Source organism: Abramis brama (genome assembly GCF_963993115.1).
Source record: "Abramis brama genome assembly, chromosome: 13".
Lineage (NCBI taxonomy): Eukaryota > Metazoa > Chordata > Actinopteri > Cypriniformes > Leuciscidae > Abramis > Abramis brama.
Genome location: NC_139975.1, coordinates 17,109,975 through 17,253,595, shown reverse-complemented (window position 1 = coordinate 17,253,595; position 143,621 = coordinate 17,109,975). Strand labels below are relative to the sequence as shown.

General features: G+C 37.6%; 10 protein-coding genes across 15 annotated transcripts in view; 6 read left to right on the top strand and 4 right to left on the bottom strand.

The window, feature by feature from the left end:
• ebf1a (EBF transcription factor 1a) overlaps positions 1-27,694 on the top strand; it is a 126,779-nt gene extending 99,085 nt beyond the window's left edge. The window contains 7 exon segments of the mRNA XM_084133646.1: positions 9,475-9,563; positions 19,399-19,464; positions 20,705-20,882; positions 21,805-21,984; positions 23,193-23,387; positions 24,385-24,456; positions 27,561-27,694. Coding sequence (XP_083989772.1) covers positions 9,475-9,563; positions 19,399-19,464; positions 20,705-20,882; positions 21,805-21,984; positions 23,193-23,387; positions 24,385-24,455 — 779 coding nt within the window. The 3' untranslated portion in view covers position 24,456; positions 27,561-27,694.
• Positions 27,695-70,674: 42,980 nt separating this feature from the next.
• clint1a (clathrin interactor 1a) lies at positions 70,675-85,500 on the top strand. 2 transcript variants are annotated; one of them, XM_084132248.1, is made up of 12 exons: positions 70,675-70,941; positions 74,568-74,672; positions 74,821-74,917; positions 74,996-75,104; positions 75,217-75,381; positions 76,409-76,592; positions 76,840-77,056; positions 77,290-77,374; positions 79,437-79,514; positions 80,851-81,122; positions 82,608-82,788; positions 83,830-85,500. In XM_084132248.1, the coding sequence occupies exons 1-12, from the start codon at positions 70,901-70,903 to the stop codon at positions 84,147-84,149; spliced, it is 1,854 nt and encodes a 617-aa protein (XP_083988374.1). In that variant the 5' UTR covers positions 70,675-70,900; the 3' UTR covers positions 84,150-85,500. The 2 variants fall into 2 exon arrangements, with proteins under 2 accessions (XP_083988374.1, XP_083988375.1); XM_084132249.1 differs by having other exon boundaries at positions 70,760-70,941; positions 83,833-85,500.
• lsm11 (LSM11, U7 small nuclear RNA associated) lies at positions 85,500-88,093 on the bottom strand. The gene is made up of 4 exons (XM_084132250.1): positions 87,579-88,093; positions 87,298-87,437; positions 87,131-87,214; positions 85,500-86,950 (listed from the first exon to the last, which is right to left on the bottom strand). Exons 1-4 carry the CDS (start codon positions 88,027-88,029, stop codon positions 86,651-86,653), a joined length of 975 nt encoding a protein of 324 aa, XP_083988376.1. The 5' UTR covers positions 88,030-88,093; the 3' UTR covers positions 85,500-86,650.
• Positions 88,094-88,828: 735 nt separating this feature from the next.
• Positions 88,829-93,401, top strand: zbtb3 (zinc finger and BTB domain containing 3). The gene is made up of 2 exons (XM_084133981.1): positions 88,829-89,266; positions 89,432-93,401. Exon 2 carries the CDS (start codon positions 89,445-89,447, stop codon positions 91,155-91,157), a length of 1,713 nt encoding a protein of 570 aa, XP_083990107.1. The 5' UTR covers positions 88,829-89,266; positions 89,432-89,444; the 3' UTR covers positions 91,158-93,401.
• Positions 93,402-93,566: 165 nt separating this feature from the next.
• rnaseh2c (ribonuclease H2, subunit C) lies at positions 93,567-95,110 on the bottom strand. Its single transcript, XM_084133982.1, has 5 exons — positions 95,060-95,110; positions 94,323-94,476; positions 94,128-94,240; positions 93,916-94,035; positions 93,567-93,792 (listed from the first exon to the last, which is right to left on the bottom strand). The coding sequence occupies exons 2-5, from the start codon at positions 94,474-94,476 to the stop codon at positions 93,769-93,771; spliced, it is 411 nt and encodes a 136-aa protein (XP_083990108.1). The 5' UTR covers positions 95,060-95,110; the 3' UTR covers positions 93,567-93,768.
• Positions 95,111-95,408: 298 nt separating this feature from the next.
• trmt12 (tRNA methyltransferase 12 homolog) lies at positions 95,409-97,953 on the top strand. Its single transcript, XM_084132972.1, has 7 exons — positions 95,409-95,566; positions 95,778-95,946; positions 96,041-96,239; positions 96,418-96,568; positions 96,640-96,749; positions 96,839-96,996; positions 97,202-97,953. Exons 1-7 carry the CDS (start codon positions 95,514-95,516, stop codon positions 97,577-97,579), a joined length of 1,218 nt encoding a protein of 405 aa, XP_083989098.1. The 5' UTR covers positions 95,409-95,513; the 3' UTR covers positions 97,580-97,953.
• A 4,675-nt stretch (positions 97,954-102,628) lies between these two features.
• On the top strand, positions 102,629-111,109 carry sytl4 (synaptotagmin-like 4). 4 transcript variants are annotated; one of them, XM_084133152.1, is made up of 19 exons: positions 102,657-102,776; positions 103,633-103,715; positions 103,943-104,015; positions 104,313-104,450; positions 104,866-105,081; positions 105,270-105,379; positions 105,835-105,949; positions 106,634-106,768; positions 106,847-106,943; positions 107,056-107,152; positions 107,548-107,648; positions 107,754-107,849; positions 108,051-108,229; positions 108,405-108,495; positions 108,941-109,102; positions 109,205-109,316; positions 109,400-109,508; positions 109,597-109,808; positions 110,483-111,109. In XM_084133152.1, exons 4-19 carry the CDS (start codon positions 104,335-104,337, stop codon positions 110,623-110,625), a joined length of 2,091 nt encoding a protein of 696 aa, XP_083989278.1. In that variant the 5' UTR covers positions 102,657-102,776; positions 103,633-103,715; positions 103,943-104,015; positions 104,313-104,334; the 3' UTR covers positions 110,626-111,109. The 4 variants fall into 4 exon arrangements, with proteins under 4 accessions (XP_083989276.1, XP_083989279.1, XP_083989277.1 ...); XM_084133153.1 differs by lacking the exon at positions 103,633-103,715 and having other exon boundaries at positions 102,646-102,776; positions 107,757-107,849; XM_084133151.1 differs by lacking the exon at positions 103,633-103,715 and having other exon boundaries at positions 102,646-102,776.
• On the bottom strand, positions 110,812-120,466 carry srpx2 (sushi-repeat containing protein X-linked 2). Its single transcript, XM_084133155.1, has 10 exons — positions 120,266-120,466; positions 116,828-116,908; positions 116,549-116,740; positions 115,842-116,018; positions 115,581-115,704; positions 115,365-115,486; positions 114,854-115,033; positions 112,841-112,974; positions 112,632-112,753; positions 110,812-111,593 (listed from the first exon to the last, which is right to left on the bottom strand). Exons 1-10 carry the CDS (start codon positions 120,333-120,335, stop codon positions 111,413-111,415), a joined length of 1,383 nt encoding a protein of 460 aa, XP_083989281.1. The 5' UTR covers positions 120,336-120,466; the 3' UTR covers positions 110,812-111,412.
• Positions 120,467-124,237: 3,771 nt separating this feature from the next.
• Positions 124,238-136,357, top strand: LOC311094618 (protein phosphatase Slingshot homolog 3). 2 transcript variants are annotated; one of them, XM_084132692.1, is made up of 16 exons: positions 124,238-124,407; positions 126,887-127,002; positions 128,012-128,049; positions 128,154-128,337; positions 128,862-128,977; positions 129,486-129,554; positions 130,010-130,075; positions 130,378-130,654; positions 131,596-131,724; positions 131,815-131,861; positions 131,976-132,122; positions 132,336-132,536; positions 133,411-133,570; positions 133,682-133,774; positions 133,908-134,006; positions 134,115-136,357. In XM_084132692.1, the coding sequence occupies exons 2-16, from the start codon at positions 126,955-126,957 to the stop codon at positions 134,247-134,249; spliced, it is 1,809 nt and encodes a 602-aa protein (XP_083988818.1). In that variant the 5' UTR covers positions 124,238-124,407; positions 126,887-126,954; the 3' UTR covers positions 134,250-136,357. The 2 variants fall into 2 exon arrangements, with proteins under 2 accessions (XP_083988818.1, XP_083988819.1); XM_084132693.1 differs by lacking the exon at positions 124,238-124,407 and adding an exon at positions 124,434-124,560.
• Positions 136,358-137,680: 1,323 nt separating this feature from the next.
• Positions 137,681-139,098, bottom strand: mrpl18 (mitochondrial ribosomal protein L18). Its single transcript, XM_084132694.1, has 4 exons — positions 138,837-139,098; positions 138,332-138,500; positions 137,934-138,168; positions 137,681-137,826 (listed from the first exon to the last, which is right to left on the bottom strand). Exons 1-4 carry the CDS (start codon positions 138,931-138,933, stop codon positions 137,755-137,757), a joined length of 573 nt encoding a protein of 190 aa, XP_083988820.1. The 5' UTR covers positions 138,934-139,098; the 3' UTR covers positions 137,681-137,754.
• Between the last annotated feature and the right edge of the window lie 4,523 nt (positions 139,099-143,621).

Sequence of the window (143,621 nt, the reverse complement as noted above, 5' to 3'; positions counted from 1 at the left end):
GCTTCTATTTGGCATTTTCTAAATTAATACAAAAATACCATCAGCTTTACAATTTGAGTGAAAACTTAAAGGACCATGGATTTCAGAATGTTTTAATATTTTTGTTTGCCTGTCCTCTTGCTTTAATGCACTCAAGCTGTATGAACTACACAAGTTTGTGTAAAACCTAAAGATCATATCTAGTATTATTTCATGAATGATCCAAAGAGATGATTGTGCTTGAACACAAACAAGAACATCTAACCTTTGCTCATTAAAACCCTAGAAATATGTCTTAAATTTTGTTGGTTTTGCTGTTGGTTTCTTATTTTCAAAATGTGTACACACACACAAAGGTTTCGTTGTGGCAAGATGTTTTAGACGTTTCTTATGTTTACCAAGGCTGCATTTATTTGATTAAACACGTTCAGTTAGATTAAGTTCAAAAGAACAGCGCTTATTTGAAATATAAATCTTTTCTAACATTATAAATGTCTTTACTGTCACTTTTGATCAATTGATTAATTTCTTAAAAAAAAAAAAAAAAAAGGTAAAAAAAAGGTTAAAAAATCCCAATCCTTTGAACAGTAGTGTAATTTTTACACAGTCTCAGACTTTTGGACCCTACTGTAAATGTAAATCATTAATTTATTTCCATGTAAAACGTTACAAATTCCATATAAAATATGCAGACTTAAAAATGTGGATCAGAACAAATTATGTACTGTAGTCATATGTATTTTTTTCCTACCACTAGATTTGAAGAAAGCTTTCTTCTTGAGTGGGTTGAGTGATCGTTCGATTTTGATAATGAGTCTCTTTAATTCTATTGACAAATGGGGTCACACTAGGTGATCATTGATAACCGTTCCAATTAAATTGCTAAACCTCTGCATGGTGGAGATTGTAACCATAAAGATATAGAGCAATTGGTTTGCTCAACAGCAGGGCGTCTTCAGTGGGCCATTTCACACAGATGTCTGTCTTTTAGAAGCTGCTGCTCACGATTGAGAAAAACAAGTCATCCATTTTACGGCCACAGGTTCCAAGATCCCCCCCCCCCCCCCCCCCCACCACCACCACCACCACCACCCATGTCTTAAAGTGATGTCTTATTTAGCTTGTCGGATTTTCCAAATAAACGCTATCACTGAGTTTATGGAAAAATGGATAAAAATGAGATTGTAAGGTATTGATCCCAACGTGGGTAGGGCTGAGGAAAAACAGGCCTCATCTATATAGGGAGAGAAATGAAGCAATAATTCAGGCAGGCATCGAACACCCTGCCACTGAGCCTATCGATTCCTATCCACAGCATATGAGATCACACCTGAATGAAAGAGAGCTCTGGGGAAAACAGAGAGAGAGAATGAGAGAGAGAGCGTAAAACGGAGTCTGCCTTTCCCTAACATGTACAGAACATTACCACCCTGACATTAACAGCTCTGTACAAAGCCCACAAGTGCCTGTTAAAAGGTTCTGCTAAAGACCAATTACCCAGCATGCCTTTCTGCTCCGTCAGTCAGAGATGCTGTTCTAGCCCTGCAGGTCTATGTGTGGTCAGCTGATTCAATTTACCACCAGCAGCTCAGTGCTAGCATCTGGTCTCAAAAACAGGAAAGCCACAAATATCGTGTTCTCGCCAGTCTAAAAACTGCCGCCCACATTGTGCCTTCGGGCTCTGTGAGATATTAAGTGTGGGATTTTTTTTTTTTTGGTTGTGTAAGGTATTTTAAAATGTACTGTTTTGACTGGCTCCATCTGCTTTTGACAGCGCTCATAGTATTGTCTTTTAGTAGTGTCTCGCTCCTCTCCTCTCTTCACCCCCGCGGGCCTGTAGTTATTATTGTGAAATATGAAGCGATCCGGCTGTGCCTTCATGAAATTTCAATGAGCATTGATCTGTGTGATTGCAAGGAATCCTTCAAGCAATGGTTGTTGTTCATTTATTTATTTATTGCTGATATGTTTTACTCGTTTTGATCCCATCTTCTAGAGAAAGAGGTGAGCTGTCGATTGTTAATGTATTTGTAGCTTTCCTTTTTTGAAAAATCAGGTCTGTTCCTTGATAGTTCCTTTGTTCACAAGGCTGAAAATTCATTTAGCGCCTCCAGGAGGTCCGTTTAGATTCATAACAGCCCTATATTTGCCTATAGGCCTATCGATTATATTCATTAAACTGAACAAGATGGTGTGGTATACGGCTGATATTCTGCTCTTTTCAATATTGATTTTGTAGATTTTATTTCAGCTCATGACATCACACATAACCTTTTCGTTCTCCTTCGCGTATGAAATTGGAGAGCTGCAATGAATCCGTGATGACACAAGACTGACTCTATCATATATGTTGGATGACTGGCTGGTGTTATTTCTGTCGTGAAACCGTTCCGTGAGCCCAGAAAGAAATGGAAACCACAGCTTGTCAGTTTCTGGAACTGTAAAAGTAAACAAGTGCATGGACAGTTGAAAGGTGTTTCCCTATAAATATACAGGTCTGCTGTGCATGGTTTGGTAAACAACGTTACACACCAAGTAGGACATATAGGGTCCGGAAATGAAGAAGCTCATGGGATTTTACTTCCCTGTTTGGTGTGTATCTCTGAAAATACACAGTTTTGTTAGAATTTCTGGCAAAGTTCACCCCATGACCCAGCACAGGAGGTGGGTTTTTTTTTGTTTTTCTTTTCTGCGTGGTCTCAAGGGTTTGAGTTTGTTTTCGTGATAACGTATGCTGTCACTGGTCAATGTCAGTTTGATTTGTGACACATACCAGAATTGCATGGATTTGTGTTCATGAAATGTTTGCATCATTGTTTTCTGTGGGCGTTCAGCGACTCTATAAAATTAGCAGCACTTTGCCGGTAACTGTTCAGTACACAGTCACTCTCTCAGCAAGTGTGCATTATCGAGTCGACTGGTGAGAGGATTGTACAGTATGTGAAAATCAATAGCAATGAAGGAGAGTAAACATGTGCAGATGTCTTTAAGTGTGGCAGAGTACTGTTTAGCCTGAGATCTTGCCCATCCATCTCTGTATCAGCACAGTAACTCTGTGTCCTTCTCAACGGTGCTTTGCATCACGACCCGTGCCTCATTATGCTAGCACATGGGTCTGCTTTAAAGAGAGATTCTTTAAATGTTCCCTGTCCAGGCCCTCACAAAAGTTCTGCTCCAGCAGCCACTTCATTATTCACTCTTAAATGAGTTTAGTTGTGATTTACTCAAGACCAGCTGTTTTACAGCTTTTATTGCTTGTGTATTCTTGAAGACAAATTAAGTATAATGAGATTGAACATCTTTACTAATAAATGTCCCTAAACTACTCACAAATTATCAGTGATTCATTATTATTTTAAATTAAGAGGATTTGTTTTTATACTTTTCAAAATACATTCAAATCTTGGGGGATACAATCAAACCAATTATTTTATCAAATGTATTAATATTAATTTTGGTTGAATATTGTGTTTGTTTATTTTATGGTTTTTCTAGATTTTACGGTAACACTTTACAATAAGGTTCCTTTATTAAACATTAGTAAATGTATTAACTAACATGAACTAACAATGAGCAATACATTTACTACTGTTTTTGTTAATCTTTGTTAATGTTAGTTAATGAAAATAAAGCTGTTCATTGTTTGTTCATGTTAGTTCACAGTGCATTACCTAATGTTAACAAGATTTTAATAAAGTATTAGTAAATGTTGAAATGAACATTAACAAAGATGAACAAATGCTGTATAAGTGCAGTTAATTATTAGTTAATGTTAACTAATGTAGTTAACTAATGAACCTTATTGTAAAGTGTTACCGATTTTACACTAATGTTAAAAAGTTTGGGGTTAGTACGATTTTTTTTAGGGATGCTCCGATCGACGCAGTGTTTTCCAACGTCATTTGAAAGTTCAACCAGTGGAAACTAGATCTCGGCTATGGTAGGTAGGAACGATGTTTAGAGACCAATCAGACACTGTTTTACAGCTGGAGCGTGCTTGGTTGGCATTGATCGCTCATATTGACAGGTCTTGATTTACCATGCATCATAGAATATATATATATATATATTCTATGATGCATGGTAAATCAAGACCTGTCAATATGAGCGATCAATGCCAACCAAGCACGCTCCAGCTGTAAAACAGTGTCTGATTGGTGTCTGATATATATATATATATATATATATATATATATATATATATATATATATATATATATATATAAATATATATAAACAGTGTCTGATATATATATATATATATGTATCGGCAGATCATGATGACAGAAATCAATAGTCGGTATCGGTTGCAAAAATCCTGATAAGCATCCCTATTTTTTTTTTTAAAGAAATGAATACTTTTATTTAACAAGGAAACAGTAAAGTGACAGTAAGTAAGGGATAATCCACGGCTAGCCATGCATTAAAGGATTTTAATGCACGACGTAGAGGCGAAGAACCACCCGACGCGAAGCGGAGGGTGGTTGCCTCTACGAAGTGCATTAAAATTCTTTAATGCATGGCTAGCCGTGGATTATCCCGCTTATACCTTGGTTATTTGCCAAGTTAAAAATAAGTTAAAGCTGTAACTGATGTTTACAGTGCAATTTTTTAACAGACGTGTAAAAATGACGGTTATTTCTTAAGTTAAGGCTCGTCAGTTCTTGCACTCCGTCCGCTTTAAATAAAGTAGAGCCATCGGGTTGCTTTTATTTGAATGAATTCACATTTATTTAAATTCATTATTAAAAGAGAGAGACAGAGAACTGAAGGAGAAGGAACAGAGAGAGAGACAGAGAGAGAGAGAGAGAGAGAGAGAGAGAGAGAGAGAGAGAGAGAGAGATGCGTGCGTGAGTTAACGTTACCTGTGTGCGTCTCTTCTTTAAAGTCTAGCAGCTAACGTCCCCTCGTTGCTTAAGCATATAGCAAACTTAATGATTCTTTAATGGATTTATTACAACTATTTATGAATGACAGGCAACACTGACAGTGACATGGCAATCTTTATTTGAACTAATCATGTCATTTATTTATTGTTAATTCTTTGTGCCGCTTTTTGTCATTCAACATCTTCTCCAAGTCTTCTATTTCATCTTGTGCCTGGGCCCATTTCTCAGAGTTGCCATATTCACCATACAAATTAAACGATATGCAAAAATCATCCATTTAACCTACCTAAATTAACGTTTTCATATGCGTCTCTCACTCTGCTTGCAAGTGTATCTGTGTTACTATGGTTACCAATATAGCGGATTAATTTCGAACTGTAATCAAACTGACTGGAACTACCTGTGCATTAAACGGTTTTACTGCACACCTTCCAGCCAATCAGAATCGAGTATTTAAACAGCCCATGGTATAAATACATCTATACTGTTACAAAAGATTTATATTTTAAATAAATCATGTACTTTTGAACCTTCTATTAATAAAAAAAATCTTGAAACAATTCATCACAGTTTTCACAAAAATATTAAGCAGCACAACTTTTTTCAAAATTTATAATAAGAAATGTTTCTTAAGTAGCAAATCAGCATATAAGAATGATTTCTGGAGGGTCATGTGACACTGAAGACTGGAGTAATGATGCTGAAATTCAGCTTTGCATCACAGAAATGATCTATTTATATTCAAATAGAAAACAGTTACTTTAAAATCATAATAATATTTCGCAATATTACTGTTTTTACTGTATTTTTGATTAAAATAAATGTAGCTTTGGTGGGCAGAAGAGAATTCATAAAAAATATACCAACCCTAAACTTTTGGACTGTAGTGTACCTCTGTTAAAATTTAGTTTCACCTAGAAATACGTCAAATTACCGTAGTTAAATGTGTTGTGAAAATTTTCTTTCTTCATTTCTTTTCACATAGTTCAGGCTATGCTCTTTTACTCTTCCATTCAATCTCTCCTACCTCCATGTCAAACCTGCTGTAATACTGCACAACACAATCTCTCATTCAGCCTCCATCTATTTCTTTGCCATTACGATATCCTGCAATCAGCTTCTCTCCAACCCCCATTCGTACGCCACTCGGGCCGCTTCTGTGCTCTGCACTGGTCCGCACTTCCATATCCCTGTCTCCAAACCACCAACAGACCTGATTACAGGAAGCCTATTTAGATATGATGTATTGTCAGCCGCAGGGCGGCTTTGAATCATTCTGTCACATTCGACTGTTTTTGTTGTTCTTTCCTTCGCCGATAGCTGCGTCTGTTCTCCATCATGCTCCGGGATTGTTTTAACTTTTTTTTTCTCTCGTCTTGCTCTTTAAGTAAACAGCCAGTCAATCACTGTGCTGCTTGAGCGACTGTGCATCCAGGCGGTCATGGCGGCCGAGAAATTCGAGGTTAATGCTGCCTCTCAAACAGTGAGCCGTTGAGCCCTACTGTGTCTCGACGCATGAAGTCTGCTGTTATTATCCAATGGCAGCCGATTTTTAATGAAGTTGTGGCTTATTGTAAAAGTAAACAAGAGTTATTTTAGATGCAGTCTGGCTTTTTTCAAATACTTTCTTTCTTGGGGGCAGTCATGGCCTAATGGTTAGAGTCAGACTGGTTACCCCCGAAGGTTGCGGGTTCAATTCTCAGTACGGGCAGGAAACGACTAAGCAAGCACGGCGCCTAACCCCCAATCGCTCCCCAGGCGCCACAGCAAAAATGGCTGCCCACTGCACCTGGTGTGTGTCCACCTTTGCAGTGTGTGTGTTCACCACTCACTACTCATAATGTGTGTGCACTAACTTGAATGGGTTAAATGCAGAGGACATATTCTGAGTATGGTTTACCATACTTGGCCAGGCCTTCACATGCCACATTCACTTTCACTTTTCAGGCTTCATGTTAAAACCAGATACTGGACCAGCATTTGCTTGTACTTATAAAACCATAGATCCCACCTGCCGTTGGATGTTATATTGAGAGGCATTGATGTACAGTCAGAGTTGCCCCTGTTCCCCAGTGGAGGATGGCCAGGCTGGGCACAGCTTGTGTTCTGGGCTCCAGGGGTCTGGTTCTGTCTGGGCCCTTGGCCATCTGAATCCACTCCACTGCACTCAGAGGCTGCCCACAGTCTGTCCTCTCAGCTGTGGAGCTGAGGGGAGCTAGGCGAACTCCCTCAGGAAACGTCCAGGCTGCGGCCTACAGGGCAAACAGAAGGGAGGCTGGAAGAGCCCCCATCTTCAGCAGGACAATTAACTTAGGGCCAAAGGACTCTAGTCCTCAGTTGCTATTTTTCTGCTGCTCCTCTGTTTTGTTTGAGATTTGACGCTTCAGGCGAAAGAAAGGCAGTCAGTCTATCATGAAAGAAAAAGAGAGGGGGAAAGTGTGTGTGAAAAGTGAACAAGAATGACTCTTGGGTATCTTATGTCACATACCCAAATTATTTTATTACAGTATTAAAGACTTTCTTCTAATTTGGAAAAATGTGTATTCAACTTGTTCTTCGTTGTATTTGCTAATATCATGCTGATTATTAATCAGTTGAGGTCAAATTAAAGGTCAGTTGACATATCAGTCTCTAAATTATCTGAAAAAGTATTAGCAAATTTAAAGCAAAAGTAATTTGTGCACCAGATATAGCATAAAGCCAGCTTAATCCAGTATACAGTGGCTCCAAAAAAATAAACAATTTGGATACTTAAGCCAATGTATAAATATATTTGCATTACATAACAAAATATAGGCTAAAACTAAGTGCCATTTGTTTTAAAGTAGTATAGCATAAGCACATGTTTCAAAGATAAACACTTGACAAAAAGAGTTGATAAAACAATTTATACATGTGTATATATATATATATATATATATATATATATATATATATGTGTGTGTGTGTGTGTGTGTGTGTGTGTGTGTGTGTGTGTGTATATAAATATATATATAGTATACTGTTTAAAAGAGGAACATTAACCATAGTTAATATGATGAATTATACTTGTGGTTATTCTGAAATGAATGAGTGAATGAATGAGGCATTTATATAGTGCTTTCATATGTACTACTGTACACCCAAAGCACTTTACAGTCATATCAGGGAATCTCTCCTCAACCACCACCAGTGGTGGGGATAGTATTCTGTCAGTGCATTCATTAAAAATCGCCTTAAAAAAATTACATTAGAGACAGAACAGCTGTGACGAAAGGTCTTAATTTGTTTGATGCTTCTTGGTTTGATATTTGTTATCTAATGCACTGAGATTCATACATTTTTAAGCATAGCTTAAATGACCAAATACTTTTGGGGCCATTGTTCTGCATGCTGCATATCAAATATCAAGTATCTCTGCTGACATATATCTCACTGTACATCTCTTACTCTGTCTCAGTGAATCACAGAAGGGCTGTGTGTGAATGTGCCCCTGAGGGCTGGAGTTTAGCACCACAACAGATAAACACACAAACAATCTCTCTGGGCCGGTGCTGGAGAAAGACCCATTGTCTCAGTGTGAAAGTCCCACTCAATCCAGGGAGGTTAGAAAAACATAAGGCCAAGCACCATGTGGTCCACCCCTTGCAGGATGTTTGGGCCTATCACGCAGATCGGGTTCCTTTTTCAATATTATCTTATTTCTCCGTCCTCAGCGAGCATTCGTGAAGATGTCTGTGGGCCTCTGAGGAGTGGGAGGTGCTGCTACACAGAAATGAAAACTTTAATTAAATTATTTGCTCATAACGGTGGTCTATAGATTTGTTTAGCAGATTAGTGGTGCTTATGTAAACAAAATAAAAGAATCCAGCATTATTTGTTATTGGAGTTTTTTTAAGGACATTTAAAAAGTTGCCTTGTAGTTGATCTTAATCTTGCTTATAGATTAAATGATCTGGCTGCTTCTGGTCATCATAAGATCTCTGTTAGTCGTTGGTATAAAAAACGTTTTGCCGATCCATGATATCAGCTGTAAATATGTTTAAATGAATAGTACGAGTTCAATACAAGTTGAGTTCAGTCAACAGCTTTTGTGGCATAATGTAGATTACAACAAATAATAATTTCAACTGATCTCTTGTTTTTTTGTTTTTTTTAAGTCTAGGTTACAGTGAGATATTCAAAGTTTAGTACATGTAAGAATAGTTGCATTGCTGTTAATCTGTAGCATTTGCATTGCAGTTGAATCTGTCACAAATCTCATTGCTCATCATGACCAGTTTGTGAAGCTGTCAATGATGGTTGCGCCTTTGCACCGGCTGAAAAAATAGGATCCATTCACACAAACTGCTCAAGTGTTTTTTTATTCATAAAGTGGTGCCTTGTGGTTGCAAACGGCTAAAGCATAGTGGGAATTGATACAGATATTTTGGCAGCTAGTTAGGAAACATAATATTTGATACTTTAGTTATCCTTTTATTGCTTTCTACTTTGTGTTTTTTGGAACTGTATTGAGGTCTGAAGGAAATGACACTTATGTTTTATATACATTTCTTTGTAATGGTAATTGCAGATAGGTGTTGGATTTCACTGCAGTGAAATGGTTGAATTTTCTTTTTTCCTGCAGCACTGAATGAACCCACTATTGACTACGGTTTCCAGCGGCTACAGAAGGTGATCCCTAGACACCCAGGTGACCCTGAGCGCTTACCAAAGGTCAGTTCTCTTACATGACATAACGGTTGTGCTTTCTTTGCTTTAAAGTCAACATGAAGTCCCTATATTTACTTTGTGAATATTTACTGTGTTATTGTGAACAATTCATTAGTGCGTTATTTAAAAGATCATCCCTTGAAACAACTTTTGTTTTCTGCTGACGTCAGTTAAGGCCACACAAGCTACTGGATAATAATAACCAATAGCCAAATAACTATTTAGGCACTGTTTTAGCAAACTCTCATTCCTTTCTGGTACGTAACACCTACTTTTCACAATCCAATCCATTCCCAAAGAATAAGTCCCGTCCAGATATTCTCAATGTATATCGTTTCATTCATAAATATGTCACATTATTGATGTAAAATGGGTTTAAATGTTGACTTTAATTGTTGATTTTCATTTCACTAGTTCACTTTTATTTTCATAGACAAATACTAAAATAAACACACTGGTCCTGATTTCCATTTACCACGGTAGCCTTAGCTGAAACATGATCTTGTTATTAGAACCATTCATTACAGACTCCTTCAGTTCAGAGATTATATGCTGTATATTCAATCCCACGCATTTGTGTCCGGTATTCTCGGTGAAAGGAGCCCAGTTGTGGACCCAGTTGGGTGTTTATTGCTCTCTCCATGCACGGTTCTTAAAGAGAGGCTGACCAAGTAAATGGATCCTTTGGGAGGGATAAATAAACATTACTTTATCTTGTTGTGCGTGTCCTATACCCCAGAGCCCCGCTCCAGCAGCACCACTTAATAGTGTAAAAAAAGAAAAGAAAAAAAAGAGTAATTATAGCTGGCTGCTGGCTGGGCCTGTTCACGCTCAGAACTGACCTTGTGCTGTTAGCAGCCCTCTGTATCAAAGCTGGGCCATCAGTATTCACGTCCCATGAGCCACCTCCCAATCCATTACACCTTAAACACATCAAATTAGACCATGGGGTCAACAAATGCGGCATCAAACCAAAGCCAATCTAGAGGAATCAGGCAAATGTAGAGTTGGTGGCCAAGTAGTTACAGTTGGCTGCTAATCTCATGTGACCTGCACCACACAGCAGACTATTAGCAATTAGCTTTTTAATATTTTATTTCAGGTAACATTTTATTTAATTTCAGTTAACGACATTTTTTTTTATGGTTTGATATATATATATATGATATATATATATATATATATATATATATATATATATATATATATATATACAGTATATATACTGTATATATATATATATATATATATATATATATATATATATATATATATATATTATACATATTTTTTTTTTTTTTTTGGCTCTTAATTTAGTGATTTAGTGGAGTGTTTGACAGGAAGTTCCATTTGTGATGTCAGAGTTAACATTTTGCAGGCAGTCTAGGAATAAATGGCTCATGGTATATACCACAAATTCATTGGGTGTCTTGGGTGCTGAACTGCTATTATCAACTTATCAGGCAAGGTTTTAAATTATACAAATAAAAAGTGTAATTATTATTATTATCCAGATTTTATCATAATAATAATCATCAAAATTAAGCTTTTCATTCACTATCCATTTGGGGGGAAAATCATTTCAATCATCATTCATAAACACAATTTATATTTGACTAGATACTATATATTATTTATTAATAATAAATGAATACATGAATGAATAAATAAATATATTCAATTTTTTATTTAAGAATAATTTATATTTGAGTGCAAACTACTTTTTGATCTAAAGGATCAAAGTGTGTGACTTTTGACTGGTAGTGTGTAGTGATATTTGCTAAATATTATCTGTAGCTGAACAAATAAACATGTCATGAACAAATTTGGGAAATATCCCATCGAATTTTTTTCTTTGCCGCTAATAGATTTAGGTTTTATCCAACTTCTGGAGATTGCACGCTCAGGCTTTCTCATATAGTAGTCCTCCTCCTTCCTCTCTCTCACAATTTCTTCTTTCATTCTCTTCCATCACTCCCTCACTCATCCCTTATGTTAGTGTCCATTCCCCAGCTGGTGAGGAGAGGACAGATCTTCTGTCTCCTGTCAGTGGGGCTAAAGAGGGCAATGGCGTTTGATCTCATCCCTAATGAACCACATGTACATTGTTTGAATACCTTCCTCTGCAGTCCCACAGTCTGAACCCTGTTACCACACACACTCACCCGCCATCGTGTACTGGAGCACTGTGCTGACCCACTAAAGGGCCCTGTAAAAATCACCAGCTGACATGTGTTGCTGCTTGTCCCTCCTAATGCTGATGGGGACTATTACATTACTGGCTAATTGATGTCACTAATGAAGATAGAAATATCCCCTTATAATGACAGATTACATACATACATACACACACACACACACACACACATATATATATATATATATATATATATATATATATATATATATATATATTCATGAAAATAAAAAATTGCTTTAAACTAGACGTTTAAAATAGCATATAGAGGGTTCCTGTGGTCATCTGTTAATATCAGGATATTTTTCAGGATAAAATTGTAATTTCCATTTCCAAATTCATAAAATTATAATTCTGAAAAAAAAAATGCATTTAATTCATTCATTTTGTTTTATTACTTTTTTATTGCTCAACTTTAAACATTTGAATTGCTTAAAAAAAATGATTTGTGTGTAATCTCTATGAAATTATTGTTAAAAAAACTGAAATTAATTGGTCAAAAGGTTTGGGAACTATGTTTTTTGTCATTTGCCTGTCAGAGAAATTAGCTTCTCTGCAGAAAGAGGAAAAGTTAAGTCTGCCTCATGATTACTTTTCTCTGTCTTTCATAATGGAACTATCTGGTATTTTTCATTGAAACTGGGGCAACATCTTGCTCTCATATGCTCTCTGTGGTCTTAACCTTGGCTTGATTTGGACTCATTTTCCTGGGCTGATGATGAAGCTGAATGCATTAGGTGGGTCATGGCCAGGGTCACCTGTCACATCGTTCCCACTGTTTTCAGCATGAGGGAGGCAAACCAGAATACACTCGTGGCTGCTCTCCCCAGAGAGCCCGCTTAACGGCCGCCCATATTTTTAACTGATTCCTTACCATTTTAATGAATAGGTTGGAATGGCCCACAAGTGAGCAACCTCGCCCTAGTAGAGGTGCTGAATAAAACAGGTAGGCAAAACTACTCTGGAAGATAGCTTCAGGGTCAGGTATAGGGGAAGTCCCCGAGGAAGCAGTTAGATGTTTGTTATATTAAGATTTTCAAGTACATGCTCACCTTTTCAGCAGACCATGTACCAGGTTTTTTTTTTTTTTTCTTTTTTTTACTTGAAAAGCAAAATGATAGTCTTGTTTTTAGAAAAATCTAACAAAATTCATTGAGGTTTCTACTTAAACCAAGAAAACAAAATTTCCAATGAGGCAAGAAAAATAGCCATTATTTAAAGGAAAAATAATTAATGCAACTTACTGTCATGGTTCTGCTGTGTTTTCTTTTTTTTTCTTTTTTTTTGTGCTACGTCCCTATTAGCATACTATCTGTCCTAAATAGTATTCTGAATAGAATTAGTGTGTCCCAAATCGTAGTATGTTGAAATTAGTATTTCAAAGATACCCAGATGGTCTACTTTTTCCGGTTAGAATCCGAAGTGCAGATCCGTGCTCACTCTTAACGGCTAATATTGCCCACAACCCATTGCGGGTTGGACAAGGATTGGATTAGGACTACAAACACAAATAAAAAGTGTTTAAAAACTACAAACATGGCGGAAGTGCGATTCCATCGGTTATGTAGAGAGGTTTAGATAAAGGGGTTTGAGTGATTATCAGTATCAAACCTGACGAAAAGATATTAATTCAATGTTATCCACATTATATTAAATCTTCAACAGCATTGTGAACTTTTGTAATGATACGTTTGGTCATTCATTTTTAAATGCATCATTATGCAAATTGCAAACACATGAGGAGAGTTCTCCGCATGAAAGACCCATGACTGGCAGTTCAACGTGTTACTACATTTCTCTCTGAAACGGTAGGAAATTAAATTAAATTGAATGTAGAGGATTTTAACAAGATGATAGCGAGGGCAGTTTAAACGGTGACAGGATGCACTTAACTAAGCGACAGAGCTGTCTGTTAAAGATGTTCACTTTTCATTGTTTGTTGCTATGGTTTCTGATTCAGATTAGTTACACTCCTGTTCCTTGTTTCATTGATCATCATCTCTGTGTTTATAAGCCGTCAGTTTTTTCAGTTCTCAGTTCGGTGTTGTTAATGGTAAATGTGGTGTGTTTCTAGTTTTCAGTGTTTATTAAAGTCTTTGTTATTTTGTTCATCCTCATAGCTCATAGTTGGTCTTTCCTCTCTATGGAGAAAATAATTGGCTGATGAATGGAAAATGACTCATTGTATGCCTAACTAGTTCATGTTTATCCTCAAAGAATGCAGATCACATGAAAACAATAGCACTAACATTTACAGCTTTACTCCTGGGCCTTGACAGGTTGGCAGAGAAAGAGAGCGAGAGACAGAGAACAAAAGGAACAGAGGCAGGAAGGGAGAGAGAGAGTTGGGTGATCCATCATGGTGAAGTCAGCTGTCCGGTGCTGCCTTCTCACAGGTCAGCCGATCGAAGGCACCACAGCCCTCACTTTATTACTGCTCACCCAACAATAATTGAGTCACCACAAGGGGGAAGAGGCAGGCAAGGCAGCATGAGGAAAGAGGGCATAGAGATAGTGAACATGGGAAGGGTAAATGAGAAATAATTTCTTGCCGGTGTACCTATACATGTCCGGTTGGTTGTCGAGACAAGGTTGGTATTAGCAGATAGATTTTACCCTGATTTCCTCAAGTACTTGAGGTTGTAAGCATCTCTTTCTACCCCCCTCTCTCTCTCTCTCTCTCTCTCTCTCTCTCTGTCTGTCTTCCCCTCCCTTTTCTGTCCCTCCTCCTCTCGTTCGAACACTCTCAGCGAGATATTAACAGCGTCGGCTACTGCGCCCAGCCTCTCATTTCAGCACTATTGATTTTGCCCTTTATTGAGGCAATAACAGTTTGTTGACGGCACTTCTCTAAACTGCTGGACTCAATCACAGGTGAGGGCCAAGTGAGGAACACGGCAGGTTAACTTGTTTCTCTCAGTCCTTGAACAAGCATGCTACTATGTTATCCAGCCCAGCAAATTTATTACGCAGCGATGGTTCAACAAGATATTTTTTCCTGTGATTTTTGGGGAAAAATTGTCCATCTAATGTCTCTTATAATAAAAAGGTTTTTTGCATTTGTGGTACTGGTGATACTGAAGATATTTGATTTCAAACCAAGAGTGTGTGTCTCCAGAGGTCAAGCATGAACCTCCTGTTCACCTAAATATTGTATAAAACAGTGTTGCATTTTATGCAAGACTGGCCAATAATATCATAGTCAGATACAATATTAATGTATTTGCATACTTTCATGATTAATTAAAATATAAGTGTATATATGCAAGTATATAATTAAAGTAAGTTTATTTGCATATATACATATATGTATTTTTTATGTGTACAAATATATATATTCTTGCCTTTTCTATAGTAAATAGATATATTTATAGTGTTTGTAGGGAATAATTTGAAGTCCAATCTGCATCCCACAGTGCACCTGGCCCATATTTAGCACATCGGCCTAGGCTGCGGCCTTGTTTGGTCTCTCTCCATCTCCTCTGTCAGTGTTGTTTCCCACATTTTCACATCACTTCACATCCACCTGATCCCTTTTGGCTACCTCTACAGGGTCCAGCATTCAATCTGTACTTCCAGGAAAAATCTCTTGTTTCTGGGTTACAGTGCAGTGTGTTCTTTATACACTGGTCGGTTAGGGGTTAGGGTACTATAAAATATCTGAATATGGATGTAGTTAAACTTAATTTTAATTTTATCTTGACCAGTGTTTTCCAACCCAGAGCAAAAAAAGTTGAAGATCACTGATCTCACAAACTTTTCTTTAAAAAATAATATTTGTCAAGTCAACTTTGAGTAGTATGTGATACAGACATTCAGTCTTTGCAGTTTTTTTGGTGGCTGCACTCCGCTGTCGTACTGTGCAGATGTGGACAGACAGGTTATTATTGACTTTCAGAGAGTAACCTTTGAGGCCCGGAGAGAATATGAATTATGCAATGAAGTCACATTAGTTAAAGAGCACAGTGACTGATATTTATGATAGGCAGATATTGATGGAGGAAAGACATGGAGGAGGAGGGAAAGATTGGAAAAGGAAGACTAAGAATATTAGATTTTGCATTAGATAAGCCCAGTGGTTATGCCACTATTTTAAGCAAAACATTTGACAGCAAGCAAACCCAAATCTGTGAAAGTCAAAGAACCGCACATCAGCTGTGCTCATACACATGGAATGGACATTCTGCTCTACTTCACACATGATTTACCACGTCTACACAATGTCATGGCTACTTTCACTCAATTCACTCTTGCAGAAATCACAGTTTACCTCACGCAAAGGTGATTAATACGCGTGTGACACCATACGCACCGTAAAAACTGGCTGAACCTGCAGTTACTTAAATTCAGGAAAATGCATGCAAACATACAGTATTAACTGTCATGCATCACAACACCACAAACCATATTTTTAATGAACCACCGTTCTCTTATGCTGCCCGTAACTAACTTTGTCATAAGGCTGTCATACAATCACGATTATTACGGTTAAGACACTTTTCTATCAGATTAACACCTAATACTCTGTTCTGGGAACCGTCGCAGTTGTATTGACTCATGGTTGAAGTATCTCATCTCTTACATCAGCGACAAATGATGTGTTTGAAACTGAAGATTGGATTATTGTCAGGATAAGGAAAGGCTCACTATAGCCTTCATTCATCAAAATGGATTGCAGCATTGGTGGGTATAAACAGCATGACATTACACACCGGTGTGGTCACTGATGAGCCAAGCATTTATAGTTATTGCAAACAGATAGAGGCATATGAGTTTGTGTGGTCAGTTTGCACAGATTACATGTACATCCCACTTGGATTGGTTTTGCATTTGGTGCACCCTAACAGTATACTATGTGCTTGTTTTTGAATATTTGCAATAAGGTTGTCAATTTAATGTTTATTTTGGCATGATTAATAATATTAATAATAATGATTCATATTATAAATAATATTTATAATCATCATTATAATTTATTATATATTTTTTATATATAATAACATAAAAATGATATTTCATTTTCCTACCTTATGAGTAATTCAAGGAAATGATACATGGAAATACAATAAGCAGTATATTAACTCCTAAAAACTCATTTACTACTATAACGCAATGTCCTCTGTGCTTTACCAGCAAACATTGCTCTGCAATTAAATGCAATTAATTTTGATTAATCAATTTGCATTCAATTTTGACAGCTTTGGAAACAATTCTGAGAAGCTGTGGACTGAAGGCTGTATTTATATAAATATTAATATATATAAATGAGTTTGTGACTGCACAGCACTACCTGTAAGGGACCTCAGTTAAGCTAATAAAATCAGAACCTCCACAAGACCAGCAGTCCATAAGGTCAGGGGAGCAGAGCAGGAAGTATGACATCATCAATCCGCTCCGTTCCGCATGAGCGACGATGGTGACCCCGCTGGTATTACTGCTCTAATAGAACATTAGGAGATGATAAAATTGCAAATGAACAAGCACAGGAATAAATTTGTCATGTTTTTACAGGCCTGGCTTCCTTGTAAATGTGCAGACGCCATTCCCTTAACATTCCAGATGTGACCCGGGCCTTATTTCATTTTTTTCAGCAGTCCCCTTCCTAATGAATGTATATCATATTACCAGCCACCATAATTTACACACAGGAACAGATTCAATGTCCGGCGCACATTAATGTGGAGGCTGGCCCTTACGGTGCTGTGCTGTGGCTATTTGATATTATTTTCTTCGAAACACTATGCCTGGGGTTGTTTGGTTGCACACATTCGCATTTATACGTGCTTATGTATTACTATGAGTGTATATATAGATCTCAGCTTTCACTGTGATGGAAAACAAAGCTGGAAAACACCTGTCAGGGTGCTAAAGACACTCCAAATGGGTCGAAACGGAGATTGGGTCCTCATAGCTCATAGCCGTACTGAAGGAGTGGAGAAGGGGGAGGATAGAGCCCGGGTTATGATGGCTCTGACTGATAGACAGCTATACAGACGCACAGATCCAAGATCAGGTTTCTTTCCTGTTTACCGCTCCTGGCTCCCTGCTCGACCCTTACTGGAAGCCCTGCTACTCGCCCAGGAAATGGGCTCTGCTTCCAGACACAGGGCCACCGCACACAGTCCTTGCTAATAGCATTTATTTGTTTATCTGGACAAACTTTTGGCCCCTTCCTTATTGGATTTGCCCTCTCAACAGATTTCTCCCCCACCCCCCAATATCGTAATGACGGGAGATCAATAGGTAGGGATGAGACCTTCTAACAAAGGAGAGTGAGCGCGAAAGGGAGATAAGTAGAGGAGAGTACGAGGTGCGAGTAGAGGTGTACTGGATAAATGACACAGTGCCGGTGCAGCAGGGGACCGAGCCATGGACTAATGCTTCCCATCCCTTATGTTCTTCCTCCATCCCGCGAAGAAGAGGGTAAAGGAGAAGAGAGCCCATCGGAGTCACACATCCATACTAAAGCACCACTTTAGGCCCCCACAGGCTCCCGCGCTTCTCTCAATCACCCAGCCCGAGCCCGGGCGAACGGAGACGGGCGCCTCCCCCGCGAAGCACCCCTAACGAGGGGTTAACGCAGTGCCAGAGCTCCCATTATTGAGTGAATTTAGCACCTTGGACAGCGCACTAAAAATCTTTATTGCTTTGCTGACCCCCTCGTCATGTTCGTGTCTGTGTGTTGCGTCTGGGGCTGCCGGGGGGAGGTAGAGGGGGCTGATTGAAAGGCAATATGTCGGCTGGCAGGCAGGCACACATGCTCGGGGGCTTGTTCTCAGCGAGGGTTACACGCCGAGGGTGAGAACAATTTTCTGGTTGTCGCACTGCGAGCTTATTTTCCTCAGCACCAGCACATTAACTTTTAAAAAGGGTTCCACTGGAGCTTCAGGGTTTAAAAAAAAAAGGAAGAGAAGAGAAGCAAGGAAATGAATACACAGTGTAAAGAAAACTGTAAATAAATGTTTAATGTGTGAAAAGGTTGGTAATAAATAGGTTTTTGGTTATGGAAGTGAAAGTCGATTACCTGGAAGGAAAATAGCATTACTGTAGCCCATGCTTCCTGCGGAGCGGTCGTTTACATGTACTAACATGCACGCAGTTGCTTTAAATGTGTTTGTATTCATGTATTATACATGGAATCGGTGGCAGTACTGTTGGTAGGAAGTGCGAGATGAAGTACTGGGGCTGTAAGGTGTTTTCTAAGACATTTCCCCTCTGCAAATGGTAGTGTAGGGGAGTTGTGGTCAGGACTATTGGCTAGCCATCCAAAGGTCACGTTCAAACCCTGTCAGGGGCGATCTATGAACTGAAGGTCCCCTGTTAGCATTGTGCCCTTTAGCAAAGCACTTAACCTGATATTGTTCTAAAGGGACTGATTCTGTAGTAACTGTACTGTCAGTCGAGTAACCAAATAGACTAGAACAATTTAACATTTTGGTAAAAATGCCTAAAAAATCTTTCTTTAAAAATCCTTAACATGCTTAATTTCTTAAAATGATGGCATGTTTTTAAAGACTTGTTTTCAGATAATGTCTTGAAATATGTTTTTTTTTTTTTTTTTTTTTATATTATGTTTTGTGTGTTTTATATCATTAGAAATGGAAAGCTTAAGTGCCAACTTATATACTTTCTGTCTTATAGGAGGTGATTCTGAAGAGGGCAGCAGACTTGGTGGAAGCTCTGTATGGGATGCCACACAATAATCAGGTAAGATTCAAGTGAACACAACAAGACTACAAACCATAAACACTCTAGATGCACAGGGCCTCATTGAGAAACCATGACTCATAAATAATTTGGGGCTGACATGTATACTAAATTTACTATAACATTTTAGAACTGACTGGAAACGCATATATGTAAAAATATGGTTTTAACTTTACGAGTGTATAAATTACATATAAAGAAAATGCTGCGCATGCTTTTAGGCAAGAGTGCGAATACACGAGAGAGTGCAAATTGTTTTATTAGGTTTAAGATTGCGATACAGGATCAGTGTAAATATTATCATCCTCCACATGTAAATGATTTAATAGAGCATTACAGATAGGCATTTGTTCCCAGTTATGTCCATTTCAGAGCTTTAAGGCCGTAGTCTCGTTCTCTAATATTCCCTAACATATTTCCTCAACATAAATCCCCCAACGCAATTCCTCCAGAGCTCTCTCTCATTGGTTTGAAGGACCACAAGGGCATCTTCAATGTTAGATCAGTTATGAACTGCGAGTGAGGGCATATGCTCATCGATTGCTGAGCTGAGCATGAGTGCAGTGATGCTGAATTATTTAGGCTGGGCAGTGGATGGAGCATGACTCCAGTCATCAACCCACTCTCTCTCAGGAACCCCTATCCCCCCAACCTCCACACGGTGCTGTCATCTTTATGAGGGTGAATTATGAGACCAAAACGTTCAGCCCCACTCCCCTCCACCCCAAACTTCTGTGCTTTGCTCTCTATCTAGACTGACTGGCAGATAAACAAACCTCTTTGAAATTTGTTATGATTCTACTTCTATATTTTGTTATTTAGTATTAACAATATATTGACCCTCTAATTCACTGATTCATTTGATCCTATTTGAACAGGTGGCAACATATAGGTTGCCTGTGCATTGGTGTAATTGTTTAAACTATGCACAGGCAACCTATGTGAACTTTTAAAATACCAAATAATAAGGTGCAGTGGTAAATTTGATATATTTTGGGGAATTATTTTCACTATTTATTAGTATTATTTAAAAAAAAATTATGTATTCATTGGGTTATTATATATTATTTTTAATGCATTTTATTGTGCTACATAGTATTATTATTGTTTTACATAGTATTATTTTTATTTATACTGTATGATTATTTAAAGGAGAGTGTGAGTTTTTTTCAGGCAGTTGTTGGCTAACTAATATCCCTCTAACCGTGGCATTGGTTCATTTCTTTGTTGATCCTGACAGGAGATCATTCTGAAAAGAGCAGCAGATATCGCAGAGGCGCTTTACAACGTCCCACGTGGTCACAACCAGCTGCCAGGCCTGGCTAACAGCTCAGTCCACTCTGGCATGATGGGTGTAAACTCCTTCCACAGCCAGCTCGCTGTCAATGTGTCCGATTCCACACAAGCAGCCAATCAGGGTGAGCAGAGAAAACTGAAAACCTCAAGATTTTTTGGCCATTCACAAAAAAGACAGAGATTAATCCTAGGCTACTGTGATTGAATATGATTAACCAGTTAATCACTTTTACATGTGGTAATTTAGCACAAACGTGTTTTATTCACTAAACACCCGCAAACCAGTTTAACCAGGTGCTAAATGTGCTGAAATATTGCTGCAGTGTATTTATTAATAAGTCATTGTCAATCTTTCCATCGAAAACACGCTTCCTTTCTATGTAAGAGTGATTCTGTACAGTCCCAGTAAAGTGTGCCACAGTAGTCTGTAGTTTACTGCATGGGGAAGTGGGGAAGAACTACCGAGATAGACAGCATGCAGATACAGATACAAGCGTTCAGCAATGCGCCCTGAACCTCCAGGCTCCTTTACCTCAGCATTCCTTGGCCTCTGTGACAGTGAATGATTTGTGTTAAGTCAGCAGTAATGTATCATTCGTCTGATGAGAGGGAGAATGAATAGCAAGCAGAGCAGAGATGAGCTCTGCCTTTGTACCAGACAGCGGGGACTCCTGGAGCGAGAACTTCCTGCTGCTTTCACCCATGTCAGCGTTTAATGTCCTGATGTATATTTATAGTCCATATCCTCCTTCTGTCCTCTCTGCCTCCATATGCTACTGACACAGATCTTTTTTTAAGGAAAAGTTCACCTCAAAAAATGAAATTTGTCATAATTTATTCACCCTCATGTCATTCCAAACCTGTATGACTTTCTTCCTACTGTGTAACAAAAAAGGAGATGTTTAGCAAAATGCTCACAGTGTTCTTTTCCATACAGTGAAAGTCAATGGTGATCAGGAGCTGATTCTGTTTGTTTCTTTATTTACTCTTTGTATATTCTATGTCATGTGTGGCTCCTCTCATTCCGGTGTGTGCGTGTTTCAGGTTTCAGTCGAAACACAAGCAGTGTATCTCCTCACGGTTACGTACCCAGCACAACACCCCAGCAGAGTAGCTACAGTACCGTCTCTACCAGTATGAATGGATACGGAAACACAGGCATGACCACGCTGGGAGGATCGCCCAACTTCCTCAATGGCTCTGCTGCCAACTCTCCTTATGCCAGTGAGTACTGACCCACTCGTACCCTTGTTTCACCCTTTTGAATCATTTGCACATAAATATGAGCATTCACATAAGTGATTAGTGTGTGTATATGTGTATATATATATATATATATCTATATATATTATTTCTAAATGCAACCTTGGTGAGCATAAGAGACTTCTTTCAAAAATTTACTGTAGTGTATATATGTTTATATCCAAACGGGTCCTTGCATGCTAAGCATAAACTGTAGTAACATTAACACATCTTATGCCTGTATCATATTTCACTCAGACCACCAAGTGAGCCCACTAAAAAAATTAAGTGCCCCTTGGCTAGAGACATAAGTTAGATCAACAGTCATAGCTATAATTGTGTGTGTCTCTTTAAGAGCTGAAAAATAATCCCAGCCTCCCTTTTCTTCAGCCATGATCAGATGCTGTCTATAATGCTTAGCCATTCGTATAACACCAATCTTCTCGCACGGCTTCTAAATTAAAGCGTCTTAATTAAATCAATAAACTAATTGCAGGAGAAGCAATTCAACTTCGGTACTTTGATTCCGAGATGTTAACAAGTATTTTAACAGGCTCACTGACTCCACGCTGACACTTTCAATCAATGCGAGAGAGCAGGCTTTGTGGGCTCCAATTTTCATTAATTGATTAGTTAGGCCTTCATAAATGGATTATGACACTATCAGGTGAATTTACTTGGAAAAGTGCCATAAAATTTAAGTGTAGAATAATAACAACAATAAAAGTAGAGCAGGATATAAGAGAGCAGCTGAAATACGACAGGAGTAATTGTAAAATCGTTGAGGGGGAAAATGCTCTTAGGGTATTAATAGACAAAAGGAGAGGCGGTAGAGACGGGGCAGGGGAGGGACCAGCGCTAATGTTGTTCTGAGAGGAGAAGATGTTGATCTGTGGAACTTGTGCAGTCAAAGAATACTATAAAAATATATAATTTTATATTACATATAAATTTTCACATTTTCTTTTTTTTAAACACTTGCTGAAAATTGCTACTGTTTCCCCCCCCCAAAAAAATCTTGTAACATTTTCATCAGTGCCCATTATATAAATATTTGCCTATACTACACGAATATTTCATGGGTCTGTGTTCGGACCGGTCCCTATCCGTTGTGTACACTGTAGGACTATGAGGTTTGCTCTGACCTATCCTAAACCCATTTCCCTCTTTCGCTCATTCCTGTCCCTCAGTTGTTCCTTCCAGTCCCACCATGGCCTCCTCCACCAGTCTTCCCTCCAACTGCAGCAGTTCCTCAGGCATCTTCTCTTTTTCTCCGGCCAACATGGTGTCTGCAGTCAAACAGAAGAGCGCTTTTGCTCCCGTCGTGCGGCCTCAGACCTCGCCGCCCCCCACCTGCACCAGTGCCAACGGAAACGGCCTCCAAGGTGAGTGGAGCAGCAGAATATAAAGCTTGACCTATCCAAGAAAGCGCTAGCTCAAATGTCAAAAATTAGGTTTAAATCTTAAAATACACAAATATGATGAAGAGAAGGGTGCATATTTAGGTTTTGCGTATATGAAGTTTTGGGTCAGTAAGATGTTTTAATTTTTTCTGGGGGAAAAAAATTCTTATGCTCACCAAGGCTGCATTCATTTGATTAGGAAAAATGGTAATACTGTGAAATATTAATAGTTTTAAATAGTTTTCTATTATTATATATTGTAAAATGTATATTCCTGTAATGCAAAGCTGAATTTTTAGCATCATTATTCCAGTCTTCAGAAATCATTCTAGTATGCTGACTTGATGCTCAAGAAACATTTCTTATTATTATGAATGTTGAAATCAGTTTTGTTGCTTAATATTTTTGTGGAAACTGTGATATATATTTTTTGAAATATTTTTTTGAAATAGAAATCTTTTGCAACAATCCAAGTCTTTACCCTCACTTTTGATCAATTTAATGTTTTCATGCTGAATAAAAGGAATAATTTCTTCAAAATGTACAAAATCTTACTGATCCCAATCTTTTAAATGGTACTATCTATATATGTACTGTTTTCATAGTCTTTTTTAATGTGTGCTGTGCAGTATTATTTCTAAACGCTCTGTTCCAAAGTCTTCCATGTTTATATGACGTAAGGAATCTGTGCCTATGTAAAGCTTTCCAAATAGTCACTTATGAGGTTCCATTCCAGTTAAAAGGCAGCTGCCTATGTAGGCAGTGATGCAGCTCTCGTGTTTTGAAATAGCACTCGAGTGTTTGATCTACAACCTTCTAACACATAGACAGCTGTCAGTTTGCCCTAACTTGTGGTAATCTGTTTTTATATTTGCTTCTCTGACCCAATTCCGCTTGTTGTACTTAAAAATAATAACTCTCTCTCTCTGTTTCCTTCATCTTCCTTCCCCTTCCCCCTGCTTCCTCATTCTGCTTCCAGTAGATCAATCTTTTGTGGACTCTAGCAAGTACTCCACCGCCAGCTCCCTGCAGGGACTGGCCTTTTCCTGAAGTATGTTACACCTGTCTCACACTCTTTCTTCATCATCCTCTCTTTCTATCCATTAAGCCATCCATCAGCATGACTGTCAGAACATCCTCTCCCTTCATCCTCCCTCATTCTCCTCACTTCTGCTCGGTCACCAGGGGCCTGCTGCATGTCTCGCAGGGCATGCCATATGTGTTTTGTTTCCTGTCTGACTTCCTGTTTCCTGTGTCAAGTCCTCCTTAGAGTTGCTTGTGGCTGTGGAGTGTAGAATACAAGGGTTAGTCAGTTAACTAACCATAAGTTCATCAGTATAAAAATATATAAAAATCCAAAAGGCGAATCTCAAGAAGAAATGTGCAGATGATATTAATAATACCCCACATTTTTATTAAGATATTTTGCTTTGTGACATTATTTTGAAGAATTAAGCACATTTCCCCATAAATTTGCATTACTGTAATGCAAAAATGCAGTTCAAACAAAATCTTAGTGATCCTAAAAATAATATATTTATTTAAAAAAATCTATATTTATTTTTTTGAAGGTGAAAATACTTCTTTAGCTTTCAGCTGTAGCCTGATGTTACACTCATGTGACATCTATAAAGACATATGTTAAGTGTTATCTGAAACAAAGCCACAATCAGCTTCCTCTGATTTATGACAATTACTCTGCGTAGCATTTGGCCCTGGGTGTTGAGCTGAAATATTTAGACATCCACAGTGAGACAATATTAAAGTAATTGAGCGTTTGAGGCAGACATCTCTTATCTGCAAGCGTGGAGTGCTTCCTCTCCGTATGTTGATATGCACTCAGCACTCTGACCCGATGACCGATTGTCGGTCACCACTCATTTCTTTTCCATTTCAAATGAGGCAGAGACACTCAGGAAATAACCCAGGAATTAGAGATGAGAGACCAGGGAGAGGAAATCAATAGGAAGCCAATATGTTACATGAAAAATCTGGTGCGGTGATGTGGCCTGCTGAATGTGGAGAGCGATGGAGAGAGAAACCCGGCTCGGTGCTCATGGGACTTCCTTCCTCTTGGCCAATAATGAATAGAAGTGATACTAATGTTTGACTGAACATTGTTTAGTGTTTGAGAACAAAAATTATTTATCTAAGCTCAAGCTATTTTTGTTTAAGTGTTGGCAAGCACGTTCATTTGGGTCAGACTATGTATACTCTGCATGCACTTTTTATTAACATAGCTGTTTGTTGGTAATTTGTCTCGTAAAAATGATGTCTGCATAAATGTGCGTCGGTCCCCATAGGCACGTGGAATAAACACTCAGTCGCTCATCGAAACACACAGTCAAATGAAAACAGCTTTAAATGACCTGTTTTTATTCAAGTCAAATATATTATTTAAAATGTCTGGATTGGATTACACCAATGAAAGTCATTTTTAAGAGTATAAATAGCTAACAACAGCATGCATACTCTTTTTAGCGCTCTTAGTTTTAGTTTGTCCTCTACGCTCTTGATGTAAATGAAAAGTCCCTCCGACTGTAAGAATATCCTGAACGTCTCCTCCGAACCCGTGGAGCTTTGTCCTCATGGGAGAGAAGCATTAGCTAATGCGTTGCGAAGCCGTCCTATAGTGTTATCACTAATTGGATTGATGAATTGTTCATATAATGGCTCCCTGATGGGGAGACTGATATACAGCCTGTAAAGCAAGTCACTATTTATCCTGACAATGACTCCAATTAAACACGGACGACCTGCAACCTTAGGTGGATCATACAGAATAAAGATTATCCTCACCCACTCGCAGGGAATTGTACATCCTTCTGATTAATGTACAGCTTCAGTGTGATCGAAAGCCCAGTGAATTATGGGATATACTTCTGCATTCGTTTAGTCTCTCTGTCCCTCCTTCAGCTGATTGAAGCCATATTTCTACCCGGTTGTTTAGATGTGATCCATGTGCTAAGAAACTCCTCCATTTCTTAGCATAGATTTACTTTAAAACTATTTCAATCACGGAGTGATTTCAAACTCTCGGAGTGAATTATTTAACCAGCAATTATTGGCTAAGAATTAAAATAACATGCTGCTGCAAGAATATATATATATATATATATATATATATATATATATATATAAACAAAGCAGATCTTTACAGGTGGTGCTGGGGAGGAGGAGGGTTAAACAGAATATTTCATAATGGCACAGCAGGGCGATCACAAGCTAAGGTATGAATACATATATGGTTACATGGATTAGGAAGTACGTCTGGTTGGCTAATGCCACAGTGGACCAATCAGCGCTTGGTTAGAGTTTCATGACTGAACTATTTATTTAACCCTTAAACATGTATCCTGTTGTGCACGTTGCATACTGTTTAGTCCTCTTGTAGGAGGCATGAGAAAGAATTTTTAATCCAATAGTGTTATCAGTTTGTAGTATGTGGGTCACATGACTTGGTTCAAATTTTCTTGTGCTCGTTTTGTCAGTTTGACCTACATGTCCCAACATGTCCGCCCATGGTGCTGGACATTCTGACTTTGTAGAAAGTAGGCATATATTTATCTTACTAAACAAAACTAAATGAAAATTAGACGTTTTCTACAAGTAACTGAAATAGGTTTGATAAGTTGAAGCACTAAAATTACTAGAAATAAAAGTAAAACTGAACAAATGAAAACTGAATTAAAAAAAAAAAAATTACAACATAACAATTATTTAAAAAAAATGATCTAAAATTAAAATGAAACTCATATTAATACACTATAACTGTGTATAAAAATAACACTGAACTTATTGTAATTTTCAGACATATATTGATAAGTCAGCACAAAGCAGTACAGTATTTCAAACACCCTCTCTTTCTTTCTTTCTTTCTTTCTTTCTTTCTTTGTGCCAGGTTGACTGTAACACAAGAAAACAGTCTTATTTGTTCATATCATTTGAATAAGACATGCTCTCCAGATGCTTTTCTTTTGGGATTGTTGCATGACATATGAAACCATGTCTTACCCTCCTTCTCTCTCTCTCTCTCTCTCTCTCTCTCTCTCTCTCTCTCTCTCTCTCTCTCTCTCTCTCTCTCTCTCTCTCTCTCTCTCTCTCTCTCTCTCTCTCTCTCTCTCTCTCTCTCTCTCTCTCTCTCCTCATGACTAGTGATCCCAGGGATGATTGTTCCTCCCATGTAGGGGCTCCTGGGCTGCTGAAGAGGCACATTTGATTTCAGCTCTCGCCAGAGACTCTACGGTCTGAGCTGAAGGCAATTTCTGGTGGAGGAGACATGAAAACTGAACTTTTAAAACTCAGGCCTTTTGACAAAGGAATCTCATTTTATGGGAAGAAAGTGTTTGTTTGCTTTTGTTTTTAAGCTAATTTTTGGACTGCTCTACCGAAGGACTTTCCCCCCTGTGTTATACCCATGCATAAAGGAGGGATGGATTTCTTTTTCGTTTTATTCATATTCATTTTGATGAATTAAATGATCACATGCCTTTTTTACAGACTGTATCACACAAACATGACACTTTAGGAGCGGGTGAATCCGTAATGTTCCTGAGAACAGTGACTGGCAACGGCACAGATCTCTGTTAATACTGACCAGTTTTTATACGAACAGACACATTAGTGCAAAATCCAAATGAGAACATTTAGGCCAACTGCTTGAACACAGAAAAGAAGAGGGGAGGGTTTTTTTGTCCCAGAGAGAAGCCAACAAATAGTTTGCCATAATCTTGTTTGTTTTCTTACTAAATGAAATAGTAGCGCCATACTCACTTCCCTGTTGTTATTTTTTGTGAAGAGTCATATGAAGCATCTGGGTACCAGCCGGTTTGGATGGCTATGATGTAGGAAAGTTATTTAAGAGTTATTAAATGCTGTCATGCTGTAATTTTTCAATGTCCAGATCCGTCCTCAAAGAGAAGAAAAAGCAACCTAATTACCACAACAAATCAGTATTTATGTTCATGCAAATATTTGCTGCTAAATAGAGCAGAGATATGCAGTAAACAGATGGACTGAAGGAAAACGCCCTCAGTTGCCATGCCATTTAATAAAAATAAAAAAACGTTTAATTTTATGTGCTCAAAGAATGTGATGATTTTTTTTATTTTCTTTTTGTTTTTGCTTTGTCTATGAAAAAATGAAACTGTGATTATATAAATTTTACCGTGTTTGGTTTGCTGTGTTCACGAGTGAAGGATATAGGTTAAATGAAGTGTAAGAGGAATATTATTTCAGAGCCGACTGTTAGAACAACCCGTTTTTTTTTTTTTTTTGTGTGTGTGTGTGTGTGTGTGTTTCTTTGGCTTGTTTTGGGGGGACATGACTTGAATTAGCAAAGTATTTTCATGTTTAGACAGCACTGTATGAAGAATGCTTTCCAAATGTGTCAAACACCCAACATACAGCAGTTTGATTGGCTAACTTTGGTAGTCGTCTATTTTTGTACATATACTTTCTGTTGCCAAAGTCTTTGTTTTATTTGTATTTATCTCAGAATGGCTTAAGGCAGCTCATAATAACACTGATGATCGGTTCATTTCACGAGTCACACAAAATCTCTCAAACTTCAGCAAACACAAATCAAGGATTCTGGACAAAAAAAGAGGGGAGTCTCTGTAAAATATCCATATAAATAATGTATGTATATCCAGATTTTGTATATTCTTTTCTCCCCAACGTTACTTTGATTGTGGAAGGTTTTTAGTGATTATTTGTCCATATGTTCGCTTTAAACACCGGCCTTGTGTTTATTGTCAATGTTTTTGTCTGCATTTAGGTCCATGTTTGTATCATGTCAAGCTTCCAATTTTTTAAGTTCCATTCATAAAAAAGCCATTGTCTATTTTTGTATAATTTGTAAGTTAAAAAGCAATTGTTTTCCTTTTGGAATTTTTAATGTATGGCAAAAAAGTAGCATCTCACAGCATTTAGTTATGTAGATTTTTTTTTTTTTTTACAAATTATATATATATATATAAATATATAAATGATGAATATATAAATCTATATCTTTTTCTTTAAAGGCTTACAGAACCTGTACTATTGTGATAATATGCATGGGCTCTTCTCTGAGAGTGATGGTTTTACTTTGCGTGTCAAACCTTGGAGGACGTCTTTGATGAAGTTTTAATCTACGTTCTTTTCTTTCGTCTTTTATTTATCTGATTATTTATGCCTGCTTATAAATCTGTCTATTCCATTCTCTCTCTCTCACGCTTACCAGTACCAGCAGTATAGATGCCTTAACAATGCAAACCCATAAGCGTACAATCACTTGTACAGACTTCACAACCACCGTCACCAATAACAGTAGCCACAGAGTTCCTTAAGGGATTTCTTTCCGGAAAAAAAGCACAAATCGGTCTGTTTTACCTAAAGCGAGGAGGGTTAAATGAATTATTTGTCCTTTTTCTGTTGTTTGTTTATGAAGGAAAATGAAAGGGAACTTGAAGGAATATAAAGAGAGATTATATGATTCATATTTTATGTGTTGCTGGTGGGATGGGTTGCACTTTCTCATTAATTTAAAGCTAAAGTCTGCCTTTTTTTCATTCGTTTATGTCTGCTGCGTTCACAAGAGGGGTAGAAGCTCAAAGCCATATTCTACAGTGTCACCGTTGGCTCGGAGGGGACGTTCACTTTAGCCGGAGGTGCATGTGAACCTGCATGTTCTGGGTTGTGGTGTGTTGTTCGTGCTGCAGCACTCTGTAAGGTACCGTTCACGTGTTTCTCACCCTGAGCAAAGTGACTCGATATCAGAGCACAACGCCTTGCCCCCACAGCTGACGTGCTGCTGACTCCCAGTCTAACGCTGTGTCTAAATCTACTGTCAGCCGAATCGGCCCTCGATGATCGGTCTTCAGGGCTCTTTTATGAATGGTTTAAGTGCTGTCTCCTGTAATGTATGTCTGCACTCTGCCATCTAACAGAAAATGGCTTTTAATATGCTGATTTGGGGTTTGTGTGAGGACTTTTTATCAGAAATGACTGATGATTGAGCTTTCATGATGTTTTTCTTTCCATATGTGGCTGTTACACATTGGTTACTTTGTCAGCAGCTCCGTCGCAATGATTAAGATGGACTTATTATAAAACGACAAGCATTTGTAGGACACAAGACTCGAACCAAAAAGATGGTCTCCTTTTTTCTGCCTCCTATTCTTTGTTTGTTTCTTTTTTTTTTTTTTGACTGGATACACACTGAACCGTTCTGTTGATAGGCAAACTCAAGACAAAAACTACTGTATAGATTGTTATCATTTTTGATGAAAGCTGTAAAATAACTTTTCAAAGTTCACAATATTAAATTAAAGTTACTTCTTGTCTGTGATTTTTTTTGTCTTCCTTGAGCTTTTCTTCCAGAAGCAGGTGTTTTGGGGGCATGTTAGGATCATAGACGTAATAAACATAACCCAGCATGTTATTTTTGTGCCATCTTATCGCCAACAGATGTCTGATTGTTTGTTATCTCCGGGGAGCGATCTCTCATTGGGCCCAGCCCACTTTCCTTCTACCCCAACCCGCCAATTCCCCTAAAGTAGCACATTTTAATTAGCCCCGTTCATTAAATTATTATATACCTGAAAGCATAATGAATGTAGGAAAACATGTTAATGATGGGCTCCTCAACTTATTAATTGAACTGTGCATTGCATTTAATTGACTCATCATTTGCATTTACAGTCATCAGCAAAAATTAATATCTCTTTTTTTTTTTTTGCATATTTAATTTAAGATGCTCTTGATCTGATTAGCTTGTAAAAGTCACTGACAGGATTCTGCTGACCCGATTGCATGAGGGCAAACTCCACCTCAGCACAGGGCTTGAAAGAGAGCTTCACATGACCCTGAAACATTAGTGAAATGCAAGTTTGAATCGTTAATATCGTTAGCCATTAAATCAAAACACGGCCTGTTGTTTCAGTGGGAATCGCTGGTGTTTTAAGGCCTGAATCGTTATGATAAAGTAAAGAGAAGACCACGAATGAGCTGAAAGGGTATATTATAATTCTGTAGATTATCATTTATGATGCATTATAAAAATGTTTTGTCATGTAAAAATGTGATTTATGTGAGGGCATTTATTAATCAAAACTTGTATGTAATGTGAGTGAATAAACCTCAATATATTATGCAAAGAATGTTAGATCAAGTAGGAATAGCTCCTTAAAGTAAAACTAAAAGACTTAAATCATGACAACTCTCTGAATAGTTTTAACATGTTATTGAATATAGCAATGTTAATGTATTTGGTCTTGGTATAGGGGCCTCATTTATAAAATGTTGCATAGAAAGTGTCCTACATTTGATCTTACGATCATTTCTCAAATGTGTGTATGTGTGATTTAGAGAACCAGCGTACGCTCAAAAAACATGCATACGCCTCTCTTCCAGAAGTGAATTTTATAAATCTCAAATGATCTTGAAATTGTGCGCTGCTGAATGGTTTGTCATTAATGTCATTAACATATAACAACGTCCAAATCCTGTACTTGACAATGTTGAGCAGCAAGAATTGCTTAGATTTTCAAATACCTTCAGTACTCCAACTCTCTGCCACAAGTAAAAGTGCGTACGTCTGCTTAGACCCTGAAGTGGCGCTTTAAGCACTTTTCCACGTCAAAGACCGTTTTTTATAAATTAGAATTTTGGCGTGGATTTTTGCGTACGCACACTCTAAGATCAAATCTGTGCATACGCACGTTTTATAAATAAGGCCTTAGATCTGCTGAACTTGCTACTGCTAACAGATATACAGACACACTGTTGTGAGCATGTAAGGCATGTTGCTGCTGCTGCATAAATAGACATACGTAAATTCCAAAGCAGATCTGGACAGGTGGAGCTGGGGAAGGTGGAGGGTTTCAGAAGAATTTTGATAGCACATCGCAGGAATATCTTACAGCAAACAATTAACCAGACTGTTTAAATGTTGAAGAAGCAATCTCATTGGCTGCAGGAGTCCAATCAGCTTGTGACATGCGGTAATGCTGATTTATAATGATAATAAGGCCTATATGTATAAGTCTGATCTTTGAATTCATTGAATTGCCACCTGGTTCCTAATGTCTCAGTGTTTTAGTCGCTAATTATCAGTTTTATGTCAGTATTTTTGTTCAGCCAGTTGCCATAAGATGGCAGAGCTTTGGATAGCCATTAGCTAATGGATTGTTGAGAGACATGGCCACCCCCCTCGCCCCAAACCTTCAGTCCACACCCTGCAGTGAGGCACTTAGCAAACAAAGCCCTCTTTGAACATTAAACATCACAAGTGAAGGATTACTTATGTCCCCTTCTCGTTCTGTCTCTCTTTCTCTCTTACTGTGTCTTTTTCTCTCTTTCTGTCACTCCGCTCACTCTCTCTTCGTCACTGATCCCAGGGGAAGACTGTCTGGAAGCTAATGCACAGGAATGAGTGATAGATGACAATTTGAACAGAGGTGTGTGCGCATCTCTCTCCACTTGTCATTGTTGACATTCGCAGACAGAAACTCTATAGAGCAAATCAGCCTCTTCCAGTGTTAATGAGTGAGCTGATTATTTTTATATGGCACTTATAAAGCTGACACATCAGAGCATGAGTATTAAGCACCCAGAGGAAAATTTATATTTCTCAGTGGTTGCCCTTTCAGTTCGCAGTTTTGTGTCATTTAAGTAGCGCCTTGTTTCTCTTAAAATTCATTGGAAGAAATATAAATGGTCACAAATAAGAAAATTGTGGGTGTACAATAAGAGCAATAAAAAGGATACCACAGATCAGATAATGTGGAGAGTTTAAATAATAATTTAAAAAAAATTATCCATCTATCTATCCATCAATCCATCCATATAATTTGTATATTAATACATAATACTGTATAATATAAATATTATAACTACTATATAACACTAATATTATGTAAATTGTATATTAGTACATAATACTATAGAATATTAATATAATATAATTTGTATATGAATATATAATATTGTAAACATAAGCATTAGTGCATGTAATTATTAGTCATGCAGGGAATGTTCTTTACTGCACAGATACCTGCTCAAAAACATTCCAGATTATACCTTAAGATAAAGACTAATACATGCAGGATCTTCCTCAGCCCAAACCAAATAAATAAATTAATAAATAAAGCAGATCGTCTCCAGCTCTTCCCATGAGCAGGGATAGAGGGGGAGAAAAGCTGAAAGGCATCTTTGAGAGGGAAAATAGGGGTCCCACTGGGGAGTTTGGGGAGAACGGAGAAAAGGAGAAAACAAGGAAAGAGCAAGACAAAGACGGCGAACTGAAAAGAGGAAAAAATTTGAATGAATAAAAAGCCACAAGAGAGAAGGAGAGGACACAATACAGAGAGAAATGGAGAGCGAGCGAGTGAGATGGTCCTCGTAGTCCACAGAGAGATACCAGAGATCAGAGAGGGATGTTCGAACCGATGCGGGAAGGCGCCAAAAGAGAGAAGGAAATGCTGCCTGGTACCTGAGCGTGGGGGTACAGGTTGGGGGGTGGCCCTCCTGGGAGACGCAGGCCTGTCATCGCAACACAAAAACACTGCAGGCCGAGCCATGGGGATAGTGGGATGTGGGAAATAAGGGGCAGGAGGGGTTTGGGACTGTGTTTCAGCCCAGGGGCCTCTTCAGGCACAGAGACACTTCACACACAAGAGGGACACAATAATGCAGCCAATGCAAACTCAAATGTCCTTTACATGACTCCACTGTTGACTCATAAAGGACATGTATTGTCAAAACATTTGGCTCCAAATGATGAGTGACAATGCCCTTTTGGAAGTAGAATTGAATTGGATGCATGGGAGTATCATGGCTGTGAAATAAAGAAATCTTGAAATCATTGTTCACATGCTTTTCAATACGAAGTTTCAGTTTCAAGCATAGGTTACATTACAAAGTCAGTGTTTGTTGCATTTTATTAGCCTATATATTGTTATATGTTATACCATTTTAATAATATTACATTTATGTTATAATATTTAATAACAATCTGCCAAAAAACACCAGAATCTGATCTGTAACACTGTAACACTGATCTGTAACACTGGCGAGTCTTATCACAGTTGAGACGACGCAAGTTCATCCGTCAAATCTGAATTGACCACACAACTGACCAAGACTCACTGGAAAAAACGTAGCTTACCTGTGGCAAAATTTTGGCAAAACGTAAAATATGTTCCAATATGTATATCACTGCAGTTTCTAAGAGGCAGTAAAACCGCAAGCACTTTATCTTTTTTATACACAATTATGATTACGGGGCAGATTATGGATTAATAAAGACTTGTTTTACACAAATGCGTTCACACAGAATGCAATTTTGCTGTTAAAAAACCCAGATGCTGGTCAGTAAAAAAAAAAAAAAAAAAGGTCTAGAGATGCTTTTTTAAAACCTTGAGCTTCTTTTAACTTGAGCGGCCGTGTTATTGCGTGGTTCACTGAAATAGATGCCAGACAAGAACGCAAAAGTCAAACTTGTCTGTCTAGATCACACTGAAAAGCAACCCAGTAGAATTAAAAAACACTTTCTCTGAGAATGGCCCCTTAGACTTTTAAAAATGTGCTGCAAGAGCTTGCGTTCCTTGCCATTCCATTTTTAAACACAAAAATCTGAACTATGTTGCACTGTATGACATGACAACTAGTTGTTTAGTATGGTTCTTCTATTCAGAGTACATTAACAAAACATTTTACTGGTGTGAGTTCAATTATTGAATTCTGTTGTCACTCTCGTAAATCACTGAACTGTGTGAACGGGACTGTCAACAGTATTCTGCTGCTGTGTGAATGTGGTTATGACTGTTTACATCATTTTAGAGTGTTTATTGTCATTTTCATTCAAGGCTTTCTATGTTAAGTCATAACAATGACTAGTGAGAGGTTATAAAATGTGTTTTTCTCTAGGTTAATATTCTAAACAGTCATATTCATACTGATGCATGTTTGTCTATAATGGCCGATTCTGATATAGGCTTGATTTGCAAAAGCCTTTCAGATTTTTTTGCATTGTAGACAGTTCCCTCTAGACATGACAGGAGATTTACTGCTATTAACATGCTCTCGGATAAAGGGCAAAAGCATAAATCAGGATTTACTTCATATCCTGCACATCAGAGTCCATCTTCAGCAGTTTGAAGTCTGAGTCGCATGCTCCACTGCATCACCCACGTATGCAGGATATGTAATCTGTGTAGTTTTATACATTTTAAGAAATAATTCACCCAAGAAGGAAAATTATGTCATCATGTACTCACCAACTTGTTTTTATAGAATGTACTGGTCGCGCTTCTGCATATTATTGCAATAAATGCAGACTGAAGCTTTCAAGCTCTTCTGAAGTCATATGATAGATTTGTTTGAGAAATTTACCGATTAACTTCCTCTAAACTTCTGCTCCTCCACTGCAACAAGATCATTGAGTAACTCAAGAGCTGGATCAGTCCAAATTGCAAAAGAATCTTGAAGGGGCCATTCACACAGAACGCTGCTTTTCCATTGTTTTCAATGCAAGCGCACGCTAGACGTGTTTGGTCATTGTGCTCACGTCGACGATCATCTACGGTCAACTATCATATACTATACCATTCAAAACTTTAGATTCAGTAAGATTTTTAAATGTTTTTGAAAGAAGTCTCTTATGCTCACCAACAGTCATTTTGTGAATTATTATTACAATTTTAATTGAAAAATATAATTTATTCCTGTGATGGCAAATCTAAATTCCCAGCATCATCACTCCAGTCTTCAGTGTTGATCCATCAGAAATCATTCTAATATGCTGATTTGCTGCCTAAGAAACATTTATTTTCAATGTTGAAGATAGTTGAGTTGCTTTTAATTTCTTTTCTTTTTTTTAAGAAATGAAAGATGTTAAATTAAAGAAGTTAAACCCAAAAATTTGTCTTATGATCTTACGAAAGACTTACAAAAGTATATTGAAGCACCAAAATATTCAATGAGTATATAACCAACAAAGACGTGCAATCTGATTTGCTTATATTTAATTAGAGCTTTTCTAGTCTTTTACCTTTACTTTTCATATTCTTTAACATTTACTGATCTGTTACTGGCTAGTAAAGGGCAGTCTATGGCTATAGTGATTGCAACTCTACCGCTTTAATTATACTCACAGTCTCTGTGTCATACAATGCAAAAGGTGCAATCCTAACTGCACAGAAATACAGTGGTGGAACTGTCCATTTAACACTGTGTTTTACCTAAGCTGCACTGCGGGGCTTTGATGTAAGTTTCACCTTAATCAGAACACCCACAGTAGGTGTTCCAGCGTGAACCCGAATGTGCTGTGGCCGGGGCGCGCGGTGACGCTTGTTGTGTTTGATATTTATTCTAATTGCTGCGGGTAATTTGCTGTGAGTAGGACTAATGAGAGGGTCGGAGGGACCTAATGGATGACGGAGGCTGCATTTAGCCGTTTAGATATCACAGGTGGCACCACAGAGAATGAGGCAACGTGAACTCTGTTAGACAAACCTGCATATATTACTGTTCGTTTGATTGCTCTGGCTATTCTCACCTCCTGCTGCGGCTGCCAATTGGCTGTGATTCAGTAAATTGACTGCAGAGTGGCAGAGGAGTGAGATAGCTGAATTATGAATGTGGAGCCATTAGTACAGGTATCGGTGTGTTTAGCTGTTTATTCCATGACAGTAATTATTTATCACAATGTGTGGTTATGATTACAACATCATAAAGGAGATAAATGGACAGGGACACCACGATAAATCCACAAAGCTAATAGAGCATGTGCATTTACAGGAGTGCATTACGCATCGGGTCTCTTTGGATTTTCTGATAACTGATCGATCTAAATGACCACTTATAACCTTCATCAACTAAACATATTCCATAACAGCTACATGTGATGACAGAACTCTTAAAGGGACAGTTCCCCCCCCCCACAAAAAAAGTCATCATTTTCTCTGACTTTCTTTCTTTTGCATACAAAAGCAGGTGTTTTGAAGAATGTTTTTAACCATAAAATGAAAGTCAATGGGGTCCAAAAGATTGTTATGCAAAAGAAACCTCTTCAGGGTGATTCAAAACCCCACTGCGAAAGTTTCCCGCTACTTTCCAAATAAGTAGCCTACAAAGTATTAACTTGACATATTTTATTTCCTCAAGATGACTCGCAGTACCCGCTTGAGCTAGATGGCGCGACTGAAGAATCAGAATTGAGGATTGCAGGGAGCCGTGAAAAAAATATAAATAAATGATACATGGTTCTGCACTAAGCATGGACAAGTTTGTGAAAGGACTGCCAGTGCCAGGTAAATGTAAAACAATGATTCTGCTTTAAACGTCACACCAAACACCTGTAGCAAATAGAACCCATTATAATCAGTGAAGCTGCCGGCTACACCGGATGCGGCGCTGTGCGATACGACAGAATTTCTGACAGTAAACTGATGCCCCGTTATATTTCTGACGTACTCCAAGCACTCACTCAACTTCTGACACCCAGGACAAATGGATTTTCAACATTCGCTTTGTCACGTCCAGTCTAGACAACCTCCATACAAGAAAATATATGACTGAAGCATATCTCGCCCTCATATACACCAGTACAACGGTGGGTAATGAAGAGAGACCAGTGTGTTATGAACTGTTGTAATACTGTATTCATTATAATGCTTTAAATAAATCTTATAGGATTTTGCAAACAAAGTCACGTTTGAGAGCGTCTTTATGTGGGCGCATGGAGGTGAGGGGCTTCAAAATATTTTTCTCTTCAAAAGGGAACCACTGTATAAACCAATAAAACACAGAGACATACATAATGACTAAATTCTCATGAGAGAACTATCCTTTGTCTAAACTTAGACAAAAATTGTTTACTCGTGTCCTGTCCGATCCTTATGCTTCCATGTGAGCGTCCCAATTGAGCACTATATTGGCAAAATAAATGATCACTGTCGTGTAGAGCACTGATTCTGTGTGACATTTGGACATGGACCAAATCAGCCCTTGATTTGTTCTTAATGGGGTCAGAATGGAAGTTTGTTCATTTGACAGGATTTTCCATTGACAGAGACACATTGATTGATGCTTTGTAGTGATTTCCCATGTTATGTATTCTTTTCCTTTAATTACGTTTCCCAAGCATCATTAAGTGCCATTATACTATAATGACAGAACTGCAGAGTCACAAGACAAGCTAATTGGTGATTAATGTTGTGTATCAGTGATGGAAGATTTGCAATTTAATGAAACAGTTCTGTATTTAAATGCTGAATTCGTACAAAACGTAAATCTCAAGGACAGATATAGCGAATGTGATTCTGTCTTATCTATCTACGAACCATGACATCAAGACAAAACATGCCCCAGCTGTTCTTGTATCAATATACAAAACCTTGCAAAAGGAATTATGGTTTATTAAAGCGGGCCGGTTTTCGTTGTTTTATAAATACGGTGAGAGGAAAATAAATATGCGCGTTTGTTTTCTCTTCCTCGTTGCCCCTGTTTCTCTCTGTCTGTCTTTTTTGCATCTTTATACAGGCCTCATAGTTTACATGTCCGTCCATCCATCTCCGCTTCATGTGTGTGTGTATGTGATTGTGAAATATCTATCTTTCCATCCACACATCCATCCTCGCCACCACCCCCGTGCTCCATCTTGGCGTGTTCATACCCCGCTCCTGGCTCATCTCCTCTGGGCTGGAGGGCTTGTGAAAGCCTCCTGTTTACAGGCCCTGTTGCCCACTAAAATCAGCTACAGATTCCCATTAATTTCTGCTTGTTGGTGTTGTACCCCAGCCAATGAAACAGTGTGTGACCACCGCACAGCCCTATCCACTTTGGAGCGGAGGCTGCCAAGGCGCCGTTTAACCCTGTGTGCTTGAGAGGGCAGGCACATATAACTCTTCCTAATGTATTGTCCCTCGTATGGGCTTCGACAGCCCCTTCTACTTGTGCGGCGCTATTCATTACCGCTAATTTGACGTGTTTACGGCCTGCCTTCCTTATATTAGATACTTAAAGGAATCGATCGGGCTTAAATCGAAACACCTACAGCCGCACAAACATGTCAATACGGAGATGAGTGCTTAATCTCAAGGACCAAGGAACTTATGTCCGGGGGGAGGAAACTCTGCAGATCTAATTTATGTACGTATACCAATTACGATCAAGTGTGTGTTGAAGAAGCTCTTGCTCGTGTCCTCAGGGCATATACAGTTCTGTACTGTTTCGAGGTAATGCCTTCCAGTTTGTCCGCATGCACAGTGTGATACGGACCTTTTTGTGAATGAGTTCATCTGCGGGGAGGGAGATAGGATAATGGGGATTCTCCATGACTTTGGAGCTCTGGGAATCATTATATGAGGACATGAATTTGGCACTTCATAACCTCAGTAAACAGCGAGGTGCGATGTATGCGCTGTGAGCTTGTTTATTTGTGTGTATATGGGTGCATAACGGAGAGAAGGTGAGAATAATACAACTGTTATTATCACACACTAGAGCTATTATCTGTTAGGTCACTGACAGATTTTAAACACACATGCAGGTAACCCTGACACAAAGAAGTATAATGACAAAGGTGGGAAAATATGATATCGAACACCCACGGCTATTATGGAGGCAATAGCGGTCTGTGTGTGGTGTAGTGTTGCCTCAAACTTGTCTAATGGCTTCCAGACCTGCAGGTCAACTGCGTGTTTCTCCATCATTCTGACGTCTTGGCTGTACTATTGGGCTCAATCTAATCATGGTGCCCAAATGCCCTGCGGGCTTTACAGTGTGCTGTTGATGCCCTTCACCTTTATTCTGAGTTCCAATGAGCGGGAAGCCAGGTTCGAGTCTCACAGGCACTATGCAGTACAGTTGTAAAACTACATACTCGTCGCCACGCTGCTGTTTGGCACTTTTTTGTGGACCGTTCGTTGGCTTTTTTCATCTTGGAGTGAATGGTGAGTGAAAATGGTGCCAAAATGAGCCGATTTTACATGGTTTATGGATTTATTTTCATTAAAATGATGATAAACGTTAGATTCTTTCCACCGCCGATTCACAGCATGAGGAAACTGCTCAGAAAGGCAAACACTCTGAGCTGAGTTTTATAATGAACTCGAGGGCAGTAACTCTTCCACCTACCCCCACCCCCGAGGCCAAGCTCTCTGTAGCCCACTTCCATTCTGTGTTTTTCTTCTTCATTCTTTCTTTTTTGGCTGGGTGGGGGGCATCCAGAGGAAGCAAAAAAATGGAGAGCGCAGCACATATTTCAGATTTATGAAGTTTGGACACTCCTCGCGTTCCAACATGAGAAAGAGAGAGAGAGAGAAATCCTCATCTGGAAATAATTAGACTTTTTTTTTTTTTTTTTTTTTTTTTTGTCGTCCTCTCAGTATTAACGCAACATGACAGCCTGTAAGCATTTTTGTGCCATATTTCAAAGTTATGGTTTATAAACATCTGGTGAAGCTCTCTCTTGCGCACTCTTGGGAAAAGGGGATTTTTTTTTTCCACATTGCGCTCTGTTTGTATTGGGCTCAGGAAGGTGAGAAAGTCCAGCGATGTAAGAGGCCGTTGTTCTGCGCTGGATAGAGAGATGGAGCAGGGGGCATTGGGTGGGAGGCAGGTATGAAACACTCTGGCCTCTCTCAGACCTACAGCTTCCTCAAAGAGCCTGTAACAAGCTGCCACACGCACATTAACAGCCACGCTAAATGCCCCCAGTAGTCCTGAGCTTAGCCAGACCACTGTGTCGTATGAAGCAGTCATCTGTCATTCTGCCTCTCTCTTTCCTCACTTTTTTCGGATTCATTAAAGATTGAAGATTAAAGAAAAATAGATTGCGGAACAATTCACGCAGATGCATTGTTCCGCCAATGCAGATGAAATATCATACTAAAACTCTCTGATTGAGTTTCCTTCAGTAAAGAATTGATGAACAGTTATTTTTACTGACTCAAAAGTGCAACCAGAGTAGTTTGATTCCTGAACAAATGTCTCGTATGAGCTGGTTCTTATGGTACATCAAAACACTATAGTCCGTGTCCCGTACGAATAACTCTTCACTTCTTTTTAGTGAATCAAAAATATAATGCATAGCCAGTGTGGTTCAATTCCAGAATGTATGACTTATGAGTTGGTTCTTTTTAATGAGTCAAACACATATCATAATCAGAATCGAATTCCAATATTTATTCCTAAAATAACTAAAATAATCGTTAATGGAACTGTTACAGAACCAGAATCGTTAAACACGTTACGATTCTCTATTTCACACAACATTGGGTTCAGTTTCTCATGTATGTCTCACATAGTACTCTGTGTATCATTTTCTTGCTTCTCACATAAAAATGCGACCCCTAGATTGACTGCTTCAGTTTCACATTTTCTTGTGCAATACGAAGGTTTGTGTTTCATATGCATGATTTTGCCAGATGCTCCGGTGGTCCTTGCCTGTGAAGTAGTACTCGGTCTATTTTTGAACCTCCATCTTGTAAAGTGCTCATGGGAACATTTTAAAAGTCATGCTTCTTGTAAAAAAATACCCTATATGTATTTGACAATGCTCTCTTTCCTTTCACCAGCAACAAAGGATACATTGATTATCCCTCTAAAAGAAATTCTGTCCCGCCGCGGACCAGTGTCTGATGTGTTTTTCTTGGCTTGCTCAAGTTAAACTTTTGTCATTCACTCAGCATATTTTAACAAATTAGAAACATTAGAAACCCAAACCATAGTGATGTTTTGGTTTCGACATTTCAGTTCCACAATTACATTTTAAAACACAACCAAATTGTTTGACAGCAGAATTGAAAAACTTAAAACAACTATCTATATTTGAAACACATGCTTTTGGTATTGAAACTCACAGCACCATTAAGGTCATGCGAATGCTTGCTGCTTTGTCATATGACCGGTGTTATGTATTTTTCCCTCTGTAATAAAGATAGCTGTTACAGTGCATACTAACGGAGGGGAATCAGGCTCCTATTTCTATGCACTTCTGCTGAACTAACTTAAATGTACTTCCTTTATGAAAGCTGCCTGGTATCACTGACACAGCCACTCGCAGACTCAACTCACAGTTTGGTCACATAGAAATCGAGTGAAACAAAGCATTGCAGTCTCTATTGAGGAACAACATACTAACAGCAGTGAAGCGCAATGAGAACGCTCTTTGTCAGTGCTGTTTTCTCATCAGGAGTGACCTGTTTTTCCTGGCCCTTCTATGAAGTTTGTCTTGTATTTCAGCCAGATGGACAGAGTTGCCCATGGCCAGCGCACACACAATGGCCAATAGGATCAATTTCTTGTGTGCTGCACATTTAGCCTTTTGTCTATCGATAACTCTCTCCATATCTCTTTAAATCTATAAAGTCCATAAGTTAAACTTCCTTTTGATATGGATGTGGAAGTGTTTGTTTTTATTTTTTGTTCTTCCTCAGGATGCTTGTCCTGATGTTGATGCGCTCTGGAGACAGTCTTTGTTTTTGTTGTAGACTGTTGAGAAATTGTATCTGAATGGGGTATTAAGATAACAGCAAATACATAAAACTTAGAGATGGACTTACAGTGAGTGGCCCCAGAAAGTATTTAGGACACTTAAGTCACTCGTGAAATGGTTGAATTTCATTGCAATAGATAATAACTTTTCTGAACTTTTCCTTTCTTTTTTAAATGTCACATTTAAGAACCAATGAGTGTCAAAAACCTTATATATTTTGAAAGCATACAAACGTATTAATATTTATTTATGTATTTATTTGAAATGCATTGCATGGGTTTTCCATTTTGTTGTATATGTCTACTGCAAAAACATTTAGATATTTTTTGGGCCACTGTACCTACATTTTTTTAAAATGATAGTTTTCTGTTGCGAACTGATTTAAATGTGAGTGAGATTCCTAGTGTGCTAGTGTGCTAGAAATTGTGCTTATAGACAGCTCAGCCAAATCCCCTTCTAAAACACATTTCAGAACTATATTTGATATTTACTGATTTTTCCAACACTACATAAATCTGTGAGCTATAATTATGATAGTAACACGCTATATTAGTCTGTCACTCAGTATGTTCTCCATGCGCCTCACCCTCCTTTTCTCTCTCTCTCTCTCTCTCTCTCTCTCTCTCTCTCTCTCTCTCTCTCTCTCTCTCTCTACTGAATGCCAAACAAAAGTACCTTAATGTGCTGGGAGAGAGAGATTATAGCATTTTTATTGAGAACATGTGGAAATAATTCTCTTGTAATCTCCTGTAATTGTAAGTCTGATATTAGGACGGGCTGGAGTTCATTTTCACTAACATCTCAACTGACTGAGTTATTATATCACATTTGTGGTCCAAGCAAATGATGTGGCCATTTGTATGAAAGGTCCATTAAAGTGTTTTGTAGGAACTGGCTAAGATGTTCATGTTGAACAAGTTAACATGTGTTGAAAAAAATATTGTCAATGTACTTTCAGTCAACTCGCTGTGCTATTTTTTCTCCCTCTCTTAGAGTGATAGAACCTTCTCTGAGCTCAAGGTTAAAGTGAAATGTCAACTAATCAGAGTTTGTAAAATAAGGACCTCTTGGCCAGGCAAGCCAGGTGACAGCTGCTCATTAACCTACAGGAATAGTTCACCTAATAATGACAATTCTGAGCGAATCATTCTTACTGATTCAGTGAACTGGACTAAACAGTCATTAATTGACAACAACTCATTCACAAACAGGGCATTGCTAATTAACATGCAGAAGAAAGATTCTCAGTGATAAACATTTTTTTTTTTTTGAAAAATAAATATGAATCTAATGTTTATCTAACATGTACTGCTAAGATGACTTACTCTCGCTGATATTGCATAATATTAATGGCGCATGAAAATTGCCCTTATTTTGCCTCTCCTTACCATGGTCAATTTGCAATTAATGCATTGGAACACTTTACTATGAGAATAATGTAGACAGATAATTACACAATATCTGCCCTTCATTACTCCACCTTAACCATGACTTAATGAGAAATTCATTACCCATTTCCACATTTCCCTGCTGCCCATGTCTTCAAGGCATACACTCAGCATACATTATCTCTTCTTTTGCTATCAACAGCAAAATCCTCAACCTCTCTCTTTCCTCAGTAAAGATCAGAGGATTATTTGCCAGCATGAATACTAAACACGAGAACAGAGAGTTCAACTTTATCCAAAGCAAAGATATCACACAAATTCTGATGAGCTATCAAGGAATAATCTACCAATCCAGACTCTTAAGCTAAACTCGGTTTTGTATTTGAAATCAGCATATTGTCATATTGATGAGAACGGACAATGAACAGAACAAAACACAGGGCTTAAATACCAGAGCAAACGAATTAATGAAACTGAAACACAGGAAACTGAACTAAAGCAGGTCAAACCCACCCAAAACATAAAGAGACACAGATTACCTGTAATATCAAGAAGGTCAACCTTACAAAAATACAAAGAGTCCAACAGAGGAGGGGGGATGGGGGCTTAGGAGGTGGGCGCAGGACTGGACCACTGAACAACCATAGGAACCAGGGCGGAGACAATGGTGGGATAATCCAGGGAAGAGACAGGCGGCCAAGGAAGCCAAGGAAGAGTCAACAGGAGGAGCCCAGGTGGAACCCCCAGCAGGAATCCCAGGATGTAAGCCCACGGAGGAGCCATGGTGGACTTGACAGGCAGAACCAGGGGGACGACCGACCGAGATGAAGCCCATGGTGTTGGAGACCCAGGCGGAGTCGAGGAGCCAAAGAGACTGGGCGACACAGAAGCTCCTGGAGACGGGAACGAGTGGCCGAGGCAAAGCCAAGGTGCCGGAGGACTGAGGCGGAGCCGGTGTGCCCAAGGACTGAGGTAGAGCCAGAGGGAAGGTGGAGCCCGACAGAGCCAAAGAGGTGGAGGGACCAGTCACAGATGAAGGCCCGTAAGTCCATCGCAACGGCAGAATGACAGTTGACCAAGGCAGAGCCGGAGGGACGAGGAAGTCTGGTGGAGCTGTAGGAACGATGGTCCCAGGTGTAGGACTGTGTTTTTTGTTTGTTTGTTTTTTTGATCAAATAAATGCAGCATAGGTGAACATAGGAAACTTCTTTCAAAAACATTAAGAAATCTTACGGACCCCTTATATCAAAACAGTTTAGACCTAGGATAATAGTGTCTATACAGTTGCAGGAAAAAGTATGCAAAGCTTTTCTGGATGTCTGCAAATAAAACTACATTTGAACTAAATCACAACAGTTGGCAAACAGTCTGCTTAAGATTAAGAACTGCTGATTTGCATAAAGCAAGAAAGAGTTACAGAAATATCTGAGTCTGAATACATAAGTGGAGAAAGTTCAGCATTGTTGCTGCTCTCCATAGGAGTGGGCGTCCTGCAAAGTTGACTGATAGATCATAGTGCAGAATACGTATGATAAAGGATTTTATGTTTTTTATATTTCAAGTATTCTGTGGATAGATGAAACCAAAGGTTGTTTTATAAAAGAAAAAGGCTCAGCACACAAACATCTCATCCCAACTATAAAGTACTACAGTAGATGGAGGGGCTATGATGGTTTGTGGCTGCTTGTTGCCTCAGGGCCTGGACAGCTTGCTATCATCGACAGAACAAGTTTATCAGGATATTTTGCAGGAAAATGTAAGGCCATCTGTCCACCAATTGACGCTCAACAGAAGTTGGGTGATGCAACAAGACAGTTACCCAAAGCACAGGAATAAACCAAGTTTTGTAAAAAGAAATGGTGCAGAAAACCCTCCTGAATGATGCACAAGTCTAACCTGCAATTACAGGAAACGTTAGGTAAAAGTTATTGTCGCCTAAAGAGCGCCAACCAGTTATTAGCTCAAAGGGCTGACATATTTTTGCACTGTGAATCTTTACATGGTGTGTTCAATAAAGACATGAAAATGTTTGTTATTTGTTTAAGCAGACTTTGATGAAGATTAAATCAAATGTGTGAACTAATCTTTCAGAATGGTTTTGTAAACAAACAATTGATTCAATGTAAAGATTGGACAAATTATTCTTTCATGAAATCAGACACTACTACTTTTCACTCGCAAATGTTTTCAGTGAATATCTTTGAATCTCTTCGATTTTTTTAAAGCCTATTATACAGTGGCCGAGAGAACCGCTGCAACTGAAGAAAACACATGTAAATAGAAAAAAAACACCAGTAAATTAAGAAAACATCTTCATCAGTTTGACAACACAACGCAACCAAATGCAGAAACACGCTGCACACAGTGCACAGACCAAGGGGACCCCAAAAAGTGACAAATCTGGCTGGGACGTGCTTATTATTCAATGTCTACTCATCAGTGGTGTTGATGATCACCTGAAAGGTGAGTTTTTTGTTTACTTTAACATCCTGACTGTATGTGCGTTGTGAGTATCTGCAGCGTGTTTCTGAATTTGGTTGCGTTGTGAGCATATACATATGATATATATCATATAACATATATCAACTCTCTCTCCCACCGTATATTACACCGTATTTGCATTCCTTTTGAAATCTTTTTAATCCAATTTATATAGAAATGCAGGTAAATCTAAAGGTTCACATACTTTTTCCTGCAACTGTAGCAGGAAAACCAGCCAAGCCAGGCGCAGTCAATCCTCAACCTTGGCCAAAACTTCTGCTCATTACAGTAAGACTCCAATGCAAACCACATGTTTCATATTTTTTCATTCGGTCTTCTCTTTATCAATTTTCATTTGACTGATTGGATCAAAAGCAAAGAAGAGTAAAACCCTGATCTTGGATTTTGAACCGTTAGCCTGTGAATGATAGGCCAAACACCTTCCTTAATTGCATTTTTTTTTTTCTTTCTTGTAGTGTCTCAATTTATTTCTGAAAATCCAAAGCACATACTCTGCTTTTTTATGATGGATGGTGCCGCAGAAGAGGTTCAGCTCCAGGAAGGCACGAGGTGCTGTGATTAACGATGCTGCATGGAGTCCCACCGGAGCCCAAGAGGATGATACAGTTGTGTGAAAACAGCTGCTTCTGTGAGGAGATAGAGGGCTCCAGGCAGGAGGCACAACCCTCCGACTCACACCACGGACCTGTCAAGATGGAAACACAAGCAACGAGGGGTGGGCTGCAGCGTTAGAGAATATGAGGAGGCTGAAGGTCACAGAGGAAGAAGAGGCACGATTTGATCCAATATTAGACTAAGGGCGATTACAGTGAGAGCAGCAGAAGGATCTCAACACAAAAAGTTTATGCAACAAACTCAGTAATGATTCTTCAAAAGAATGCCCTGCAGTGCACTGGCCAGATATAACTACTGTTTATACTCTATTGTCAAGGTGTTTTGTGTACCCCGTTATATTTTTCCGATTATATCCAATCATCCGTCACAGAGACAGGGCAGGTGTTATTTATGTCAGATCTGTATGTGCTGCAGAAGTGGGGTGACTTTGGCAAGAAAACTTTTTCATCATAAGCTTCTTCATCTTAAAGGGTTAGTTCAGCCAAAAATGAAAATTCTGTCAGTAATTACTCACCCTCATGTTGTTCCAACCCCGTAAGGCTTCCGCTCATCTTCGGAACACAAATTAAGATATTTTTGATGAAATCTGAGAGCTGGCTCACTCCTTCATAGGCTGCTATAGGTAATCGATATCTGCCATCCCAGAAAAGTTAGTAAAGACATTGTTAAAATAGTTAAATAGTTAAAATAGCGACGAGAATACTTTTTGTGCGCAAAAAAAACCCCAAGTGAAACTGAGTGTGTTCACGGAGTGTAACCGCAGCGCTTCTGGGTTGTACGTCAGAACGTAGGCTCACTATTGGCCGACGCTGGTCATGTGTTTGATGCTGGCCAATAGTATTCGCACAAAAAGTATTCTCGTTGCTTGATAAACTTAAGGTTGAGCCACTGTAGTCACTTGGACTATTTTAACGATGTCTTTACTAACTTTTCTGGGCTGGCAGATGCAATTAGCTAGCAGCCTATGAAGGAGTGAGCCAGCTCTCAGATTTCATCAAACATATCTTAATTTGTGTTCCGAAGATGAACGAAGGTCTTACGGGGTTGGAACAACATGAGGGTGAGTAATTACTGACAGAATTTTCATTTTTGGGTGAACTAACACTTTAAAGTTCAAATATACCTCTAATGGGCACTTAGAATTTATTAACCAAACTCATTCTGAATGACACCTTCTACATTAGCCAGATATACTAACACACTTGAGACCCATTCACACTACGATAACTATAAAGATAACTATAACTATATTAGTATCCACACCATTGCACAATAATGCTCTGTTTATTACTGCTGCAATTATGTCATCTGCTGCTTTAAATACTCAAGCTCTTTAAAGCCAGGTAGATTCTGATTGGCTGTCAGTGTTTTTATTTTTCATTAGCTGGAGAAAAATCATTCTGAGAGTGATTCCAACAATATCGTTCCTCTGTGCCATTATCGTAATATTTTTGGTGTGGACTTTCCTATTCTCATAGAATTTGAATGATTATTAAAACATTACAGCTATAGTTCGTCCTTGGGGTGAACAGGCATTTACTCCATCTTGATGCCCTCATCCACAGCCAAAAAGATGTGTCAATGCATGATGCATTATCGAGGTTTGGCTCATTAGACACTATGATCTATTACTACAGATTCCAGCAGTGAATATTTGATCAAAGTTAGCAGTCAATATTATTGCAGAACAGTCTTGGCCTTTAAAAAATTGAAGGTCACGTAAAATATTTATTTCTTAAAATCTATCTTTTTCTCCAACTCTTTTGCTCAAACTCCTAATGAGAAATGTGTTGAAATGAATTTCTCATACTCATATTATTAAAATACTGTATATATAATTTCATAAGATTAGATTAGATTAGATTAGATTAGATTAGATTAGATTAGATTAGATTATACATACTCATTAAAGTCCTCTGTTGTGTGACTGTTTAATGTCTTGAATTGCATATCAGTAAATTCACTTCTGTTTATTCTTGTTCAACATCCTGTGAGGTGTGGCATATTCAATTCCCACTAAAGAATTGGCACTATTTCAGTTAATAAATTCTGTATTTTGCTCATCCCTCATAGACATGATCTCTTGTTACCAAGCTGAGAAAGTAGCAAATAATTGGAGCAAGAGGGAAAGGTGTAGTTTATTAAAGAAGGTGCTTCGGAATTGTGAGTCTTCCTGACGGAGCATGCTTAGAGACATGTAAATGAGAGGGTAATGGTTGTCAGGTCCTGACAGCTTTAAACAGCCTTTTAGTTCACTGCGCTTATCTGTCATAAAAAAATAAAAAAAAACATTTAGAGAGCAGGCACAGACAGCTGAGAAAATACAGCACATCATTATCAGAAAATGGTGGGATTCTCTCTCTGCATTTGCAGGCTTGTCTGAGTCGGGCCACGCATCTGAGTCTCACCCCCGGCCGTGCAAACAGTGCTCTGGCTGTCAGGAGAACAAGACATGCACTGCCACGACCACGTTTCTTTATTGCCAATCACATACTCGCTACATCACCTCCACCCGGGGAGCATGTGTTAGACCAAGGCTGATTTGTACTTATGCAACACACAGTCATACAAATGCCTTATCAAGATGTGATGTTTGTCAGTGCTGTTTTATCTCCTCCTTTATGTGATTAACATGTTCATTCCTTTTTTGCTCTCTCACATCTGTTTCCCGTTTTCCTCCCTCTGTCTTGTAACTTTATTGGAAATGTGGCGTATGTGTGAGGAGGAGTGTTAAACTAAATGAAAAATGTAAAAAGATTATAATCTATAGAAATATATATATAGATGGATAAATGGATATAGATAGATAGATAGATAGATAGATAGATAGATAGATAGATAGATAGATAGATAGATAGATAGATAGATAGATAGATAGATAGATAGATAGATAGGCTATTCAGTTTAATATTCTAAAAATGCAAAACATTTTTCTTTTATGGGTATGATGTGAGGGTGAATCTATGGTATGCACTCGTTTAGATAAAAATGCATACGTGTGTGTGAGTGTGTGTACATTAGATAAACCAATGTGTGCTAGTGATGCTCACAGACAAGGAATAAACAAGCAAGATTAAACAAGCATGACATTTTCCCATTTTCTTTACTTTGTTGAACTATTACACACAGACCAGTTACTAACTGACTAAAGTTCAAAATGAGTTTAATGTGTTTACAATTGTGCCCTAAGCATATTGTGATCAGTTCCATCTAATAGTCTGCATCACTCCAGTCACACGGCCCGACGACTTCAATACCAGACGCACATAAAACTCCCACAGGTCCCTGAGGTCCAACTCTGTAAGATGCAGGTTGTTGTGCCCTCTAAGGTCTCTGCAGTTAACCTCTGTTCAGTGTCTAGTCTGCAGAATCCAGCTGTCCTCATGGGAAAAACAGGAAAGGCAGGAGAGACAGAACTTGCTTCTGACACCTGTCCATAACTCCACTGGCACTGGCCGGATGCCCGGCCAATGAAAACACAGTGTGAACGTCCCACATAAATGAGAAGCGGGCTGATGTTATCGAATGGGAGTGAATGACATGGAGGCACCTGAATGAACTTTGTCAGGTCATTTAAACGGCTTTGTTTCCCAAAAAAGTCCCAATTTACAGCAATCGCGGCCATAATAGCTGCAAATCAAACACGGGGAATGAGAGATTTGGAAACAAAGAGTTAGTGGAAACAAAGAAAGGGGGAGGGGCGAGAGAAAAACAGAGAAGGGGAGCAAAAGACAGATTTGACTTTAATGGAAGGAATTCAACTGGGGCATTTTCTCGCTTTGTATTCGTTTCAGTTCATCATACATCCACTTTGTTTTACAGAATACATCCAGTGTTTTAATGAAAGACATTGCGTCTAATTTTGTCCGTCGGTGTTTCATCTGCCTCTTCAGAATGCCGATTGCAGTTTGATGAATGTTTAAACTGTTTAAACCGTATTGAAGGGCCCCGGGTTAAGGGCTTTAGAATAATAGAAGCACTCTGGTGGGTTTTGCGAGGTCCTCCATTAAATAAACATCTGGCTCTTCCATTCAGCAGCATTATTCATGCCATAGGACGGAATTGAGATCTTCCTCTGCTCTCGTTCTGTTGCTGTTCTGCCACGGGCAGCTCACTGTATCACCGCACAATGAAGTCATGTATGTTTCTACCATTCAAACACAACGCAGCATATGCCAGAGGCTCACTGCCACGGTAACAAGAGAAATAGGCATTACTCCAGATTGCGAAGGAACCATAAATTGGCTGCTTAAGAGCTTTGTTTTTACAGGAAGCTCTTGCCTGAGATGTTGTAAAATCCACTACTGGCCCTGTCAACACATTCTAGTGTAGGCCTCACCTTAACAATACATCACTGTATCGGCAATGTCAGGTAGAGTTACATAAATGCCCACATGACCCCGACTCTCTGCCAACAGAGACAAACATATATTGAGAGATTCATACCAGAAGCTTGGAATGTTATTCTCTTGCGATTTCGTCAAATGCGCATGCAAGTAGCAAACCAGAAGTAGATGAGGTAAACCAGGGTTGTGTGAAATTCAGAAGAACGAGTGTGATTCTGAATTGAATTGGGCACACCCCACAGGGAGTTGTATGTGAATGACAGAAAGAGGAATTTTCTAACTTGCAATTAAAAAAAGATTAAAGAAGAATTATTAAAGAAGTTAGAATGCCTTTTAAATTCAAATTCAATCCTGTATGGTGCACAACCCTAAAACTAGCAACATTTGTTAATTGGTGAACTTGAATGAATGCTGCGCTTGTCATTTACAATGACATTCTTCAAGGCCGTGAACCAAAATATGTTGGTTTAAAATAAAGTTTAAGTTCTCCAATAAACAAGTGTTCCATGTTTACCTTCTAGAATCATACCAGTAATAAGAACATTATGATATTGTTTTTTTTTCCAGTGCCAAAGAGTAAACACTGGCACAAGAACGAAACAGAGGGAAAGAGACAAATCTGTTATTGCTATATATGCTATATGTTATTTAGTTGTTGTTTTTTTAGAAATGTTGAAGTCACTGTTCAAAATGAACGCTTGCCAAGCAGCAATGCAAGTATTTAAAAAAAGCAAACAACAAAAAAAAGTAAAATAGGCTACAGTGAGTAAATAAAACATTGCATGATCTGAGTCAAATACAGTGACTGCCAATATTACTTGAAAATGGAAACTCATGATAATGGATTAAATCCAATCCCAGAGTGCCATGTTCGGCATGTGTTTTCTCTTCCCACTTTTTTTACCCTATAGTCATTGCAGTGGTATAAGAGAGACAGCTGCTTTGAAACACGTCATGATGACATTGGCTGTCGGATATAAAGTATGGGGGCTTTTGGGTAATGTCTTTGTCATGATAGCTCAGTCACCACTTGCACATAGTTTGTCAGTGGCGCAGAGACACATGTGGCCTCACTACTCCAAACAAAGTTTTAAAAAGAGCGGTTCTTGATAGCCGGCTCACCGTGAGGGCACAAATGAAGGGAGAGCAAAGCTAAATCCTGCTCTGACTGACTGGCGAATAGCCGGCCTGTCAAACATGGCAAAACCCTGTACCAAGGGACATCTGCTGGCAGCATGAGAACACACAACTGTTGAGCAAATACGTCTCAATTAGCCTGATAGGGGTGTTAGAGCTGCCTGCATATACAGGGGTTGGACAATGAAACTGAAACACTGGCCAATAATTTTGGAAGTTTCATATAAGCACGTCCCGGTGGCCAATCTTCCCTGATTTTACATTCCATTAGAAAGAGCAGATTGTGAAGGTGGAATTAACAGAGCAATAGCACAGCTGTACATAAAATATTGCAATTCACACAACATAATGGGAGACATATCCGTCTCGAGTTCGAAAGAGGACAAATTGTTGGTGCACATCTTGCTGTCTCATCTGTGACCAATCTTTGTGGTGTATCGAGAGCCACGGTATCCAGGGTAATGTCAGACACCACCACATAGGACAAACCACATCCAACAACAGTAACTGTCGACACAAGAGGAAGCTGTCTGAAAGGGATATCTAACCCAGATTGTATCCAAATAACAACAACAACAAAAAAACACAGCTGCCCAAATCACTGCAGAACTAAATGTGCACCTTGACTCGCCTGGAGCTCCACGGAGTCAGTCTTCATGATCAAGCTGCTATAGCCAAAGCTTTGGTCACTCGTGTCAATGACAAAAGTTGATTTCAATGGTGCCAGCCGAGGAAATCTTGGACAATGTTAAAAGGAAGGAATTAAAATATAAACGATTCATTGTCCTCTCATGAGTCCACCTTCACTGTCTTTCCCACATCCGTGGGAGTTACGGTATGGAGAAGCCCCAAAGAAGCTTACCACCCCAACTGTTGCTACCCAGAGTGAAGCACAGGGGTGGATCGGTGATGGTTTGGGCTGCAATATCATGGCATTCCCTACGCCCACTACTTGTGCTAGATGGGCGCATCACTGCCAAGGAAAACCAAATGGTTCAAACATTGTACCCTGAAGGTGGTGCCGTGTATCAGGACGATAATGCACCAGTGCACACAGCAAGACTGGTGACAGAGTGGTTTGATGAACATGAAAGTGAAGTTGAACATCTCCCATGGCCTGCACTGTCACCAGATCTGAATATTATTGTTTTATAAATTATTATAATATTTTTAAAAAAGTAATTCATTTGAATACCAATATGTACTGATTGTAAATATATATTTAATGTGCATCTATCATTTTGCTGTGATATATAGACTTCAAAACCCTTTCAATAAAAATGTTATAAAATTAAATGATTATTATATAATATAGTGATTATGTGTAATCACTAGATATATAGTAGCCTATATATATATATATATATATGTGATTATTAATAAATGTTAAATATTAATTTTACTGTGAAACTTATTCTGACATGCATAGTCTCTTCAAAACCATTTTGATTCTTTAAACCACACAACATGCTTATATGCATTGTTACCACACAAGTAAATGCAGGTGGGCTTCAGGGACAGACTTGTAAGGGCATATCAAATGAATTAGTAAGCATTAATACATTATGAGCGCTGTTCTGGCTCGCTACAGCATGTTGGGGCAGGGAGCTAATGGGCGTAAATGATTTCCATGTCTCACCGAGGGTACACAAGCACTCCTCCTTGTCAACTGGGAGCGATTTTGTAACCCATACTGTTGCAGAGCCGTAATGGGAGATGACTGGGTGAAACCTTGGGGTCCACATTAACCTTTAAAGTGTTGGCCCAAAAGTGTTGAGGAGAGGCCGTGCAGGACCAGAGTTAATGTACCAGCCCCTATGTCCTGGCCCGGGAGGGGTCTGCTGAAAGACTGCACACACCAGCTGCCCCCTGCTATTTTTGAAGGGGCATTTGTGCCATCCTTATCCATTGCTGGCTGACTCAACTGAAAAACATCCATAACTGTGCTGAGTCCAGCCATTACCTGTGCTTGTTGCACAGCACCTGAACCTGTTGACCTTGTTAGCCTTCACTCATATGAGAGAAATACAGCACTTAGAGAGAGTTTTGCAGTTTTTTTTAGCTTTGTGTTCATCTCAGAGGACAACACCTGCTAGTTCTAGTTTATATCTGTCATAAACTAAAACATATGCTTGTGTTTTTAAAAAGACTATCTTCAAGATATGAATATAAAAGATAAGATCAACTATACTGTAACAAATTATTATATTAACAAATTATATTTGAGTTCATTGAAATACTTTTTTTTTTTAAGTTAATACAATGAAGGAGATCAACTAATCAACAGATACTCAAAATGTTATGTAATCTGAACCAAGTTGGTTTGACAAAAGAAAAAAAATTGTAACAAATCATGAATATATATATATATATATATATATATATATATATATATATATATATATATATATATGTGTGTGTGTGTGTGTGTGTGTGTGTGTGTGTGTGTGTGTGTGTATATATATATTATGGTGTATAGGTTTTAAATTTGAATAGGCCTATATCTGTACAGTGCGTGCAGTATTTATTCAAACACAATATTTTTATGTTAAGCTACTTGACATTATGTGGCATTAGGAGGTCATATGAGGCTGAGAACAGATATTGTGGCATAATCTTGAAGAACATTTTAACTGAACCTACCGACCTACAACTACCGACAACAAACAAACCACAATTTGCACTACATGGAGCTCTGGTGGCGCATGGGCACTTAAAATCTGTCAGCGTTCTGAAATGCCAGCGATTATGCCGTGGCATGATTGCGCCATTTTTCAACTAAAAAGGTCCAGTGCACGTAAATAAATAGCAGAGCCCTGGTTGGAATTATAAAAATGTCACCACAAACCAACAAGTGCCGCTGATGCATATAAAGCCGTTTCGTTTCGAAAAGAATGGGGAGGAAAATGTGATACTTAAGAGTCATTAAAATTGTATGATGTTGTGCTGCACGCAAGTCAAATATGACTTCTCTGTTCGCTATAGAGGGAGAACATAAACAATGCCGACTGCCACACAGCACGGTCCATAAATGTCTCCAGAATAATGTTTACATCTCGACTGATCTGTCATCCCCATCATGCCCTCACCCAGACGTGCCATAGGCTAACTAAAGATGCTGACATGGGATTCTTTGTCTCTGCACCAAATATTTCCCTGTTTTTATTAAAGTGCTGAACAAAACATCAGGACTAGATTTATTTCTCCATTTGAATAGCAACATATTTTAGACCTATAATTCACATTATTGCGGTAACAAATAAATACTTTTCTCAGATGATACATACATGATCGTTTGTTTTGGTTTATTTCAGTGTTTGTTTGTAATAAGCTCTCAACTTCACTTAGGTTAGTGGAAAATAATGGAAATGCAATGCTAGGAATATTGTTTATTGCCAATACACTTATATACAAAATATTTTATTGGCTGTTATGTGACAATAATATTAAACTCAAAAAAGTGCATAATATATTTTGGATGTTGTGTAGGCTAAATGTAGACTATCAAAAAGCAACATGCTGCATTGCAAAGGCTGATCTACTCTTCTTAAAAGTAATCTGAAATGATTTTCATTGTGCAAAAGGCTATCACATAAAAAAAGTGTTTGTTTTTTTGTTTTGTTTTTTTTATAGTTTTTTGTTTGAGTTGATCTGAAACATAATTTTACCCCATCGTTGGCAGAATATGTTGTAACGTGTTAGGACATTTATTGGCATTGTTTCATTAGGCTATATTATATGTTTGATTCTTCATATAGGCTATTTATATTTGTTTATTTTTTGTTTATATTTATTATTCATGTCAATGAGTAGGCTATTAGCAATTAACATGCACAATTCAGTTGCAGTAGGCTGTCAAGTGTCCGATACACTCACAATTCACCTCAGCGTGTAGTAAAATCCATTGATGAACTACCACAATTGTATTCAAGCGCTCAATTTAAGAAACACAGTCTGATCAGACGATGACGTTTTCCAGTGGCTCTATGCTGCCCTCTTTTGGCTTGATGTAATCATGTCATCTATTTATTATGAATTAAATTATTATTTATTAATAAATAAATAAACAATATTAACTTTTCAGACTTTTGGATAACATGATACATTTATTATAAATATTGTAAATAATTATTTATAAATAAATAAACAAATAAATAATGCTCTCTGCTCAACATTTATTTATTTATTTATTTATTTAAGAATAGTTTGTTTACTTTAAAATGTTTAATTTATATAGTAATATATTTTTTATAGTACAATTTTATTAATTTTGTATTTTATATATGTTTATTTTATATAAATGTTACTATCTACTCACTTTTCAGCATTTTTTATCTTTTTGTGTGGCCCACATTTATTATAAATATTATAAGTAATTATTTAAAATTAACAAATAAACAAACAAACAAACAAATAAATTAATAAATAATGCTAACTGTTTAACATCTTCCAGAAACCCCTACAATTTATTTATTTATTTGTTTGTTTGTTTGTTTGTAAGTTAGTCAATTTGTTTGTTTTTTAGTGTGCATGTTCTAAGAATTAGTTCAGTTTTGTATAGGGGAAAAATAACATTTACATAAGACTAAAGAAAAAAATACTTAGGTGTGATAACTATATAGTGCTTTGCATATTGTCCAGTTTGGGACATTTGAGTTTGTGTGGGCCTTTCAAATTCTTATTTAATCATATACATTACCCTCACTTATTTAAGCCATCTATACTTTGGTCTTTCTATAGTTGTGTTCCCTCTTCGATGGGGCTAATCTGTGCTGCTTTGTAAAACAGAGGGAATGTATTCCTTCTTGGGGGCTGGAGCCTGTCCCAGTCAACCTTCTTTGAGCGGTGACAACCACTGAGCCCTTTGCCACCAACTGCCACCGGGGACGACACTTGTTTAGAGGCCCCGAGTCCCGTTGAGGACATAAGGAGAAAACGAAAGAGAGTGTGTGTGCGTGGGGGTGTGTGCATGCGTGTGTGTGTGTGTGTGAGAGAGAGTTGCTGATCCGATTTTGCACTTGTATACTTATCAGTGGCATTTAGGGGCCAGTTCCTCCTTGGTAATACAGATGGACAAAAACAGCATTAGCTGGGCTGCTGTTTGGGAGGAGTAGCAGAATAGCTAATCATGACCCGGCAGCCTCTCCCTGTGTGTTCTCCAAAGACTGGAACACAGAAGGAGTGTTCAGACGGCCCTCACAGGAACAATGGCGTTTGTCCTGCTAGCATATGGGTGCAGTGGGTAAATTATGTAAATAGATATGGAGCAGCTTGTGGGGCTGTATTCAACGTGCTTTCAGACACGCATGCATGGCAGGTCACCACCTCTTCCTCACGTTCTCAATCTCTCCATTAATGCCACAACAAAGGCTTGACACAATTAACAATGGATATTGACTGATCTTTGATGTCCATATCAGTTATTTGAGTACATTCGATGTTTCAGAAAATCTTCAGAAGAAATTTGCAGGAAGAAATAGGAAACTTTGATGGTAGAAAAGTGTATTGAGCCAGTCAGCATGCAAGTATGTTATAGACTACACACTATCATTCCAAAGTTAGGGGTTAGTAATGTTTTTGAAAGAAATATCTTTTATGTGCACCAAGGCTGCATTTATTTGATCCAAAATACAGTAAAAACAGTAATATTGTGAAATATTATTGCAATAGAACTGTTTTATTTGAATATATATTTTTTAATTTATTCTTGTTATGGCAAAGCTGAATTTTCAGCATCATTACTCCAGTCTTCAGTGTCACATGATCCTTCAGAAATCATTCTAATATGATGAGTTGGTGCTCAAGAAACATTTCTTATTACTATCAATGTTGAAATCAGTTTTGCTGCTTAATATTTTTGTAGAAACAGTGATTTAATTTAATTTAATTTAATTTAAAGAAATCTTTTTTGTAACAATGTAAAAGTCGTTATTTTCACTTTAAACAATTTAATGTATGCTTGCTGAATATTAATTTCTTTTTGAATGGTAATGTATATGTCAGTATGTGCAGTTTCCTCAGACACCTTTGTTTATTCCAACAATCCAAAATGAAAAGAAAAAAAATGCTTATGTATGTAGTCTTTAGGGCTTCCTAAAACAATAAAAAAAGATAATCCAGTCCTATCATAAATATTCACGCTCAGTGGTCATTCAGGCGTAGACGTCTCTCAGAGATCTTTTCAATTGCTAAGTGTTAAAAATCCCCAGAAGAAAGATGAATTGATTAAATTTCCCATGCTCACAACATGACTGGTTGTTGATGCGGAATGTGTTCACGTAATTGTTTGCGATGGTTTTTGTACTAATTACCACTATGCCAGATAATCTCCCAAGATTACTGCAACCTGTCACAAGCATCTTTCCAGTCTGTGCAGAGTCATGGGACAGAGTTTTGTCATTTTCTTTTTTTTTTTTTTTTTGTGACAATAATTAAATATGAGGTTAATTTCTTCTGCCCCTTACATTTCATTATGTCCCTATTAATTCACCTCTTCCTAATTGAAATCATATTTGTTTAATTCAGAGAGCAGATTGCTCTGATCATTGAAAACCAAATAGTCTGCAAAACCTTTGGTCTGAGGTTTTGTCTTTGCTGATAATTTAGGATTCTTCAAGTCCAATATAGCCTTAGTTGCTTCTATATGTAAAATCAGCCTTATATAGGCATGAAGAACACCATCATCAGTCACAGTCAGCATGCATGCCTTCATCTGTTTCTTTATTAGTGTTTAAGGCTTTTTCTCCATCTTACTGTTAGCAGAAAGAGTGGAGGTATAGAAGTAAACAAATAGACAAGTTGAAGACAATTAAAGTCATTCAGAGAGCAGAAAACCTAACAAACAAATCCATTCCCTTGTCTGTAATGAGAAGTAAATGGAAGCCAATTGTTTTCCACAGCTCAGAGACTACTGATATAAAGTGAAGTCTGGAGTTATACAATAACATTCTGATGCTCGTATATTGATGTGTATTATAATAGATGTGATATGATCAAGCTGGGAGATGATGAGAATGCTTGCATGGTTTGATAAAGAAAATATTGGAAAAAGTTTACCAGAAAAAAGTAATACACCACATATTCATAAAGATGTCACCCTTTATATACATAGGCTATTTGACCCTGGACCACAAAACCAGTCAATTGGGTCAATTTTTTGAAATTGAGATTTATACATCATCTGAAAGCTGAATAAATTGATGTATGGTTTGTTAGGATAGGACAATATTTGGCCGAGAGACAACTATTTGAAAATCTGGAATCTGAGGGTGCAAAAAAAATCTAAACATTGAGAAAATCTCCTTTAAAGTTGTCCATTTATGTTCGCGATTGTTCTGCATTCACTTACAAAAATAAATGTTTTATATATTTACGGTAGGAAATGTACAAAATATCTTTATGGAACATAATCTTTACTTAATATCCTAATGATTTTTGGCATAAAAGAAAAATCGATAATTTTGACCCATACAATGTATTGTTGGCTATTGCCACAAATATACCCGTGCGACTTGTGACTGGTTTTGTGATCCAGGGTCACATATATGTTTAATTGACCAAAATGTTCTTCTTGTTTTATGCATAAACCTCACTTCACAGATTTGTGCTTTAAACAAGAAATATGCAACGGAGTAAGAAGACATTCTTTAAAAACATTTTTACTGAAAAACAATGCAAAATACCTAAAGAAAATATACATAATTATTTCTGAAGTGTATAGGAAATACTATATTTCAAGACTCTCAAAAAATGTCTTTTAAAAATGCATATTGCATTCTGCATTAAATATGTTGGTGCCAGAAGTCAAGTGCATAAACATGAATCAGCCAGCAAATGTGTGTCATTTTAAATGAGTGAAAATTTACTTGCAGACACAAAGGCCTGGACCTCTGCGTGTACCTTTACATACACCACAGGATCATGATATGTTGTCATGCGACATACAGTACATAATTACATAGCTTTTTACCTTCCACCTGGGACAGTTTACGTTTCTCCACTCTCCCCATCTGTGCTTGAGAGAGGCCGTACAGTACAGTGTGTTTAAAATGAGGGCGTTTAACATCGCTGTGCCCCTAGAGCCCTGCCTCTCCTCAAGTCTGACCTTGGCTTTGACTGCCAGACTGACTCACAGCTTCATTGTGACTACAGACAAACAATGAGTGCATAGAGACAATGCAGCTCTCCTGTCCCATGTGTGCCTCCACAAAGACTCCCCCTGTTTACCACCTCGCCAATAGGCCCTTAATTCCTCTTTTGTTTGGAAAATGGGAAATGTGCAAGGATCTTCTTAACGAAAGGCATAGGATGAATGCATTCATGGGATGGGGTCTCTTGTGGAATACAGGCGAGCTCTCTCTGTCTTTGGCCATGACACTTCTCTTTAATACACAAAAAGCAATTACAGCCCAGTTTCCCAAATGTCAGCCTTCTGTAAGCTGTCGTCCCAAAGGCAGGCGGAATGAGAGCTGTAACTTATTTCCCACATCTCCCCTGTATCTTTTCCTGCAAATCAGACGGGATGGGATTAACGGAATGACTGCCAAATGGGGCCTGTGAATTTAGGATTATGGCTTGTGGAGGACTATTTGTTTGAAGACTTCAGTAGTCAAAACCACTCTGGATCGAGATTCTTCACATTTTCTTCTCTTATACAATGCATTTAAGTTATATTAATTATTATCTCTTGAAGATTGTGTACATGGATTTGTGGCATTTTTGTGAGTGTGTGTGCATGTATGTATACAGCTGTCACTCCTCCATGCTACTCGGGTCTATTAAGAGGAGCAATTAAATAGAGAATATCTTTCTGTAAGCAGTTAATGAGGTTTGGTCCCTGGAGGAGGCGGCTGATTGGCTGAGACTGTGGACTGGGGGAAGTCAAGGGCACCGTACTAAGCAATGCATTGTGGGAGACTGTGACATTATGCACCAAGGAACCAAAGGACTTAAATAACATTAGTGCCTTTCCTTTTTTCCCAGACACAGATTTTACATTAAAATGACAGAAGACTCTGGAAGGATGATCTTAGACATCTAAGATTGAAATCAAAATTTCTACAGTTTTTGTGAGCTCATAACAATACATCTATCACTTTAGTATTGTTCTGCTGAATTCCTACGGCCTTATTTTACATTGATCCAAATAGACTTAACCTTTAAGACATTCCAGTTTTATTGTAAATAAATGTAACACACTACTTTCCATAAAATGTAACTTAGCAACACAATATTGTAATGCATTACTTTTAAAAGTAACTTTTCCCAACGCTGACTGTATCTCAAACACATTTGTATATATGTATATATACATATACTATTTATTTGGGTTTAACTGGCTTTCAGTTATTCTCTGAAGGTTTATATGAGTAAGTGAATTTGTGAATTTGGAAAAGGTTTACACCCCTGTCTAATGTCAAAATAAATAAGTCTATCTATCATTCTATTAACTTTATTCACTTACTTTTAATAGTTGTACCAAATAAAATCAACTTATTGATTTTCAATTCACAATACACATTGTTTCAAAGCAGCATTATAGAAAATCATGATGGTTATAATATCTTATTATCTTGATGCTTTATTTGCATTTAGCATTACATTTTGCGATGATACATGCAATCAAGCAAATGAGATATGCCATAAACTAAATAAACTATCTATCTGATCCTAACATCTTTCAGTTTCTCAAAGAGCTGTTTTTCATGTGGCAAGAACAGTGAATTATTTCTGCATCACATATTGAAACTGTTTATGTTTTGGGGTTAATTTATGTTATTGCATTTCTGCAGTGTTTGTCTTTCCATTTTTGGGTTTTAGGTATTTGACCTTGCCTAGGCAGACTTTTGTCCCCAGCATTTATTCTCTTTTGATGCCTCGGATGCTTGCACTGTTTGGGGGTCCCCACCAATCTATATCTCCAAGTTCGAGTTTAATTGCCCCTGTAATTGCCCTGCACTCTGTTGGACCTGTAATAGTAGTAGATCTTGGATATTGGCAGGGGCTGCTCACTGTAGCATGGTTAAAACAACCTTAATGTCTCCTCGTTCTGGAACTGAGATGGTCTACTTACAATGGGAACAGTATTACTGTACATGTTTGAATGTAATCATTTGCTACTTTCCCATTCACCTTTTAGCACCTTCCATCATTCAACATTGTCATTTACAAAGAGTAAACGAGTATCCACATTACAGAACTACATTAAACTGAATTAATGTTTTTTTTTTTTTTTTTGTAATCACGGGCAAAAATGGAACGATAGTTTGCCTCATTATCTCATTTTTCAAGCTTTGTAATTTTGGCCCAAGTTCAACAAATTAAATTTTTTACTTCTCATTCCCACTTCTTCCATGCACTCGGAATTCCCAAATCCCTTCCCTCTCTGATTACCATATCATCTTAGCCCTTTCTCACCCACCCACCCCCTCCCTCTCTTCCTCCCCTTCCTCTTCTCTGTCAGTAAAGCTGCCCCATTAGCCCCTTTGCAGGAGTGTTAAGAGTAATGGCCCTGCCAATGTGAGAGCCAACACAGGGGAAATAACGCTTCCCTCGCCTGGCCTGGAAATCTCAGAGCAGGGTAATGAATCCTTATGAGAGCAAGGCAGGGGTATATTGTTCCCTTATATGGGGGAGGGAGGTGGGCAACGGCAAATTGAAGAAACTCACGAGCCACTGTTGTTTTTGCAGGTCATTAAGTCTGTGTTAATCATCTCGGAGCATTTTCATAAGTTTGCAGAGGGAAATGAAGACCAATGAAGGGATGTGCTGATAACGGGAGAAAAAAAAAGTTGGAGAGGGATGGTCAAATTCAATGCGGCCTAAGCTAACTCTTTGAACCTTGAACCGATCAAGTCACCATTATTGAGGTGGTGCTAGACTGTGCATCCATCATGCAGTCTTGACTTCAAACTAGACATCAAATTTGCTTATTCGTGATGATGAAGGTGGAATGCTATTTCTCACACTGTTTCTGACACCTTTGCAAGTGCAATCCACTGCTAAAGTGTGGTCTTCTTAGAAAAATACATAGATGTAGGACATGTGGATGTGCATATTATAGCAATTTTATCAGAAGCAGAGAGGTCAATGCAGAGAATTACTCCGAGTTCTGTTTTATATACTTATTAGCAGCTGCATTACAAATTGAAGGCCTAATTTACGGTGCCAACATTGAGGAAAGTGGATACGGTATTCAGAATTAACGAAGCCTTCCAATAACACTTTTTATATGCGAATTCATACTAAATAAACATAAACTATTCATGAATAAAGCCCCCCCATGTTCTTCGCACTCGCTTTTAAATATTTTCCGTGTAGAGAATATGTATAATTGTAGCCTGGCACAGCGTCTCCAGTAAACCTAGCTCAGTGAACCCGTATTTCCTAACTGCATCTGACTATCTTTATTTCTTTGGCTCAATAAAACCCTGCCGTTTATGTGAAACCAACAAGATTCGAGTGACATCATTCACACTTTTCCCGTGTGTTTTTAACTCAATGTTTGCCACAAAGCATTGCACAAAATCTTTATTGAGTTCTTATTTGTGGTACGTTTCCCTTTTGTTCTGCGATTCATTTCTTTAACGCTCAAGGATGATAGAGATTATGCATTCATTGTTGGATAGGTGTAATATCACCTTATGGACTAATTAACTAATGGTTGTGGGTGTAGATGAATCTCTCCCCGTCCTCTCTGGAGCCTTGCCAACGGTACCTTTCCACAGCTGGGTCTTGTTTGCTTGCCTTATCTCAATTCCCCTTAGTTTTTCTACTATTAAATCTTTCCTTCTCCTCACGCCAACAATACCACAGTCTGTTGGGTTTTCTTTTTTCTTTTTTTAGTGAATGAGGGTGTCTGGGGGTGTGAGAATGAAAGTGATTTCACATCCAAACCCCATACACCAGTTTTCTTAATAATAGTATTTTTTTAGGTTGTCTTTCTTCTCTGGGGTCTCTATAAACATGACATCTCCCATTTAACCCTTTCTTTACAGCTGAATAAACTTTTGGCATGCAAAGACGTATCGCTGAGCCCAACGTCCTTGAACATTTTACACCGCAATACTCCCCTATCTTACCTTTTTTCCAGTTTATTACATTAACATGTAACGGCTCCAGATGTTGACTTCTCTTTTTTATTCAGCTTAAGTACTAATTGAATTTGCCCATAAAAGAGCAGATGCTTTCTGCTTCAGAACACAATGTGTCATGGGCACAAAAATGACAGGAACATGTTGGGAATTGGACTAAAGCACTGAGTGAATTTTAACTCTTTCTATGCCAGGACTTTGTATCATGCTGTATGTGTAAGAGTATGTGTTTGTTTACTGTAATACTCAGGAGTGACACAAATAAATATGTTGATTACAATGATTAACACCCCTTAAAAGACATGTTATGCAATCATATTGACAACATTCTATCACTCCTGTTACAATTGTTAAACAAAATGCTGTTGATAATCACGTTGCAGGCTCAATAATCCAGTGAAAACTGCCTTTAATAAAATAAAACCTTGGGACAATGATCACTAGTTAATTTCCACAGTTTATGCTGTAGCGTTTCCCATGAAAATGTGGTCAGCACATCATTTCAGAGTGGGAGTGGGAAATCTAACATTTCTATTTATTTATTTTATTCACCACACATGTTTCCAATCTGCAGAAACTCAGCATAGTTGGGTTTTTCCCCTTTTACAATGCCATTACAAAACAATGTTCATTGTTTGTGGCATTTGCTCTAATTTTACAGCTCTTGCTCCATTTTGTACTCATTGCTTATAGTCCTGCACTGGACTGACTATGGGATATGGGGACTCTTTTCATGCTGTTTTATTTAAGGATGTTATTGTTGGCCCTTGCACAGGCCACAGTCAGCCCCTGGGTCTTTTTCCCAAGCGATAGAACCACCCACATGTCATCCATCATCTGACCTCTCTCTTCATGACAGGTCACTTCTGCTTTTCCACCAGGATGCACTGTGTGTGTGTGTGTGTGTGTGTGTGTGTGTGTGTGTGTGTGTGTGTGTGTGTGTGTGTGTGTGTGTGTGTTGTGAGCCAGTTTTGGGACAGTAATTATAAGATGAAGTTGAGACAGAGCTCATAATGCAGATGATACTCTGTTAAGATGGTGTGGTTTATACAGTGCCGTAAAACCTCATCTAAATACAGTTCAGTGTGTCTTGCCAAGCTCTGCAAACATTGTGCTAATTATATGCTATTATCTATAATTACAAATAGGTAGGCTATTATTGCACCTATTCACCAACTATTATTGCAGCACCACAGTTCAGGGTGTTTATAATTATAACAACTTGAAACATACTGAATGAAATATGACTAAGGCTTTACATAATGATGATAAGAAGGTAAAGAGAGGAAATTGTTTATGTGGTGTGACAGTGCCCCCTACTGGCAGTTTGGTTCACATCATGCCGTTGTTCTGGATAATGATAAGAAAATGCAATTTTCCTCCCATCATTTATTTTTGGCCAAAAATTTGACATAATTTCATCAGTAAAAACTTTCTTTTCAAATTGGAATGTTGATTTTGGGACATCAAATATCACAGTAAGCAAGGCAAAACATTCCATGGACCATTTTAGACAATGAGGCCTTTAAACACTTACAGCCAAAATATGTCCATTTCAGGTTTCACTTTGAAGTCCATGGAATTGACATTTCCACTGTTTCTGCTGTAATGTTTATTTTAATTTCATTAATATCACTTTGCTTATATCTAGAGCCAAAATAAAATCAACAACCATAACATATTTACCCACTTGCAACATTTCTCAGTAGTAGGCTATAGTTTATATTTTAATAATACTTTTACAGCTATTTTTAAAGGAGACATATTATGCTTTTTCAACTTAAGTTAGTGTGTAATGTTGCTGTTTGAGCATAAAAAATATCTGCAATATTACAAAGCTCAAAGTCTACTCCAAAGGGAGATATTCGACTTAACAGAATCCACTTTTCACTACAACGAACGGCTCGTTTGGACTACAACACACTTTTTCCGGATCTTATGAAGTCACGATGTTCCTCATTTAAATAATTCCCGCCCACGGAACACACAAAAAAGTTGGCGAGGCATGGTTGGGCGATGGTTGGGCGAGGGCGATTTTCTCAATGTTTCGATTTTTTTGCACCATCAGATTCCAGATTTTCAAATAGTTGTCTCTCGGCCAAATTTTGTCCTATCCTAACAAACCATACATCAATGGAAAGCTTATTTATTCAGCTTTCATGTGAAGTATACATCTCAATTTCAGAAAATTGACCCATGTGACTGGTTTTGTGGTCCAAGGTCACATATTCTAGTATACCCCAAAAACAAAATCAAGACTTTGTGAAAGGGCATAAGGACCCCTTTATTCAACTGATAATGACATCCACATTGCATGCAATTGACTATATCAGTTTTTGAAAATATAGATGACTGCACATATTCATACTGTTGTATAAACATATACAAAGGCCTATATTACATTCAACAACACTTAATTTTTTAAGTACAATCAACTTGGATTTTTAAGTAATTTAAACTTTAATCACACTAAATAGATTTTAAAAAAATCTGTGAATCTTGTATAACATAAAAAAGTTGAAATTGCTTAACTGATGAGTTAAAGCAACTTATTGACTAATTGATCATATATATGTACATGCATATATATATATATATATATATATATATATATACAGTGAGGAAAATAAGTATTTGAACACCCTGCTATTTTGCAAGTTCTCCCACTTGGAAATCATGGAGGGGTCTGAAATTGTCATCGTAGGTGCATGTCCACTGTGAGAGACATAATCTAAAAAAAAAATCCAGAAATCACAATATATGATTTTTTAACTATTTATTTGTATGATACAGCTGCAAATAAGTATTTGAACACCTGTCTATCAGCTAGAATTCTGACCCTCAAAGACCTGTTAGTCTTTCTTTAAAATGTCCACCTCCACTCCATTTATTATCCTAAATTAGATGCACCTGTTTGAGGTCGTTAGCTGCATAAAGACACCTGTCCACCCCATACAATCAGTAAGAATCCAACTACTAACATGGCCAAGACCAAAGAGCTGTCCAAAGACACTAGAGACAAAATTGTACACCTCCACAAGGCTGGAAAGTGCTACGGGGAAATTGCCAAGCAGCTTGGTGAAAAAAGGTCCACTGTTGGAGCAATCATTAGAAAATGGAAGAAGCTAAACATGACTGTCAATCTCCCTCGGACTGGGGCTCCATGCAAGATCTCACCTCGTGGGGTCTCAATGATCCTAAGAAAGGTGAGAAATCAGCCCAGAACTACACGGGAGGAGCTGGTCAATGACCTGAAAAGAGCTGGGACCACCGTTTCCAAGGTTACTGTTGGTAATACACTAAGACGTCATGGTTTGAAATCATGCATGGCACGGAAGGTTCCCCTGCTTAAACCAGCACATGTCAAGGCCCGTCTTAAGTTTGCCAATGACCATTTGGATGATCCAGAGGAGTCATGGGAGAAAGTCATGTGGTCAAATGAGACCAAAAGAGAACTTTTTGGTCATAATTCCACTAAACGTGTTTGGAGGAAGAAGAATGATGAGTACCATCCCAAGAACACCATCCCTACTGTGAAGCATGGGGGTGGTAGCATCATGCTTTGGGGGTGTTTTTCTGCACATGGGACAGGGCGACTGCACTGTATTAAGGAGAGGATGACCGGGGCTATGTATTGCGAGATTTTGGGGAACAACCTCCTTCCCTCAGTTAGAGCACTGAAGATGGGTCGAGGCTGGGTCTTCCAACATGACAATGACCCGAAGCACACAGCCAGGATAACCAAGGAGTGGCTCTGTAAGAAGCATATCAAGGTTCTGGCGTGGCCTAGCCAGTCTCCAGACCTAAACCCAATAGAGAATCTTTGGAGGGAGCTCAAACTCCGTGTTTCTCAGCGACAGCCCAGAAACCTGACTGATCTAGAGAAGATCTGTGTGGAGGAGTGGGACAAAATCCCTCCTGCAGTGTGTGCAAACCTGGTGAAAAACTACAGGAAACGTTTGACCTCTGTAATTGCAAACAAAGGCTACTGTATCAAATATTAACATTGATTTTCTCAGGTGTTCAAATACTTATTTGCAGCTGTATCATACAAATAAATAGTTAAAAAATCATACATTGTGATTTCTGGATTTTTTGTTTTTTAGATTATGTCTCTCACAGTGGACATGCACCTACGATGACAATTTCAGACCCCTCCATGATTTCTAAGTGGGAGAACTTGCAAAATAGCAGGGTGTTCAAATACTTATTTTCCTCACTGTATATATATATATATAAAAATACTGTCATGTTTAACAGCTGTTTAATTCATATAAAATAAAAATAAAAAATGAATTAAAACTAAGCTATTTGAAGCGCCTGATAAAACACTTTAAGGTTCTATAACCTCTTCTTTTAAGAGTGTTTTAATTAACATGAACTAACAATGAAAAATATCTTCTAAAGCATTTATTAATCTTAGTTAATGTTAATTTCAGCATTTACTAATACATTACATTTATGAATAGTTGTATTTTCATTAATTAAGGTTAATGTTAAAGATAAAAAAAACACTGTAACAAATGTATTGTTCATTGTTGTTAGTTAATGCATTAATATGGTTCTGAATATTCTGAAGTATTCAGTTCTGAATGCATTTCCTTCATAGGCTCAATCTTTCAAATAAAGATAGTCAGACTGCCTGTGGTTTTCTTCATTGAACTTGCAGCAGTAATTGAAGCAGTTCCCATGGGTGTAGTGCATTTGGGGACGTTAAGTGCTGTCTCTTGTCATGCTATGTTTTTGTAAAATAGGTTCTTTTTGTCAGTTTCCTGTGATGTTCTTCATTGTTTTTTTTCCTCATTTATTTATTTATTTCTTTAAAGTGTGCAAGAAGCCCCTAATGCTTGTTTTCCATGAGAGGCTCTCCTCTATCCCAGGGGGCTGTCAGTTGTGGAAGGGCCTCCATTTTCACCCGTCACTAAGATGGCCCATCTACCAGAACACACAAAGTCTTGGCATCTCAGCTCCTGAGAAATGGATTACCTATTGGAGCTGACACCCAGAAACTTACTCCTTTCTACCATGTTAATGTCTCATACTTGACTGATGTGACTGATAAAACTTGGCAGTGCCATACAGATATACATATGAACATATTTTCATACTTTCACTTGAATATTTTTCAGTTTTTTGTATTATTATTTATACTGTGTTTGCATGTTTATTAAGTTTAGGTAGGCTACATAAAGTCTTGGCTCCAAAAATATTTCCAGCATTTCAGCAGGCCAACTTCAATTCACATTTGAGAACTGAATCACAAGTAATTTTCCCAATTTAATTCTGAACTGAAAGGGGTATACCCCAAAATTCAGCCAAAAATTAAAATTCAGTCATCATTTACTCATGTTGTTCCAAACACAAAAGAATATATTTTGAAGAATTTCGGTAGGCTAACCAAACAGTTGATGGACCCCATTGACTTCCATATTATTTTTCCCCCATACAATGGAAGTCATTGGGGCCTATCAGCTGTTTGTTAACCATGCATCTTCTTCAAAATATATATTTTTTGTGTTCAGCAGATGAAAGAAATTCAAAGGTTTGAAAAAACTTTAGGGTGTGTAAAATTGACAGAATTTTCTGTGTTTTTTGGGTGAACTGTTCCTTGAACATTTATGGTTTATTTATAATTTAAAACTTTATACTCATTCACTGACCTCTTCTGGAAGGTTGTGGTTCATGTGTCATATCCTCATCAAGGATGTAGCGTTGTGCTGAAGCAGCTTACTTACGAAATTTCCGTAGGTGACGGAGCATTTCCGTAGTAACCTGTCTGGCCTGCTCTCCTTCATCGCTGCCTGAAGCAAGCAGCGGAACTTTAGAGTTCATGCTTTGGCTGTCGTGACAGCTCGACTGGCGCGACCAGCGGATTTCAAGGGCTGGAACACCTTTTTTCGCGACCGAAAGACACAACACCACAGCCAAGATGTTGAATATGTGGAAAGTGAGGGAGCTGGTTGATAAAGCGTGAGTATTGTGAATGTTTTCTTAAGTATTTTGGTGTCTTGTCTCATACCTGTTGAAAATGAGACACGTACGCACTCATTGACGTCACACACTCTCGAGACAGGAGCTAGCACAGTAGCTAACTACAGCTTTGTTGTCCCCTTAAAAGTCGACAGTGTAACGTTATATAGAACAGTAGTTTTCCAGTCGGTTACTATACTTTATCAGACGTTTTCACTTGTTCATCACGGCTTTGTTTTGTTTACAAGACAAACGATTCCCTCAAACTTCGTTTCTTTGAACTCAGTGGCTAATTTTATGACAGTTGCTAAACTTGTGTTGGCTGTCAAAACACGGTGCTTGTTTTTAATAGTGCTTTTCACACCAAACTAACGACACGTCTGTTAACATTATGAATGAGAAAATTATTTAAAAGTAAAGTAAGAGCACACGTTTTACTTGCATTGGAGTGACCATAACTTTCATATTTGACAGCTATGTTCAGGCATTGTTTAAGCTAATCAGTTAGCCTGATATGAAAAGCGAATAATTGGCCATATTTGTGTGGTGTCCTTTGCTTATTAATTGTTAAACTGTTTACAGTTTCTGGTTGTAATCCTGTTAGAAAGGCTGTAAGTATAAAGATGGATGCGTAGTTGCTATATTGGAGTTTTATGGAAACTCCTGAAGTTAGACTGAAACTTGAAGTTAGACTGAAACTTGTATTTTAACAAAGGACATGAACTGGAATTTTTTTTTCAAGAAAAATATTCCAACAAAATAATTCAGTGTTATGTTTTTTTAAAAAATCTAATGAGTTTATTATACATTTTACAGTTTGTTTATCCCATGAACATTTAAAATATAAGCATTTACTTTGAGGTTAGTGGCATTCTGCACTTTCAGTGGATTAGTCCAGTAAGACATGCTGTCATGTTTGCTTTTACATAAAAATTTTAGGCTGATGCCACTTTTTATACTAAGTCATTACTTGACCTAAGTATTTGCTGGAACCCTCTTTCATGAAATGGAAGTTGCGATCGTTTTTTCTTCCCTATTGAGACGCATATCCAAGTGAATTAGCTTCTCTGACAAGAGCAAATTTAGGGCAGAACTTGTTTTTGTCCATTGGGAATTGATTGGATGGTTGTGGTTTGCTATTGTTGTGATCTCATGTGAGTGACAGGTTGTCCCGCCCACACGCCAGTACACGCATCATCAGAGAAGAGAAGAGATGTCACTGCAAGAGGGAGGGGACATTATTTTGATAAAAATTTATGAGGGCACATTAATTAAAAATAAAATAATGATGTGCACAGTTAAATCATTTTTCATAGTACTCCAATATTCCATTTTCAAGAATTTTCAATGTAGATTTTTTCCTCAGAAATTAGGCCCATTCACTATCTCAGAAACCATTTAAAGGTTAAACTCTGTTCTAGCTGTGCTGTCTGTCTTGCACGCAGCCACAACTGCTGTCTTATGAAGAGTTTATGAGGTTGATCAAAAGGCAAGTACAGCTATTCAAAATTATGTTGTCTTGAGAAGTGCCGCGGTCAATGACAAATCAAATCCCCTTCATAAAATGAACTGCTGGTCATAGTCACAGACTACACTTTGATTTTATTTTTGTAGACTTGTGTGTCTCAGAGTTGTGCTGTCTGTTAACTGCGATTGAAGAACCAAAATGGCTTTTGCAACTTTTATTCAACAGAAAATTGGTGAGAATGAGTTTAGCTACAAGAATGACATACAGTATGATGATCATTAAAGAGGTTATTGTGCAACTCTCAACCTGAGTAAAAAAAAAAAAAAAAATTATTATCCTTCTCTGACAGTACAGAAAAATGGTTACTGAAGGCTTTAATTCACAAATATGAGTTTGCATAAACGTTTGGGTGTTGCCTAACTGCGTACGTCCCTGATACTGTGTCATTTACACGTTCTTTTCAGCTTTGAAACTGTGATAATATAACAAATCAGCTGATGTTGTTGTAAGTTGAAGGGTGTAGCTACTTAATAGAGACTACAATTAATTATTGGAGAAGCAAAAAGCCTATAATCCTATATGCTGGATGACACTGAATATTAAGGAAGTATCAATACCATCACTCATCATGACCTGCAAAATAACCAAAAAAAAAACAAAAAAACAACAATTGTCATTTCTTGTTTTTACAGAGCAACTTTGAAAACAATGTAGCAAGCTGTTGCCTCCAAAATCAGTCTGTCATCTCCAACAGTCTGACCTTTTTACAGACGATTTGCCAAGTGTACCCATGGGTGGACTGATGAAGTGTGGGGAATTTAGCTTCATGCTGGTAAAGAAATGAACAGCTTGTTCCAAAATGGTGTGAAAGTTCTGAGATGACACAGGAAGACTTCAGTGCTTTAGTATTTAGCATAGTGGATAGTATTTATCACTTATCACAGGGATCAAATAACTGTGGAAAGAATTTCAGTAGTACCTGAAATAAAAATCAAAGCATTATCCTCAAGCTGTGAAACCACCAGTTAATGCAGCTGACCGGTTTGGTGTGTTTTTGAAGAATTAAGACACTCTTGTTTTCCCCAAATTTTTCTGGAGGTGTAAATGATTGCACCCTGCAAGCATGAGCAAATGGATGTCTTGACCTACTTTTTATCAACTCAAACTATGCCAAAGTTAATTACAGTATTTATCTGTTTTACTTTTTCTTTGATCATTTTTATTCTATCTTTGTCTAGGTGATTGTGTAATATATCTGATTAAACCTTGAATAAACAAGGAGAAAAGGGAGTTTTTATTTTATTTTTGCAGTTTACTCTTCCATTGAGCAAGACAATACCCAGGTATTTTTTCAATAGGCTGTAAACTGAGACATTTTCTAGACGAGGTCTTTATTAAAACCACAAACAATCTAGGAGTAGGAAAGATTGAGGACCTCATACGGTGCTTTTTATTTGATCCACCCTCTATTCTCAGAGAGCCTGTCCTACACCCCTCCCATATACTGAGATCTCGTGTGTCTTGTATAACCACTCTTTACTCTGTTAATGTCCCTCTAGTACTAAACTGGTTTCACATAATAAGAGCTTTTGGTGCCCTGCTTTGCTTCTTACCACCATCTGGTATTCGAATGAAGGTGTGGTCTGAGATTTGATTATTTGAATAACTGTCCTAACTGTTCTGTTCCTTTTTTAATAGGTAATGAAAAGTTTTCACTTGTACCAGTTATGCAACCATAGGGGATTTTTAAAATGGTTACTCACTATATATATAGTTTGAATAGGATGTGTTTTTCTGTTTATTTATAATCACTGTTGATTTAACAATAAACAATACATGCCGTATTTTAAACTGATTAAACTGATGTGAAACAGAATCAACTTTATGGATATCCATTTAAAGTACCTATAACAAATATCACCTAATGCAGATGATTAATGAAGGCACCTGTGCAACAGTCTGCTCAGTTTCACAATTCAGTTAATTTTTACAACTGATTTATCAAAATGTTGTTTTTTTATAAGCTTTCTGCCATTCAAGTAATATTACTAGTAATATTTAGTCTTTGCTGAAAGGTTCTTTCCCTCAGATTATCACACAATCACTCTGAATAAAGACTTTACTGAAAGGCTTTTTTGTTTTAATCTCTTTCTCACAGAACCAATGTTGTGATGAATTATACTGAAACTGAATCTAAAGTTCGAGAAGCCACCAATGACGACCCATGGGGACCTTCTGGACAGTTAATGGGGGAGATTGCCAGGCAAGTGGGGTTTTTTGATGGTTTATTTGTGACTTCTCTGCATGCTTTCTATGAACTTTATCTTGACTCTGAACCTGTCAGCAGTTACACATATTTACAATATGGAGAATGCTAAGCTAAGCTTTGCCTATCTTTGGTTTCAATTCAGGGCTACGTTCATGTACGAGCAGTTTCCTGAGGTAATGAATATGCTGTGGACTAGAATGCTGAAAGACAACAAGAAAAACTGGAGAAGAGTTTACAAGGTATGCTTTACTGATGACGATACAGGAGTTTTGTTTTGCTGTAATCGGTCCTGAACTTTACTGTCCTTTCTACCTCAGTCTTTACTGCTGCTGGCATACCTGATTAGAAATGGATCTGAACGGGTGGTCACGAGTGCAAGAGAGCACCTGTATGACTTGCGTTCAATTGAAAGCTATCATTGTGTAGGTGAGTGAACTGCACAAAGGCAAGAGCTTATATAATTTTTCATCTTCCATGTACACTGTTTGATGTCTCAAAGATATTGCAAAGTGATGGATGAATGGGCTTTGTGTTTCAGATGAGAATGGCAAAGACCAGGGTATCAATGTGCGTCAGAAGGTAAAGGAGATGCTAGAGTTTGTCCAGGACGATGACAGATTGAGAGAGGAGAGGAAGAAAGCCAAGAAGAACAGGGACAAGTATATAGGCGTGTCCTCTGACAGTATGTCGGGTTTCAGATACTGTAAGTCCCTAACTTCCTTTTCTAGGTCTTATACATGCGCACACACACACTGTCCTCCCCATCATGTTTATAAAGGTATACAAGGTGTTTTATCCCACACAGCAAACACATTTATCATAAGGAATTTATCTAAAAGGGACTATCGGAAAACAAGGATGTCCCCTGTCTCCTCTCCACTGTAATTATCCCTGAAGGGTTTGCTTTGCCAGATGAGTGAACTGTACTGTAGCTTTATTTTGATACCTGGCATAGCTGCTTTTTCACATGACAGCATCAATTATAGTTTTGATGTCCTTGATTGGGAAGGAAAAAATGCAATGCATGATTTGTAATGGCTGTTTCAGATTTAATTTGGTATCTTGTTTTAGTTTGACAGTCGTTTTACCTTTTAAAGTTGAATGAAACTTATGTGATTATATATTATATATGTGAAATATGTGATTTTGAGATGGTGGCTTGCAAATTTATCCAGTAATGTAATCACAGTACAGTCACAGAATATACCTAAGTTGAAGCTTTACAGCCTTATCTCTCTTCTCTTCACATTGATATCGAGTGTTTGTGTGTGAATCTTATACCGGGTCATATTTCACCCCACCCCCTGAAATAAACTAACAACATAACAACATTAAGCCTGCATTTTTGCATTATTTTCATGACAATTAAGCACCCCCTTCATAAAAAGAAATTGTATATTAATTAAATTAAGTATTTATCATAACTTGGTAATATTTATTGTATTACCTTTCATTAATGCTTATTAAATCATTTAATTCTAATAAGAATCACCATTTAGAATAATGGAAATTACAAACAACCTCAAAAGAAAACATAGTAATTTGAATTGGGTCGGGAAAATGTGCTTAGTTGTCATAAAAATATATCAGTGAGTTTGGGTGAAATATGACCTAGACATGAGATTCACCCTTTTATTCCTTATTGTCATATATTAATTCTAAATGAAGCTTGACTTTATAATATGTGTATATAGCATAACACACTGCTATCCTGTTTATGCATTCTGCAGCGGAGGACAGGTTTGATTTCAGAGAATCACGCTCGAAATGGGATGAAGACTGGGACAAAAGCAAGGGGGCTTTCCCTTTCAGTGAGAAACTGGGAGAGATCAGCGATAAGATTGGAAGCACCATTGATGACACAATCAACATGTTCCGCAAAAAAGACAGGGACGACTCGCCTGACAGATTCAGGTCAGGACCCCCAGGCCGTCTCACCTTCCCATCTCAATCGCCTGGAAACACCTTTTCTCTTTTTTTGAAACACAAATAGCATAAATGTTATAACTAATTAAATGAACAAATTGTTGACAGCTGTTTATAACATTTTGTACTGATTGTGTCATGGACTGATGTGTTTGTGTTTTGTCTACTTGTTCTCAAAGAAAGAAAGCATTTTGTTAGAAATCTCACAAGTGTATGCTTTATCTCCTCTGTATAGTGAGGCAGATGAGGACCGTCGGGGAACGCGAAACGGGCAGACGGGGAAATCCGAATTTAAAGATGAAGAGACGGTGACAACAAAAAGCGTCCAGATCGTCCAGGCCACGGAGACCACTGCCACTCGTAAGAGAGGTGTTCCGTCCAAAACGATAGACCTGGGAGCAGCTGCGCGTTACACTGGCGATAAACCCTCCACCGACTCAAACACAAGCCAGGTAGAGAAACACTGCAACGAAACAATAGCTACTAGCACTAGTCTTTTTCCTGTATAATTAAACCTCTCTGGCACTTGGACTCGTCAAATATGCAACTTCAACAAGAGGTTTGTTAGTAAATAGCACAAAAATTAAATGTTAAACTTGTATTTAAAAAAAACTTAGACTCTACACTGACATCTTGTGGTAGATGTTAAGAGTGTTTTCAGTTTGTCCTCTCTTTGTTGCTGTAGACCACATCAGCAGTGAGCCAGCCCAGTTCTGGTCTGGTGGACTTGTTCTCGGCAGATCCTGTACCTGCTCAACCAGCCTCCAAAGGTGACAGAATAACATCTTTGGGTTTTAGCAGAGGAAAATATTTTAGATTTTTTAATTCTCATTTATTTGCTTTGTGGTTCAGCACTACCTCAACAATTGAACATGCAATGCTCAATTATCGCCCTAAAAGACCTGACAGAGACTACAGGCAAGCAGGACATGACTGTTTTTGCAACATTAGCAAGCAGCATGAATCTTGCACTATCCTACAACACATAATTGAACTTTTCATGAATAGAAGAATGCTCATACATATTATGAGTCATTTGCATAAGGTAAACTTTTCTGTCAAACTACTTTTCTGTATTAATACTAATAATGAGTAGTCGTTAGGGATGTGACGATGAGGATATTTTCCCACCGGTTAATCGACGTGTGACAACACCGGTAATGCCGGTGTCACCGGCGTTTTTTTTTTAAATCGCTAATTTAAAGGCAAACATAAAATGCGGATGGCACTGGCAGATTGCACTGGCAATCATAATGGTGCGGAGGAGCACTGTTTTGTTGTTGTGTTTTTCATTAAGAATAATAAGCTAATGAACTAACCAATAAAGCAATCTGCCCGAATTGGCACTAATTTGAATTGGCACTAACCCCTTTTCAGGGCTGCGCTCGTTGTCTTTTGACTTCCGGTCTGTATTTTCACAGTGATTTTGCGTGTTTATTAATGAACGGCTCGTTTTAAAATCTTCCCGGTCGACAGACATTTGTTAAGACATCTGCTTTAAACATTACAGTCCTCATGATAACTTTAGTTAACTTTACATTAAGTAAATCCACTTCAAAAGCTAATTACTCCTGGACAGCAAAAACGGAAGTTACAAGACAATATTCTAAAGATGGCGGTGCCCTCGTTTCTCTGGCACATAAGGTCTATAGGCTACTGTGAGACAATGTTTCTTCTTCTGTTGTCTGAGACTTGATTGACAGCTTTTAGATGCGTTATTGGCATCGCCACCCTCTGGTTACATGAATGTGTCACCACCGCATCAGAACCAAAATATGGGATTTTTTTTAAAGACAATAATCGCACAACCTATTCGATATTCTATAATAAAATCAACTAATCGAATATTCGAAAATCGTGACTCATCCCTAGAATAGAACAAGCGTTTTTCCATAGGAATGAACTGAAAACGCTTTCCCTGTTCTGCTCGCTCTGCACCCGTGGACACGTGCGGCCGTGCGCATTAGTTTCGTTTTCAAATGAAAATTTTCTTGAATGGTTAGTTCATTAGCCTATTATTCTTAATGAAAAACACAACACCAAAACAGTGCAATGACAAATTCGCTAAAACAGGCGCTTTTACATTTCGCTTTGACACCAAATATTCTGCAGTCACCTTGTTAGTCAGCTCCTCACTCTCATGTGCTGCGATTCTCGTTCGGCTCACGATTTATTAAGCAGACACGTTCAGTTTAATAGTGTCTGTTCTCTAACTGAACTAAAGGATTTTATATTAAAAAAATCAAATCGACGGTGGGGGTGGTGCCACGGTGGGCAAGTGATGTAGCCGGTGTTGCTTCTGTACACCGGTAACAGACTGTCGTAGCAAGCCTAGTAGTCGTTCAAGCTGTAGTTCATGTTCATGAAGAATGGATGAGGAGATAAGTGAAAGTAGAAAGAAGCGTTATGCCATTAGTTTGGCAGCATGGATGTATCCCGCTGAAAAGGAGGGGTGCACAGCGAAGTTTAGCATATGCACTCTCCTGCGCTCCTGCTGTCTGCTGAAGCATATAGTCACTGTGGCCAGATGTCAAAGCGGTCCCTGGTGGGTGTGTAGTGCCGAGCAGATGTTTAGCTCTCATCCTAACTGCCCTGCTCCCTCCTCCACCATTCAAAGAGCTGCATCTTTCCTCCTCTACATAACTCCAGCCACAGGCTGCTGGAATGTAACGTGAGTTACACACTCAGAGTGTGTATGTCCATTACAGTCACCAACAGATGTTTCTTATTTGTATGTTCTCCATTTTTGTCTTTTTCTTAGGAGATTAGTGAGGAATTAATCTTTTTTGCAAATCTAGAATGTCATAATTGAACCACTCTCTTTCATTCTAGGTTTAAACTCTGACCTGATTGGAGGTTTTGCTGATTTCTCTTCTTCTGCAGCTGCAGCCACTCTTCCATCATCAGCTGGTATGTTTATATAACCTCTTAACACACTATCAGGTCAAAAATTCAACCTGAAACACTTTCTTATTTTTACATCTTCTTACTACAACATACACTACTGTTCAAAAGTTTGGGTCAGTAAAACATTATTAGTTTTATTCAGCATGGCCTCAGTAAATTGATGAAAAGTGACTGTAAAAACTTTTCAAAAGATTTCTATTTCAAATAAATGCTGTTCTTTTGAACTTTCTATTCATCAAAGAAATCTGACAAAAAAAGTATTATGGTTTCCACCAAAATAATAAGCAGCACAACTGTTTTCAACTTTGATAATAATAAATATTTTTTGAGCAGCAAATCAGTTTATTTGAATCATTTCTGAAAGATCATGTGACACTGAAGACTGGAATAATGATGCTGAAAATTCAGCTTTACATCACAGGAATAAATTACATTTTAAAATATATTCAAATGAAAAATTATTATTGTAATAATATTTCGCAAGTTTACTGTTTCACTGTATTTTTGATCAAATAAACGCAGCCTTGGTGAGCATGAGACTTTTTTTCTTTTCTTTGTTTTTTAAACGTAAAAAAAATCTTACCACCCCCAAACATTTGAATGGTATTTTCAAAACTGACTAGTCAGTGTGTTTCCTAAATGACAAGTCAGTTAATTGGTCTCAAGAAAACTGTATAATTAGGCAGGTTTTGGGTTCACATGACCCCAATCAAACAAAGTAAGTCTCTATATTTTTTTCTACTTAAACTCACATGTTAAAATGAAAGCCTGAAGGGAGACAACTTGAAGGACACAAAGTGGTGATATGTGTGTGTGTTTTTTATATGATTATTTAAATATAGTTCTGGGACTATAACAGAAGGCTGTTTTTTTTTCCTGCTGGACCAGAGTTTGCCATCCTCAGCTGCCTGTTTATGAAATACTCCAAGCAGAAAGCTCTTAAATAGTGAAAGGAGGAGGCAGCCATATGGTGGGCTGCTGTGCTAAAAGCTAATGAGTAAAGACACATTTCAGCTCTTGTTGGGTGTGACACATTACCCTCTGCATTTCTGGGACAGGGCTGAAGTGACTGAGAGTCTGAGATTCGTTTGATATTCATGCATCTTCAGTGCCCTGATCATTTCATTACTGGTTCTCTTACATTTCTCTATATTTTGTGTTGCTCATTTGCATGCAAATCCTCTGTTTTATTTGCTTGATGATAAAGCCTGATGTGAAGCAATATTTTGGATTTTGATCAAAAAGAACTATTACAGCTTCCTCCTGTGATACTTGAGCTCTCTATAATATTTGTGCTCCTCTGCGCACCATTTCATCAGAGACTTTTGTGTTTCCTCAGCCCCAGCGTCTAGTGGAAATGGAGACTTTGGGGATTGGAACGCTTTTCCTGCAGCCCAACCAGCCGTCCCGGCAGCCCAGCCTGTCAACTCTGTAGGAATAGACCTTTTCTCAGGTCTGCAGGTGGCCCCTGCTCCTGCATCCATGGCACCCTCATCTGACCTTTTTGACCTAATGGGCTCCTCCCAGACCACTAACTTCAGCACCTCCCAAAGCATGAACTTCTCCATGACCAGCTCTCAGACCATTGGCATGCCAACGTCCAAATCACAGGTGCCTGCTGGCTTTGAGATTTCCCTCAATGTATCTATCTATATAATATGAAGAAAGAGTACTTGATACATCTTTTAGTTCAGGACTCCATGAAATGCTTTAAAGAGCACAGTTTATATATATATATATATATCATTTTGCATTAAATTGATCAAAAGTGACAGTAAAAGTATCACGAAAAAATGTATCATGGTTTGGTTTCCACAAAAATATTAAGCTGTTTTCAACATTGATAATTAAAAAATGTTTCTTGAGCAGCATATTAGAATGATTTCTAAAGGATCATGTGACTGGAATAATGACGCTTAAAATCCAGCTTTGCCATCTCAGGAAAAAATAACATTAAAAAATGTATTCAAATAGAAAACAGTTATTATAAAATGGAATAATAAATTACAATTTTACTGTATTTGATCAAATAAATGCAGCCTGGGTGAGCAGAAAAGACCTCTTTCCAAAACATAAAAAAAACACTTTATTTAGTCAAATTTTAGGAGTACAAAAATTGCCTCAGTGCTAATAGTTTATTAAAACCCCACAAAAATAATACATATAAGCCATAAAACATTTGATTAGGCAGAGTCATTGTATACATAGGTTTAGCCTAACTTACAAATCTGTACCTATGCATTTTATTAGGTGTCACATCCAATTTAATAGACTTTGGTGTTTTGCCATCCCTCAACGTTATGTTTACAGCACAAAGAATCAAGATGAAACCTAGTGATGTAGAGCCTGTATTGCACATAGATGTGGTTTTCATTCAGATCCCCCATCTGTGGAGTAGTTAATGCAGCTCATCTAAGTGGAACTGCACACTAAACACTATTTACGCAAGAAAAGACAATTCTGGCCAAGGTTCAGAGCCAGCGGTTTAGAGAGCAGGCAACATGAAAGCGAAACGAGCGAGGGTTAACACGCAGCATCGGCACAATTTTCCACCCGCCCCCTCCTCATTACCCATCAACCCCGTCCCCTTGGGACGCCCATCACAGAGAATGGCAGAATGAGGAGGAACAAGTTTAAGTCAGAAAACCATTAAATTGAAACAAAAGCCTTGCACAAAGATAATATTTGCATGCTAAAAGCCTGACCTACTTTAAAATGGCAAGTTTTGTTTGTCTAAAGAAAAAAGCACCCCCCATAATTAGAGGGACTTGAGATGCATTTTAACATGCTGAAATAATTTTAGTGGAAGACAATGCCTCTCAACCAGCATTTCTGTCTTGTATAGCTCAAGAGTCTTGATAACCCTGACAGACCACAGTGCAATGTTCTGGAGTATTAATATTGCCTTTCATCTTCTCTGACTTTTTGCCATTGGCAAACATTCATGGCCAGTGGAGAATTTTAATTACCATGCTTGAATTGTAGCAGAACAGTATCATCTCAACAAAATCAGAAGAAACATTGTTTTTGATCATATGGGTGCTGTCATAAATGGTTTGTCCTAAAACTGACTGACTTTTCTTTTGGTCTTTGCAGCCACTGCAGACTATGGGGGACCCACTGATGCCCCAGCAACCGATGGCCCAGAAGCCCAATCCCAAAGTGTCTGTGCCTGCCACCTGGTCCAACTCTAATGTAGACATAAGCTTGGACTTCCTTGGCCCTGGCATGCAGCCACCCAAACCTTCTCAACCCACACTTAACATGATGCAGCATGGTAAGTATATATACCTGGGCCAGTCCTGCTCCTGAAGGGCCACTGTCCAGCAGAGTTCAACTCCAACCCAAATTAAACAGACCTGACCCAGCTAATCATGGCATGATCTTACTAGGCATACTAGAAACTTCCAGGCAGGTTTGTTGATGCAAGTTGGAGCTAAACTCTGCAGGACAGTGGCCCTCCAGGACTGAGTTTGGACACCCCTGATATAGACACTAATGTTGAGTGTCTGGGAAAGGATTGAATCTGGAGTTCAGTAAATTAAATGAGCTCAAAAAAGTTAAAAAATTACGAGTCTGTATGGGATGAGGAAAAGTTAAAATGAGAAAGCTATAATATATAAAAACTAGAACGAGATGAAGAAAGCAATCTGCCATGTTTATTTTCTCATTCTTTTTGTTCTATTTTTCCTCTTTAGTTTTTAAAAGGTTTTAAAAGGTGCTATATAAATAAAGCTTTATGCTATAAAAAATAAAATGTAGGAAATTTTATCAGAATCAAGAACATTACTGTTAGTTTGAAACCTTCTTACTGCATTTTCAATTAATATGTTTACATTTTTCCAAATAAGATAAAAATAAAATAAAAATCATACATAGCAGCAATGACAGTAAATACATTTTATAATGTTACAAAAATGTTCTATTTTAAATAATTGCTGTTTTGTTTTACTTTGTATTCAAGAAAGAATCCTGACAAAAATCAGTTTCTACAAAAATATTAAGCAGTAATATTAAATAATATTAATAAAATTATCTGTTTTCGACATTGATAATATTTGTTATTACTGTATTTTTTATCAAATAAATGCAACCTTTGTCAGCAGAGACTTCTTTCAGAAACATTTTTAAAAGTCTTACCGTTCCAAAACATTTGAACGGTAGTGTATTAAAAAACTAAAAACAAACACAACACATTTAATCAGTTTGACATTTTATACACCAAAAACAATTGAGGACCTAAAATAAAAAGATTCTGATTATTTTAATGGATTGTCAGCCCTTATTTTATTTTTAATTTTTCTGTATCCTGCAATAGGAGTTCCGACTCCTGTCAATATGATGACTCAGGGCTTTGCTGGAATGAACCTGGGCATGCAGGCTGCCACTACAATGGTCAGACCGCCCACCAACATCATGATGGGAGGAATGAACATGGGCATGCAGCCTGGCATGACAGGTAATGCCATGTCCATGCCACCCATGGGAGGGATGCCAGTCAATCAGGGCATGATGGGAATGAATATGAACATGGGTATGTCTACAGCTGCCATGGGGATGCCAGGAATGGGGATGAACCCTGCCATGGGACAGCCTAAACAAGATGCCTTTGCAGATTTTGCCAACTTTGGGAAATGAATTGCAAAGTATTAAGTGAACAATCTTTCAGGAGATGTGACCATGAAGAAGCTATGAAGAGCTAGAAGACAAAGACTACTTGAAAGATGTCAAATAAAGCCTCACAGGAAATGTTTGTTCAAATGATGCTGATGTTCAACTGGATGATTATATTATTTTCGATGTTCTTCTGATCAGCTGTACCAAGGAGCCCTGTTGAGGGTGGCTGGTTTGTTCTGAGAATCATTTCAGTCATTTCACACACACACACTCACGCACGTCCCACGTTTCCATGGCGTCGGGATATCGCTTTAAGGAATGTGATGATAGTGAATGACTCCGATTGACCTTATCCTCTTATATAGCTTGTTAATTTAACCCAGGAAATATTTGGGTTTCTAATGCTGTAGAAAAATCCTAATAATCAATTCTGGCCTTTCCTCTACTCTGCCTTAAGATGATAACCTGTAAATAGTTTTGCGCGCAGACAATAAGTTATTGAGTTCCATGATTAACGAATTATGACGGTGAGGATTTTTGTATGGAGTAAAGCTTGTGATCACTTTGCCATTTTGTATTTGATTTTAACCATTTTCTGAAGAGAAATGAAGTACTCTAACATCAAGATGATAGAATTACAACTCCAAATCAAAACCTTTGTGGCCTTAAATAGTAAATGTGTAATCTGATCTACTTTGCATCTTTATGAAAATGCAACATCTGTCGTTAGAACACATGGTGCCTGTCAGCCTTACTAAAAAAAAATTCTTTAGACAATATGAAAAGTACAGTATTTATTAAAGGTACTGTTAAAGAAGATACATATACAGTGGTGTACATATATGCACACACTTTTGTTTTATTTTATGTTTTTGCATGGTTAACTTATAAGGAAGAGTTTGGGTAACTAAAGGATATATATCTGAACCTGATATGGGTTCGTATTTTTATGCAGGTCTGCTCATGCTGAGTGTAGGGTGAGGCTGTGTGTTTGTAAACCCTGGTAGCACTGAGTTGGATGCTGTATCCAGAGGACCATCACTGTATTGTCAATATCATCTGTTTCTGTCCAGTGTCTGCTGACGCTTACCGAGCCCCTCTCTTCCATTCTGAGGCGTTGTACAAGCAGAATGACCAAATTCTTCCTTTCTTGTTACTTTTGTCCCCCTGACGGGTTGGTTTAGTTTTTTGTAGTCAGGTCTGTTTGGTTGGGGAGTGTTACTGGAAACACTATATGTTTATGCAAATCTACAGCAAGCAACTAAAAACGAAAATCTTTCTTCCACTGAGAATGTTTAATGTTTTCAATTTCATACAATGACTTGATTGTACTTATGATCTTTTATGAATGACAATAAAGAATTGATTTCCATTTTCATTGTTTTGCTTGTTTTTATCCCCTAATCAATCTCATGTCTTAAAAATAGTCAGTTTTTGGAGTCCTCCTAGGACCTGACTTCAAATGTTAACTTTGCATGCATTAATAGGATGAAAGTAGTACAGCCACATTTCCACTGGATCCTTTTCCAGTCAACTTTTTAATTGGCATTAAATGAATAAGTCACATTTAACTAATAAGGAACTTGATCTTAATGTAGGACAAGGAAACTGGCTACAGTTCCAGTGTCTGTATTTAATTTTTAAATGCTCAGTGCAGAATAATTCTGTATCCTACCGTTGTTTTCTTTATGTATTTCTGAGTCATTATATCTACTTTCCATCTGAAAACATGTTCCCCTATAGCCAGTGCCAATGGTGATTTTATAAATATGCAAGAAAATGTTGGGACTTTTCCTCATAAATATAGTGGTTAAGGATACTGAGATTTTCATGGCTTGATTAGTTGTACTAAGAAATACAGAACATCAAGTGTTATAAAGCATAACATGATATAAAACATTTTATATATACATGTAACTAAGTAAAGTCACAAGGAACTCTAAGATTTAAAGTGAAGAGAAAGTGTTTTTATACTTTCATGATATGAGTAATGTAAGGCTAAAATATGCAGAAAGGGAAAAATAGCATTCAAACATGTCAAGACAAAAAGCCTTGACTGCCACATGCAATTTCCAACCTCAAAAAGCTCAATTAACCCATTTATACTATTTTATGAAATCCATGGAGAAATCCAACCGCAATTTTTTACATTAAAAGAGATAAATGTCAAGTAGAACAGTCTTTCAGATAGCAGTAATGATTTGTTAAATATATTTCCATTTCCCACTTGATAATTTATAAAAATGTGTAACAAAAATAAGACTAAATGTGCAATGTCAAAGCTTGCAACGAATCAGTGTCCTACTTCCCCCTAGTGGTCATTGAAAGCAAAAACAAATAGTGTGTTGAGTATGTGACATTAGCTCATAAACCAACCAAAATTAAAGAGTTTTTTACTCTACATTTTTTACATATTCTTTTCACCTGTTGATATACATATCAATATGATACACTCATATTAAGAAACCTTTCATGGAGACTTCCAAAAAAAAAAGTAAACTAATATTTCATAAGGACAGTATTTAGTCCTGTTGTACATTTACAAGAAGAATGTTTTCTCCTCGTATAAAAAGCTGATTGACATGACGCGTGTGCACTCTCCCATACTTCACTTTAGGTTTGCTTTCAGATTGTTGTGTCACTTTTGATGTACTCCTGTCTTTCTCAGAGAGTTCGGATCTTTCCTGGGTATGTTTGGGGTTGGTTCTCCTCCTGGTTTGGTCTCCGAGTTGAGAAGGGTCTGGCTTTAAGAGGTTATGTCCTCCTTTCCTCTCAACCGCACTGAGAGCCACAGTCTCTTGAACTTTCAGTTTTTCAAATAGCTGTAATAGAAAATTTTGCTAGATTTATAAACAATATAATTATATTGAAGAGTGTAAACATACAGTATAAACCACAGAACAACAAAAAAAAAAGTTTATTTTTCTATTATAACTTCAATCAAGATTTGACGTGGTTATTCGTAATATTCATGTGTATATGAAAACATTCAAATGAATTACCCTTGTGACAGTAAGTGCTTTCTCATGATAAAGAGCTTGTCCCAAAAGGGGCTCCCTGTACGTTTCATCCACATCCACCATCGCCTGGCACCAGAGGAAAAAAAAAAATGGGATAAACATTTATTAGTAATGATGATAATAATAAGTAAAGGTGCTTTAATACTTACCAGGTTCCAGAACTTATCAAATGCCACCACAAAGCCAGAACACACTCCCCGGAGCCCTTTAAAGGTCCTGATGTGAACTTTGACTCTGATTTTCTCCTGGACGCACCTATTGAGCTCTCCTAATGGACTGCCTGTATGCACTGCAAAGATAGACACAACCTACAGTGAGCTACCTACCCAGACAACACGAAGAAGAACTCACCTAGCCCTTTTTGGTTGAGAATCCACAGTTTAGTGTTTACTATTGTCTTCTAACATAGACAGTAAAGAGAGAAACATACGTGGCATTCTGGTAAGCACATTTTTGGCCGCTTTTCGCTGTCGAGGCGGTCGCTTGACTCCGCTTCCCTCTCCCTCCTCCTCAACCGGGTTGTTCACCATGAGTTTCTTCAGCCTCTCTATCCTCTCCGGGTCTGCTTTACCTTTCTGTGCTTTTCGGAGTCTTTTCTCCACATTTTCGGGTTTTGCTCGGCCTCGACCACCTTTCATAAAGCTCTCGTATTCTGCTATGTTGTTAAAGCACTTGATATTCGGGTAAGGCAATGGCACTTTCGGGGAATACAAGGCGAGTAATGGGTCAAACTTATCCGAACTGATATCCAACTTAGTTTCGACATCCTCTTCGCCAGTCTCTAGCTTTTGGCCGGAGGTCTCGGCAGCGGTTTGCTGTTCAGATGTTTGGGAAGGTGCTGAACAGCGCTCACTTTCTGACTCTCTCTCACTCTCCTCCATTTTTGAATGAGCGGCAGACTGTGCGGAGAATCATGGGTAAGTTAACTTATCAGTGTGTGAAGCTACCGACGAAAACCATCCTTGACGTAAATGTTTCCTGTAATAGTAAATACTATTATTAATAGTAATAGTCATAGTTATACTAATATATTAGTAAAATACTTTTACTGGTGAAAGGGTTAATAGTTAAAACTAGTTAAAACTAAAGTTTATAGTTAAAACTAAAATCATTAAATAGTTTCGTTACTTAAAATAAATAAATAAAATAAAATAAACGTTAAACTTAATAAAAAAAATAAAATAAAAACTTGTTTTATTTAAGCTATAGTTGCCAAGGCAACATTTCTCATTTTTATTTAGTTTAACTGTGTACTAGACTAAAACGTAAATAAAAATGAATACAAAGTATAGATATAGATTAAAAACACAATAACTAATAAAATGACTAAAACACAACAACATTACTAAAACTTTAACTAAAATTAAAATAAAAACGGAAAATATAAAAATAAAAGCTAATTCAAAATATTGATAAAAACTATACTAGTAACTTAACTCAATGAAACAGAAATAAGACTGATTTGTGATATGTGATTTTTTTTCCTCCTATGGGTAATACAAATAAATAATAATAATAATAATAATAACAACATCATGTTAAACATCGTCGTGTTAATTTAACTGCCTAGAAAATGTTTTCTTTTACATGTTTTTTTGTTTTGTTGCTGCAATCACAGAACAAACGCTGCTTCCTCTTTCGTCTTCCTCCTCGTCAGTAGGTGGCAGAGCACGCTTGTACATACATGCTGAACATACTACATGTAGAAGTGTGTGTTCGTCATGTATTGTCCTAAAGGAAAACACTCCCGTATCGCGTATACGTTTTAAAAATTCACACGTTGGTCTTCACTTACAGAGAAACAATAAACCACTGGTTGTCCTCTTGGCTAGAAGATATTTTAAGGATATGTGTCACGCTTTCGATGTTATATTCGGTGCTCCGGAGAAGGTTTGCTGTACTAACCCATCATAGAAAGATGTTGTGTGAAGAATACACGAAGATTATGAATTAGTTTTATTCCTTAAGAATTTAAGTATATACATTTACTGGCATGGATTAGTGAACAACTGTTGATATCAAGAGAATGTCAGTGGATCAATAAAACAGATGATGGTGCGTCAAAGCAGCAGATGTTAAAGCGGACGTGGGGACTTTGTCATTACTCTGGACATTTCTGTAAGAAACATTTCATCTTAACTAGTAGATGCTAACATTATGAATTTAATCATATTATAATGAATATTTTAAGATATTTTATCGATATATGCACTGCATAAACTGCTTATTAACAATACAATACATCTTCTGGAGAATAACATTAATGAATACTATTTTTACTAGGTTGTCAGTAGAAATGGAGTTCCCAGAACATGGTCAGCAGCTCTTGGCCAGCCTGCGCTCTCAGCGTCTGCAAGGTTTCCTATGTGACTGCACCGTGCAGGTCGGCCCGACTCGTTTCGGAGCCCACCGTGCCGTGTTGGCCTCTTTCTCCCCTTTCTTCCATATGTTTTACTCAGATCAGTCAATGGGAAATACCAGCACAGTCAACGGAGGGCCACACAGAGAGACAGTCACTATTAATGGAGATATCGTGACCCCTCAAGCCTTTGGACTCCTTCTTGATTTCATGTATGAAGGAGTACTGCCATTAGCAACCCACCCCCCTCCTGAGGACGTGCTCGCCGCAGCCAGCTTCTTACATATGAACGATGTGGTACGAGTTTGTAAGAGAAGACTTCAGGGTCGAGGATTGGCTGAGGCGGATAGCACAAGAGTAGAAGTTGGAGCAAATGAGTCTGCTAAACCTGGAGGGCTTGACGGCTCGCCTAGAAAAGACGTACCTGGTGCAGAAACAGGAAGAGATGGAGGACTAGAACATTTTCATCAGTCGAGCCAACAAATGTCACTTTATATCAATACCAAGGCTGAAACACAAGCAGGGATGGCTAACCTCCTCACACACAGCGTGGAGAGGTCAGAGATGGCAGACACCACCCAACCGGGAATGGACTCACTACCAGCTGTTAGTAATTCTTGTTCAGGACCATCCACGTATCGTTCATCGCCTAGACCTGACAAAACAAGAATATCGGCACGGTCTGCTAGCCTTGAGTCTGCACTTTCAAGTCCGTGCAGTACAACAGAACTAATTCAGACAGAGACTCAACCTGTTGTAGCCACTGCCGTGGCTCTGAGCAATGTGGACAACACCAGCGCTGCCCAAGAACATGAACCTAGTGTTTTCATGCCGACTCAAATACTAAAACCCCAAGTCCAGAATAAAAGTTGTGGGAATCCAGGGTCATCACAGCACATTCAGAGCCAAAACGAAAGGAGACATGAGAACACTTCGTCCAATACAAGTAGAATGCAAAATAAGCGTAAACTTTCGCGAAACTTTAGGGGAGGAAGTCTTTCACAAACGTCAGGGGAGGAAAATGAAGAGAGCTTTGAAGTGAAAGTAGAGGCCATTGTGATTTCTGATGAAGAGTCAGATGACACAGAGGAGACGGTGGTCATGGATAATGGCCCAAGAATAAATGAAGATTTAGACGATGGGGACGATTATGACGACAGCAACCATGATGTCGAGGAGCTCACTGATACTCAATTTATAACAGCACACCCATTAACTCATCTTCCCCATCAAGAACCCCTTTCTTTCCCTCCTTCACCGCAAGGTCCAAATCCTTCTGCAGCCGAAACCGCTGGCTTGCCGTCATCCCTTTTTCCTGCCAATTCCCACCCGGAGCAACAGACCATGTACCTCGAGGATTTTCACGACTCCCTTGGGAGTTACATGGAGGATGTGCCTACTTGTAACACTTGTGGAAAGACCTTTTCCTGTGCTTACACCCTGAGGAGACACGCCATTGTGCACACCAGGGAACGACCGTATGAGTGCAGCTACTGTTACCGCAGTTACACACAGTCTGGAGACTTGTACAGGCACATCAGAAAGGCACATGATCACGACCTGCCAGTCAAACGCAGCAGAGTTGAGTCGGACCCTCCACCATCACCGCCTCCTCATCCTCATCCTCATCCTCCCCCTCCCCAGACGTAGCCATTGATTGTGGTCCAATCTTCTTAACTGGTCATTTAGAAAATTACACAAAATCCTGGTGAAGGCTTTTGCAAATGTCACAAAAACATAAATTGCCACGTTTATACATTTGTGGCTCATCCCTCAAAACAGTAAACGCTTTGGAAAGGAATCCACCTGACTGCTTCCATCCCACATACAAACAGAAACAATGTAACAAAAACAAGGTTTTTGTTGTTAATTCACTAGTTATACATGTCCTTGATATTTGTATTGTTGCACAACCTGGTTTTAATCTTCATTAATTGTTTTTATAAAAAGAAAAGTAAATTCGACTTGACCAAGATTGGTTCCAGCACACAGTCCTAGTATATTAAAACCTTTTAATAGTTAATTGCCATTCATGATGGTGTTTTGCATTTTAAAATGTTGTTTTTGTCTCTTACGGTGTACTGTAGCTGGTATATCAAGAAATAAGCATTCAAGTCCCCCTATTATGCTTTTCAAATATTACTTATTAATTCCAGTTTCACTTCCTGTTATATACCTACATAACAATGTAACATTTTCAGCCTATGGTCTTCAATGGCTACCTGTGAACGACATCTACTTTGTCCTGCCCTCCAACACTGTAGTTGTAGCTGAGGCCTGGAAAAGTTTGGTTTGTGTTGGCGACATATCGAGAAGACGCTGTTTTCAGCTCTGAAAATCCACTTTACATGCACTTCAAAAGGATCAGGACTCACACTGGAACTGGTACAGAAAAACCAATGCCATTGTTCGTATCACTGTGTATCAAGCCTTGAGGAAGCCTCCAGAGCTGAAATTAGGATATGGCAATAGGCATTTCGTTTCTGATATGCGCTGTAAGTGGTAGGCCAATCACAACAGACTAGGCCGTCTGGCCAATCAGAGCAGAGTAGGCTTGTGGAAAGGAGGGATTTAGAGACTGAGGGTGCTTCTCAATATCCCTCCTCGTCTCCTCTCTCCTCCGTCCTCCATCCTATGACCTGGAAACTGATCAAGCTCAGCGATCTTGAAGGACATCTCAATTCTCTAATTGCACCACGAGGATTGAGGAGTGAGGAGGCTTCCTGAGGAGTCATGAGCGAGGATACACAGGTGTATCCTTTGCGGAAGAGTTTTATCGAGTAAAACGTGACGCACATATAAATTCTCCTCCCCATCACATCTGTCACAATAATTTTAATTTTAATTTACCTTTGCAGTTTATACAAACCACACATCTCACATATTTCAACAGGACATCTTGCTTTATTGTTATTTATTATGAATTTCTTAAATAACCAAACTTTAACAACATAAGGGCAGATCCTTTGAGCGCAGTTGATGACGCTGTGGAGTGACGCTCGAGTGATCAAGTATTCCAATGTATAAATAAACTTTCCTTCGATTCCTCCGTCCTCGCTTCTTTTCCTTGCAGCCTTCTTTTGCATCCTACAGGGGGTGGAGCTGAGACGCGAGGAAAGGAAACGAGGATGCACAAATAAGAAATGAGAAGCACCCTGAATCTTCGATCGAACCATTTTCAGACTCTTTGAGAAATGAGGTGATGTGCAACGCATATAAGAAAATTAAAGTGTTTTTTGACCTTGGATACATGTAAATCTATTGTAGGAGACCTCCGAAACAAATTAGGAACCTTTAAAATAGCATAATAGGGGCACTTTATGATCCATTAGAGCAGATAAATGACTATCTCACTACAAGGAAGAGTTTTTCTGTGTATGTGTTCTGTGCATTTTTGTTTGAGAGTGAAAGATGGTGACATTTCTTGCAGGTACTATAAATTAAAACCAGCTTTCAGTGCTTTTGGGATCGGTCCATTTATTTGTTGTAAAAAAAAATGTAGAGAACTACATTACCATTCAAAAGTTTGGTGTCAGTAAAAAAAAAAATCTTTTAATTAAATTCTTTTAGTCGTGAAGGACACTTTAAATTGCTCAAAAATGACAGTAAAGACATTTATAATGTAACAATTTGCAATAATTTCCTTTTTTTTTGAACTCCTGAAACAATTTATGTTTTCTACAAAAACATTAAGCAGATAGTAATGTTTCTTAAGCACCAAATCAGCATATCAGAATGATTTCTAAAGGATCGTGTGACTGAAGACTGTAGAGTAAGGATGCTGAATATTCAGCTTTGCCAAAACAGGAATAAATTACATTTTAAAATAAAATGGTTCTTTTAAATTGTAATAATATTTCACAATGTTACTGTTTTTTATGTATTTTTGATCACAAAAAAAAAAAATGCCTTGGTGAGCATAAGAGACTTTCATCAGAAACATTAAAAAATCTTACCGACCCTGAAATTTAAACCGGTAAGGTATTTCAGATCAAAACATATCAGTTACTAATAAATAATGGACAAATATATGACAAAAGTAAAAGTTTGCACAAGGTAAACAATAAAACAAAATTTTAATAGTTAGTCATATTACATTGTGACATTCATACACATTATCAGTTTTGTAAAATGGTCAATACCACAGCCCAGTGAGTTAGTTGTTCTGACTTCCAGCAAAGAATAATTTTCACATTTGTTTAACTGTATCAATGTACTTGAGAAGAAGCAGGTATCCAGAATAAAAAAAAAATGTCCATTATCATTCGTCTACTGGTCTGTGCATCTGCAGAAAGAAGTATTGATTTAGAAGTTAATATTTTAGAGATTTTAATTCAGTTGAGAGAAAATGGTTTTTAGTCCATCGGATTCTAATTATGTAAATAAGTGGTTATCAAGAGTTTCTCACCGCTTCTGCGAGCTGAGGCCATGCCATAGCCATCACAACTCCATCATCAGATGTGGGAGGTGTCTCCAAGTTCCAGTATGTGAAATTATGGAACACTGAAGAAACTTTAACTATTCTGTCCTAAAAGCAAATGCCAAAACAATTTCTGTTAATAATCTGTTATTTAGTAGTTCATATTTGTGAATTAAAAAAAAAAGTGCAGGTCAGGTCACCTCTTGATCGGACGCAGGCTTTTGGACCTCTTTCAGCACTAGTCCTGTGTATCCTTGTGGACAATGCAATTCCTGACCCTTCAGCCCTCGACCTCTGAATGACACTGTTGTTTCTGTAAAACACAATGTCATTTTTATTGGGTGGAGAGCTTTAATGCGTTTCATTCTCGAGCCGTGCACTGTTATTTGACTAACCGTGTTTGCGTTCCTTCACAGTGGGATTAAAGAACTTGAAGACTTCAGCAGGTCCATCATGCTCTATTTCACAAGGTAACAGGTGGATCTCTGGTTTGTCAGCTTGCTTGAGGGAATCAAGCCGGATAGACGTAACGCAACTGTTCACTGACATCTAGTAAAACAAAGTGTGTTAGGCACAGGTGACTAGGATTGAACTGTCTTATATAAGAGAGACCAGGGCATTGTAACTGGAAGGTTCAACTATGTTGTCAGGACAAGGGTATTTTCTTTCATTTTTGGGAGGCCAAGTTGTCAGACGCGTTTTAAATTTATATAATGTGTTATTAAAAAAAAATGTTGGCCATAAAAATGGTTTGTTATTGTTGTACGTTACCTAACATTTTACATTAGGACACCCGTTTCATTAACTGTTTTGTGTTTAATACTTTGCTGAAAAGCCTATTGAAAGCTGTTCAATGACAAGCCAGGTTCCATTATAACAATTTTCCGGTATACCTTTAACATTCCTATTTTGAGTTTTTTTTTTTTTTTTTCTCGAAATGACAATACATCAAATGCCAGGGGAAGAAGGATTACCAATTAATTATGATTAATTTATACCGTTTTATTATTAAAAGTAGTTTATATCAATGTTGCCCGAACTGACCCTCTGTAAACCTATAAAAAGGATATGGTAAAATATATATAGATATATAATTTCCTACATCTATAACTTCTGATTGCAGATATCTTACCGTGCTCGCTTCCCACAATGTTTATAAAGTGTCACGTGGGAAAGATTCGCTTACTGTGATTGGACGGGCTGCATTTCTTCGTCACCAGACGGATGTTTTTCGCGGTAAAATCCAAAGTATTGTGCCATCTACCGTTCGGTGGTGTAACGTTAGTCGGATGATGACTTAAAAGACAGCATTATTTAATAACTTTTACAATTACAACGCATATAAAACAATCCGAGAGAAACAGATACACAACAAAACTTTTAATAACCTCTGTTAAATCACATCATATGCACCATTTCCAACATGATTTCCAAGCGCTCTACAAGTGCAACACTCATAATGTTCCTACTAGGAACTCACAAGCGACTAGGAACGATATTTCTTTAAGGCGAATGTGTGTCCTTAGGTTAAAATACGGGTTTGATGAACTCTCATATGAGTTTGGTAAGATAATTGTAAATGGAAAATGTTTGTAATTCCGTGTTTAAAAGTGCCGCAACGTCATGCACAACTGTACAGGTAGGCTGCGAACAAACAGTTGCTCTCTGTGGTATATTTTCCCCTTACGGAAATTGACCATTGTTTTATTATAGTAAAAGTGTAGTAACCGTGTTTGTTTGGCGGATTAATTACCATTTGTTTAACCACAGTTTTACTACAAATACCATGGTTATATTATGGTTAGTTTAGCAGTTATACGTTTCTGTGTCTATTTGATATCTTGTTTCAGAAAACACCTACTGTCACAAGGTGTTCTGGACCGCATGTACTGTGCACAGAAACACTCAGATGGGACTGTAACCCTTCCAGTCGTAGCATCTCTTCTGGCACAGCTTGATCTGGTGGCACTAAAGGAACACGTTGCACAGGACAGCTTTTGTGAAATTGTTGATATCCAGGTACATAAGCACTGACAGTTATTTAAGATATGTTTGCTCCCAAGTCACTGAACATGAACATTTGAACCTCAGTATACTGTATACCTGCTTTTAGGCTCCTCCATTATCAAAGAAGGAGAAAGTTAAATCTTTCCATAAGAGGCTTGCAGAGACTGCACAGTCTTTTCTGGTTTCTAAAGGGAAAACATGGAGTGAGGATCTGGAGAGAGACATTCCTAGCCGATGGCAATGCCACGGAGATCTTGTCCTGTTTAGTGAAGGCTGCTTCTCTAATGCAATATGGAAAGAAATTGGTGGGTGATAATGAATCTCAGACCCTCTGTAGGTCCAGTTTTTATATAAAATTATTAGATTGTATATCCTCTATTAACATTTAACTGATCCCAGAATAATATTTTATAGCAATGAACTAAAATGTCTGATTACTTGCAAAATATTTTCAAATATGTTCTTACTTTTTATTTGTTTTAGGATCTGAATTCTGGACTGCTGTTGCCCTAACACTGGGAGTCAAACGTTTAGCACAAATTAAAAAAATTTCCCATGATGGTTACCGCACACCTATAGTGACAATACTTTTAGGAGACAGCAGCTATGTGACACACATCGATAACCATATTAGGTAACCCATAAGCCACTTTATCTGAAGAAATAAATGAATATTAAAATGAATTAACCTGTCTGAAATTTCAGGTACGAGTTTGATGTCACCAAGTGCATGTTCTCTTCTGGGAATATCACAGAGAAGCTCAGAATAGCCTCCTTTAACTGTATTGGAGAGACTGTGGTTGACTTGTATGCAGGTAAAAGCAATGCTGTGTGTTTACTATTTCAGAGTTGGAATGGTTTTTATCACCTGAGATGTATGACCGTATTTTACTCCATTGTCCAGGGATTGGCTACTTCACTCTTCCATATCTGGTACATGCTAAGGCTGCTCATGTGCATGCCTGTGAATGGAACCCAGATGCAGTGAAGGCTCTTCAAAGAAACCTACAGATCAATGGTGTGTCCAACCGCTGCACTATCCATCAAGGAGACAACAGGCAGGTGAGGATAACAGCTTGTACACTGAGATACAAAAGTGCTGATTGTCATTATCTTAATTTCACCTACTAATATTTTTTTTTTTTGTTGTTGTGGAAGAGAATCAGTTGATTGGGCAATAGAAAGTATATATATACATTTTGTCTCATTATGTGATACCACAAATCTGGGCAGTTGAATAAATAAACATTTGCACATTCTTTTTAAGCTTCCTTTAAGTGATCTTGCTGATCGAGTGAATTTGGGCCTCATACCAAGTTCAGAGGAGGGTTGGCCGGTGGCGTGTCGTCTGCTAAAGAGAGGCACTGGAGGAATACTGCATATTCACCACAATGTCACAACACCTTTGCACCATAAACCACCTGAACATACATCTGCTATAGATGTTGATAAAGACTCTTCTATCCAGAGAGATATGCAAGTATGGACTGCTTGGGCTTCAGGCGCAGCCAGACGCATCTGTACACTCTTGTTAGACATCACTGGAAGTGAATGGAAGACAAATATCAAGCACATAGAGCATGTCAAAACATACGCACCACATATCAGTCATGTGGTTCTGGACTTAGAGTGTAAACCTCTCTGATAAACACATCCACTCATGTATAAAGTTGAAAGACCCTCTGTCTGTAATTAGCTCTAGTCAATTTAACCCTCTGATTGCTGATTTTTCACCATCTATTTTTTTGTGTGTTTAAAATGCAAATTGTTTTAATGGTTTTGTAATCATTTTAAATAAAAATAATAATATTAAAAAAAGAAAAAACGTTTTAAAATCTGGTGACAGAAATTCATAAAGAGCAACATCAATTATTATTTTACAAGAAACCTTCAATATTTATGTTATTTATATGGAATTTCCCCAATACTAATAAATAATTGTATAATATACACTACCATTCAAAGGTTTGGGGTTGGTAAGATTTTTTTTTAAATGTTAAAATAAAGTCTTTATGCTCACCAAGGCTGCACTGATTTTTTTCTACTGCATTTTGAAATAATAGTTTTCTATATATTATATATCTATATTATATATATATATATATATATATATATATTTTATATTATATATTAAAATGTAATTTATTTGTGTGGTCCAAAGCTGAATTTTCAGCAGCCATTACTGCAGTGTACAGTGTCACTTGATCCTTTGGAAATCATTATTATCATTGTGGAAAACGGTTTTGCTGCTTGATTTTTATGGAGAGAGAATTGTGTCTTTATTACATGCGAGAAAATAAATGATCTGAGAGAGAAAAAAAAGTTTGAGAGAAAAAGTTATCACACTGATAGCAAAAAAGCATTTCATGAGAGAAAAAAAAAATATTTGAGAGAAAAAGTTTTCATACCAATAGCAAAAAATAAGAATATTTGAGACTAAAAAAAGTTTTGAGAGAAAGCATTTTCTCATAGAACATAAAAAAATATAAATTTGAATTTTTAAAAATTATTTCTGAGAAAAAAAAATCTCTCAAAATACTTTGGAAAAAAAATCTCTAATATATATATTTTGCTATCAGTGTGAAAACATTTTCTCTAAAAAAAAAAAAAGTGTTTCTCTCAAAACGTTTGCTCTCGATGCAATTTCTTGCTCTCGTGTCAGGATTTTGCTTTCACTGTGAAAATTGTGTCATGGGCGGGGCCACGTTCCTATTGGCCAGTCGGGTGAGCATCGTCTTGTCTTGGGACTCGAACTGAATCATTATACTATTGTTCGGTTCACCGGCATAGATGCCGCCTCTGCCTTAGTTGAGCACGGACACTCCAATGTTTGGGTAAGATGATTCACGGTGATCTTAGATGATCACGGACGTATTGCCTGCGATAATTAATGCGATATTGCTTAGCTTGTCAGTGAACTACGGCTCTGTGTTATGCCGCTTCATCTGAAAGCAGGCGATGGCGATTTACTACTAATCAAGGAACCGGCTTTACTGACGAGATGCGCATAACAATGTCATCCGATATATCGCCCAGGCCCAGCCCTAGTTCATCATATAACCTCCTGTGCAGTTTTACTCAGACTCAAAATAAACTATTTTGTTTTAAGGTCAATATGATACATTTCCTGTTTGAACCTATAACTTAACTATAACCTAAAATGATTGTTATTAATGTGTTTAGCATCTGTATGTCTCACTATAGGTAGGCTATAGAGCACTATCAGTGTTGTGCCTGAACAGTTCATTGAACGATATTCATGAACTCGTTCATATTTTGGCTGAACGTGAACTGAAACTACTATATTACTGCCTGATGAACGTTACTGTGAACTCGTTCATTATGGTGCCTGTGAACGTCACGCTCTCTCAGTTTAACTTCGTTCAACAGAGTGCCAGAGAGATTTCTATAGAGCTTTCCAGGCGAAAACCCGGCTTAACGGTCCTCCATGACCCGTCAGTATGTGAGCGAGAGTGAGTGTGTGAGAGTGCGAGCAACAGCGTGTGTGTGTGTGTGCGCGCGAGTGAGCGACAGTGAGTGAGTGTGTGTGTGTGTGCGAGAGCAATTGTGTGCGCGCGTGCGAGAGCAATTGTGTGTGTGCGAGTGAGCGAGCTACAGTGTGTGTGTGTGTGTGTGTGCGCGCGAGTGAGTGAGCGAGCGAGCACAGTGAGTGTGTGTGTATTTGAGTGAGTGCGTGTATGTGCGAGTGAATGTGTGCGTAAGACGGCTCGCGGTGACTGGTCGGAAAGCAACGTAGTCTGACATATTTCTTGTCCATCCACGACATGACAAGATTTTTAGGAGTCAAAATCGTGTTATCTGACACCGTGACTATCGTAACAGACACAAAAATCTTGTAATCTGAACCAGGCATATGATCACCGTGAATCATCTTACCCAAACATTGGAGTGTCCGTGCTCAACTAAGGCAGAGGCTTATGCCGGTGAACCGAACAATGGTATAATGATTCAGTTCGACTCCCAAGACAAGACGATGCTCACCCGACTGGCCAATAGGAACGTGGCCCCGCCCATGACACAATTTTCACAGTGAAAGCAAAATCCTGACACGAGAGCAAGAAATTGCATCGAGAGCAAAGAAAAGCGTTTTGAGAGAAACACTTTTTTTTTTTTAGAGAAAATGTTTTCACACTGATAGCAAAATATATATATCTGAGAGTTTTTTTTCAAAGTATTTTGAGAGAGATTTTTTTTCTCAGAAATAATTTTTCTGAGAAAAATTATTATTTTTATAAAGATAATTTTTCTGAGATGTTCTATGAGAAAATACTTTCTCTCAAAACTTTTTTTTAGTCTCAAATATTATTATTTTTTGCTATTGGTATGAAAACTTTTTCTCTCAAATATTTTTTTTTTCTCTCATGAAATGCTTTTTTGCTATCAGTGTGATAACTTTTTCTCTCAAACTTTTTTTTTTCTCTCGGATCATTTATTTTCTCACATGTAATAAAGACACAATTCTCTCTCCATAGATTTTGTTCTGGAAACTGCAATTATCTTACGGATTATTTGACGAATGTAAAGTTCAAATGAAATAGTATTGTTATAACACAGATGTTTTGTAACATTATACAAATCTTTACTGTCACAAATGTTTTGTAACATTATACATGTCTTTACTGTCACTTTTGTTCAATTTAATGCATCCTCGCTGATTAAGTATCTTAAAAAATCATACTGACCCCAAACTTTCGGATGGTAGTGTATGCTCTTTCTTTTTCTATCCCAAATCCCATTGAAATATAGGGTTATAATAATGTATGTAATACATTATGATTGTGTGTGTGTGTGATAAATATGATTTTATTTGTCCTCAAAGTGACTATAAAATGTAATTCACCTTTCCATTGGTTTTAGTGAGTGACAGAAAGTAAATGTGAAATGAGTGAATACACAGCAACACACTCCACATATACTCACCTAAAGGATTATTAGGAACACCATACTAATACTGTGTTTGACCCCCTTTCGCCTTCAGAACTGCCTTAATTCTACGTGGCATTGATTCAACAAGGTGCTGAAAGCATTCTTTAGAAATGTTGGCCCATATTGATAGGATAGCATCTTGCAGTTGATGGAGATTTGTGGGATGCACATCCAGGGCACGAAGCTCCCGTTCCACCACATCCCAAAGATGTTCTATTGGGTTGAGATCTGGTGACTGTGGGGGCCATTTTAGTACAGTGAACTCATTATCATGTTCAAGAAACCAATTTGAAATGATTCGAGCTTTGTGACATGTGCATTATCCTGCTGGAAGTAGCCATCAGAGGATGGGTACATAGTGGTCATAAGGGATGTACATGGTCAGAAACAATGCTCAGGTAGGCCGTGGCATTTAGACGATGCCCAATTGGCACTAAGGGGCCTAAAGTGTGCCAAGAAAACATCCCCCATACCATTACACCACCACCACCAGCCTGCACAGTGGTAACAAGGCATGATGGGTCCATGTTCTCATTCTGTTTACGCCAAATTCTGACTCTACCATCTGAATGTCTCAACAGAAATCGAGACTCATCAGACCAGGCAACATTTTTCCAGTCTTCAACTGTCCAATTTTGGTGAGCTCATGCAAATTGTAGCCTCTTTTTCCTATTTGTAGTGGAGATGAGTGGTACCCGGTGGGGTCTTCTGCTGTTGTAGCCCATCCGCCTCAAGGTTGTGCGTGTTGTGACTTCACAAATGCTTTGCTGCATACCTCGGTTGTAACAAGTGGTTATTTCAGTCAAAGTTGCTCTTCTATCAGCTTGAATCAGTCGGCCCATTCTCCTCTGACCTCTAGCATCAACAAGGCATTTTCGCCCACAGGACTGCCGCATACTGGATGTTTTTCCCTTTTCACACCATTCTTTGTAAACCCTAGAAATGGTTGTGCGTGAAAATCCCAGTAACTGAGCAGATTGTGAAATACTCAGACCGGCCCGTCTGGCACCAACAACCATGCCACGCTCAAAATTGCTTAAATCACCTTTCTTTCCCATTCTGACATTCAGTTTGGAGTTCAGGAGATTGTCTTGAACCAGGACCACACCCCTAAATGCATTGAAGCAACTGCCATGTGATTGGTTGATTAGATAATTGCATTAATGAGAAATTGAACAGGTGTTCCTAATAATCCTTTAGGTGAGTGTACACTGATGCATTGATACGACAATGCACACAACCATATTTATTAAATCAACCAGCAAGTACACACAGACATAGACACGTCACACATACATAGATTCATTCACTGCAAGGAACAAAAAGACTCAAAAAATATTTCATCCTATCATCTTACCTTTTCATATTGCATTATCAAAATCTTCGGAACGAATTAACAATGTATTTGTTTAAGCTCTAGTTCATAAGTATGGTTAAATATGATGTATTTTATGTTGCTTTAGTCCTGGTGTCCATTTTAATGGACATGAAAATAATTAAAAAAATAGCTGTGCATACTTTTTTTTTGTTGGTTTTTAGGCAAAATTTCTATATTGGAGAAGATTAAATATCAAGTGAATATATATATATATATATTTTTGCTTAGTGGAATAAAAAATCTGGTATGAAGGGTTTTAAAATCTTAAAACGCTGAAGACCAATAACCTCGCTCACGAATATGTGATTTTTGTCCATGGACTCCACGCTGACGTCTGCGCGCATCGTGGACGCGCACCTGTTGCTTGGTCTTCCAGTTTCTCTGACGCGCAGACAGAGCTGCAGTGACTGCAAACTTTTGTTCCGGGACGCGACGTTTGTTTGGCAAAGCTGGAAGTCAGTGAGCTCGCACGGAGAAGGACACGAGAGAAAGAGTGTGGGGAAATCCTGCGCCATTGGTAAGTGAGAATTTGAAAACGCGTTTAAAAAGATTTTGCTAGAGATGTTATATATCTATTTAATATGCGACACACTGTATTACACTTTTTGTTTATGTTCTACCTTAGAATAACACTTCCCTATAAGATACAACGAGAGTTTTTCAGTTGTTGATATTGTCACGAACGATGTTTATTTTATCCTTTCCCCCTAAGATCTTAACGTGTGGTAACATTTGCATTTTATTTTCCTACTTGTTTGTTTTAACAAATTTATGTTTAATATCGGACTCTTTTTACATGTAATGTTGGATTATTTAGTTTAAGTGAATTTAATGTTCTTGTGTGTGGTCCATGTGTTAGAGCAGCACAGATCCTTCAGGGCTGCGTTTCCCAAAAGCATCGGTTCTACGATCAACTTAGGTTTACGATGTTTTTGGGAAACTCAGCCCTGATCTTTATCAGTAACTGTTATAGCTGGATGAAGTTGCCATTAGCGGTGCTCACTTGAATCCTTTCTATTTTCCGCAAACATGAGAATGAGGAAAAAGTTTGCCACAGAGGGTCATTTGTTTTGGATACAGACCAACCCAGCTGTAATTGAAGGTTATTGAATTTTTTTTTAGGGCATTTACAAGGCTTTCGAGTAATAATCATCATAAGTGCCTCGTTTAAAAAAGGTTTATTAAAGCTCTCCACCCATGGTTGTGTATCCTTAAAGGGTGGTAACTCTTGTGATAAGCTGGCTGCCTGTTGTTTTCCTCTTTTCTTGATGACATTCCAGTGCTTGGGCCTCTTTTCCCACACTAAGTTGGCCTTAAGCTATTTAATCTCAAACAACATAAAATTTATTGATTTGCTGTCCATAATTTTACAGTGACAAATCAAAACAAGGTTCTCATGCTCTCTGGCCATGTCTTCCCACCAGAGAATTATTTTCGTCCTTTCAGTAAGAACATGGTGAGAAGTACTGTGTTTTTTTGTTTGTTTTTTGCAAAATAAATACATTTACTTGGCTTTAAAAAATGATTTATTAATGTTAATATGCTTATACTTGATTTATGTGGTAGATACAGGGATAGGAATATCTCTGCTTCCCTGTTGTGATATTGGCTCATTGGTAGCCAACTAATTTGCATGTTGAGCTGCATGTCACAGTGTGTCCTTGTGCTTGTTTAATTACTCAGCTCCTGCAGAGAGGTGTCGAAGAGCCTCTGACACACTGACACTGACAGACACTGCGTGAAGGCACTGAGAAAGGTCACTCCCTTTATTTGTCAGTTCTGCCCTGTGTCCAGGTCTCTTCCCTTTTCACAAACAGCAGGGCTTCCTTTATTTGTGTAACACTCTCATTATATATATTAGTCTCTTCTCTTAATCTCTGAAAAGCAAATGTCTTATTCTCGGTTGGGTGAGCTTCTGTCTGTGTGCAACACTGGTATGTTCCTTAGTAAATTGTTGCAGGTGGTTCTACGAGTTTCTGTAATTTTCATTTGTGTTGACATAATATATTCTGTTGACTTAATGCATCCAAAGTCTTTTTTTACTATTCCTTAGAAGCAGGGCTTGACTCTTGAGGATGGTGCAGAACATGGAGATCAACGTGTCTTTACTGACGGACTCGGAGCAAGAATTCATACTAGAGGTCCTTCGGCGGGATGAGGAGCTCAGGCGCTTGGAGGATATGCGTGTGAAGTGAGTGTCACTGTTGTGCTCTTGAAAAGCATACTAAAATAAAACTATTCATTTAAAATAGACTGTAATCAGTTTTTTTTTTTTAATAGCAATAAATCATTTTCGGGTCTTAAAATATTGACTGACTGACTATATTGTGTGTTTTTTTACAAATCTTTTTTTTTTTTTTACCGTTCAAAAGTTTGTCAGTATGAATACTTTTATTCAGCAAGGACATTAAATTGATCAGAAGCTACAGTAAAGACTTTTTTTACATTGTTACAACAGATATTTATATCTGAATTAATATAGCTTAATTTTTATGTTTATTTAATGTGTACTGCTAGAAAAATAAAATCACATACATCAGAAATTGTAGCCTATTTTGTACCCTATTCATGGAAAGGCAAATAATTCTTAATTTGTGTGCTCTTAGGAAGCTGAAATCCGAGTTGCTGGAAACCAGAAGAAAGGGTGCGAAGCGTGGCAGTGGGAAATACAGTGAACGCAGCTGTGGCCGCTGCCAAGAGCCCATGGGCCTTCTGACCGGCAACGGCAGCCAGTGCAGAGTATGCAAACATCAGGTTTGCAGAAAATGCCAATCAGTTCGACCCAACGGATCTTGGGTGTGCACAGTGTGTGCCAAAGAGATGTGAGTTTGTACCCCATGCCTCCCAGCATCCTTCTCTTTGGCCTCAGTCCATTAAAAAAACTCTGTCATTAAGAGGCACATTAGACTGGAAAATGAGGTCCTTGCTTAATGGAAAAGGTTAATGTTCAACAGAAACTCAATTTCAGTTTTTTTTTTTTTTTTCCTCTCTCTCTCTCTCTCTCTCTCAGAGATCTGAAGATGAGCACCGGAGACTGGTTCTATGACGAAAGGGTTAACCGCTTCTCTGCAGCTCCTGGACACGACTTAGTCCGAGTTTCCCTCAGGAAGAGGCCTCTGAGTGAGTACAGGAAGCAGATGCCAGACACTCGGATGGAGCAATGTGAACCTACTCTTTCTGTTTTTATAAAGGATGGAAAGTAGATTTTCTTTGTCTGTGTTCACGAAGAGGAAAAGAGAGAGGAATAATGATCTGTGGCCAGTTGCATAAACTGTTAAGACTAGTCTTACAAGTTAGTCATCCAATTTTATTCTTTAAGACTGTTAATAACTTTTTAAAGTCAGTAACATAAAAACGTAGATTGGTCTAATTTGACACCGAATAGTAAGACTGATTACCCCTAACTAACTTCTAGTTGATCATACTAGTTCTTAAGACACAGTCTTAACATAATGGCTATGTTTATGCAACTGGCCCCTGGTTTACTTTAGAGAATAATGGCTGGCAGTGTTTTGAGATTAATCATTATACACCTCTTACTTCCCCATTTTGAAATTTACATCTCTCTGTTTTAGTTAAAAAGAAAGAGACGGCTGGGGAAATGCTGTTAAACAGAGCTGACTTGAATTCCAGCCAAGCTGTACCTGTGCCCAAACCAAGACTAAAGGACGTCGCTCTAGCAAATAAGAGGTGTGTCGTCATCAGCACTATTTATACAGTCTCATGTTTCTACTGATTGAACAGTGTAATGTTCTTCTTTTGAATATTTACAATTTCATAATTTTTTTTTGCTATTTTCCAATTATTGTGATATCACTCTGGTCCTTTAAAGGTCACACAGACTATTTCTGTGTTAATTATTCATAAGCTGTTTTCCTCATGGGGACCAAAAAATGTCCGTATACGGTCAAGGATTTAGGATATTGGTATCTTTGTGGGGACAACAAGATCTTCACAGATCTTTTCTGTACAAGTCTCTGCAGGCTGTCAAACTCCAATAGGTGCAGTTTTATTTAATGATATTTGGTTACGAGACACATAAAAACAAATGCATGTGATAATATAAATGTCCAACCTTTGATTTGAGAACTTATCGGTTAATATAGTCATATTGGACCACTTTTATGGTGCTTTTAGCGTCCATTTTGGAACTTGACGGTAAGGAAGAATTTTTTTGTGTGTTCTCTACAGGAAAAATAAAAGCAAATCAGTTTGTAATGGTGTTAGGATGAGTAATTGAAAATTCTATTTTTATCTGAGAGTGTATTCTAATCTTTTGATGCCAGTATCACAATGGTTGAGGTGTTTGAATGTGATTTATTAGGATGCCAGCTCTGTCTAGCATCTGTGCTTGACCCTGTTTCTTTCTCTCAGCTCACCTCTTGAGGCTTATGAGGGACTTGATGTGCGAGAGCAACAACGTAGCAACACAGAATCAATAGAAAAAGCCAGTCTGTGCAGCAGTCGCACTGAGACTGAATCCTCCCACAGTACCCCCTCAATGCAGAGGTAAGATCTTAGCCAGAGGCACAGAGATCCATGACTTGTGATGTAGCAGTGTGATGCAAGCCTCTGATTTGCTTCTAGAAAAGAGGAACTGACAGCCAAGACTAGTCCCACAGGCTCTGCTGTGTCCATCCTGATGGCCCCCGGTAACAGTGAAAGCCCCTCTACCACTGAGACAGTAAGTGTTTATTCATACTTTATCCAGTTTAGCCATGTGCTTTTTCTCTCCTAATTCTGCTTATGTGTCACCTATTCCAATGAATTTTCCACCATCGTCCCACCAAAATAAGGCCTCATTAATTCATCACATGAACTACTGCTCTGACTCTTTGCGTGACGTGGATGGGCTTTTCAAGAAAAGTGTCAGAAGAGTGCACAAACTGTCAGGTAAGTTATATTTTGAGTTATACAATACTTTTCAAAAGTCTGGGGTCAGTTTAAAAAAAATAAATAGATTTGAATAAGAATTGAAAGTGACAGCAAAGACTATTTCAAATAAATGCTGTTGTTTTCAACTTACTTTCATCAAACCTGAAAAAATATACTGATGCTGAAAATTCTGCTTGGCCATCACAGGAATATATTACATTACGGTTATTTTAAATGATAATATTTCACATTATTACAGTTTTAGCTGTATTTCTGATAAAATAAACTTCTTTCAAAGAGACTTCTTTCAAAAACATTACAAAATCTTACTGACCCCAAACTTTTGAATGGTAGTATACATACATTTATTTTTCACTCTGGCTTTTAAATGCGCAAACACTATTTTCTCATAGATATTAAACCAGCCTCCACACTTGATTTACATGAAGATGAAACAGAAATCGCTGCGCCATCTATGAGAGATAGAAGCAAGTCCGTTCCTGGCCTTAATGCTGTGAGTTAATTAAGAATAAAGTTCAAACAATTTAAAATGTTTGCACTGTATTCTTCATGTGCAATCTAAAGTTACCTGATTGGCATGCATGAATTGTTTTATCAGGAGGAGGATGAGGAGGAGGAAGAAGATATTGATAACTTGGTGAATATACACAGGCAGAAATTTGGTAAAAGCTTGGGAAGTCTGGGAGGCTCAAGGGTAATTACCTTAATTTAAATATTATTTTAATTATGAATATTATTACACTTTAAAAGAAATTATTAATAATAAACTTGCATTAATCAAGATAAAGTGCAGTTTATTTATAGTTTAAATTTGTCTTGTGTACAAACTAAATAAAATGAAATATTAGACACTTGAATGTGCTGGGCAGCTTTTTGTTTATTTCTTATTCCACAGAGCACTCTTGGCAGTATGATGAGTGTGTACAGTGAAGCAGGAGACTATGACCGTGTGGAAGTGAGTGGAGATATTGTCTTCTCTCTCAGCTACAATGAGTCCAGCCAGAGCCTGTCTATTGTGGTCCATGAATGTAAAGGGCTGGCTTATGCTGATGCAGCAAAAAAGAAGTGCAACCCGTAAGTGGGCCTCCACACAGCCTATGAAGTGATTTCTTAAGAGGGTCTCAGTTCTTTACTGCCTTCCAAGAATAATCATTTTCCACCCGTGACTCATTCCATTGGGTTTCCCCGTTACAGAGGGAAAATTACTCAGTCTGCTAAACTCCCTGAATTGGTTGATCCCTTTCCACAGATACGTCAAGGCTTACCTCCTCCCAGACAAGAGCAAGAAGAAAACTTCCATCAAACATAACATCAACCCCAGTTTTAAGGAAACACTGAAGGTATTGTTTCAATTTCTGTCAGATAGTATTTTTAAAAAGTATCATTTTAAATACACTGATTCCCTGCTAAACTAAACTAAACTAAACTAAACTCCCTAAAATAAAAAAATTTCATGGCTTGGAACAAGAAATACTATCAGAAACTGATACCACTGAGTAACACTTATGTCTATATGTAATGCTTTAACGGCAGGTAATTACAACACTGCACACTAACATCTAGTTTCGAATGGGCTTGATTATTGACACAGAAGATAAGTACACTTATCAGGGAGTCACAGCGAGACAAATATTAGTTTTTATGCTTGCCTCATTTTAATCTAGAATAAACATGTGCAGTTCACACAAACAGATTAAACAAACTGGCTAAAGCTCCATCATGGCAACCTCTTACTTTTAAAAAACATTTAATCTTGACAAGCTGTCTTGTGCTCGTTTGTGTTAGTATTCTATCAGCCGCACCCAGCTGATGACTCGCACACTACAACTCTCTGTTTGGCACTATGACCGTTTTGGCCGCAATGCCTTTCTGGGTGAGGTGGAGGTACCACTGGATAGCCATGACATTGACTCGGCAGTTGTAGAGTGTATGGCTCTTAGAGGAAAGGTAATACACTTTTATGGTCGTTTTGATGCCACAGAAATGTCACTGCTCTCAAATTGTTTTGTTTCATATTCCCTTTACGTTTTTTCCTGCGTGTCTTCATAGGCAGCTGCCCATTTAGCATCATCTCCATTCGATCAATACAAAGGAGAGCTGGTGATTTCACTTAAATATGTCACAGCAAATAAGACGCATACAGAGGACTCTAATGGAAAAGGTGAGGAAACACACAGTTAACATATCTATTAAAATCTTTAGCTAGTGTTACATAGTAAATTATGCCTCTTTTCTCCAATAAAGGGAAAAATACCAAACCTGCAGATGGTGCTGAGCTGCATGTGTTGATCAAAGAGGCCAAACATCTGACAGCCATGAGAGCAGGAGGCACATGTGATTCCTTTGTGAAAGGGTTTGCAAACATCTGTTTCATTCCCTCTACCCAATTTAAAAGGACTTTTTTGCTTTTGTTTATTTTTGCCAATAATTCTGCCCCTCAGGTATCTGCTGCCATCAAAGAGCAAGTCTTCCTCAAAGAAGAAGACTCCAGTTGTGAAGAAGACACACAACCCAAATTACAACCACACATTTGTGTATAAAAATCTGAGTGTGGAGCAGCTGAAGGACATGTGTCTGGAGCTCACTGTCTGGGACAGAGAGACCCTGTCCAGCAACGACTTCCTGGGTGGAGTTCGCCTCAGCTTGGGAGCAGGTAGGAGAATCCATTGCTTCATATTCCTTGAGTTGAAATCAATACAGAAGCCTTTAACGTTGATTAAATTATTGGATTCACCAACTGGAGGCACCAAATTAAGAAGTGTCCCTGTTACACCATCCAGGTGTTTTTTGTTTTGTTTTTTTCTTCAGTCAATTTTTATTGATATTAATAAAACTTGAGTTGATAATGTATACACTGCCATACAAAAGTCTGCCATAAGAAGTTAATGTTTTTGATAGAAGGCTCTAATTTTCACTAAGGCTTCATTTATTTGATCAAAAATACAGTAAAAATGAACTATTTTCTGTTTTAAATGTATTTTAAAATGCTGTATTTTTTCCTGTTATTGCAAAGTTGAATTTTCAGCATCATTACTCCAGTCATCAGTTTCACAATATCCTTCAGAAATCATTCTAATATGTTGATTTGGTGCTCAAGAAACTTTTCTTGTTCCTATCAATGTTGAAAACGGTTGTGCTGCTTAATATTTTTGTGGACACCATGATAATTTTTCTCAGGATTCTTTGATGAATAGAAAGTTCAAAAGAACAGCATTTATTTAAAATAGAAATCTTTTGTAACATTATAAATTACAATTTGATCAGTTGAATGCATCTTTGCTGAATACAAGTATTCAAGTCATCTGAAACTGATGTTTGCACACACAGCGACTGTCATGGAAGGAAATGACGAGTGGGTGGCAGACTCCACAGGGGAGGAGATCTTGCTGTGGAAAAAGATGATGCAGTACCCCGACTCTTGGGCAGAGGGCACTCTTCCACTGCGCTCATCCATGGGAAAAGCCAAGTAAGGATATTGTGCAATCCCCCCCAGGCCATGATCAGGACAGAGGTTTACACATTCCACAACGCTTGTGTGTTTCTGTTACAGCTGTGCATCCCTGTAATATTTTAAAGACTTTTTTTAGGTTAATGCATCTTTTATATTTTAAACATTCAAGGCAGTTCAAAAATAATGATGTGGAAATATGCAGTGTGTATATGTTAATTGTATTTATTTCCTATAAACATTGCAGCTAAATGGATGTGATGTTTTCAAATACAACATCATTTGAATGCTGTTCTAAAAAATGAACTTTGGACACAGTAAATGTTTTATTTGAATAGCATTTTGGTTTTAAATGTGCACTTGATGTATGGCCCAAAAAGTTTCACATATTTTAACCCAATGTATTTTAATGACATAATGCAGATTTACTTCCGTGAGCACATTATTTTTAGGAGCTACATAGAAATACTTGCATTTAATAAATATTAAATATTTTTAAGAATCTGCATTGTGTGCTGTGCACTCGATTATAGATGGTTAAAATGATTTTTCCTCCGAATATGTGTATCTTTTGCAACCCTGCCCGGCAGTTTTCCCACTTGCAGATTAAAACCTGTTCCATATTAAATCACATTTCCAGCTGTGATTCTCTATTAATAATGGCTACAATATGTGGTTTCAAATGACTATTCATCTAGGAAACATGCTCAGGGGGTGCATGCATCCTGATGACCAACTGCAATAAGGAAAACTCCCACCCACAACATCACCATGCCCCCCACGTAGATCTGGAGTTGATCAGACCGAGGTCAGTCACAGAAGTCCCTGTTCATCTCCAGTCTCTCTCGCTCCTCCTCAGTGAGGAGGTACTCTTCTACATATGAGTAGAGCTCATCAGAGGTTGTGGGGTTAACAAAGCGCTCCCGGTCCACACCGTATTCATCCAGCAACACCATGGTGAAATAGGCTGTCGAGATATACAGTGCCTGTCTGTTACATACAAAAAACAAACATTTACCTCTTTTAGATTGAAAGAATACATCCATAGTACAGAGCATCAGCAAAGTGATTTCCTTCAGTATAGAGTCACTGTTGATGCAAAACCTTGCATCTCGTGTCTTGTCCAAAACTGTTATGTGGCTTGTATAAAAATAAGACCAGGTCTTGAATAGAAATTAGACTGGCCAATATGTCTCTGCCGGAACATAAAGTCAGCATGAAATCCAGTTTGCACCCCATTTTATTTGAAAAAGGATATTCAGTGACAAAACAAGTAATGGGATCTTGATTGTATCAACTGGAAATTGACTGATAGTGTAAATTGCATTGCAATCATTTGCCAAAAATGTAATTTGGTTGTACACAGGCCAGAGACGGGACTTGCTGAAGATGGACGCAAAGAGTACCAGGCACTGCTAGCTCACTGTTTGTGATGCTCGAAATATTGGAAGAAAAATATAAATATTGAATTTGGGGTGGGGGTTAATATGAATGTATCTTCAGAAAAGTTGATGGCATTTTCTTTTCCTCAATCTCCATATAATCCTATTAAACTAAGTAGTGAGTATAAATGCAGCGCTGCTTTGTGTACAGCGGTAACCAAGGAAACGCTATATAAGCGCCACCTACTGACAGAGATAATTTGCATTTTTATTCAGTCTGTCTGCTGTTTTTGTTTGGTGCAGGTGTTTTATGCAGCATAATCTCACAAATCTGAAAAACAACTGCTCATGTTACGTGTAGCCTCTTTGTTTAGATCGTGATTAAAATGCAGTGGTTGCCTCTAATTTCAAATGGCTACAGATATATATATATATATTTTTTTTTTGTATAAAGTTAGTTTGGCCTGTAATAGAGTAAATAAATGACAAATAAATTTGCTTGGAAAAAAAAAATCAGCCATGAAAAATTATGATCAGTGCATTCCAAATTCCATGTTGACTTTTTTTTGTAATATTTCAGTTGCCAATACAATAGTTAAATATAATGGTATTTAACATGTAAACACTGCTGTAGATAGTGAGTTACCTAAGACCCTCTATGACCTCAGGCTCTAGACGCTGTTCTTTGATGCGCCCCACTGCGCGAGGTGGAGTTCCTAACAGCTCAATCACGGTCACATGTCGCAGATCCAGACCACACTCAGCTTTCTGTCTCAGAACATTCCCACAATCATATAGTTGTACACTCTTCTTTCCTCTGATTGTTTGTTAGAGTGAAAGAAGTATCTATATTACCTGTAGCATAATGTTCTGAAGCCTGTAGTTCTGGTTAGCATTATCTGGAGTAGATACAACAAGAAGCTTTCTCTTTTCATAAAACTGGTCAAGCAGAGCACCAGCAGACCTGACATCTGTTTTTATTGCCATTACTACAAGAAAAAGCAAACATTTCACACACTTGGAGAAAAATGTTTTACAATCAAATATTTTATATGCAATTTCAATCACTATGTAATGAAATATAACTTCATTTTTTTTTAAATATAAATTATTTCTAAACTACTAAAACAAAGTTATAAACTAAAATTTGGGGTTGGTATATACAGTGAGGAAAATAAGTATTTGAACACCCTGCTATTTTGCAAGTTCTCCCACTTGGAAATCATGGAGGGGTCTGAAATTGTCATCGTAGGTGCATGTCCACTGTGAGAAACATAATCTAAAAACAAAATCCAGAAATCACAATATATGATTTTTTAACTATTTATTTGTATGATACAGCTGCAAATAAGTATTTGAACACCTGTCTATCAGCTAGAATTCTGACCCTCAAAGACCTGTTAGTCTGCCTTTAAAATGTCCACTTCCACTCCATTTATTATCCTAAATTAGATGCACCTGTTTGAGGTCGTTAGCTGCATAAAGACACCTGTCCACCCCATACAATCAGTAAGAATCCAACTACTAACATGGCCAAGACCAAAGAGCTGTCCAAAGACACTAGAGACAAAATTGTACACCTCCACAAGGCTGGAAAGGGCTACGGGGAAATTGCCAAGCAGCTTGGTGAAAAAAGGTCCACTGTTGGAGCAATCATTAGAAAATGGAAGAAGCTAAACATGACTGTCAATCTCCCTCGGACTGGGGCTCCATGCAAGATCTCACCTCATGGGGTCTCAATGATCCTAAGAAAGGTGAGAAATCAGCCCAGAACTACACGGGAGGAGCTGGTCAATGACCTGAAAAGAGCTGGGACCACCGTTTCCAAGGTTACTGTTGGTAATACACTAAGACGTCATGGTTTGAAATCATGCATGGCACGGAAGGTTCCCCTGCTTAAACCAGCACATGTCAAGGCCCATCTTAAGTTTGCCAATGACCATTTGGATGATCCAGAGGAGTCATGGGAGAAAGTCATGTGCTAGAACTTAGAACTTTTAGAAAAATAGAACTTTTTGGTCATAATTCCACGTGTTTGGAGGAAGAAGAATGATGAGTACCATCCCAAGAACACCATCCCTACTGTGAAGCATGGGGGTGGTAGCATCATGCTTTGGGGGTGTTTTTCTGCACGTGGGACAGGGCGACTGCACTGTATTAAGGAGAGGATGACCGGGGCCATGTATTGCGAGATTTTGGGGAACAACCTCCTTCCCTCAGTTAGAGCACTGAAGATGGGTCGAGGCTGGGTCTTCCAACATGACAATGACCCGAAGCACACAGCCAGGATAACCAAGGAGTGGCTCTGTAAGAAGCATATCAAGGTTCTGGCGTGGCCTAGCCAGTCTCCAGACCTAAACCCAATAGAGAATCTTTGGAGGGAGCTCAAACTCCGTGTTTCTCAGCGACAGCCCAGAAACCTGACTGATCTAGAGAAGATCTGTGTGGAGGAGTGGGCCAAAATCCCTCCTGCAGTGTGTGCAAACCTGGTGAAAAACTACAGGAAACGTTTGACCTCTGTAATTGCAAACAAAGGCTACTGTACCAAATATTAACATTGATTTTCTCAGGTGTTCAAATACTTATTTGCAGCTGTATCATACAAATAAATAGTTAAAAAAATCATACATTGTGATTTCTGGATTTTTTTTTTAGATTGTCTCTCGCAGTGGACATGCACCTACGATGACAATTTCAGACCCCTCCATGATTTCTAAGTGGGAGAACTTGCAAAATAGCAGGGTGTTCAAATACTTATTTTCCTCACTGTATGTGTGTGTACGTGTATGCATGCATGTTCTATTTTACTATTTGAATGTATATATGCATTTCAATTAAAAACACACTTAAGCTAAACCACATACTCACATACACACTGAGCAGCCTCATCGGACCAGCTGCGGTTGAGCTGACAAACACGTGTCGCAAAACCTGTCCTTTCAAAGCCAGGATCACAATGGTATTCACATATAGCCCCATAATTATTGCCATCAGATGAGCATATCAGGTAGCCATGCATAGGCGGCTTTAGCTTTGGACACCTTCTCACTGAAGGAAAGAATATTTCACTTTAGAGGATTTACCACTGTTTTTACTTTTTCTAGTCATATTTTAATAATACTGATTATAGTTAAATGGATAGTTCACCCAAAAATAAAAATTCTGTCATCATTTCTCATGACTTTTTCCTCTGGAACACAAAATTTAGAAAAATGTCTCAGTGCTTTTTGCCCATATAATGAAAGTCAGTGAGGTCCATTATTTTTGTTCCACAGAAGAAAAACAACAACATGAGGGTGATTAAATGATGACACAATTTAAATTTTTAAGTGAACTTTAAGTGAAACAGAAGCAAATCAAAGTTCTATGCTGGCTTTACCTTCAACATGCACAGTAAACTTGCAAGTCGCTGTGTTGCGAGCCTGGTCGTAGGCTTTATATCGAATCACATGTGTTCCTTCTGGAAAGTCGGACCCAGACTCCAGTCCATTTCGCAAGACCCTGATGAGGGATCACAAAAAGGCTATTTATAGGTAGCCTATTTAACACACAGTAGAGGAAGTTGGATGGCTTTCATAAAATGTGATACACATACTGTAGTGTTCTGTCAGCTGTATCCTTAGCAACAGGACGCTCCCAGGAAACCACGACAGTTAGTTTTCCTGGTTCTGCTACCTTCACTCTGGACAAAGGACATTTCAGTTTGGGGGGGTCATGATCTGAAACAATGCAATTTTTATTAAATATTACAACGTCTTCTTTCTGATTTGGGAGAACTGGAGAAATTGGCCTACATAATGGCATTTGGAAACTAAATACATTAGACTAGATTTCCAGATAGATGACTTTACTGTACCTGCACACGTCGGTTCTGCGCCGCTCCATTTCCCCTCTTCTTGGCACATACGGTAGCGATCTCCCTCAATCTGGTAGCCTTCATAGCAGGTATAGTCACACCTGGAGTCTACCACAAAACCACGGGTGCAACTGTACATACCGTGGTCAATCAGAGGCAGAACATGACAACGCACCTCTGAGGGATTCAGACATAATATAAACACACGGTGCAAGTAAGGACAGATTTTGTCAAGTACTCTGCAGCAGCTGCCTAATACAAGTTTTTTTCTTAATCAAAGGACTAGTTTCTGTGGTACAATTATTTTGACACCTTTTAAAGGTTGTATCATCGATTTCAGGCCCAAAAAAGGCCCAAACACAAAACATCACATTCATTCCGACAGGGGGTGGGTGTTGTGAGGTTTTATGCTCGTGTTCTCCGACTTTTGCGTGCAGCCGTGCATGAGCGCAAAACCTCACAAACACCCACCCCCTGTCGGTGATTGGTTGGAACACTATTTATTTTGGTTTTGAGTGGTTGGTGAAACCAATTGTTTTTGTGTGCAGATCTCAAAGCCTAGGCTGCCTACAGAGACGCGTTTTTTTGACGACCTGCTTATGGGGCGGGCAGCTAGCGGATCGTTACGAAAGATTAGATGAATGTGATAATTTATGTTTGGGCCTTTTTTGGGCCTGAAATCGCTGATACAACCTTTAAGTACTTACTTCGACAGATAGCGGTTCCAGACCAGCGGCGATTGGGCATGCACTGCAAAGATGATCGCCCCAGCCGTTTATATCCTCGATCACAGGAGAGCAGACAGCGAGTCCCAAGCGAGCTCTGGTAGCGCCCGCCTCGAGGGGAAGAACAGGACACTTCCCCGTTGGATAGCTTAAGTGTATGGCACCACTGTGGATCTGATGGCAAAAAAAAAAAAAAAAGGTTTTAAAGTAACTGTAGCATTTCACTATTAGTCATACTGTTTCATTTGTGAAAGTACTTACGTTTGTAGTCCAGCTGAGGGGGGTAGTAAGTCTCGTCCTCATGCACAACTTCATTGGTGTCATGGTAGGCAGACGCTGAGCCTGACAGCAAACATAAAATAAAACCTGAAGTAAAACTAGATTTTGGGCTTTGATCTCTAAACATTTTCAAAAAGTCACCTTCCAAAAGATTGAGTCAAAATATTGGCAGGCACATCGCAGCATTAAATCAGCTGCATCATCAGTATCCTGCAGTCCCAGCACCACAGAAAAAGATCCCCGACCACTTCTGTTTTTGTTTCCATGCACCACATCCACTATCATCATTCTTTCCTCTCACACACTTTTTTTCCGGTTTCACATACATAAACCTTTAAAACTCTTTGGGGGAACTTTTTTTCCCATTTTTTTTTTTCAGTCTATAACTGTGAGCATTCCCTAAAAATAAGCTTATTACAGGAAAAAATATACTGAGAAGCAACCAAAGTTCAATACTGTACTGTACAGTATGTATCAGCATCAACTGAAATCTAGGACAGAACTGTTTCAACCAATGCCAAAAACATGTTTGCCAAAAGTTCCTGCGCACAGAAAACTGAAGATTCAGCCAATTCAGGGTTTCCAAGTCTGTTTACTGGATTAGGATCTTTGAAAGTCATTTTATAAAGATTGTATTACTGGGAGGAGTTATTATGACAAAAATATTTTGGAGGGGCTCAGTGTTATTTTAGAACTTTAGTGTTTACATGTATACTATTAAATTATTTGTTAATGTTTCAAATTAGCTTTTGTTTTTATATTTTCAACTTTCATTTTAAATTTACTTTTAGTAATTTTATCATTTTGTTGTTTATCATTTTTATTAAAAATATCCCTGTTTACCTTTAATTTATTTTAGTTTAAGTTTTTAATTTATTTCAGCTATATTCCAAATACCAAAGTTTTAGTAAACACTGGAGTGGCTGAGTGTATGTATATATATATATATATATATATATATATATATATATATATATATATATATATATATGTGTGTATATATATATATAATATAGTTTCTTTGCATGTGTGCTTGAATTCATTTGTTTTGGTTTCTATTATCTATTACCAATCGCGTTTACACATTGAATGTAATAAAATTAGAATCATTCTTGCCCAAAAAGTTCCCTAGCAGACAAGTGTTAATGTCGAGCACTGTATGGAAATATTTCCAAGAATATTCTTGCCCCCTTTTTGGGCAAGAATGATTCTAATTTTATTACATTCAATGTGTAAACGCGATTGGTAATAGATAATGTATTGACGCTAACAAGTTTGCACCAGTTGAAGCTTGCGCAAGCTGTATCTGTATGAGACTATAGAGGAGAAACCAAAACAAATGAATGGAAGCACACATGCAAATAAACTCACAGAAACAGAAACTGCGGCATTTTGCTTCTGCTACTAACCAGCTTTTGTGTTTCCTCTGCAGGGAAATATGGATATTCTTTATACTGATTCTATTTGGTTTTATTAATTGAATTTATCAATAAAATGTAAGAACTTGATATAAAAGGTGACACAATTAATAAGGTTAGGGAAAAAAATCCCTTTATAAACGTAAAAAATGCCCTATAAACCAATTTATGGGGGCAAATATCACAAATATACTGATTTAAGTAGGCTAAGTAAGAGCTGATAGAACACTGATATGAATATTGCTTCAGAATAAAATTACATTTACACCACACACACAGACAAATCCTTTTTGTTTTCCCGGAAAAGTAACTTTTTTTATTCAGACAAGTAAATGACTGATGTACAGGCTGAATGTCGAGCCCTACCATGTATGAAAAAGTTTTAGGCCTAAAATTCCCACATATTTCCAGGTTATCCATGACTGTGAGAACTCTGCAAGAAGGTACTTATTACTTTTTAAGTGTAATATTTAATTATTGAGCTGGCCACCCTGTCTAGGGTGTTTCCCTGCCTTTGGCCCAAGACACGCCAGGAAAGACTACAGTGATATACCTACGACAAGCAAATATAGAAAATGGATGGATAATTATTGAGTTATGGTATGTATTCTTGCAACCAATAAAAAGTACTCAATAAGTAGTTCAATGTACTCTCCCTGATCCCAACAAATCACCGTTTTCTTCTTCGTGGTAAAAATTGAGACATGTCTGAGCAAAAGAAAAACTGAATCTAAGCCAATGATGTGTATGGAAAGAGGATAACAGTATGCTAAGTTGTTGCCAGGCCTAGAGGGATCTCATTTCAAATATCCATCCATCCAATTTCCAAACTGCTTGTCCTATGTTGCCGGGATGCTGGAGCTTATCCCAGAGTCTCGGGCCATAGAGAAAACACCCTGGAGTCCTGGACAGATGGCCAGACTTTAAATAAATTATGTTAAATATATAAATGTAGAATTCATACTCATGGAGACTGACTGCAGCTGTCTACAGGATCATACCAAGACTGTGACTCAGCATTTGTCAATACCCAGTCTGCCTTACCCTACCTGGAAAACATTATGTAGTGGCCCTAAAAAATAAAAAACTTTCCTAATTTGTGAGGAAAATGTTGTTCTCATTTTCACAAACTATTTGGAACTGTGCAGAAAGCCAAACCACTTTACTCACATTACCCACTTTTAATCACATAAAATAACGTAAATATGCGAAATGACAATACATATTTATGAGCATGCTATTTGTTTCAGTTAATAAGTTCACATGCATAGCATATACATGGCTAGACTTTGATTTATTTATGTTTTGGGTTTTTTTTTTTTGCCCCCACAGTGGGACAATCAACCCATAGGTGACATATAGTTAAAGTTCTTCCTTTAATAGGTCAAATTAGGGCCCTGTCACAGATGGTGAGCTCACACTCAGTCATTTACTGGGTCACTGGGTTATAATTACAACTGCTTAGACAGTATGGACATCATACATCAAATAGTTAGCATGTTAATCATATGTTTCTGGCTACATTAAACGCTTAATGGATGAAACAAAGTATGTTTATGTCTATGTTTTGTTCAAACAGCTCATTGACCAAGTACGTCAAAATTTCATTCACTCTGGAGTCTGAATCACTTATGATTCTGAATCATCCAAGAAATCTAGTGCGCAACTGAATGGCATTTGAGCTTTGATAATAAATGGCTAGTGGGAAAACGAGCACGGCTACAACACACAAAGAACTTTAAAAAAGTTATTTAGTTTGACAATTTAGCCTACATATACTATCCAATTAATTCGCTCCTAAAAACTAAAATAAAATCTCCATTTTTCAACAAAGACCTGATAGTCCGTAAAGGTAAACAAAATCACAGCTGTTCTTCATTTGAACCCTATTGCTGCTTAACGTACGAAATACAGGTTGAGAAAGCACAAGTTATGTACAAAAATAACTCAGTCCAGTGAAGATTATCGTTTCGTATAGAAAGAGAACATAAAGATCTCTCACCTTCAGTGATATCACCCAGAGTCTGATAAATGATGCACAATTCAACAAAAAGAGTAATAAATTTGATCATTGCATTGGATGTCAGATGGAAATATGAATATAAATGTTGAAAGTAGATCTTTACTTGAGAAAAAATCTGCTATTTCCAAAGCAATCGTTCGGATAACTAACTCTTGACAGAGTTTAGTCTCAAGCAGTGAATCCCACACGCAGCCTTCCAGAGACTGGCGTATCTACAGCTCAGCACGAATTTCTTCCACTAGTCGGACTTTTGCAACTCTTCTGTGTATTAAGCATTTGGACGGACGGACGGTGGCGCTGCTGCTCAATTATCTTATTTCTTGAGGTTGGTTTTTACCTAAATATTACTTTAGGTCTGTGAATGTTTGCTAATTTCTTAATTGAAAAATGTGTTTTCCACGCTGTAATAGAGTGACAGAAAAATAAACAAACATAGCCTACCTCAGTGTTGGTAAGAAGTAATTCATTTAAATGTATAGGGTTAAATATATCGTTTTTATTTAGAAAATAAATAAATAAAATGAGACCCTTGAACTGAGACAAAATAAGGCCCCCAGTGGGGGGTGGGGGGGGTTACTCTTGACAGAGTTTAGTCTCAAGCAGTGAATTACCCTTGCAAGCAGTACGAGGATAGTCCACCCAAAACATGAGCATTCTCTCATCATTTACTCTCCTTCATGCCATCCCAGATGTATATGACTTTCTTCTTGACATAAACATAGACAAAGATATTTAAGGAAATAATCCATCTCTGTGAGTCCATAATACAAGTGGATTGTAACCCATGTACGTAAGATTTTTAATAGTTAAAACAGTCATATTATTAGTATTTCTTTTATCTAGCCTATTGTTTTACTTCAGAAGGCATTGACTCATCCACTGAGGGGATTACCGTCACGCTCACTGTGTGTGTTTTTTAAAGCGTCTTTAGGACTCGCAGAGATGGATTACTTTCCTTACAATCTTAATTCGTGTTTATCTGTAGAAAGAAAGTAAAATGCATCTGGGACAGCATGAGGGTGAGCAAAATAAGAGAGAATTGTATTTTTGGGTGAACTATCCCCTCAACATTTATATGCTATTGGTATGCTAATCCAAGATCAGCATAGATTAATAAGAATAAAGTGAAACCTCTTGTGTACTTGTGAACTGTGTTTGTTTTAATCTAGAGGAAATTGAAATATTTGCTAGTTTATATTAAAATAAATCAGGTGTCTGAAGATCAAGATCCCAGTCATTCAAAGGTGATGTGTCTGAACAGAGTAAGATTATTGTCTGAAAGGGACAGTGGATCTCTGGTACTATCACTCCATCCTCTGTGTCAGCATCAGAATTTTGTTTATGGAAATGTTGCTCCACTCCCTGGAAAATGAGAGAGGAAATGTATTATAATCTAACAATACAAACTGCTTTGAACTCCCCATACAGTAACACGTTGCAGACTTAAAATATTTATTATATTTATATTTAAGGGATTTTACAGTACTAAATATTTACCTCGGAGTCAAGCAGCATTTATCATCTGTAATACTGTTGTGTAACCAGTAGATGGCTGTATTGCCCTATATATAAACATATGGATGTGTATTCCCTAGTTGCTGGATGTTTTCAGTCATAATTACTTTCATGTATTAAGTTTTTAATTTGGACATATATTTATTATTAAAGACTATTAAAGATTTAACATTTGTCAAAGAAATGTTCATTTGAAGTGCACTTTTTTCATTATTATTAGTCAAATATGGACACAGAAAAAGCAATTTGTTACTCATACTAGATACATATAATAGCTTTATCAGTCATCTTTATCACACAAAAGTAATCAGAATAAATATTGCAACCAGGGCGATACTTCAAAATAATTGAGTGTTTACATATTACGAACAGAGACGTGGTCTGTGGTCAAGTCGTGTCTCTCCTCTTTCAAAAACTTTGCATCGCAAATTAATCAGCAATTGAGAAATTCAGGTTTAAATAGCTTTATTGGCATGGTAAAAAAGGCTTTACATTGCCAAAGTTGAATCAGGCAGTGATTGACAGCGCTCTCGTCCTATGGCATCAGTCATTGACTGATACAGTACAGATAGGCTACTGTACAGTACTCTAGCTCAATGTTGTTTGGGGTGGCTGTGGGGAAATATGATCTAATCGAAGCAAATATGATCTAATCGAAGACTGTAACCGAATGTAGATAAACAAGTCATGTAATGATTGGGCTAACAGTTAAATCAAGACAACACAGCTCAGCTGTATAATGTTATGGGCTCTCATTGAGCTCTAAAATGCCTCTCCACCTGAAAAAAGCCAGTACTGTATTATAAATAGTGTTAGTATAGTATTAAAAACAAAACAAAAATCAGACTTACCACGAGTAGGCTCCAGTATCCTCCTGATATAGCGACGATGACTAATGAAAAATATCATTCGTCTGTACTATTCCTTCTATAAGAGATCATCTCAACAATATAGTGTAGCAGCAAATAAATACAGATATAAACTTAATATCACTAAAATGAAATAGAAAGCTGCGATTACAGACACTCACATCCACACATAAACACTGACGTCTTCACTTCCAGGTCACGAAGCGATCAATCAAAAGCTCAGTAACCAATGAGAACACACTGCTACTAGCCCCGCCCCCACGAGAAAAATGTGTCAGAATGGCGAACGAAAACTCTGGGAACGTAAACGAAAACTTCAGAAGCGTAAATGAAAACTCTGGAAGCGCATTTGTAAGTTCAGATCAGCGATTGAAATATGAGAAATAGTTAGCAAAACATGCAGTGTATTAAAAACGAAGTCAAAAAATTTGCCTGCGATTTATTCTTTTTCAGTTTTAGAGATAATTTATTTAGTTTCAATTTATATTTTCATTAGTTTCTTGAAAAGCTACGTTCATTTTTATTGGCACAAGAATAGCTCCATAGGGGGTGGAGGGATAAAGTGGATTTGGTCAGAGCTGTTCAACAAAATTTCAAATGCTCTGGGTTATCCCATTAGGGCCAAATTGCATTCGCTCCTCCTCGCTGGACGTCTAGCGAGGAGGAGCTAGACGTAAGCTCCACCCATTTGTTACGTATCGGAAGGGGCGGGGTTACCTGGCTGACCAACACTTCTTGAATTAGAGAAAATAACTAAATGTCAATTCAGTACTTTCATCATCATTCGTTGTGTGTGTCTATTTGTAAAGACTGATGTCATATTTCAAGTAGAAGTTTGGAATTGTTAAGTGTTCGATTTGTCACATAATTTCAGCTAAAATCACGCGCCACCTACTGGCACATGTAAACTGTAGAAATCCCCACCACTAACGCACAAACTGACATTCTTTGCCAATAAGATTCAATGTCTGAAAATAACTGTTGTATAAAGTATTATACACTCTGCTATGCAATAGAGAATTTATGACATTTACACAATAGAGGCAATTGCAAGATAAGGAGGGTGTTGTGTTAACAATGAACATATTATGTAAACACTTCTTGTTAGTGTTTCTCCCAGCAATTACATTTCACAATGTTGCATTTATGTTAAAACTGCTGTGCGACGTGACAAATGTTCTATAGATTTTAAAAAAGAGAATAAAAAAAGCAAGCTTTCAACATTTAGGCTACTTAGCCAATGGCCCCTTGGTGGATTTATACATGTGGGAATGGCGAAGAAATAATTAGCTGAAATTTTATTTCTTAACAGAATCTTAAGTCAACAACGTATTTTTATTTAATATGCAGATCTTGTAGGCTACTGCTGCAAAACCCCTCTGCAGGCTAACCAAAACATGACTTGAACATATAGATTTTTATCTCTTATTTACCGACCAAATTAAAGGTTGAATCAGTTCATGTTTTTTTTTTAGTTTTCAAGAAATAACTATGTCACTGTCTCTTTAATAGACGAATTACTCCCGATCCGCCTCTCCATTTAAGGGCACATTTACTTTTCTCGGCCGAGAATATGTCTTCCTGGTTTCATGATACTGTGCTCTGCCTTCCCCTTTAAATGTATTTTGGACCAATGTAAAAGTTGTGGTCATGGGATTAAAATAACTAACACGATTTATTGAGGAAGATTCATTTAAGAGGGAATCCTTGTAATTCCGAAGCGTTTCAACGCGGCAGGTAAGCGAACTCTTCATGTTTAGTCCGCCCTCCTTTGCTTTTCTTAAGGAACTGACAATGACAAGCCTCGAGTCTTGTTGTTTAAAACAGCTGTGTTGTAGCTCCATAAGCATAAGCATTAGTCTACAGACCGACAAATCAGCGGTATATTAGGTATGTGGCATTATTTATCGATTCATTTTTCAAGGCAACGGTGAAACTGAAAAATCTATCATGCATAGATTCCAAGTTTGTCTCGTAAAACAGTATGTTAAATGCGTGAGCATTGCAGACTGTATCAATATGACGCGCACATTACGCTATAATTACAGCTTCATACACATATTCAACACTTCGAGCAGATATTTTGATATTTTGTGATATTTCAGAGTGTGTGACAGGTTTACATGAGAGCTTTTTTGTGATGTGTCAAGGATATGGCAAAAACAATTTCACGGCATGTCTCCATCTTAGACCGCAGAACCATTTGGCTGTTTCATTTCGGTTATCTGTTAAATTACATGATTTAGTAATGTGTTGGGAAAGGTACACTTGGGAGTCCCTCGAATTTTTTTTTAAAACATTAGAAGCACAAATCCCAGTTGTTTATTTAGTTTTAAGACTTTTAGACATGTTATAGCCTATCAACATTTTATGGTGATTTTGGCCTGTTCCACTTTAGATGTCTTGACCTTCTGACTCAATTCTCACATTAACAATCTGAAACAGTCTAAAAAATTAAATACTACAATGTCATAATTTCGACAGTCAATTTAATTTACATTACATTCAATTAGGCTACTTTTAGTAAAAACTTTCAATTTAAAATCTAAAATTGTTTTGATTAATTATAATTTTAATTTAGGAACTTAAGCTGTGTCCCACATTTTGCGTTTCAAAATTTTCATTCGATAAATAATAATAAAGTTACTTTAATTTTCAGAATTTGCACAGAAGTTCCAGTGCTACATTTGTGAGAAATTTGTCATCATATCAGTATCCACAAACCAGTATTTGAATCCAAACTAGCTAGCCCCTTCTCAGCGACATCTTTATTGACATCTGAATTTGTAACCATGTTACATAACTGCAAACACTAGCCTATATGAAGTGAATGGAAAATACACAGCTCAAATAAAATTCCCTTGGGTTCATAATAAACACTTTCTGAAGGTTAACAATCTCCTTTCTCTGACTTGAATAGTCTGTTTTATAGTAAAAATGCATCGACCTTCAATATTTATCGGCCGATCTTTTGCGTAATCCAACATTTTTCTCTGGGTAAAATAATTAAATACAAAAATAAAAAATAAAATCACATCTGAACAAAAAAACAGTTGGGCTTGACAATAAGGACTGCCTGGTGACCAGCGTGAACAATGCTCGGGACAATTGACGGAACTGTCACTGTCCCGATTGGGCCAGTGCTGCATCTTCACGAAAGTTTATTCTTTGCACATGTTTTTAAGACATGCAAATATAAATGTTCAAGCGCAATGTTCAATTATTTTTAGACAGTACACAAATACTGAATTGGGTTCTCTTTCACTACTTCTAATTCACACAAAATTACATTAAAATGCCCATCTTGGCGAATATCCTTATTAACATAGTTCGTTATGTCTTAAATTAATGTAAATAGTTGAGAAAAGTATACTGAATCCGTGCAGCTCTTAAAGTGACTGCAGCCTAATATTCCTGTTGCACTGCTGTCTGTTTTAATGTTAATCAAACATCTTTGCTCTTGACTAAATTACTTTTGTAACTTTAATAAGGATTAATGTATATTTAAGTAATACAATGAAGAATATATTTTACATTTGCTTACTTTATTTCTGTACCTGAAAACTACTGTTAAACCTGCCTGAAAAACACTGTTTATTTTATATGCTTCTTTGTTCTGTTGTATTTATTTATTTGTGTTGGCCTGTTGAATGTTAAATGGATCCAATCCATGTTCAATATAATTTTTTTGATGGTGCAGCAATAAACTAGTAGGCTATACCTAATGCATGCATTTTTGAACTTTGCTAATTTAAAGCATGATCAAAATAATAATCTTAATGACTCAAGTCAAGTAACCTTTATTTATATAGATTTCGGCTCTTGTTCAGCTGAAGTCAGTTCAGTGTTGATTCAGTTCCATTGTAAAGACCATGAATTATTAAATTAGTTCATTTCATCTATAAAGCAGTTCTGCAAAAAAAAAAAAAGATGTCATCGTCTGGCTCAGTTCAGTTCTCATACAACAGCGTCAGTGCAGTCAGATCAATAATATTGTTGAATATTAAGTGAATATAAAAGTTAAAATAAGAGAGCAAGTGACAAATATCGGTATAAGAATCAGCCAATAGTTGTTTATTAAAATCGGTATCGGCCCTACTTTATAGTAATTCAGTCTAGTTGCACTTTTAACAGTCTTGATTCAGTATCTTTGCACTTGGTACCGTGCATCATACATTGTGTCATTTGTTTTTTGTTTTTTTTCTACTCAAACCAGTAAACTTTCATTCAGTTGAGCTGCTCTGACTCGTCTGCCGGTGTTAAACCAGGATACCTGGCCGTGGAATGGCTTTGCTGACCTTGCACAGAACGCCATCTATTTGCACGACACCGGTGAGTTTTATTGCGTCTAAAAACAGAAATCTTCAGTTGCAGTTCTCCACATGTTCTTTAACCGTACTCCCACTCCCTCCATGTGTGTCTAGTTACTCTACACCTTTTTCTGCACACAAATTTATGTATATTTAGGAGGAATGTCTTCTTGGTAGCATTCCAAACGCTTCCCAAACTTGCTGTGAATCTGAAAATCCATTTCACACTGTTCCAAAAAAAGCCCCAGAATTATGTGAAGATTCTGCTAAAGAGCCAAGAACCAAGTGCCTGATAACTTTTGTTGCTGTCCATTAATCATTCTGTCTCTTTTGATTGTGTGTTAGGCGTTGTATTTATTATCTAACATAAGATTCCTTTTTCACCCATAACCCGTGCATACTATGTATCTTCTTCTATAACACCCTATGTTCAGACTATTTAGAGTAAAGTCTCACCGGATTTTTAATGTACAACCTCATTGCTCCTCCTTTCCACCCCCTCTCTTCTTTTTCTACTTGTCTCTGTCTGGACACGTCAGTCACATAACAGGTAATGTTACTGTCTCCTCTTTCATTCCATAGAAACACTGATAACAGCCTCTTTGGTGTCCTTCTCTCTGTCTTCTCACACTCTATCTGTTTCTCCCTTAATCATCTGTAGAATAAGCTTCCTCAGTGTCTTATCATACTCTCACTGCATTACAATTTTTGTCAAAACGCCTTGTCATTGTGTTTTCCTTTTTTCTATTTTCCCCCAGTCGCTCATCTCAGAATGAGTTATGGGTGAGAAAAAAGGCTTAAAAGTGCAAGTTTTTATTTAACCATTTTGGCAGATAACATTTACTGTGTCAGATGATCCAAAGGAGTCAAGCAGAATCTACCGGTCTCTGTTTGCAATTAAGTGCATTACATAATCAATTCACCCACCACCCATTTTTAACATCACCGTTCTCTGGGTAAATCTTAGAGAGTTATGATGTTCCTTTACTTCTAGTTTAATCTATTGTAATCCACTTAATTTTATTTTCAAGGATGAGCCTATCCCAAGACAAGGAAGACTTCAAAAAAGGTGAAGGTTCCTGATACAGCTTTAATGATTCATGCGTATTTTAGTGTATATAGTGTTTCCTCTAGAAATGCGTTGCTGATTAATTTTTCATTTCCGCACACCAGAGAAAGTTTCGCCCTGGTCAAGGGGGCAGTGCTCCTGGTGGAAGAGGGGGAGAGGGAGGGATTACATGAAGAAACCGTACCCCCTCTACTTGGTCCTAGGCAAGGAGGCCGAGCCTCTGACACTCAGCGCAGACATTTGCATGCAATGATTTCGTTACTACGACCAGAGGACACAGTCAAACTGGTTAGGATTCCCCAAACCACACTTGTTTTACTACACTGCCTTTCTATGGTCATAGAAAAGATTTCAAAATTGTCATTTTGAGGCCTATAAAAGTGATTGGAATTAATTACCTTATGCATTTACTCTATTTATTGTCTGTTTCAGACTAATTTATAGAAGTGCTTGTTCTTACTGTCCGTGTCTATTAGACACTATGTTTAGCATAAGTAACGTCACATGTTCTGCAATGTGGTTTCTGGAGACACTTCTGTTTGTTACATCTTCTCTGTTATGCAGAAATGACAATAAACCGCTTTGCTTTGACTTTGCGTTTTTGAACACGGTTACACAATACAATTTACTGAGTAAATCTTGGTTATTAAAAAACAGCATGTCTTGTGCAAGTGCTGTGCTTGAATTGTAATGATGGAAAAAATCTAATTTTAATTGCTGTGTAATTTAAAATGTTTCTAATGAATCCAGCTCAGACTTCTGTGTCTCATTTAAATACATTAACCCTGAAGTTCTCTTTTTCCCTGCCTCAGGCTGTGCGTTTGGAGTCGTCGAGCCCAGTCAGATTGAGATATTTGCTTATAGTAGGCACACTTGACAAAAAACAGGAGAGCCTACTACTTGGCATGGACTTTCCAGGCTCAAACAGGTAGGTTTATAAACCATATTATCAAGTCATCATCAGAAGCTTTTATTTCATTAGAGATAAATCCATAAATATTCAATTGTATGTGTGACATGTTAAATATTTGTATATCTCAGATTTACAGCCTAAATAGTATTGCATTTTTGACAACCTCAGTTCACAAACACAAATGATTCAAGTAGGCTGGGGGGTTTTTTTGGTATGGGAATGTGCAGATTTTTTACAAATGTTTAGTTGCCGTTTTAATGGGATAGTTCACCCCAAATTTTTTAATTCTGTCATCATTTACTCACCATCATGACATTCCAAACCTGTATGGACAAAAACAGTAAGACATTTCTTTTGTGTCTCACAAAAGAAAGTAAAATTGTTTTGCTTCAACATCAGGACGAGTAAATAATGAGTTTTATCCTGTTAAATATAAACTGTTTTACATAAAAATTTACATTATATTTCAGCAAGGCTGTTAAGATATGTGTCTCACTCATTTTTTTTTTTTACTCTTCCTTAGTGATGAGTGCACTATTGGTCTTGTCTTGCCAATATGGAGTGACACACAGGTTTATCTAGATGGAGATGGGTAAGACCATAAAACTCAATAATTCTGACCAGACAGAAACCATAAGTGCAAACATATGATCATAAAGGCATAACATGACATATACTGTATGGGGTTTTAAAAGTTGAATTATAGTACTATGAAAGAGTAATCTTTAAATCATTATCTTATCATCATTCTCAAGTTTCATGTTTCATGCGGTTGGTTTGTAAGGTGAAATGAGCTCAAGGACAAAGGTTTTGTTTCTTTCGAAAATTAGGAAACTGTCAACATTTCAGACATTGAAGCATGGCTGTTATTAGCAATGTAAATGGATATAAAATGTAAACAACATTTTCAATCAAAAGTTCAGTCTGACTGAAAAAAATCCACTTTATTATTTTATCTGCATAGTTCAGCAGAACTGTATACAAAGTTAAAGCCTGAGCCTCAGGGTTCTGCTTTTCTGACAGTTTGCTTCACTTGTTCTGTTACAGAGGTTTCAGTGTGACGTCTGCAGAAGTGACACGAATCTTTAAGCCTGTGTCCATTCAGACGATGTGGTAAGTTTTAAAGCAGGAAGTGCTGAGGAAACTACCAATTTCCTCAACTAACAAAAATATGCAATGCAACTTTGGTCTTGCAGCCTACACGCACTTAATTCTTTGTTTTCAATTATAATGCTATTTTATATTCTATTGCTTTAACTGTCTCTCTTCTGGCTATTAGTCAGTCAACACATGCACCCTGCTAGACAACTGTATAAAGTCTCCTAATTTGCTCTGTGAACGTTAAAAATGTGTTTGTGGTTTGTCGACTGCTTGTTCACAACTCTCTGTCCTGTGATGCTCTCACTTTGCACTAGGTCAGTGTTGCAGGCGCTGCATGGCTGCTGTGAACGGGCCGTGCGTGGAGCTGTCATACCTGGCTGCGGGCTGGAGTGGGCACAACATTACAGAGAACATGTGGAATCTGACCAGCACTGCCTTAATGAATGGGGGGCTATGACCGGCCTGGAGTCAGTCAGGAAGCACACCGTAAGAAATTCAGCGTCCAATCGGGAGTCAGTGGAGAAGGAGATCAAAGCCCAACTACGAGATATCATGAGAACTGAGGACTTGGAAAACATTACCTCAAAGCAGGTAAAATGAAAGAGAGCGTCTTTTCTCTGCCTTTGAAACATCATCCCATGATGATCTCCCACCAATCACCTATATAATCACCAAATTTTATGATCCAATCAGTTCCACCCTATTTCGATTGTATCATGTCATATAACTAGTGCTGTCAACGTTAACGCATGCGATTAAATCTTTGTCCAGTTTAACACGTTAAAATATTAAACGCAGCATCCGTATTTTCTGCCATCCTTTGGCTAGCGTTACATTATGATCACGCTCTTATTCATGCAGATGCTTTTAAACCATTCAAGCGATAAGACAAAAGAGAATGCGCTGTCTGTAAATGTCCAGAGTTCAAGTTCTCTTTCGCTCTTGAACGAACATCCTTGAACATCCTTATCCTCAAAAGAGCAGTCTTGAATGGGTTAAATAAAGTCTTAAATCAACGTAAAGAGTTGTGAGGGAATGAATGAATGATTCTTAAGAAATCATCATCCTCTTTTTTTGCTAAAGGAACATTTCTTATTATCAATGCTAGAAACAGTTATGCTTCTCAATGTTTGTCCATTCTTTTATTTTTCAGGATTGAAAAAATTGAATGTGTCAGTGCTGAATAAAACTATTAATTTCTTTCAAAGAAGCAAAAAGAATCTCACCGACCACAAACATTTGAACGGTAGTGTAAGCCTGAAGACACACCTTTTAAAGACTCTCTTATTCTAGAACTTACTCAAGGTTAATGTGTCTGGGCTTGCTGTCTTATCCATAGAATCTTTGCGGTATGAACGTATAACATTCAGGCATCTTTTAGTGAGCAGCTTGATTTGATGTTTGTAAGCATTGTGCAGTATGTCATGTGACTTGCCTTTTAATATAACGTATAACACAAACCCATGACTTTAGGGTTGCTTGCGCCCAACAATAGCCGGTGAACTACAGACACTTTTTCTGTGTGTTTGTAGGTGCGAACAGCCCTGGAGTCCAGAATAGGCATAGACATGAAGTACTACAAGGAGTATATTGACAATGAGATGATGGTCACGATGGCACAGATGGACAAACCTTCCAGAATATTGGACTACCTTTACTTGGTGAGTGATGACATTTGTCTTCTGTCTAATCCACTATACTGTTGTTTCAAACATACACTGTCATTTATTTGTCTTTTTTCCCCCCAAAAGGGTTCCGAATGGAATGCTGCCAACTCTGAAGAACTACAGAAGAACAAGTATACAGATTACATTTAAATATGATTAAAATACTTTAAAATAATTTAGTTATTCTTATTAAATGAAGATTTTCAGCAGCAGATGAATAAAAATACCTTTTTTCTTTTTGGTAGTGTGGGCTACATCCTGAATGTTACCATGGAGATTGACAACTTTTTCCCAGAATGCTTCACCTATATGAATATTAGAGTTTACGATGTGGAGGCGACTGACCTACTCTCACACTGGAATAACACGTACACGTTCATCAGTGAAGCAAGGTGCTCAACACACACACTTCCTTATTTTGGTTTATTTCTGTGTGCAGACCTCCTACACTGATACTTCTCTTAAAATTCATTCGTTTATATTTAGACACACTTGCAGTATGGTATACTTAACCCCTTATGAAAATTATTAGAGTATGTCTTTGTGCGCTATCTCTCTCACACTAACGTTTTATATGTCATTGTTTCGTACTGATGATGATACAGGAAGAGTGGACAGGCCGTACTGGTGCATTGTAAGATGGGCGTCTCTCGCTCTGCCTCCACAGTAATCGCTTTCCTGATGAAGCAGCAGGGCTGGACTTTAGACCAAGCCCTCATCCACGTGAGAGAAAGACGGCCTATTGTGCAGCCCAACGAAGGTTTCCTCAAACAGCTGCATACGTATAGTGGCATCCTCAGTGCCAGGTGACTTACGCTTTCATTATGGTGCTGTACTGAGATTGCTTGTTTGCATGAATGCACCATTCACACAGAAATACAGACACTTTCCCACTTGTTTAGTTTCTCAATGGATGTTCAGGTACAGACAAGTCAAGTCAAGTCTGGTTTATTGTTGTTCAACCATGTGTGTAAATAAGGGAACTGAATAGTGCAGATACACACTCCTCTCAAAAAGTAAGTTTGAGGTCTTGAAAGAAGTCTCTCACTCACTAAGGTTGCATTTATTTGATAAAAAATACAGTATATATTATTACAATTTAAAATAACGGTTTTCTATTTAAATATATTTTAAAATGTAATTTATGCCGGTGACTACTAAGCTGAATTTTCAGCAGCTAATACTTCACTCCTCAAGTTATGATGCTTAATAATTTTGTGGAACCAGTGATGGATAAATAGAAAGTTCAAAAGAACAGCTTTTTATTTGAAATAGGAATCTTTTGTAACATGTCTTCACTGTCACTTTTTATTTATTCAATTTAATGCATTCCTGCATAATTATTTCTTAAAACTCTAACTGACCCCAAATTTTTGAATGGTAGTGCATATATTGCATGACTCTCTGGATACTGGATCCTGAAACATACTGAAGCATAAACAGATGACTACATGACTATATATTTACACAATAGATTTCCTACAAGTGTTTAATATACCCATTCATAGACACAAATTTGTAGAGGCTTTTTTGCAGCATATTATGCGACAATTTAGTGCATTTAATGTGACCTTCAATTTCCAATGTGTAGAATGAAATGGCAGTAATGTCAACTGTAGTTTTTTTTTAAATGGTTAGCAGTACTATATTTAATTCCAAACACTGCAATGTGCCTTACAGTAAACAGCGCCACAGTGCCCTCTGGAGGAGGAAGTCCAAGTCAGATGTCCGTCAGCCGTCTGTCCACAACGAAACAACCACAGGGAGTGAACATGAACAGAAAGAGGAAGAATCATCAGACAGCCCAGAAGAAGAGCAAAGCAGTGAAGAGGAGACGGATGTAAGGGGATGTGTTTTATAACAGTGACTTTTGATGCTTTTCAGTATCTCTTTAGTTTTCAAATCGGTTTAATCAGGGGTTTGTTTATTTCTATGGCTGTGCCATTCTCAGGTCTTTGAGCAGTTTGACGAGAGTGTTCCTGATACACATGGGGCAGAGACAGCCATATCCAACCCACTTATTACCATTCAAGAAAGTGATAAGGTTAGACCAGACAGAGGCAGACAAGTTAAATTGATTACACTTGACCATTTTAAAGGGTTTTAAATGTCTATGTGGATTTATTTACTATTATAAATAATGTTTTTTTAAATGTCTGCAAAACTTAATTTCCTAGGTGTCATCCAGCCCCAGCAGAAGTGGCAGGATGGATTTGTTTTCTCTTATGCAGTCTATTCAGCTTGACGATGAAGACAGAGACAGGATCGAAAAAGAGGTGAGAGGAAAAAGTCTGGAATGCAACATTTATTGATATCGATATGTGAAAAAAAACAAGTCAAATCTCATGCAAGCAATCATTAACTAAAGAATTCCTGTTTGTCAGAGATATTCTCCTGCGCAACGAAGGCGGAGTCACGGAAGAAGGGGCTTGACTCATCAGAAAACACATGTTGATGTTTCCCCTGGACCAAGCTGCAGACAGTCACAGAACACAAACCAGGATGAAGCCGGTCTCTGAAGCGCTTAAAAAAGGGGTCGTGTTAAGAAATATGGAGAGGCAGGAATAAAAAAGTGATAAGGTGAGGAAAAGGATCACAAATAGTGATGCTAATATAAAGGACACTCTTGCACACAAGTCTTAGCCTTCTGATTGTATCATTCCAAGTTCTTTGAAGACTCAGAGGGAATCTGTTCATATAGTTGCTGTATTTTTAAATAACTTTGCTTGGAAGCAACACATAAAAAAGCACATGGTTACATATCAATAGATATCTTACCAATTTTCCCATACCTGCCCGTCTAGCCCAAAACTCTTAATCTGTGGTCAGTTTCAGTTGGATTGTTAAATATCTACAACAACTGGTTTCTGTCAGCCACCAATTGTCAAGTGAGTATTGATAAAGGAACCGTTTTCCTCGGAGCATTATCATTATAATTGTCACGTTGTGCCTTTTGATATTTCTGTATCCTTTGCACCTTCATACTGAGCCATAAAATTCAGTTTACTTCAGATTTTAATATGTAATTATAGATTGAGTGGATTTTTTTTTTTTTTTTGCTGTTATTTCTCATCATACAGAAACACGAACAATCCTCTCTTATATCGTTTCATGTTGTTCTTAAGAGTGTAATCTCACTCATTTTAGGAGTCCTATGCAATAATCCACTTTATAGCTGTTTTCTCAATGAATGTGAAGCTTTATATTGCCTCTGTGGACATCAGTAGTTGAAAAAGTCTTGAGAAAGCAATCAAGGATTAAACGTTTTAGCATTCCATGTAAACTACCATTCAAAAGTTTTGGGTCAGTAAGATTTTTTTTTAGTAAGAAATTAGTACTTTTTAGCTTTTTATTAAATAATTTGAAAGTGACACTAAAGACATAATGTTACTCTATATATATATATATACATATATATATTCCATGGTTTCCATAAAAGCAACACAACTTGTTTTAAACATTGATAATAAAAATAAATGTTTATTGAGCAGCAAATCAGCATATTAGAATGATTTCTGAAGGATCATGTGACACTTAAGAGTTGAGTAATGAGGCTGAAAATTCAACTTTGTCATCACCGGAATACATTACATTTTAAAACGTATATAAAAATATTATTTTAAACTACTTTAGATCATAATAATATTGCTCAATGTTACTGTTTTTATTGTATTTTTGATCAAATAATTGCAGGCTTGGTGAGAGACTTCATTCAGAAAAGAAAAAAAATCTTACTGACCCCAAGCTTTTGAGTTACTAGACAGATGTTGTTATCATTAAGTTTTCCGGCATATTTTTAAAATTTGGAGCTATTTTTCACGTCTTTTTCAATTAAACGGATGTTGTCTAATATTTGTTTTTTAACCTGTATAGTATGCAGGAAACAAAACCTGAGAAGAGACCCGAGTATTTTCCTTAAAAATGTTAATGTGCCACACTTATTTGATCTGTTTAATTCATTCTGCATGATGGTTCAGTGCCTTTAGTTTATAGAGGTGGACCAAAACTACTTTTGTTGGTTTTAATATTCATGCAGTTAAAACTAACACAACTAACTCCCACATAATACATGTGTCTTTAGCTATAGGAGTGGTTGATTTGTGTCTTTGCATGATGTCTCATGACTGTATGCATGCTGTTTGTTCTGTATGGAATTACGCCCGTCTTTGTGAAGCACGAGTCCTGTATGTATAAAGTATATATACAATCTGCTGTAAAACATTTGTTGAAATGTGTATAGTCATTGCACAAAGTGCCAATGTTGTGAAACCAAAGTTATGTTGTGGAATGTTCTTAGTATTGAGACACCACTGGTTTTGCAGTTATTTTCCACAAGAATGTCTTAAATTGTGTGTTCGTGATCGATGATAACCCACAGCCTTGAAAGTGCTGATTTTCCTCACCTAATGTATAATGTGCCATGCCTTATAAACATCAAAAACAGTGATAATTTTATTCTAATGCAACTCAGTTCCATTGTTGGTATCAGATGGCGTTAAATATCAAGTCAAAGTTGCTGTTGCTTTTTTTCTATTTATGACCTTAACATGTATCTTTTTGATTTGATATACAAGGTTGTCTGTGCTTTAAAAATTAAATCGAATTTATAATGGGAGCTTGAGACATATCTAATTGACAATGTCATTGTTTTTGCATCAATTTGTGTTTCAGGTTTTAAGATATTTCTATTCTTCATAATGCTACTGTAAAAGTATATATAAACTAGTGTTTAACAGATATTACTGGAAATATCTTTATGATTCAAACAATAGAACATAATTATGTGTGAATTTGTCAGTTCAAGCGCAAGACATGAAAGAGAACTCAATTTAATAGGCTAGTTGCGCACTGCCTGGGAGGTATAGCTTTCTGGGCGTGCGCTTCAGATATTTGCACACAGAAAACATGATTACTGTAATAATGTAGAAACCACTCGTTATACATAAGTCACTTAATAGTTAATGTTTTTAGTTTGAATCCAAATGACACGTGCACTGAGTGAAAGATCAGCAATCAAGAGAATGTGACAGAGACAATAGAACAAATGTGACAGAAACAATAGAACTAAGCTATAAACTGGGGAAAAATGTTTTTGTTTTGTTATTTGGACATATTGTATCCAGGCAAAAATCTGAGGTGGTGGATTGATGACAATCTAGCAAGTACATCTGCACATCCATCTTAAAATATAACAAATAATTAACTGTTTGTGTTGGTCAAATGGAGTGCAGATTTATAGTACCACACATTATTTTATAATATGTAATTTAATGTTTTTTGAAATAAGTCTTTTTCTCACTAAGGCTGCATTTATTTGAGCAAAAATACAGTAAAAGCAGCAATGTTGTGGAAATATTTTTACAATTTAACTGTTTTCTATTTTTATGAATATAATTTATTTCTGTGATGGAAAAGTTGCGTTTTCAGCATCATTACTCCTTCAGTCTTCAGTGTCACATGATCCTTCAGAAATCATTCTAATATGCTGATTTGATGCTCAAGAAACATTTTCTTATTGGCAGTTGAAAACAGTTGCCTAACGCAGCTTAATATTTTTGTGGAAATCGTGCTACGTTTTCCCCAGGATTTTATGATGAATATAAAGTGTAAATAACATTATTTTAAATACATTTTTGTCCCATTATAAATGGCTTTCCTATCATTTTAGATCAGTTTAATACATTCTTGTCAAATAAAAGTAATGATTTCTTTATATATATATATATAAAAAGAAAATGTTACTGACCCCAAATCTTTCATGGTAGTGTACAAATGACACTACTAAACAGTATGCCTTTCTTTTTCTTGCCTAAATTACATTTGGAAGATTAAAATGCAACCATATCATTTTTCACGATATCAGATTTGAATCAAACTAAAAATCAATTACTGGACTATCCAAATAGTGTAATTGCTGCATGGAACTGTAATTGACTCAATGAACACACAGTTTGAAAGATGAGAATATTTATATTTACAGATGAAGCCACTATTCAGGATAGTAATAATAATAATAAAAAAAAATTAAATGAATTTTCGCCTTGGTTCACCAAGCGTGACACCACCCTCTTTCATGGCCGTCCAGAACGTCTGATTCTGAAGTGGGAGAAAAGGCGTACATCAGTCTATGCACTTGCATCGATAACTGGCCATCAATGTATAATATTTGAAGACTCAAAGCAGAAATGCATTCAATGTCTCACCGCCTCCGAGCGAAACTTCCACGGTATCTCACGATAAACAATACGTGTGATGCCTGCTTCGCGACACCGCTGAGCAAGCACATCACCTACGGCACGGCAAGCCGCTACAGACCGTGTGGAGCCCAGCTCGCGCTTCAATGCCCACTCCTTCGTGGAGCAAGACAGCACAGGAACTATTGAGTCACTTGAGAACACCTCAGCTGTGATGTGATGCTGTGTGCGCCTGAACACCAACCTGAGGAAGGTAAGGCATACGTTTAATATACATGTACAGTGTACAACTATGTTTGTATCTGGAAGATGCTATTAGGATGCTGTTAGCAGGGATGCGCTCAGCATGTTTTACTAATTACATCTATTCCTTTAAACCATTTCAAACAATTGGGATGCTTACAAACCTGTGATAATACTCTCTAGAGGGCCACACTGTAGCCCAGCCTCGATCCTTTACTGCAAGGGCCATCTGTTCCAGGTTTCTTGGGTTTCGGTTAACAAATGTTTTATTGATGGCTTCATTATCACTAACCACTGGTTCTGGATCAGGTACCACCTGACTGTATTTCTGAGCTGGTGGAAAGAGACACATCATGAGCATCATTTTTGAAATAAATCTTCAGATCCCTTGAGAGGTTCCAGCCATTCTTCTAATTCTAAGTCAATCAATATGTGATACAGAAGGTTAAATTTCCGCCTGTATCACACATATCGAATCTCCAGCTGTTTCCTTTAAGTTGTTATTTTATTTGCTTCTGATCCCAAAGACAAACGACACTCCTTTTTAGAGAGCAGATTGCGTATCTCCACATCTACTGCCATTTTGTCGCCAGTATAGTTTAACACACACATCCAGCAGAGAGTAAATAATGAATTATTTGAAGGGTCAAGTTATTTACAGTTACTTACACAACTGACAACGAATCCACGCCGCTGCAGCCGCAGATCTCTGACATTGACCTAACAGCGTGCGAACGCTACGACAGACATCAGTGAACAAAGCCATTTGACAACTGCAAAAAAATTATAATAATAAAATACCTTCAATTCTGGTGACAAATTATAGTTATTTCTATACAAACGGAGATACCATGACCCTTAGTTTTTTTATTAATAGAATTTGACCACTCTCTAGCGCGCAGCCATTTTGATGTCACACGAAAAATGTTCCGTGTTTCCGGAAAAAAAAAACTTTGGGCTTCACATGGGTTCCGCTTAGAAACCCTTAAATGAATGAAAATAACAATGAAACCATTTTTTATTTTTACATAAGAAGGAAAGTTAATGTATTACAATGAAACGTTCTTTCATGTCCTAAACCACAATTTATTAAAAATGGTAGGGTATTCAGATATTACCATGCTGTCCACAAGATGGCACTAGTAGCCTACACTTTATCCTGGAAAATAAACCTTTATCCGACGTCTACCGTGCCATCATGTTTTTTTTTTTGCCAATGTATTATGGTAATATCATGGTATTCCTGTCTTGGGGTACAGGTAGGCTACTATTGCGTATATTAAATATACATGTTAAACATGTAAATAATGTAATTGACATAGAAAATTAAGTTGAAATCAAGGTTAAGTAGGCCTACATTCACACGTCTCATTTAATAAATGATGAATAAAATATTTATTCTTTAATTTGGATTAATAATCATTTGTGATGAACCGTGTGAATCAACATACTCTTACACCTGTTGGTGAAGATTATTTAAAGAATATAGGTCAAATTAAACTATTTTTCGCCTCCGATCTCCACAGCTTCTTGTAGCCCCCTCCTACATTTTCAGGCAGTGGTGGGCTCACCTCCGGACATTAAGGGATTTTCTGCATGGCTTGCCATTTTAATTTGGCCAATTTGTTTGTGCTGCACTTTTAGCATGCTGTAAAGAGACTGTGCCCCAATATAAAATAAATGGTTCTCTAGCTAATTGAACAAGAATGTTCCTGTAACCCAAATTCTTGCTCTCAGCAATGCACTTCTTTGCCCATATTCTCCTTCAGGCCATTAGAATCCTTTTTGGGGAGGGGTATGCGCAGGTGTGCAAATCACGACTTTACACTCCTCTAAATTGTTTTCCCCCCTCCTTTCATTTTTTTTTAAATTAAAATGCATCCCCTTTTCATACACCAATTGTTAATGAAAGAATATTCCTCTGTCCCATATAAATTAAACCTACGTGAATATCCAACCCAAAGGACCAAACACAAACACTTTACTACTGCACATTCAAAGCAAAATAAAATATAACTCACTATTGCAGTAATGTTGAGAGCCTAAAGTGGAAATAAAATAATAGAATGAAATATTCCTGCATTCCAGGGCTGAGTTTCCCAAAAGCATTGTAAAGAGCTTGGGTGGCAATGGCCTCACGATCCACATGGCCTCACAATGCTTTTGGGAAACACAGCCCAAGTCAGTAACCTGGATGTGATGTGTGTATCCATATCCAGAAGGCTATTATTCACACAAGCACAAACCTTGTCTGCTACCTGCTCTACTGCTTCATATTGACAGAACTAAAACTGAAAATCAATGGACTCATTAGATACAAAAATGTCAAGGTTGGTGCAGAACTAATGAAAGATTGTTGAAACTTTCTTTCAAGTGCTTTTGAGCAAAATTGAAAGCAATTCACATTTTAAAAACACATTTTATTATAGGATTTAAAATATTTATATTTTTTTCTTTAAGATAAAAGTACTTGATGTACCGGTACACTACCATTCAAAAGCTTGGGGTTGGTAAGATTTATTAATGTTTGGTTCCTTTAAAGTCTCTTCTGCTCAACAAGGCTGCATTTATTTAATCAAAATATGCAAATATTGTGAACTATTATTACAATTTAAAACTCTTTTCTATTTTAATTTATTTATTTATTTTTTTACTTTTTTCCTGTAATGGCAAAGCTGAATTTTCAGCAGCCATTCTTCAGTGTCACATGATCCTTCTTACATCACTCTAATATGTGATGTACATCACTTTTTTATGTTAGATGAATGCATCAACATGACCATCCAAGTCAATGATGATGATCAGAAAACTGTTTTGCTCAGAACAAGCGACTTACAAAAACAAGCGACTTAAAAGAGAGACACCTGTATCACCTGATCATTCTAAGGCACCTGATCATTCCAGTTTAATCCCTATAGTTTGCGTGGCACATTTCAGCTTGGATTGTTTTGATTGTGTCACAGTGTAATGCACGCTTTGCTAAGAGGCTGTTATTTAAGGATGGGGGATTTAATATTGAATCTGACAGCAAACCCACAGACAGTTTGCAAGCAGAGCTGGAGAAAGCACTTCCATTTCAAATAAAATAAAAAAAGATAAAAAACTATATATATATATATATATATATATAAAAATAAAGATATATATATATATAAAGATTTATATATATATATAAATATATGTACCAAAGTGTCTGAGAAAAACAAATGACAAATAACACACATCAAAATTACTAATGCTTTACAGTAAAATAAAAAATAATTCAAAATTTAAAAACAAATACTGTCGCAATGATACAAAAATAACACTGACACCACTGTGGGGGACAAAACAATAATACAATTATGATATAACCACTTTCAAACAGTAAGAAATTAAAAACACATGCTAAATAGACAGACAGACAGATAGATCTTTCTTCTTCACCATGATGATATCTGATGAGCACTGTCTGGCTCTCTCAAACTGATTGACAGTCTCCCTATGAGAACACATGCCTATCTTGATATAAATCAACTTCAGTCAGTACTAGGAAGAATGAGATAAATAGCACAGTTATTCACAACAAGGTCACTTACCACACTTGCAAGTGCAATCAATGTGCCTTAAATGTCATTCATGATATTTGATTGACATAATGAAATTTGTGGTGAACCAAGGTCGTAATGTTTTTGTTGTTAAAGTGCTCAGCATTTCATCATGCCTACAGTGAAAGAACGAGCGATACCGAGGAGAGACTTGAATGTGGCAGCTGCAAAACAGAAGTAACACTTGTCTGGAATGTGTTGGAGATGTGTTGCTATGCAACAGGGATTCCACAATGGTTACCCAGACATGGTGCGACTGTGTAGATGATGGTGTGGGTGAAGAAAAAAAAAAAGTGACACAGCCTCCCACATCACCACACATCCTCAGCTCTGTTTGAAATGTCAGAGCGCACACCTACACACACAAAACACGGTGTCACTTCAGGAAAAATGTGATTCATTTTCTGCTTACAAGAGAAAACATGAAGATTTTAAAAATGGAGGTTAACTTCTGCATATTCACCCATCAGCATGCACATACAAATACACTCCGCAACCTGTCAAACAATGTAAACATATGTCCTATCGTATAATGTGGATAATGAATCTAGAGGTGTTCAACGATCAATAGCAACCTTTAAAAGACAACATTCAACTGACTCTTGTGAACATTCTAGCAACGCCCCTGCGATCGATAGATGAACAAAGCCCAGTTTTGCCCATGTCCTCTGAGTGGCAGTATGTCTCACTGAGTGCCTTCAAGTTAGACCACCTGTTTGAGGATTTCTTTCTCTTTCTCTTTGAACAAAGCTGTGATGTTTTCCTCACACTTTTTAAGTTTAGAAACTTAAATACAGAAATCTGCTACGAATAAGATTTAGGGTGAAAAGAGGGAGTTTTAAATAGATTTCCTCTTCTAGAATTTAAATGTAGGCTAATTGTCTCTTGGGGGTGAACTAATATATTAAATAAATAAACTTAAATACTTAAAATACTTTCATTTTTATGAGATTATTCTCATTATTTTAAAAGAAATAAGCGTAATTGTTTACCCAAGTTTAAACAACAAAATTTGACACTGTTCACTTAGCAGATAGCCTACTGAAGTCAGAAACTGAAAAGTAGACTTTGTTGCTTAAAATGTTATACTAACCTGAGTGATTCAAGCACTTTGCAGCTCTTTCCAATGATGTCTCCAATTAGTAGAATTATAACACAATGGATAGGAATGATAATGTGTTCGTTAGTGAATTATATTGTGACTACTATGTTTGTGAAGAGTAGGCCTAAACAAGATGGATGAAGTTTGCTACTCCTGTCTCATGTGCTTTATTGCTACTTACTAGCTTCCGACAGATACCACAGATAATATTTGTTTTCTTATTATTACATTATTGTTTCCAATTATTTGAATGTTCTTTAAAAAGACAGAAGTTGATCATTTGTTACCTACAAATAGTGTTGATAAAGATTGCTGTTGCAGTACATGGAATGGCCACAAGGGTCAAGAAGAAAATCTAGACTGGCTTTACACTAAGCATGGAGTTCAGAAACCACTGAAAGAAAGAAAGGTTTTTCATGGCATCCAAAGATAATGGAACTGTCTGTTGAAGAATAAGATTGACGTAGCTAATCACATTTCACAATCCCAGTCGATGAATTAATCTATAGGCTAATCAACAATATAGTCAAAACATTCACAGGTTGATTGTGCATCAGTGTGTGTATGCGTCTTTTTCACATGCTATTATTACACAGTCATTAATGTTGGTGTGTTTTCCACATTTTAATCTTTTGAACTGGGAATCTTGATTTCACAGATGCTGTGTTCTGTGTAGCCCTAGGCTACATATGACTTCCATTATTTATCATCCTCAAAAGCCCCTGAGAGAAGGAGAGGCAGAGAGAGAGAAAGAGAGAGAGAGGA

What these genes read in the sequence shown, in the direction of transcription:
- srpx2 (XM_084133155.1), bottom strand. Translation starts at nt 120,335, where the DNA reads ATGATCAAATTTATTACTCTTTTTGTTGAATTGTGCATCATTTATCAG. An exon ending in TGAGGCTGCTCAGTGTGTAT is followed by an intron (nt 112,975 to 114,853) that starts GTGAGTATGTGG and finishes TTTTTCTTGTAG; the next exon opens with TAATGGCAATAAAAACAGAT. An exon ending in GAGGTCATAGAGGGTCTTAG is followed by an intron (nt 111,594 to 112,631) that starts GTAACTCACTAT and finishes TGTATGTAACAG; the next exon opens with ACAGGCACTGTATATCTCGA.
- rnaseh2c (XM_084133982.1), bottom strand. Translation starts at nt 94,476, where the DNA reads ATGTCAGTGAACAGTTGCGTTACGTCTATCCGGCTTGATTCCCTCAAG. An exon ending in TGTGAAGGAACGCAAACACG is followed by an intron (nt 94,241 to 94,322) that starts GTTAGTCAAATA and finishes TGTGTTTTACAG; the next exon opens with AAACAACAGTGTCATTCAGA. An exon ending in GGCCTCAGCTCGCAGAAGCG is followed by an intron (nt 93,793 to 93,915) that starts GTGAGAAACTCT and finishes TTCTTTCTGCAG; the next exon opens with ATGCACAGACCAGTAGACGA.
- lsm11 (XM_084132250.1), bottom strand. Translation starts at nt 88,029, where the DNA reads ATGGAGGAGAGTGAGAGAGAGTCAGAAAGTGAGCGCTGTTCAGCACCT. An exon ending in TGTGCTTACCAGAATGCCAC is followed by an intron (nt 87,438 to 87,578) that starts GTATGTTTCTCT and finishes CTATCTTTGCAG; the next exon opens with TGCATACAGGCAGTCCATTA. An exon ending in TTGATAAGTTCTGGAACCTG is followed by an intron (nt 87,215 to 87,297) that starts GTAAGTATTAAA and finishes CTCTGGTGCCAG; the next exon opens with GCGATGGTGGATGTGGATGA.
- zbtb3 (XM_084133981.1), top strand. Translation starts at nt 89,445, where the DNA reads ATGGAGTTCCCAGAACATGGTCAGCAGCTCTTGGCCAGCCTGCGCTCT.
- trmt12 (XM_084132972.1), top strand. Translation starts at nt 95,514, where the DNA reads ATGTTTGTAATTCCGTGTTTAAAAGTGCCGCAACGTCATGCACAACTG. An exon ending in GTGAAATTGTTGATATCCAG is followed by an intron (nt 95,947 to 96,040) that starts GTACATAAGCAC and finishes ACCTGCTTTTAG; the next exon opens with GCTCCTCCATTATCAAAGAA. An exon ending in CACATCGATAACCATATTAG is followed by an intron (nt 96,569 to 96,639) that starts GTAACCCATAAG and finishes CTGAAATTTCAG; the next exon opens with GTACGAGTTTGATGTCACCA.
- sytl4 (XM_084133150.1), top strand. Translation starts at nt 104,335, where the DNA reads ATGGTGCAGAACATGGAGATCAACGTGTCTTTACTGACGGACTCGGAG. An exon ending in GAAGTCTGGGAGGCTCAAGG is followed by an intron (nt 107,850 to 108,050) that starts GTAATTACCTTA and finishes CTTATTCCACAG; the next exon opens with AGCACTCTTGGCAGTATGAT. An exon ending in TGTGATTCCTTTGTGAAAGG is followed by an intron (nt 109,509 to 109,596) that starts GTTTGCAAACAT and finishes TCTGCCCCTCAG; the next exon opens with GTATCTGCTGCCATCAAAGA.
- clint1a (XM_084132248.1), top strand. Translation starts at nt 70,901, where the DNA reads ATGTTGAATATGTGGAAAGTGAGGGAGCTGGTTGATAAAGC. An exon ending in AGGGAGCTGGTTGATAAAGC is followed by an intron (nt 70,942 to 74,567) that starts GTGAGTATTGTG and finishes TCTTTCTCACAG; the next exon opens with AACCAATGTTGTGATGAATT. An exon ending in TGCTCAACCAGCCTCCAAAG is followed by an intron (nt 77,375 to 79,436) that starts GTGACAGAATAA and finishes CTTTCATTCTAG; the next exon opens with GTTTAAACTCTGACCTGATT.
- mrpl18 (XM_084132694.1), bottom strand. Translation starts at nt 138,933, where the DNA reads ATGGCTTTGTTCACTGATGTCTGTCGTAGCGTTCGCACGCTGTTAGGT. An exon ending in GTGGATTCGTTGTCAGTTGT is followed by an intron (nt 138,501 to 138,836) that starts GTAAGTAACTGT and finishes TCTTTCCACCAG; the next exon opens with CTCAGAAATACAGTCAGGTG. An exon ending in TCTAGAGAGTATTATCACAG is followed by an intron (nt 138,169 to 138,331) that starts GTTTGTAAGCAT and finishes TACCTTCCTCAG; the next exon opens with GTTGGTGTTCAGGCGCACAC.
- LOC311094618 (XM_084132692.1), top strand. Translation starts at nt 126,955, where the DNA reads ATGGCTTTGCTGACCTTGCACAGAACGCCATCTATTTGCACGACACCG. An exon ending in TATTGGACTACCTTTACTTG is followed by an intron (nt 131,725 to 131,814) that starts GTGAGTGATGAC and finishes TCCCCCCAAAAG; the next exon opens with GGTTCCGAATGGAATGCTGC. An exon ending in GAGACAGGATCGAAAAAGAG is followed by an intron (nt 134,007 to 134,114) that starts GTGAGAGGAAAA and finishes CCTGTTTGTCAG; the next exon opens with AGATATTCTCCTGCGCAACG.